The following is a 136,432-nucleotide window of genomic DNA, read 5'->3' as shown; positions in this document are numbered from 1 at the left end:
GGAGAGAGGGATAGAAACATCAATGATGAGAGAGAATCATCAATCAGCTGTTTCCTTTATGCCCCCACTGGGGATCAAGCCCACAACTCTGATGGGGAATCAAACTTCTACTTCATGGTTTATGGGTCAACACTCAACCACTGAATCTAGTCCCAGATTACAAATAACTCCAAAGCAAAGAATGGAGAGACGTTTGATTTTTCTCCAACTATTTAAAAATGGAAAATCCATTCTTGGGTCCCGGGTTCATCCTATAGAGAAAGGCGGGCTGGATCTAACTGCTCTGGAATCCTCACTTTCCTTCCTTCCCACATCTAATCAGGCAAGTCCTACAAAGCTCACTTCCTAAACAGTTCTTGAATCTGTCCCCCTTCTTCATTCATACTTACACTATTTTACTTCAGGTGCTTGTCCATATTGTTTTCTGACATGGATGGTTAAGCAAAAGTGAAGACTACAGGGAAAGATCCTCTACAACCAAGATATGCGGAAGTACACGTGCTTCTCATGTTTTTAAATTCCTGGTAGGGTGAAGTATAAGCTACAGATGAGTTTGCCTTTTCCTTCACCTGGCACTGGAGAAACAGTATGTTTGTTGTGTGCCACTGTTTTCTGAGGTGGCCTGGAAGGAGAGTTAATGGTTCTCTGTAATCTAGTCCCAGTGAAAGGGACTCCAAAGCAAAGAATGGAGAGACAACTTGAGCGTATGCTGGCTCTGTCTAACCTCAGAGGCTGGCTGGACTGGGTCTGTTCCCTTTCCTCCAATGCTCTCCAGACTGGACATTCAGACCTGTTTTAGCTTGGAGCCACACCATCTGCATGTAGCTACGACCCAGCTAACCTGACAAGGGCATCTGAGGCATTTGCTTCTCAATGTTTAGTCCTCTGCCCTGTCTATACTCTCAATGTGGCATTGGGCAGGGGTAGCATTCTTTTCTGGAAATATGACTAGTGGCAAACTATCATGGGAGTTCACCAAATCTTGCTGGGAACAAGGTAAATCACTCTGGTGTCAGCCCTCTTGTGTAAATAAAGAGGAAAGCCGATCCAGTTCCTATTTTCTTTTATTCATTTGATGTAATTTAAGAAAGATTTTTTATTGTTTCTTTTTTATGTTGTCTAATGAGTCCGTTTCTGAATAAAGCATCTTTTGGATTATTTTGGACAGGATGGTTGTTAAGTATCTACATGTATTTTAATTTAAAATGACCTTTTATCCTCATAAAAATTAGCTGTGACAGCAAACTAATCATTGGATAATGCAAAAATCACAACACCTAGAAATGTTTTATAAAATATAATCTCACAAACAGTTATTTCATACCATCTGCCCTCTCCTCTAACCTCGTTTCCTCTCTACAATCTCACTTTCAGCAAATTATCTTTCTTCTGATTTCACTAAGGAAAAAATCAGGAGAAATAAGAGAATGTCCTCACCCTCCTGGTTGCCAAATCTACCAGCCTCTCTGCTGCCTTTCCTGGTGATTTTATCTAATCTCATGGCCATGGATATGCTGATGGTGCCCAAATTTGTATCTCCAACTCAAATTTCTCTAAATTCAAAAATCCTATACCCAATTCTATAATGACCTCTCCCCTTGTACAGCTCAAATTTAACCTGGTTAAACAGGACTCTTGGTTTCCACCCCCAAAACTTGCTCTTTTCCCAGAGTTCCCCATCTCAGTAAACGGTGTCACCACGTAATCAGTTACTCAGGCCAGATACCTAAGGGGCCAATCCATCATCTCTCTTTCTCTCACACCTGGCATCTAATCCTTCAGCAAATATTTTTGGGTGTACATTCAAAATATAGCTCTAATCTTACCTTTTCTCACCATCTTCATCACTACAATCCTAGTCCAAATAACTTTCATTTCCTGCCTGGCCAACAACAATAGCCTTCTAACTTACCTCCTTGAAACCACTATTTACTACCTTTTTAAAAAATTAAATTGATTGGGGTGATATTGGTCAACATGAACATATAGGTTTCATGTATGGGTTTCTATGTTATAAGATCTGTACATTGAGCTGTGTGCCCACCACCCAAAGCCAAATCTCCTGTTGCCATATATTAGGACCCCCATCTTCCCCATATTTACTACCTTCAAGTCCATTCTCAACTCAGCAGCTGAAGTGATTCTTTTAAAACGTAAGGCAGATCATGGCATGCCTCTGTTCAAATCTCCCAATGGCTTCTCTTCTCCAATAAAAGCAAAAGCCCTGGTTGATCTGGCATCCCTCTCTACTTCCCCGCTCTGCTGCAGTCACACAGACCTCCTAGGTGTTTCTTGAACACATTATGTCCACTTCCACCTCAGGGCATTTACACTTGATCTTACCTCTGTCTGAAATGCTCTTGCCCAAAATAATGTCATAGCTTTCTTCCTCATTTCATTGTGGTTTCTATTCAAATGTCACCTTAACACAGAGTCCTTCCTGAATAATAACTGTTCACTCCACTCCCAGCACTCTCCATCCCCTTATAACCTGCTTTATTTTTCTCCATACCAATTCACACCCTCTGACATTATAGTATTGCATTTTCTTGTTTGTTATGGTCTCTTTCATCTAGAATAAGCTTCATGAGGGCAGGGTCTTTGTCTCGTTATTGCTGTAACAGTTCCTAGCCCATAGTAGATGCTCAATAAATATTTACTGAATGAATGGCTGAAAGGCACAATTGAGATTGCGAGAAAATAAGGTGCCAGAAAAGAGAAGAGAACTAAAAACTAAAGTGGTATACAGGCAACATATGATCTAGTAACTTGGGATTTGACCACTATGGCCAAGACCTTTTGTTATCCCCTGATATCCATTCTCCTCCATATCCATAGTAACAGAATTCCCAGTTTTTAGTTGGACAAATGACCACCCAGAATAAAGACTACTGTGACTACGTCCTTACCAATGAGATACAAAAGCAAATGTCATATAGAAGCTACAGAGAATCTTCCTTGAATGACAGCTGTCATGTCCTGTCTTCTTGACCTCTTACTCTTTCCTGATGGCTGCAATGTAAAAATGAAGGCTGCTTAAGGAGCAGCCATCTTGGACCATGAGGGCATCTGTAAAACAGGCTACATAGATTGGAAGAACAAAATAGAAAGAGCCTGGGTCCCTGAGAGCACGGTATGGACAAACATTCCATACCAGTCTGGACTGTTATGTGAGACAAATTATTCTCTTGTTGATGCCACTACTATTTTTAAATTCTGTTTCTCTCAGCTTTCAGCACAATGCATAGAGAGGAGCTAAGGTCTTGAAACCAAGAGTGTCATATAAGTCCTGGACCCTCAATTAGTTATTCCATCAGTGAAATGGCAAATTAGAAAAAAGCCTGTCCATTGACAGAGGAGACTAAATGAAAGATTGGTTACCGAGTGTTCTGGACAGAAAAACAGAGCTCTTTGACAAATCATAACCACTAATAAGGAAGGATTTTATAAACAAAGTATAAAAAGCAGAACCCAAAGGGGGAAATGATAAATCTGAATACATTGAAATAAAAAATGTAATTCTAAATTACAAAAGATACCATAAATCAGCCGTGGGCAAACTACGGCCCGCGGGCCGGATCCGGCCCGTTTCAAATGAATAAAACTATTGAAAAAAAAGACCGTATCCTTTTATGTAATGATGTTTACTTTGAATTTATATTAGTTCACACAAACACTCCATCCATGCTTTTGTTCCGGCCCTCCGGTCCAGTTTAAGAACCCATTGTGGCCCTCGAGTCAAAAAGTTTGTCCACCCCTGCCATAAATGAAGTAAAAAACATGCGACAGACTACGTAAGCAACAAAGGATTAGTGCAAGAAAAATAACACAATAAATCAATAAGAAAAAGACAAATAACCTAGTAAAAAACAATGGGGAAAGGACATGAAAAGGCACTAGTAGTTCACAAAAGCAGAAACTTTAATGACCAGTAAACAAAGGAAAAGGCACCCAACATCCATATTGATTATGGAAATGTTAATTAAAATAATAACTCACCCTCTTGAGACCCCACTATCTACCAGGCATCATTCCAAATGTTTTACAAAGAGACCATTTTACACCTATCAAATTGGCAAAACTTTTAAAAGCACAACAAATAAGTTTTGGCAAAAAGGTGAAGCAATGGAAATTTGCGGGCACTGCTGGTAAGAGTATAACGACTTTACAGGGCCATTTGGCAATATGGAGTAAAGTAGAAGATGCAAATATCATTTCTAGATGGACACCTAGAGAAACTTGCATGGGTGCCAAAAATGTCCATAGCAGTCCTGTTTGTAATAGTGAAAAAATGGAAACAATACAAATGTCCTCCATCAGAATGGATAAGTAAACATACATACTCTGGAATATTCTACAAGGAAAATGAATGAACTATAGCTACATATGTTAACATTGAATCTCACAAACAAAATGCTGAATGAAGGAGGCAAGTTTTACAATGACATGTATATAAATTGCCATTTTACATAGTTTTAAAATATGCAAAATATTCCCACATTATTTATGAATATACTCATTGTAGTAGTATAAAAATATTAGAGATAATGAGACTTCTAAGGAGAGATGGTTTTAAGAGACACTCTGGGAAGAGTGTATATGGGTGTCAATTCTGTCTATAATGTCTTAATTCTTAAAAAGAGGGAAAGCAAACACAGGCAAATATGGTATAGGATCACAGTTTAATAAAGCTAACCTTATTAAAGTTATAACTGAGTTTAATGGGTATATCTGTGTCCATCATGTTGGTCTCTATACATTTCTGTAGGTTTGATATATTAACAATCTATAATAATAAAAGTGTAATATGCTAATTAGACCAGACATCCTTCCAGACGACCTTCCAGAAGAAGCTGGGGCTACGAGGGAAGCCGGGTCCCGGGTGCCTGCCAGCAGCCAGAGGGAAGCCCGGGTCCCGGGTGCCAGAGGGAATCCGGTTCCAGCAGCTGGGGGAAGGAAGGCCTACTCTTGCACATATTTTATGCATCGGGACTCTAGTAAAAATATAAAACCAAATAAAAGTAATCCAATCATTTTGGGAAAAAAGAAAGGAGCAAAAAAAATGGCATAATCTTATCAACCAAAATTTTTAACATTTTAAACTACATTTTTTCATTGAATTCTATTACTTATCGAACCCCTACTTTGTGCCCAGCCAGGATACTAGACATTTGACACCCCGAGCCAATAACACTGTGACATTTCTGAATGACATCCTGGCATATGCATTGCCGAAATCTCCGGTAAAAGGGTCACAGCTCTGTTAAGAAATATATTTAAAATGTATGTTTAAATATTCAATATTCATCAAAGGGATTTCTCACTATTTTCTGGAAATAACAGTAACTAATACTTTTTTTTGTAACTAATACTTTTATTGAACATTTGCTATGTGCCAGGAACTGTTCTAAGTACTTTACATGAATTAACATATCTAATCCTCACAACAACCCTCTGAAGTATGTTATTATCATGATCATCCCCATTTTCAAAAGGAGGAAGCTGAGACACAGAGAAGTTAAGAAACTTGCACAAGATTGCACGCAGCTAGGAAGTGACAGAGCCAGGATTCAAACCAGGCAGTCTGGCTTCAGAGCCCTTGCTCTTAGCCACTATGAAATCTTATGTTCAGTATCACTAATTTTATAATAATAATAAATTTGGTTGGTTGTGTGTGGCAAATGGAATCATTATCATGAGTTGATAATTGAACTCCAACATGGCATTGCCTTAATCTCATTTCATGTGTGTATATCTTGTCTCCTTAATCAGAGTGCAAGCTTCTGAAAGGCAGACATGTATTTTAAGACAATATTTTTTGTAGATTGCTTTGCACCTTTAATAGTGTTATTTACCCACAGAAAGTTTTCACTAAGTACTTACTGAATGATTGACAGGAAATACAAGAACACCCATGAACCTTTTCACATTGAGGCATAAGAGTTTAATTTCCTAGATGAATCAAGAAAGATATTCCTCAAGGGAGTCTTTTCTATTATTTTGTTTTTCATTAATGTATTTGTTAACAACAGCTTTATTGACATATAATTCACTCATTTAAAATGAATTCAATGATTTTCAGTTTCATCACCCCATCCCTCCTGTCCCTAAACCCTGTGTGTCTTAGCCTCATTAGCAGTCATTCCTCTTTTCATCCCACTCCTCCTCCCAGCTGTAGGCAACTATTAAACTAGTTTCTGTCTCTATAGACTTGCCCCTTCTGGACATCACATATAAATGGAATCAGCCAATATGTGGTCTCTTGTGACTGGCTTCTCTCATTTAGCATAATGTTTTCAAGGTAGTATAGCCATACAATGAGCTATTATTTCGCCATAAAAAGAAATAATTCATTAACTATTCTATGCAACCAATTTACTAATGTACTGCAAGATTTCAGTCATATTTATACTTTTGAAAATATTTTACTTTTTACTGTGGTAAAATATACATAACATAAAAAATTTCCATTTTAACCATTAGGTGTACAATTCAGTGGCATTAAGTATGTTCATATTGTTGTGCAACCGTCACCACCATTCATCTCCAGAATTTTTTCATAATCCCAAACTGAAACACTTATGCATTAAGCAATAACTCCCTATTTCCCACTCCCCACAGCCTCTGGCGACCACCATTGTACTTGCTGTCTCTATGAACCTGACTATTCTAAAGACCTCATATAAAAGGAATAATACAGTGTTTATCTTTTGGTTACTCACTTATTGCACTTAGCATAATGTCATCAATGTTCATCAGTGTTGTAGCATGTGTCAGAATTTTCTTCCTTTTTAAGACTGAATAATATTGCATGGTATGTATATTCTACATTTTGCTTATCCATTTATCCATCAATGGACACTTGGGTTGCTTTCATGTTTTAGCTGTTGTGAATAATGCTGCTATGAACATGGGTTTGTAAATATCTGTTCAAGTCACTGCTTTCAGTTCTTTTGGATATATACCTAGAACAGTGATGGCGAACCTATGACATGCGTGTCAGAGGTGACACGTGAACTCATTTTTTGGTTGATTTTTCTTTGTTAAATGGCATTTAAATATATAAAATAAATATCAAAAATATAAGTCTTTGTTTTACTATGCTTGCAAATATCAAAAAATTTCTATATGTGACACGGCACCAGAGTTAAGTTAGGGTTTTTCAAAATGCTGACACGCTGAGCTCAAAAGGTTCGCCATCACTGACTTAGAAGTAGGTTTGCTGGATAATATGATAATTCTATGTCTAAGTTTTTGAGGAACTGCCAAACTGTTTTCCACAGTGGCTGCACCATGTTACAATACGCAAGAGTTTCAACTTCTCCACATCCTCACTAACACTTGTTATTTCCTGTGTGTTTTTTTTTTTTAAATAATAGTCACCCTAATGGCTATGAAATGGTAACTCATTGTGGTTTTGATCTGTACTTCCCTAATGATTATACCTTATTTTAAATAAATCCCATTGTCTCCTAAATACCTTAAGATATTTAAAGAATATGTTTATAAAATGTATAATCCTCACAAGTGTTTAGAAGTTATTAAATTTAGTTTGTTTAAAGTCAAGTCTACCTGTAACTGAGGAAACTAACTGCTTCAATACTTTAAGCATAAATGTGGTAGGCACCGTGTTAGACACTTGTCACGGATTATGTTCCCCAGGATGTAAACCCTGAGACAGAGTTTATAATGCAGGCTAAGTAAGGCATGTCCTTAGAATGAATACCTGTGGGAGAGATGGAAAGAAAGTAGGATTGAATTTAAGGGGGTCTTAACATTTTAAAAAGTTTAAAGAACACTAGGGGAGGTAAACTCCCTCAGAGTCATTTTACTAGTAAATCAAATATTTATCTGACTACTAAATTTGTAACAAGACCCTCTCTCCCATTTCCCCCCCTATTTCTCTGCCTCTCTCTCTCCCCATTCCCTTTCTCTCTCCCTCTCCATCCCTTTTCCCACTCTTTCCTAAAACTCTCTCTCCTCCTAGATGTGTTTCACTCTGCACCTCTGTCTGCAGCATATGTTTATCTCACCTTCTACTCCATGTACTTTCTGTGCATTGCAGGAAATTAAATTTCTCCTGTTTCCATACTGGTAGCAGCATTCTTTTTGATGAAGACAGATCCAATACATTATATAGCTCATAATTTTAGAAATTTTCAATCATGGCAAGGCATTTTGTTATTGTATATAGTCAGAAATGTAGTGCATTTCATCTCTATTGTAAGTTGAAATTGTTCTTTTGTAATAAAAATATTTAAAAATACAACACCATCTGTTTAAAATTTATGGTGAAGAATAAAAGTATATGCTTAATTGCCAAAGGCAAAAAAAAAAAGAGAGAGACTCATGGACCAGTATGGTGATTCACAGAGGGAAGCAGGGTGGGGGGAGGTAGAAGAGTATAAAGGGGGATAAATGATGATGGAAGGAGACTCAAGGGGGTAAATACACAATACAGTGTACAGATGATGTGCTGTAGAATGTATACTCAAAACCTATATAGCCCAGCCAGTGTGGCTCAGTGGTTGAGCGTCAACCTATGAACCAGGAGGTCAGAGTTTGGGCACATGCCCGGGTTGCGGGCTTGATCCCCAGTGTAGGGTGTGCAGAGGGCAGCCGATCAATGATTCTCTCTCATCATTGATGTTTCTCTCTCCTCCTCTCCCTTCCTCTCTGAAACCAATAAAAATATATTTAAAATAATAATATTATAAAAACAAAACAAAAACCTACATAATTTTATTAATCAATATCACCCCAATAAATTCAATAAACAAGAAAAGATTAGACTCTCATATTCAAGTGAGGCCCATTCAAAATATGTAAGTTCAATACCTCTTTTATTTCTTTTTTAAATTGTATTTTTATTTATTTTTGACAGTGAAAATATTATTCTATTAAACTTTATCTAAATAATGATGCCAGTATAATTTTAATGAAAAATAAAATTTTTATTTTATTTGTATTATATTGATATTATAGTACAAAAAGGTAATGAATTAATATTTTAAATTAAATTAATGTACTTAAAAAAAGACTTTTCTCTACATGTTGGATTAGCAAGAAAATAAATAATATACAGTCTCTGGTTTGGGTCCTTAAATTCTGCAAGTTTGCCAATAACTGTCAAAACTGATTGTCTTTGTATATTAATGTTCAATTAGCACTATAGATAGACAGATTTGTCAATTGTTGGAGCACAGTCTTGGTGTTCCATGGAAAGACTGGAAGGAAATTAAATGCACTTAAAGAAGCCCATAGTAAAAGGCTACATACTGTATGATTTCAAATATATGACATCGTGGATAAGATGAAACAGTAAAAAGATAAGTGTTTGCCAGGGGTTATGGAGGAGGGAGGAATAGATGGAACACAGCTGATTTTTATGGCAGTGAAACTATACGATACTATAATGGTGGACACATGTCACTATATGCGTCTCATAGAGTGTACAACGTAAACTGTGGACTTTGGCTGGTTTATAGAGGAAAAATAAAGAGACAAAGAAGAATCCACATTCGCCGGAATATTTTTTTACAATCCAGAATTTTTTTTTAAATCAATTATCCCAAAGTAGAATGGATTTCAAGGTTAAGTTCCTTTAATCTAATGTAAGTCAGATCATACTGATTTGAATATTATTCAAAGGACATATAGCGATACATGTATAGTGACTTAGGACACACAGAGTTACATCCAGGGGGACAAGGCCTCCTTTTTCTCATGGAATCATTATTTTTAAATTGAAGTTTAAATTCAATATTATTTTGTATTAGTCTCAGGTGTACAGCATAGTGGTTAGCTAATCATATACTTTACACAGTGTTCCCCTGATATTTCCAGTACACAATGGGCACCATAAATAGTTATCACAATATTATTGACTTTATTCCCTATGCTGCACTTTACGTTCCCCCATGACTATTTTGTAACTACCAATCTGTATTTCTTAATCCTTTCATCTTTTCACCCAGCCCACCAACCCCTCTCCTGTCTGGCAAGACACCAGTTCGGTCTCTGTCTATGCGTCTCTTTCAATTTTGTTTGATTGTTTATTTTGCTCTTTGGATTCCACATATACATATTTGTCTTTCTCTAACTGACTTTTTTCACTTAGCATGATCCAAGTGTGGAAACCACCAGAGAACTGAAAAACACCCAAAACTCCACCAAGTGACCCTGTTCCTCCAGTGACACAATCTATCTTGAAAGAATGTCATGCTACAGAGGACACAGTAAAAGCAAATATATGAAGTAACTGGAGTAAGGAATTGCCATGGAAATCAAATACCAAATTAGAAGGAGGCTTCTTGTTTGATCTGAAGGGTTTTTGCTTTTTGGAACCATAATGTGTTGCTTTCTCTCAGCATCACACACACACACACACACACACACACACACACACACACACACACACACATACACAGCTTGCTAAATTTAGTTGTAGCTATGTCACAACAATTATGACAAAATTTTCCTCTGACCACAATGTGTTTGAGCACAACTTGTTCCTCTTTCCAGGCTCTGGTTTGTACATATATAAATTTCTAGTGGGGTGACACCCACTCTCCCACAGCAAGATTCCTTCTTGAGAGTGGACAGTGAGCATCTACAGGTGAAGGTGCTAAGGAAGCAAATGGTATCCTAGCTGGTGAGTTCTTTGTCTTTATACCCATGTCAGAGTAAGTGATGATTCCAGCTGATCCAATATTACCATGGCCAGCCTAGAGTGGTGTGCAGAGTTGTCTGTGTGTTGGGCAGTGTCTTTGTCGTCTTGTGGAATGAGAATCAGTGGACAAGGCACCACTGTCTCTCCTCCTGCTCTGCTGTGCCACCAAACCTCTCCACCCTGACTCTCTTCCCCAAGAGCCTTCATCATGGAAGCCTGTACATATAGCTGGCCTGGGCATGAATGATTAAGAGGAAACAGGAAATTGAATGGCAGCAAAGGAGAAATGAAAGAAAAAGGACTGAGAACAAATGGGACATTGTCAGCAGAAAGGAGAACATCAGAAGCGGAACCGCAACAGATGAGGGAACCCTAAAGATGAAGGAGTACTAGAACTTCTAATAATAATTCACATTTATTAGTGTTTATTATGTGCTGGGCACTGGATACACATTTTATATGAGTTTCTTCATCTCATTTAATCCTTACCACAAACACTGTGATAGACACTATTGTGATGCCTATTTTACAAAAGATAAAAATGCTCTTTAAATGAAAAAACAAAATCCAAGTCCCCCACAACATTTCAAAGAAGTCAAGAGGGGAGAGGATAAAACAAAACAGAAAAAAAAAATGGGACAAATGGCACAAAATCAGATAGTAGAAATAAGTATAAATATATTAGAACTAAACTCTAAAGTTAAAAGACAATGACTGCCCATTGGATAGAAAAAACAAATTTGCACTACATGTTGTTTCCAAGAGCACATCTAAAACAGAATGGTAGAGACAAGAAAGTAAAGATGTGGAAAAACATACCAGACACATAAGAATGACAAGAAAGCTTATTAAGTTATAACATTTGTTAAAATAAACTATCTTGCTTGTAAAAGTCTGCTGTGACTCCTTATTGCTTAAGATCTAGCTATAAACTGACTGCTTCTCTCTCTCTTCCTCCCTTGCCTTTTCCCTCTCCCCACTCCCCTTCCCTCTCCTCCCCTCCCTTCTCTCAAGGTCTAGTTCAACTCCAATCTACTCCAAGAAACCTTTAAAAGCAATTCCAACCACACTGGTCTGTCTCGCCTTTCTCTGAAGCCTGTACCCCAAATGAGCATTTTTTACTGTTTCTGTTTGTTTTTTTGTTTTTTGGGGTTTTTTTTTGCATTTTCTTTAATTGCTTTACATAACTTTCCACAACATAGACTGGAAATTTCTCAAGGACAACAACAAGAAATGCTTCTTTTTCTTGGTAGGTTGGTTGGTTGGTTGGTTGTTATCCCTCACAGCACCTGGCAAAGTGTAATTTCTTCACTCATTAACATATTTATTGAATATGTACTACTAGAGGCCCGGTGCACAAAAATTTGTGCACTCGGGGGGGGGGGGGCCCTCAGCCCGGCCTGTGCCCTCTCGCAGTCTGGGACCCCTCGGGAGATAACGACCTGCTGGCTTAGGCCTGCTCCCGGGTGGCAGAGGGCAGGCCCAATCCCTAGGTGCAGCCCCTGGTTGGGCTCAGAGCAGGGCCGATTGGGGAGTTGGGGCGCTGCCCCCTGTCATGCACAGAGCAGGGCGGATCAGGAGGTTGCGATGCCACCCTCAGTCACGCTCAGGTTAGGGCCGATTGGGGGGTTGGGGCACCGCCCCTGTCACACTCAAGGCAGGGTCGATGGGGAGGTTGTGGCGCCACCCCTGTCACGCACAGAGCAGGGCCCATCAGGGGGGTTGGGGCTCCATACCCTGTCATGCACAGAGCAGGGCCGATCAGGGGGTTGAGGAGCTCCCCCTGTCACTCACAGAGTAGGGCCGATAGGGGAGTTGGGGCACCACCCCCTGTCACACTCAGGGCAGGGCCGATCAAGTGGTTGGGGTGCCGCCACTCTCACACTCAGGGCAGGGCCGATGGGCAGGTTATGGCTCTACCCCATCACACACAGAACAGGGCCCGTGGGGGGGCGGGGAGTTGGGGCACCACACCTTGTCACACACAGAGCAGGGCCGATCAGGGGGTTGGGGAGCTCCCCCCTATCAGGCACAGAGCAGGGCTGATCAGGGGGTTGGGGCGCCTTCCCCTGTCACGAACAGAGAAGGGCGGATAGGGAGGTTGTGGCCCTGCCCCCTGTCACACACAGAGCCGCAGGGTGGTCAGGGGGTTTGGGCACTGCCCCCTGTCACGCTGATCCCAGTGCTGGGAGGCATATTACCCTTTTACTATATAGGATAGAGGCCTGGTGCACGTGTGGGGGCTGGCTGGTTTGCCCTGAATGGTGTCCTGGATCAGGGTGGGGGTCCCCACTGGGGTGCCTGGCTAGCCTGGGTGAGGGGATGATGGCTGTTTGCAGCTGGTCACACACCCTTCAGGGTGGGGGTCCCCACTGGGGTGCCTGGCCAGTCTGGGTGAGGCGCTGAGGGCTGTTTTCAGGCTGACTGAAGCTCCCAACCGCTCCTTTTTTTCTTTTTTTTTTCTTTTTTTATTCTGGGCCAGCTTTAGCTCTGGCTCCAGCTCTGAGGCCTCCACTGCTGAAAGAAGGTATCTGGTTTGTTTGCGTTCTATAATCGAAACTCTGTATCAACTCCAGCTCTGAGATCCCGGGCTCGCTGAAAGCAGGTTTCTGGAGTTTTGTTTAGCTTCTATATTTGTTACAATGTTTAATCAAGGCCGGCAGCGCAGGCGGGGAACGTTGGAGTCCTCCGTCACTGAAGCAAGCAAGCCTCATGTTAGTTTCAAGCTGCCTGGCTGCCGGCCGCCATCTTGGCTGGCAGTTAATTTGCATATCTCGCTGATTAGCCAATGGGAAGGGCAGCGGTCGTACGCCAATTACCATGTTTCTCTTTTATTAGATAGGATGTATCAAAGATGGTTCTGAGTATTAGGGATACAGCTGGGAGCAAATCAGAAGAAATTCCTTGCCCTGGTGGGTGAAGCTTATATTCCAGTGTGGAGAGCTGGAATCACCCAGGAAGGGGGATAGCAAGTGAGTGTGGATGGAGCTTTCAATTTTGGATGTGGTGGCCAGGGTGGCCTCTATGAGAGGTCTCTGATTGAGGGGAGGGAATGAGGCCTGGGGCTGTCTTTGAGGTGGGAACAAACAGCATAGGAAATAGGCTGGGCAGAGTGTACTTGGCTGGTGTGAGCAATGGCCATGAGGTCAGCATGGGGGAGAACAGAAAGAGAGGAAGTTAGGCGGTAGAATGGTGTGGGGCCTTGGGGGCCATTGGAGAGTTTTGAGTAGCGGAGTGCCTTGTTGAATCCAAGAGTCAGTTCAATAACTGCTGTAAACTTTAGAGATCTAGAGTTTGATGGGCCTCAGCAGATTGGCTCAGACACCTGGCACCATGCTACTCTGCCTCAGACTAAACTCAAAGGATCTTGTGCAAACAGTACTCCCTTGAGTGAGCCACAATGAACTTGTACTAGTAGAAGAAAACCACTTGCTGAAGAACCGGAACCTTCAAGTCAATTAAACCTGCGCATTGAGTGCATGATGTCACTTACCATGTTATTTTCATCTCTATCTTCGCTGTGGTGCCAGATGGTGTTTTCCCTCAAGCTGTCCCAGATAAATTTAAAATCTAAGTAAGGGCAATGTCCTTCCTGTACACACATGGCTTCAAGTCAAGCCCCCTGATGTTGTGTCTTCCAATCAGATTACTATTCCTAAGCCCCTCTTATGTGAAACTCCTGTGGTCAGCCTGGACAGAGTCTCTAGCCTTCAGGAGCTTGAGTCCAGTGGCAGAAATAGACATGCACACAAACCTCTGTATTATTTGCTATGGTTGAGAATTTGTTAAGTGCTATTAGCACACATATGGGGGGAGTAAAGAATTTTGCATTTGTGGGTTAAGCCAAAAAATAATGGCATTTGAGGAATGGAAACGCTTTCTGGCCAAAGAGAACAGCAAGAGGAAAGAGTTATAGTGGGAAAATATCAGAGGTGACAAACAGGATCCAGGCAGGTAATAACTGCCAGGCCAGCTGGGGAGCATGTGCCCTGTTGCTAAAGGTCAGCCAGGGAGCATGTGCCCTGTTGCTAAAGTGGTCACCCCTGCTTAGGCCTGCTGACTATTGGCACACTGGACTGCAGGTCCAATGTTACCAGAACTTGTGATTTCCCCAGAGAAGCTGGAAATAGGGAGTGTTATGCAAAATCTCCTGATTTTCTTTTCATTTTAGACATCAAAATCTAAATAAACTTAAACATGACGTAGACCAAACAAAATTGCTCAAAGGTGGCCAGCTAGCTAGGAGAATAAGAGTGCCAAGTGACTTGAGGAGACTAGCTGGAGATGAAGCTGGGCAGAGTGGGGAATGCGACATGAAGAACCAAGGGAGTTGGGACTTCCTTTTGTCGAATTTGAGGGGAAGTGTGGTCACTTAAGAAACATAAGCTGGGAGTGAAAGGATCAGATTTGCACATTGGAAAGATCTATCTCAGGAAAGGTGGACTTGAAGACTATTGATTGTATAAGGGAAAGGCCATAAGGACCCGAGTATAACTGTGGAGGTGAGGAGGGTAGAGAAGAGATCTGAGAGGTGTTTTATGATGCAAGTGATTACATGACTAGATGATGGGGTGGAGAAACTATGAACATTAGATACAAAGAAAAGAGGTGTCAAAGGTAACTACTTCTAGCATTAATTTCTCTGGGATTTTTGGTGGGTATGAGGAGAATGGGTGGGGAGAGGTGAAGTACAAAAGATAACAAAGAGGACATTAGCTCAGGATTTCTCAACTTTGGCACTATTGTCATTTTGAGCTGGATAAGTCTTTGTTGTGGGAGATGGGCCTGTGCCTAGTAGGATATTTAGCAGCATCCCTGGCCTATATGCAGCAGACGCCAGTAGCACACCCACAACCCCAAGTCATGACCACCAAAAATATCTCCAGACATTGCCCAATGTCCCCTGGGGAGGCAAAATTGCCCCCATTGGGAACCATTGCTCTAGTGTCAGAGGGAAATTCCCTATTTGCTACTTCCCTTTTTGCTTTGCAGTAGCGGTGGGGATCTGTTTGCTTTTTGTTTAATAAAAGGTAGAAGACCCTTTGTGAGACTTTTGCCTAAGGAACCAGAATTCTTAGCTATGAACTCAGGAGGGTATCTCTAACTGGCTGGAAGAAGGCCTGACTTTGGAAAGAGGGACATCATTTTTTCCTCCCAGATATTTTCCTGTTTGTGCCCTTTTCTAACTCCCCTTAGAGAAAAGGAGAGAGCCAACTAGAGTGGGTGAGGTGACTAGGTCAGTCCAGAACTCCAGCCACCTCAGGCTAAAGTGCAAGTAGAGGCAAATGGTAATCTCACACCCAAGTCATCAGGGCTCGATGAATTAAGGGTTAAAGCAGCTAAACTTGATGTTGACTCATCAGGACTTTGATTACACAAGGCAAAACGAGAGCTCTTGTTTATTGCAGTTCCTGGAAAGCCTTCCATTTATCTTCATCTTCCTGCAGACAGGACAGTGGCTTAATTCCATCCAAGATGCTCATTCAGTTAAAGGACATAAAGATTACAAATCAAAGTTTGATGTTGAAGAAACAGCACTCCTAACCCTTACGACCTCCTTACATTTTTTTTTAATGTTTGATAATTAGGGTCCAGAGAATGTGGAAATGACTGCAACAGTCTTACTCACAGATAGCAGGCCACACCACTGCCCTTTGTCATTTTGCTCACAATGTCTGTCCAAATTCTCAGGGTGTTTTCTAGAGGCTAATGACAAGCTCTGACCCTCATTTTCCTAATCATTTCCTGCCATTACTGTTGTTTCATTAAGTACTCGCTTGCTTAGTCTATGCAGACAATGTACCCAATGGCACTCAGCCAGTCCTCAGGGGCTCCTGTTCTCACTGGAGACTTCTTAAAGGCAGATGACATAATGATTCTGGAGACATTATTATAAACTTATTGTATAATGTTTATGGCAAATGTCAACAAGTATGCATGCGTGTGGTGATGGGAGAGGAGGTCTTAGGTTAGAGACTGGCCTATTTGCAGGCTAATTTAGAAATTACATTATAAGAAATAACTGAAAAATAATATTGCAGTTGTACAGGGTTTGGTAGTTTACAAAATGTTTTCATAAACATTATTTTGTTCAATAATATATGCAGGCAAGGATTTATTATGAACCTTGAACCGGACTCGGTATCTTAAAATTCAGTACATGCAGGCCTGACTTCTGGAAGCTCTCCTTGTCCTTTCCCTCCCATAAGATGCCTCTTCTTTGTTCCCCACAGTTCCTTGTTCTTGCCTTTATAATAGCCCCTTGCATTGGATGTAGCTTTCGTTGGTAGGGCCTACTAGTATTTGTAATGGCTTTCTACCACAGTTCCTGAAAGGACAATAAATATGCATTGAATTTGAGGGCCAAGAGTGAGGACTTTGTTTTGGATGGGTTCAACATTCCATGGCTTTTGGGGAGGTTCTGAACTAGGTGTATTATCAGCATTTTTACTGATATATTATTTGCAACAGATTTCAGGTATATACATTGGCTTAATTCAAACAAAATACACCTCAGTTGGTGGGTCTCATCCATCCAGACATGACTCTTTTTTGGGAGATGGTAACATAAAATGTTCCCCACCCACCATGTCCATGTCCTAATTCCAGACAACTGTGAATATGTTACCTTACCTGGCAAAAGGAAAAAGGAATGTTGCAGATGTGATTAAATCAGGGGTTTTGAGGTGGGGAGATTATCGTGGATTATCTGGTAGGTCCAATTTAATCAAAAGGGTTTTAGAAATGAAAAAGGGAGGCAGGAGGGTCAGAGTGAGAGATGATGTAAGAAGGAATGTAGAAGTCTGAGTGGTATAGCAACAAGCCAAGGAATGTGGGCAGCCTCTAGAACAGCCGTGGGCAAACTACAGCCCGTGGGCCGTTCAGGCCCGTGTGAAATGAATAAAACTAAAAAAAAAAAAAAAAAAAAAAAAAAAAAAAAAAAAAAAAAGACCGTACCCTTTTATGTAATGATGTTTACTTTGAATTTATATTAGTTCACACAAACACTCCCATCCATGCTTTTGTTCCGGCCCTCCAGTCCAGTTTAAGAACCCATTGTGGCCCTCGAGTCAAAAAGTTTGCCCACCCCTGCTCTAGAAGCTGGAAAAGGCAAGGAAATAGTTTTTCCCTTAGAACCTCCCAAAGGAAGGCAGCTCTGCCCACACCTTGATTTTAGCCCAGTGAGACTTCTGACCTCCAGAACTCTAATATAATAAAACTGTATTGTTTTAGGTCAGAAAATTTGTGGTAATTCGTTACAGCAGCAATAGGAAGCAAATAAAGGGTTCCATGTTTCCTCCATTCCCAACTTCAATGGCCCTTGGTCACCCACTTTCTCTATTTAATATGTATCCTTCTGCCTCACTTTCCATCCTCTCAATTCATACCCACAGAAAAGAAACACATGGAAAGTTAGTTTTGTGCTTTTAAAAAATCCAAGTACACAGTATGGCACTGACCCTTATATTTAGAGCTGTGGTTTCCCGCCCCCCTCAATATTATGTATTAGATTCTAAATAGACTTTTAGTCATTTTCACATGACTAATCCAATCTGTGGTCTTCCAAGTCCACCTAGTGAGGTGGGGCTGGGATTACTAGCCCTGGACTCACAGTTTAGGAAACAATGGCTCAGAGGCCAAGGATTAGAAGCCACGTCTCTAGGCTCCCAGGCCGAGGCTCTTTCCCCTAGATGGCCGTGCCCTGGTGCCCAGCAGGGCACAGTCCTTGGAACGGCCAAGGCCCCGCAAGTAGGCACGCAGCGGAGACCCGGGCCCGGGCGCGGGGGTCGGGGACCAGCAGGCGCTGGCGGGGGCGGGGGACGATGTGGTCCAGGAGGCTCTGTTTGGCCCGCGATGAGACTCTGGAGACTCTGAGCGCGGCTGGGCCAGGTGTTGCGCGCCTGACCCTGTAGCCGCTGCGCCCCGCCCCGCCCCCACCGCGCTGGCGGCTCGGGTTACCTGCGGCCGGTGGGCGGGGCGGCCCTTCCCGTCTGCGCCGGCCCCAGCCTCCAGGGCGGCGGAGCCGGGAAGTGGGAGCCGGAGCGAAGGAGGCGGAGACTGGCGAGGCTGCCGCCGCCCGCCGGGCTCCGAGGCGAGGGGCTGCATGGAGCTGCCGGCGCGGCTCTGCGCGCTATGGGCGCTGCTCCTTTGCGCCGGCGGCGGCGGGGACGCGGTGCCCGCGGGTGAGTGTGGCCCCCCGGGCCGGGGACAGCGACCGAGGGGCGGAGGGGGGAGCGGCCGAGAGTCGGGCGAGGGCTCCGCGGCCGAGGGCCGCGACGGGAATGGGCACCGGGGTCTGTTACTCGACGCCCAGCGATGGGCGACGGCCGTCTCCGGCGTCCGCTTCCAGGTGGGGAACCCAGGGGCGGCGGGGCTTTCCGGATCCCAGGCGGCGACGGCGGAGCGGGAGGACGAAGACTCGCCGCCGCTCTTCCCTCGCGCCGTCGGCAAGAGCCAAAGAGCCTAAAGGAGCCAGGCGCCTGGGCACCGAACCGAAACACTCTCGCGTCGCGGGGCGGCGGTTCGGGACCCGGAATGTCGCCTGGGAGTCCAGAACGGGTCGAGGGGCCTGGAGTCCGAGAACAGAGTCCGAGATCCGGGCGAGCCCGGTCCGGTGAAGGGGTGGGAGTGAATGGAACCTCTGAAGGTTCTAGTCTCTTAGAAAAAGGATGTGCGGATCACGTCCTCCTCTGGAATCTAAGAAATCCATTGGGAAACCCGGGGCAGCATGCAGGCGGATGGTTTTTTATTCTCTTTAATAACCTTTATGTTTTGGAATAATTTTTCTTTTACAGAAAAGTTGCAGGGAGAGTATAGAGAGTTCGCCTATACCCCTCACGCTGTGTGGCAACTTTTATTTAACCCTCAGAATCACTGTGAAAAGTTGGGGGCCAATGACTTCCTCAGGGACAGCTCCTGGTACGAGTGGCCTTCTGGATATTTTGGAAGATAACAGTAGCTCCAAATTTGATAGATTTTATTATCACATTGACATAAACACCACAATTTGCTTATTGTATTTTCACCTACGTGTTGTGCTTTCAAACCCAAGTTGAAATGCTGATTAGGAAACTTCGAAGTCCTCAATCAATTCAGTCAACAATGAGCAAAACAGATCAAGTCCCCTCCCTGTGGAGCTTATCTGCTATTGGAAGAGTTGGGGTGGGGGAGCATATAAGGTATGTCAGATGGTGCTAAGTGCTATGTAGAAAAACAAAAGCGTTTGCCATTGTAAAGAGGACAGAGTGGGAAGACCTCATTGAAAAGGTGGCATTTGAGTAGAGACTTGAGAGATTTGAAATTTGTCAGTCAGTAATTATTCAAGTGCCTGCCTTTTTTAGTACTCAGCCAGGTGCTGTATATTCACTTAGAACCTGAGTGTACAGCATCAGCCTTGCCCCCAAGGTGCGGCTAGTTCATTTGGGGAGATCCAAATAATTATTTGGGGAAACTGATGTCCATTGAAGGGAAGGGACTTGTTTAAGGTCACCCATCTCATTAGTCTCCTGATTTTCACAGTGCTACTCCAGCACCCTCCCTCCTACAGACTCCCTCCCACACACACCTGAAACAACAGCTTGCCTTCTAGACAATACTAGCACCCCCCCAACTTAATTAGTTGTGTCATAGGGGTTCATTGGCAACTTGATGACTTAGAATACAGAGATTTTTTCCCCATTAGAAATACTGATAGAATTGCATTACAAAGTGGTGAAGAAGAAAAAAAAGTCAGGGGACTTGACTTTTAGTGGTCTGACATTTCCCAGCTGTTGGACTCTGGGCTAGTCATTTCCCCTTCCTTATGCCGTGTGAACTCCATAGTTCTAAGGGCTCTTTTAGCTCTAACCTTGAGAGTTTAGAGAATGATTAGGTCACCAGCTTAGTTTATTTTGTTTAGAATTGTAGCCCACACTGTGGCATGAATTAATAACACCAACTAGCATTTATATAGTGTTTGCTCTATGCCAGGCAGTGTTTTAAGTTTTTCACTTGTACTATTTCATTTAATCTTTACACAAAACTTATACTGTAGGTGCTGGTATTAGTCCCATTTTGTATCTGAGGAAACTGCGGCACAATGAGCCTACCAGCCTTGCTTGAACAACAGCTGGTAGAGTGGAGGAGCCAGGCTTCCAACCCTGACAGCCTGATTTCAGAGGCCTTAACCACTGTATCAGTGCCTCTCTGTTTAGAGGTGAGGGGAGTCCTTGGCTGGGAGAGGAGCAGGGTGCCTCCCAGAGTAGCAGGGCAGGACTAGTTGGGACCCATGAAAGTATATACAGGCCACTTGTTAAAGAGTGAATGTTCGTAGCTTGGAGACTTGCTTTATAATTGCCAGACGGTGTGTTCCAAACAATAAGTACTGTAGGCACTCAGAAGAGGGGAAACTGTGAGGGCTGGTAGTTTCATGGAAGAGGTAAAACTTGAGCTAGCCCTTCAGGATGGGTGGAATTTGAATAGGTGGAGAAATTATTCCCGTTGCGGGGGGTGGGGAGGGGGTGCATAGCAAGAGCAGTTGCCCTGGTGTGAGAGGTTGAGAGTGTTTTTTTTGTGCTCAGTGGAGGAGCCCGGCTTGGCAGGAGGGTGCTTCAGCAAAGTCAGTCCAAACAGAAGAGTTTCATTTGCCCTTGAAGGCCCTGAGTGGGGAGCAAAGTGGGAGAATTACACTGGAGGAGAAGCAAGCAGGGAGACTTAACTGGGTTGTAGGTGACCACTAGAAAGTTGTGTTGTGGACTCCTTCTGTCCAGGACCATGGGCCCATCAGAGCAAACCAGTGTGATTGAAATGACACAGAGAGATGTTGGTGCAAGAAAAAAATGGACAGACTGAGTTGATTAGTGAATAGATGTAAGGGAAGGAGATAGATGTCTCATATGTGATTCTTGTGATTTCCTTAACTTTTCCCCAAATACACATGCAAAACCATTAGCTAAGCAACATGCCTTATTAGAAAGAGCATTGATCACATTAAGTCCCTCTCTCCTCTCCTTCACGCTTTGCTTTCTGAAGTAAGTGATCAGCCTCTAAGAAATGGATGCATTAGCTGCCTAAGGAAAGCTTATTAGGCAGAAGAGAGATGTTCTGTCTCAAAAACCATGGGCACATATCACCTCCAGAGGAAACCAAAACAGTTGTTTAGAACTTCTTTGTCTCTTGAAGGAGAAAAAGAGCAGCTAGCTAACATTTATTGAGCGCTTGCTTTGTGCCAGGCACTGTTAGGGCATTTTATCTGTATTAAGTCATTTGATCCTGCTAATAATTGTTAGGTTATGATCATCCTCGTGTTATATATGAGAAAACTGAGGCATAGAGAGGTTAAGTGACTTGGAAGTTGGTAAGTAGCAGAGCAGGCATATGAACTCAGTCTGACTCCAGAGCCCATGTTCTTACTCACTCCACTCCACTGAAATTCTATGTCCTATTACCTGTGAGCTGCTGTTAGAGACCTTTACAAGAAGTACGGTCTGCACTTATTTATGTAGATGTCTGGATGTATTATACACACATGCACATGTATTCATATATATCCAAACATTTGGAGATTGTATTTAAAGTTTCGGTGTGTGTATATTTGTGTGTGTGTGTGTGTGTGTGTGTGTGTGTTTTAAAGTATAGGAAGTAGAAAAATCTTGGAAAAAATGGAAGGAATCATTAGTGGGAAAAAATAATAGCAGATATTCACAAATAGCCTAAAATGCAAAAACAATGAGATCTGACTAAAGGACACTTCAAAACAGATGTGTGTGTGTGTGTGGAGGGGAGGTGGAGGAGGAATTAAATCCATTTGTGAGATTGGAAATAGTGCAGGATATTATTCTGTTAAAACACTGAGGTTAAAGAAAGACTTTAAAAGGTCTTAAATTACTTGAAAATTGCTGTCCAATGTAACTGAACCATAAATAGCTAATGTTTTTATTACCAGGGCTTCAATTTTTGTGTAGGAGTGGGAGGTAGGTGGGAAGGTTGTTTCAGTTTAGTTCTGGAACCTGGAAAATAAGACAGATAATCCTAATGTAGATTATAGTCTTCAGTAGGAGCAAGTTTTTATTAGAGGCTCTATATCTGACAAATGATTTGTCTTCAAAAACATCATTGGCCCTATCTGGTTTGGCTCAGTGGATAGAGCGTTGGCCTGCAGACTGAAGGGTCCCGGGTTTGATTCTGGTCAAGGACACATGCCCAGGTTGTGGGCTTGATCCCCAGTAGGGGGCGTGCAGGAGGCAGCTGATTAATGATTCTCTCCCTTTCTGAAATAAAAGTAAAAACAAACAAACATCATTGATGTGATGTTAGAAGAGCCAAAACGGAATAGCTGTACACTCTTGTAGTCACTTAAAATCCTGTTGCTTGAGCCATTGTTGCTCTCTGGCACTAGCTGGGTTAGAATGAAGTGCAATAGGAATTCCCTGTTTCCACAAGGCCTAGCCTGCTGTGGGCTGCTCCTCCCCACATTTGGGCCTCTGGTCTACCTTGCTGAAAATCTAATGTAGTAGAGTCAGGAAAGAGGGAATAAATATTGAGAGTCAAGGGCCTTTTTGGCTGCGATGTATAAAACTGACTGTTGGGGGAAATCCCAACTACGTAGTGCCTGTCGGGTTGATATTTTTGGGACACATGGAATTTTTTTGTTCACTTTAAAGAGAAAAGTAATGCTATAGGTATTGCAGATTATGTAAGAGGCCCAGTGCACTCCACAGTGTCAGCATAGGGTATAAAATATAACTCTATAGATTGATAAATTAATATAACTGTAGTTCTTAAGTAATTAATAATGATTATTTGCCACTTTATAGATAATTTGGGGGATTGTTTTAAAAATGAGTTTAATAAACTTTATTTTGGAGTAATTTTTGATTTACAGAAAGGTTGCGAAGGTACGACAGAGCATTCCTGTACATCCCTCACCCAGTATCTGGGCTGATGATTTTGGTAGTCCTGGCCTCAGGGAAAGTTCTCAAGGAAGTTTGAAGTTATGTACTCCTGCCCCTATGTATTTCCCTGTATTTGGCAGAAGTAGTAAAACTCCTTTCCCTCACCTTAGAGCAGTGATGGCGAACCTTTTGAGCTCGGCGTGTCAGCATTTTGAAAAACCCTAACTTAACTCTGGTGCCGTGTCACATATAGAAATTTTTTGATATTTGCAACCATAGTAAAACAAAGACTTATATTTTTGATATTTATTTTATATATTTAAATGCCATTTAACAAAGAAAAATCAACCAAAAAAATGAGTTTGCGTGTCACCTCTGACACGCGTGTCATAGGTTCGCCATCACTGTCGTAGAGCTTCGTCCAAAATAATAGTAAATATTTGGTGTGGAGGCTTTCTCCAAATTAAACACATTTTTAAGATACTTGTACTGGTTCACAGTTTCTCCTCTTTTATTCCCTCTTCAGATTAGCTAAAGGTACAGTTCCAGCTGTTTAGTGTCAGAACTCAAGGGAAGAGCAAGTGCTGTTACATCTCTCTCAGTACTTCTCTGGCAGAGTTATAAATAATTGCCAGATCATGTTAGCAAGCAGACTAGACCCTTAAGCTCACTGGCAGAACTGCTGAGATGGAAGTGACTGTATTGAGAGAGACGTGGATCCCAAGTGTGGGGAACCCCAAATTCCTGCAGGAGGAAAACTTAGAAATTTAAGAATATATTTTTCTCAGTATAGCAAGTAGTTAAGAACGTGACCTTGGAGCCACATGAATTTCTGGGTTTGCACCCAGCTCTGTCATACACTAGCCTTAGGATATGAGACAAGTGACTCAACTTCTCTGCACCTTAGTTGCCTCATCTTTAAGAACAGGCTGATAGTCCCCGTCTTTCTTATAAGGTTGTTGTGAGGATTCAATGGGTGAATATGCAGAGAGTACTTAGAACAGTGCCTGTCTCAATAAATGTTAGATATTTCTACTCAGCTTTTTAAAATACAATTTTATTGATTTCAAAGAGAGAGGGAGAGAGAGATAGAAATATCAATGATGAGGAGAAGTCATTGATTGGCTGCCTCCTGCATGCCCCACCCTGAGGATGGAGCCCACAACCTGGGCATGTGCCCTGACCAGGAATTAAACCTTGAACTCCTGGTTCATAGATTGATACTCAACCACTGGGCTCTGCTCATTTTTCTTATTCTTGACTTCTAGGACTTGGAGGAATGAATTAAATGAATCAACCCAAACAGTGGCTGATATTGATAAATTTATTTATTATGCTTGATTTGAACAGAAACTCAGCCACCAGTGACGAATTTGAGTGTTTCAATTGAAAACCTCTGCACAGTAAAATGGACATGGAATCCTCCGGAGGGAGCCAGCCCGAATTGTAGTCTGCGGTATTTTAGTCATTTCGGCAACAAGCAGGATAAGGTAAGTTTTCTGGAACATATGGCATTAAATGAGGTAAAATGAACACTATGAATTGGAGCCAAGAATAAGCCCAATTCTAATCTTACTTCAAGGTGGGAATTTGATTTTGGGCTATGTCTAAATTTTAACTGATAACATTACAGAAACAACTGTTGAGGAAATTGAACGTATGAAATGATTTGCTAATTATTTGATAAATACAATTGAGATTCTCTGATAGGAAATAGTAGATATCTTTACTAGGCACTCACTAAATAAATATGTTAAAATTGGTTCCTGCCTAAAGCCTTGTACAGTAGGTCCTCGGACTACGTCAGAGATCCGTTCCTACAGCAGGATGTAACTCATTTTCACCGTAAATCGGAACCCACCTACATAAGCACCTACGTCACTCACATGGAGCACATACACAACAGTAATGAAGTGAAACAGTAAAAAAAATTAAAAGAAAGAGAACAATTCCTGACTTTTACTTGTGGTAAATAAATAATAAAAAACATAAAGCACATATGTACATACGTCGAAATGACGGAACTTTTTTTTTTTAATAAATAAATGGGAGATGGCGACATAACCACAAAATAATGTACGTCGAGTCCGACGTAACCTGAGGACTGAGTATCTATATAATACTTTCAATTTCTCAGGGAATTTTCACATTCACCACCTTGTTAATCACATGCATGGATAGTTACACAAGAACTATGTGATGCAAAGCAAAGTGCTGTATGGCAAGCGAAAACAAATAAGATGTTCCTGGCAGGTAGGGTTGACCAGAAGGTTTCCTGATGTCTGAAGAAAACGGGAACTGTCAGCCTTTCCAGTCAGGTGTAGTTGACTGATTCAAGTGAGTTTTTGTTAACAAGATTGGTTCTTTATGATAATCTTATTCAGTGGAATTTTCTCTTGGGCTTTATTGGTTTGTAGCCCCTTCTAATTGATAGGTTCTTCAAAGTGTCATATCATCTGTTCAAAGCTGTTTTATATCTTTATACCTTCTTTCAGTGGGGGTGTGAGGGGATGTTTAGGGTTGACTTTGTCCAGGATTTTGAGGCCAAATGAGAAATTGTTATTAGTGACAGTACTTTGGAGCTGTGAATTGTGAAATCACCAGTTCAAGCAGTTAGGTGGCAGGACAAGGCTAGGTGCTAGCTGACGTGCCACTTTTAAGGAGCTCAGTGGCCTGGGGGTAAATTACTTAAATTTAAAAGGCCTCTCTGAGCCTCAGTTTCTTTGTGTATGAAGTGTGGCTCTACTCACTTCCCTGGTTTTGCTGGGACAAGGAAAATATTGTATGTGAAGGCTTAAGAAAGTGAGGAAGTAACAGGTTTTTTCTCTTGAGGGAAATGTGCTAATCTGCCTCCTTCAACCTTTTCTTGCTGAGGTGTTAAGGTTTAGGTGTTAATTGAGGCTAGTCAAATGTATTTGCATTTTCTAAGAGGTCCTCTAAATGCGGAAGCCTGTAATATTCCTAGCAGTGAAACTTGAGTAGAGTTCTGCTTTTCACAATGTTGGCTTCCTCTTGTTCCTAAGGAGGGGCTTTAGGCATTGGGAGTCTTTGTAGCAATTTCTGGTAGTTCAATCTTGAGAAATTCCAGAAAAGACCCCTAAGCCTCCCCTAAGTATCTAATTGAAATCCTGAGAGGTCACCTTTTTTCTAACTGTTCCCTACTCGTTAGCCTGTTAACCATGTTCAAAGATTGATCAGGTGGGGTTAATTCCTAGTATACTTACAGGAATTTAAACTTAAAAGTAACTTGAGGAGGCAGTGGAATCAGAATTGGATTCGAAATTTTATCTTTTCCCCTTTCAAGCTGTGTGATCTTGGGCAAGTCACTTAACCTCTCTGAGCCTCCAGTTCCTTGTTTGTAAAAGGCTGGTGGGGGAATGAGCTAATAATTGTACAGTTTACCCTTGAATAACATGATTTTGAACTGTACAGGTTCACTTATATGTAGATTTTTAAAAAATAAATACAGTCAACACTTAGTATGTACCTGGTTCGAATCTGTGAGTTCAACCAACTGTGGATCAAAAACAGTATTTCTGCATTCCCAGCCACTGTTTCCCAGCTGCTGTTTCCCAACCTCGGATCAGAAATACTGTTTCAACCTGTGATTGGTTGAATATGCGTATTCAAAGGGCCCACTGTAGACCAAAATTTATGTGAGGATTATGAGGATTTTAGACTGCTAGAGGGGATGTTGGTACCCCACCCCAAGTTGTTCAAGGGTCAACTATACCTACTTCATATGAAGGGCATGTGTATTAAAAGGAGATGATGTCTGTGGGCCTTGGCAAGGTACCTCAGTTGGTTAGAGCATTGTCCTGATGTGCCAAGATTGTGGGTTTGATCCCCAGTCAGGTCACATACAGGAATCAACCAGTGAATGCATGAGTGGGTGGAGCAGCAGATCAATGTCTCTCTCCCTTCCCTGTCTCTCTCAAATCAATCTATCCTATATAATAAAAGAGAAACATGTAAATTGACCATCCCTTCGCCACACTCACCAGCCAATCAGTGAATATGCAAATTAACCTGACAAAGATGGCAGGTTAATTTGCATACACAGGCACCAGGTGGAGAGCAGAGCGGGAGAGCTGGCAGCTTGGGGGGATGTGGGTCCCTTGGTTGCTCCCCCAAGCAGCTGGGCGGAGAGCAGAGCAGGAGAGCCAGAGGCTTGGGAGGACGTGGCAGAGTGGGAGGCCATGGGACAGAGACACAGCAGGAAGGGGAAACTTAGAGCACGGGGAGCACTGGGACTTCTGGGAATAGTACTTCTGGTAGCAGCCCCAGGACCAGAAGCATAAGCCCAGAGCATGGGGAGCACCAGGAATGCTGGGAATTGTAGTTCTGATGGTAGACAGATCTCCTAGACCAATGGTTCTCAACCTGTGGGTCACGACCCCTTTGGCGGTCGAACGACCCTTTCACAGGGGTCACCTAAGACCATCCTGCATATCAGATATTTACATTATGATTCATAACAGTAGCAACATTACAGTTATGAAGTAGCAACGAAAATAATTTTATGGTTGGGTCATAACATGAGGAACTGTATTCAAAGGGCCAGAAGGTTGAGAACCACTGCACTAGAGCAAAGTGAGCCTGGAGCAAGTTCCTGTTGTGGTGGGGGATGGAGGGAAAGCAAAGGTGAGAGGCATAAGTAAAGTCAGAGTGTCTAGGAAAAATTAAAGGGAAGATATCCTAAAACTTCCAGGAAATCTCCACCAATGGAGCAAAGAAAAAAAATGCCTCTATTATTCTGTGAGCAACAAACCAAACTGGGTTGGGGGTCTCAGACAATTCACTCATATGGTTGCAAAGACAGACAGAAACACCCGGATTGGAGAGGGCTCCCCTGAGGGCTCCCAGATTGGAGAGGGTGCAGGTCGGGCTAAGGGACCCACCCCCAGTGCACGAGTCTTCATGCATCAGGCCCCTAGTCTATAATAATAAAAGCATAATATGCTAATTAGACCAGACACCCTTCTGGACGTCCTTCCAGACAACCTTCCAGATGAAGCTGGGGCTGCGAGGGAAGCCCAGGTCCCAGGTGCCTGCCAGTGGCCGGAGGGAAGCCAGTGCCGGCAGCCAGGGGAAGAAAGGCCTACTCTTGCACGAATTTCGTGCATTGGGCCTCTAGTATATTTATAAAAGCCTAAGCGACTGTTAATGACCAGTTGACCGGTTGGCCAGTGGCTATGACACACACTGACCACCAGGGGGCAGATGCTCAATGCAGGAGCTGCCCCTGGTGGTCAGTGCGCTCCCACAGCCAACCTCCCACAGTCTCTCCCCCAGCTGGCTGGCCCTGATGGCCCTGATAGGGACTGGGCGAAATGGCCCCAATTGCCAGCCAGGCTGAGGGACCCCACCCATGCACAAATTCATGCACCGGGTCTCTAGTAAATAAATAAAAAAAAGAAGATGATGCTTTTAATGCACCTGGCTACAGAGTTAGTGCTCAGTAATTGTTAGCTTTTATCATTATTACTATTGTTAGGTTGAACCATAAGCAATTATCACTTTTATGGTGCAACCTAATATTATTATTTGATCTTGTTCCTCCCATTTTGCCCCTGAAGAGACCAAATAGAGACCATAAAGGGTGACCTCTGCTTAAAGTAATGTATTTCAGCTATTTGACAGCATTGGTGGCTATCAATCCCAAATTTGTGATAAATGGATTATGTCTTCAGTTAGTGCTGGGGGATTTCCTGTCTGGATCTTTTGAAGGTTACAGTCTTGAGGCTGAGAATGAATGGTGGGAGTAATTTTCCTTTCCTCTTTCTGTCCTTTGGTCCCAGCATTAACATTATCAGACAAAACTAGGGTACATACATCCTTTGAAGCATAATGAAGAAGTGGTATTATGATAGTTTGTACATGTTAAGGGGCTGATGTGACTATCCAAAGTTCTCAAATTGCTAAATGAGATAAACCCTTGGGGTCATTTTCAGTCTTCAGATTGGAGGACCAGTAAGATGAATGAAGGGGCCCTAACTGGTTTGGCTCGGTGGATAGAGTGTTGACCTATGGACTGAAGGGTCCTGGGTTTGATTCCAGTCAAGGGCATGTACCTTGGTTGTGGGCACATCCCCAGTAGGAGGTGTGCAGGAGGCAGCTGATCGATGTTTCTCTCTCATCGATGTTTGTAACTCTCTATCCCTCTCCCTTTCTCTCTGTAAAAAAATCAATAAAATCCTATCTAATAAAAGACAAAAAGGGTAATTAACTGTACCTCTGTTATGCTTCCCATTGGGTAATCAGGGTGATATGCAAATTAACTGCCAAGAAAGATGGAGGTTAACCGCCAACAAAGATGGTGGTTAATTTGCATAGGTAGGCTCAATGATGGGAGGCGAAAGGGGAAGGACGGAAGAACCATGATCAGAAACCCAGGCGGAAGGCAAGAGCCAGGTGGCAGGGTAAAGGCGGCCCCTAGGGCCGCCTTTGCCCTGCCCCCCACCCTGGATCCAAGAACCGGGGCAAAGGCCTGCCCCCCAGCTGGTGATCAGAGAAGCCGGGCAGGGCAAGGAAGAGGCTGCCAGCATCTGCCTCTTCCCTGCCCCCCACTCCGGCGGTGATCCGTGACCCCGCAAGGCAGGGAGGGACCCAGAACACGCAGAAGCCGTCCTGCCTGGCTGTGGGGGACCCAATCATGTCCCTGCCGACGAGGCAGGGAGGGACCCAGAACACATGGAAGCCGTCCTGCCTGGCTGCGGGGACCCGATGGCATCCCCGGCAGTGAGGCAGGGAGGGACCCAGAACATGCGGAAGCCGGGTCTTTTTTTTTTTTTTTTTTAGATTGTGTAATTATTTATTACAAATAAACGGTGGTTTCACATCTGTCAAAAACGGGTCCTGTTTTTACATGTGTGTGCAGGTTCTGATGTACAAGAAAGGGTCATGTGCTTAGTTCATCCATGCAAAGCTCATAGGTACATCACTAAATACTTTAAAAATAGAATGATCTCTTTTTGAACCAATCTGTTTAGATTCAGGATTAGTAAAACAGTATGAAACTAATGAAATACAGTGATAGGAATTAGGAAGTGTGACACTAATGGTTCTGGGCATGTGAAGGGTGAGGGACAGAAGGGTACACATGGTCTTCCCTTCAGTTCTGCTTGGGAGATGAGCTCTGAGGGCCGGAGCTGCTCCATGCCCAGAGGAGGTGGGTGTGGTCAGTGGCTCTGTTTCAGAACTTCTTGCCAAGCAGAGACCTTACCCGACCCACAGGAACCTTTTTACTCCAGAAAACAGAAACAGCCAGTTCCCAATGTGCATGGGAAAACCAGTGTACCCTCCTATGCACAGTGTCCTGATGGGGTGAAGGGGGAGGTGGGCGAGGGGAGCAGCGCAGAGTTGTTAGGCAGCTGGAGTGGGAGTGGAAATGCCATGAAATGTCCACAGTCCTGGCTGTGCCCACGGCCTGGGCTGCTCCTCCAGGCCCTGGCTGAGGGATTAGGGCTGATTCTCTCGGGAAGGGAATATTCCATGGGTGGAAGATTTACAGGCTCAGGGTGGGCTGTGTGGTAGTTTGGGACAATCCCTCAACATTCCTGCTGCCAAGCCCTCAAAGGAATGAGGCAGAGGCACCCCTCACCCCCAAGACCCCTTCGTGGACATTTTAGCATCTACTTGATTTTTAATCCCTTCAGGGAGACTTTCTATCCTGCAGTCCCATCCCACCCCACTGTTGCTGTTTGCCTGCCAGCTGGGTCGAGCATTAAGGGGAAAGGGGGTTTATACTTACTGAAAGACTACTGATCCTACCGGGAAACCAACCTGTTTACTGTACTGTTGTAAATATCATACCCTTTATATCCTGAATATTGGCTTCTTTTAAATAAAGTGAAATGTCTTAGAAGAAAAAAAAAGGCAAGGCAGGGCGGGACCCAGAAGACCCATATGGGGAGTGCCACTCAGCCAGAAGCTGGCTCATGGCTGGCTAGCACAGTGGTGGTGGCAGGAGCCTCTCCCACCTCCGTGGCAGCACTAAGAATGTCCAAGTAACGCTTTAGACCTGATCCCTTGGGGGCCTAAGCCTCAGTTGGACATCCCCTGAGGGCTCCCTGGCTGCCAGAAGGATGTCTGACTGCAAGCTTAGGCCTGATCCCCTGGGGAGTGGGCCTAAGTCGACAGGTGGACATCTCCCAAGGGGTCCTGAACTGTGACTGGGCGCAGGCCAGGCTGAGGGGACCCCCCCCCCCAGTGCACAAATTTTTGTGCACCGGGTCTCTAGTATATATATTTAAAAAAGATGAATCAAGGGTTTATAATGATTCTTTTAAAAATTAGCTTAAGTGGCTCTCCCCACCACTGTTTTAACAATCTAATAGTTTCCCAATCTGGCAAGTGAAAGAAGGATCTGGCATCAGATTTTAGATAGTATCTTTCACCACCAAGAGATAGACAAGTCTCACCAGGTGAATAAATTAAAAGATTGTTGTTCTGTCCAGGCATCCAGAGAGGCAGAGCTGAAACTGATATCCCTTTCGTTCTTAGAAAGGAATCTGCAACTGGGAAAGTTTTGACCCAGCCAAAGTTTTGACCCAGCCAAAGTTTTGACCCAGCCAAAGTTTTGACATTGGTCCTAATGGGAGGGATCAGTTCAGGACTCTTGCCTTGATTTTTGATAAAATTTCAAAGAAGGCCAGATTATTTGAAGGGTGGAGCATAATGTCATACAGCAGCTAGCTACCAGTGGAATGAGTCACCATAGCTGAAAGTCGCATGGGAGCCATCTCACATACCTCATCCAGATCTGCTGGGAGGGCTGTAGTTCCTTGCCAAGAAGTGTGCTTGATCTGGCGATCATTGACAATGTGGGTTCCTACTTTATTTATGCCAATCTAATATTATTTACCTTGAGCTTTGAAAGATATTTTAAAAAATGATTCTATCCCCCCGCACACACACCATCTCTTTTCTAAGTCCTTTTATTATTCCTATGCCCAAAACATAAGGTTTAAATTTAGGTACTAAAGTATTTTTCCAATTAAAAATTTCATTATAATAAAAATATTTGTGTAATAAAACTCCTCAGCCCTCTCCCTGAAACAATATCTAATGTAATAAGAGAACCGAGATTTTCCCATGATGATTCTAATTTATGGCATTTGACTGCACATTTTTCCCCTGTCTTCAAAGGGCAAATGCAGCTTCCAAATAAGAATTATCAAGGATCCTTGGGTCACGGTGGCTCCTTCAGGGCTATACAAGAGGTCCTGGAATAATATTGTTTTGTTCAACATCTTTTTGTTATAACATTGATAGGATGCCATAGGAACTCAACTCTTTTATATCTATTAGCTTGTGGTAAAACTAGCTTCATTATACATCATTGTCGTTTCACTTAAAGTCGCAGAACCTACTGATGGCATTAATGAGGACTTAGTGTGTAAGACTTGTGCTTATGAAAATTGTGAGCTTGGTGAAATTTGCATTTGGACCTTTCCTGCCATCATTACCAGGATTCTGGGGCTGGCTTTCTGCTTCACAGGCTGAGAAACTTCATTTCCTCAGCACACATTCACCTCTCAAGGGCCATTTCCTTACTTTGCCGTGAAAACTATAAAAGTGAAATATTCTAGAAAGCCTTCTGTTGGCCTCACTGGTGTGTTCCATCCCTGTTGGCAGCAACTGTATGGAAAGCCAAACGATAAGTGGGCTTCTTGGCTAGGAATTAGTTGTGAAAATTTACTTCACGAAGAATAACAGGAGGCCCCACTGAGGGTAGGCATAGCTTTGCTGGTAGGACAGAAATACTCAATGTCCATGGAGCTAACTCACCCTTTCTTGTCTCCGAGCCAGAATTTTGCTAACAGACATTATTTTTATTTTCTTCCAGGGCTGACCAGCTAACTCCCTTTTCAGAGGGCTGTCTTGCCCGGGCGTAAAAGCTGTTCAGTCTCTATAAAGTGATTTTCTTTTGTCTTTGCTATTCATGAGTTCTTGATTTGCTAGCTACCTCTCAGATGGCATCCTTTATGTCCTGGTTTTGGGAGTATCTCATATTTGCCCTCATGTTCACTTGGCAGCAGACATGTGAAATGGAAGAGTAGAGCCTTAGGGTGGAAAATAGAGTCAGCTGTGACCAGTTTTCCCCTTCGTGGCCATCAGCACGTATATACAAGGAAATGCTATCTTCAACTTGAGTCAGAAACTATTGCAAAACAGGAAACTCCTTGGAGCTCTGATTCAAAGCAACTCCATTTTTAATAATTCTAACTCTGTCACCTTGGGAGATATTTTCCTGAGGAACCCTTTAATCTCATTATTCTAAATCATAATAACTAGATTTGTGATTTATGTCTGTATGCTATCTTTAAGTTGGCTTTCTGTGGTTTCACAAAACTTATCTACTTTTTATAATAAGAGTGTGGTAAACTCAGTGCATATATCAACTGTTAAAATTTCTATGGGTATGTAAGATAGTAAAAATGGTCAAACAGTATAGAAAGATGTTTAATGAAAAATCTCTCTTTGGCCCTGAGGCCCCCTTTCTTTACTTCCTCTCCTCAGATGTGACCAGGATGACTAAGAAATCCTTTTTACCTTGATCTTTAGTATTATGAAATGGCCTTCCTTATCTCTTGTTATGGCCTTCACTTTGAGGTCTATTTTGTCCGATATAAGTATTGCTACCCCAGCTTTCTTTTCCTTTCCATTTGCCTGAAAGATATTTTTCCATCCTTTCACTTTCAGTCTGTGTGAGTCCCTTCTAATGAGGTGGGTCTCTTGTAGACAGCAGATGTATGGGTCATGTTTTTTTTATCTATTCAGCCACTCGATGTCTTTTGGATGGAGCATTTAGTCCGTTTACGTTTAAAGTTATTATTGAAAGGTACTTGTTTGTAGCCATTTCTTTTTTTGTGTGGCTGTTTTCTTTCTGAGCTTTTTATTTCTTCTTTTTACACCAGTCCCTTTAGCATTCCTTGCATTGCTGGCTTGGTGGTGATAAACTCCCTTAGCCTTTTTTTGTCTGTGAAGCTTCTTATTTCCCCTTCAAGTTTGAATGATAGCCTTGCTGGGTAGAGTATTCTTGGATTCAGTCCTTTGCTTTGCATCACTTTGTAAATTTCCGTCCATTCTTTTCTGGCCTGATGTGTTTCTGTTGAGAAATCATTTGATAATCTAATGGGAGACCCCTTGTATGTAACTTTCCGTCTCTCTCTTGCAGCCTGTAAGATTCTCTCTTTGTCCTGAACATTTGCCATGGTAATTATGATGTGTCTTGGTGTGGGTCTTTTCGGGTTCACCTTGTTTGGGACTCTCTGGGCTTGTGTGACTTTTTTCTTCCCCACCTCAGGGAAGTTTTCTGATATTATTTTTTCGAATAGGTTTTCTAATCCTTGTTCATCTTTCTGTTGTTCTGGCACCCCTATTATTCGTATGTTGTTTCATTTCATGTTGTCCCAAAGCTCCCTTAGGCTCTCCTCCTGTCTTTTAATTTTTTTCTCCAATTGCAGTACATTTTGGGTGTGTTTTGCTTCCTTGTCTTCTAATTCACTAATTCGGTCCTCTGCTTCTCCTAGTCTACTGTTGATACTTTCAATGGTGTTTTTTATTGCAGCTATATCACTCTTCATTTCTTCTTGGGTCTTACTTAAGTTGTTGATTTTTTCATCTGTTTCTTCTGGCTTCTTCCATATGTTATTGATTTTTTCATCTGTTTCTTCTTGTTTCTTGCATAGGTAGTTGACTTTTTCATCTGTTTCTTCTAGCTTCTTGCAGAAGTTATAGATTTTTTCCTCCATCCGGTTTATGCACTCTAGGACCCTTATTCTGAATTCTTTTTCTGTCATGTTGCATGCCTCTGTATTACTTAGCTGCTTTTCTGGAGAGTCCTCCTTCTCTTTCCTTTGGGGGTTTCTTTGTCTACCCATGTTTGATCTCACTGACATATCTAGACGTTGAGTCATTCAGTGGCTGCTCCCTGGGTGGCAGTGGCTCCTTGGGCTGTGGTTGCTCCTTGGGCGGTTGCGGTAGCAGCTGCTCCTCAGTTGGCAGCAGCTCCTCTGGTGGGTGCTGTTCACAGCTGTGGTGGCTCTTCTGGCTGGTGGGGGGAGGCTTCACGTACAGCTGCTGTTCCTCAGACAGAGGGTGTGGTGCTCAGGAGGCTGCTGTTGCTTGGGTCTGCTTTCCAGGGGAGTTCTGCCCTTCCCGGCTGCAAACCGTCTCACCAGCTGAGTAATTTCGCCAATTCTGGGTGGGTGTTATTAGTTTCAGCTGCTCACTCCATTTGCTCTGGGACACGACCTGGGACGCGTCTGCCTATATCGCCGCCATCTTCCGTAATCCCTTACCTTGATCTTGATGGCATACTGCATCTGCTTGGAATGGAATTTTGATAATATTATTGCATTTTCCATAGAATTGTTTTTAGACAGTTGATGTTTTAGTATGGTAGGATTTATAGGTAAATGTCATAATGTTTATACATTTAAAACATGGGAAATTGTCTTTTATCTATAACAGGGTTTCTTAATGCCAACACCACTGACATTTGGCCCAGGATAATTCTTGTTATAGGGGGAAGGGAAGGCTGTCCAGTGCATTGTGGGATGTTTAGCAGCATCCTTGGCCTCTACCCACTAAATGCCAGTAGCAAGTCCCTTCAAATCATGACAACTGAAAGTGTTCTTAGACAATTCCAAAGGCCCCCCGGGGTTAGGGGTTTGGAGAAAATCACCCCAAGTCGAGATGACTTATCTATACCATTGGACAACTTTCCATTTTTTTATACATCTGGGCATGCTAATGTTTTATTATGTAAGTGTATTTCTGTATGTTTGCTGTAGCAATGCCTATTTTTATTTCCTAACCTTAGAAAATTGCTCCAGAAACTCATCGTTCAAAAGAAGTGGCCCTGAACGAGAGGATTTGTCTGCAAGTGGGGTCCCAGTGTAGCACCAATGAAAGTGACAATCCTAGCATTTTGGTGGAAAAGTGCACCTCACCCCCTGAAGGTAACAACTGAAAGCAGTTTCTCTTGGTATATAGAGAATAATCCAAATAATCCATATGCTTATGTTCAGTGTCCATTAATTCATTCAGTTACAAACATTTGCTGAATGTAAATAAGTTCCAAGCACTTTTACTAGGTACTAGCAACACAGTGATCAATATGAGGACGTCCCTGCCTTTGAGGTGCTCACCAGCACCTTGAATAACAATGCTCAAGAGTTATGTAGTACTTAATAATTTGGAAAATTACACACATACTTTTCTTTTATTAAAATATATTTTTATTGATTTCAGAGAGGAAGGGAAAGGGAGAGAGAGAGAGAGCAAAACATGAATGATGAGAGAGAATCATTGATAGGCTGCCTCCTGCACTCCCAACACTGGGGATCAAGCCCGTAATCCAGGCAGGTGCCCTTCACCAGAATCAGATTAGCCCTAGGAAAAGCTGTCAAGTAGTCAGATTGTCCCCCACCTGCCTTCGTACCCATCACCCAGTATCCTTTTGGCCTTTATGTTGCAGGCAGGGAGTACATACTAGTATATACTGCTTAAGAGCAGAGCTGCTAGAGCCAAAATGTCCAAGTTTACTACTTAGTTCTGCTCGTTTCTGGTTGTGTGACCATAGGCAGATCACTTAGCCCTTCCTTCATTAAGTTTCCTCATCTGTAAAATGGAGATGATGATAGTACCTACTTACCAGGACTGTTGAAAGGATTACCTAAGTCAGTATATGTGAGGCACATAGACTAGTACCTGGCAAAGAGTAAATGCTCTGTACGTATTACCTATTAATGTTATGTTGCCCCTTGCCTGTGCAGGGCACAACTATTACCTCCAAACATTAGCACTGCATGGCATGTTCTCCAGATTAGCGGTCGCCAACCTTTCAAACCTCATGGACTACCAGTGGTCTGTGGACCACCGGTTGGTGACCACTGCTCCAGACCATGCTGTCTACCTGCCTTGCACTGATCAAAAGTGTATGAAATAGCCCTAGCTATTGGCTCAGTGCATAGAATATTGGCCTGTGGACTGAAGGGTCCAGGGTTTGATTCTGGGTCAAGGGCACATACCTCAGTTGTAGACTCTGGCCCTGGCCCTGGTCCAGGTGCATGTGGGAGGCAGCCAATCGATGTGTCTCTCTCACATCAATGTTTCTGTCTCTCCCCCTCCCTTGCACTCTAAAAATCAATGTAAAAATATCCTCGAGATAGGATTAACAAAAAATATATGAAACAATATTTATAAAATTAAAGTTTGGTACTGCTAGGAGGCTGGGAACATGGTTTCAAACAACTTACCTCCCATATTCTCATTTCTTTAGGAGTTTAATAAATAATCTGAAGAAAACTTAAATTGTATTTTGGCGGTAAAATGGTTGATGATGGCTTAGTACAGTACCGCTTCAAGAAATCCGAGGGATAAGAGGTTTGCATTTTAAACAGAGATATTCTATGTAATAAGGAGCTAATATGCAAATGGTCATCATGCCCTCATGCCAGAACTGCTAAGACACAACACTGCGGAAAGAGGAATGGGGACCAGAAAGGCACAAATGAGGTGGGGAGAGAGGAATGGGGACCAGCCAGGCTGCCACCCGGGAGCCCTCTGCCCTGTGGCCCCGGGTGTCAGTGGCTGCATCTGTGGCCTGGGAAAGGGACAAGCCACCCACTCCATGGTCCCAGGCTCCAGCAGCTGGGGCTGCAGCCCGGGAGAGGGACAAGCTGTCCGCTTTGTGGTCATGGGCGCCAGTGGCTGTGCCTGCGGCTGTGGCCTGGGAGAGGGACAAGCCACCCACTCCATGGTCCCGGGCTCCAGTGGCTGGGGCTGCAGCCCGGGAGAAGGACAAGCTGTCCGCTTTGTGGTCATGGGCGCCAGTGGCTGTGCCTGCAGCTGTGGCCCAGGAAAGGGACAAGCCACCCGCCCACGGTCTCCTGTGGCTTCCGCCCAGGTGAAGCCGCCCGCCCGTGGTCCCCTGCAGCTGTGGCCGGCCTGGGCGAAGCTGGCCCAGGTCCTGGGTGCCTGCGGATGGCCTGAGGGAGGGAAGCCCTGAGTCCCGGGTGTGGGGTGAGGCAGAGGCAGTTAGGGGCAGTTAGGCCAGCAGGGGAGCAGTTAGAGGCGATCAGTCAGGCAGGCAAAGGTGGTTAGGGGCGATCAGGCAGGCAGAGGGGTTAGGGGCTGTCAGGCAGGCAGGCAGGCAAGCATTTAGGAGCCAGCAGTCCCAGATTGCGAGAGGCAGTCAGACATCCCCTGAGGGGTCCCAGATTGGAGAGGGTGCAGGCTGGGCTGATTCCCACCCCCCCATGCACGAATTTCATGCACTGGGCCTCTAGTTTAATATAAAGACTTGATGCTTCAACTAAAAAATATGTTAAGAGGAGAAATTTAAGATCATAAAGATTTTAAAGCTCCTAAAGTCATAACACACAATAGGCAGCTACTAAGAATTATGTTATGCATACCTTTCCCCGAATTTGTTCAAGAAGAATGTTTAGTTTTTAAAACAAGATGTGTCAGTATTAATCAAAAGATGAGGTAAATTATAACCTAGTAAACTTTATTTTTGTTAATCCTCACCCAAGGATATTTTTCAATTATTGATTTTTAAAGAGAGTGGAAGGCAGGGAGGGAACGGGGGAGGGGAGAGAGAGAGACAGGAACATTGATGTGAGAGAGGCACATCGTTTGTTGCCTCCCACATACACCCCAACTGGGATTGGGTATCAAACCTGCAACTCAGGTGTATGCCTTTGACCAGGAACCAAATCTGAGTCCCTTTGGTGTATAGGCCAACACTCTAACCAGCCGGGGCACACCAGCCAGGGCTAAACTTGTTTTTTTTTAAAATATATTTTTATTGATTTCAAAGGGGAAGGGAGAGTGAAAGAGAGATAGAAACATCAATGAGAGAGAATCATTGATTTAAGCCCACAACCCGGAATCGAACCGTCACCTCCTGGTTCATAGGTCAATGCTCAACCACTGAACCATGCCGGCTGAGCTAAACTTGTTTGTTTTTAAAGATAGATAGTGCTCGCTTTGGCAGCACGTGTACTAAAATGGGAATGATACAGAGAAGATTAACATGGTTCCTGCACAAGGATGACACACAAATTCATGACAATAAAACATATTCTAATGGATGCTGCGAAGATAAATATATTTTTGATACTCCTTTTTGGAATTTATCTTCAGAATAGATAATATATTCCTTTGAATAATTTCAGAGAAACTCATTTTTTTAAAAAAAAAAATGAAACTGTTTATAAGAAGTAAACATTTAATTTTGGATTCAAGTGTGATAAGTAAGTTATATAATGAAATTAAGCAATTTTGTTCAAAAAGTAAAGAATGTAGATAGGTTGTTTATATTTTCTCATTAATTTAGGAATTCTGTAGTCATTTCTTATTACGAAAATATTATTTGACCTTTCAACTCTCCAGTTAGGGATATAAGAGGGCCCCCGCAATGATAATAAAGGTATTTTCTTTTCATATATATATACATATATATATATATATATATATATATATATATATATATATTATTGATTTTTTACAGAGAGGAAGGGAGAGAGATAGACAGTTAGAAACATCGATGAGAGAGAAACATCGATCAGCTGCCTCCTGCACATCTACCGGGGATGTGCCCGCAACCCAGGTACATGCCCTTGACCGGAATTGAACCCGGGACCTTTCAGTCCACAGGCCAACGCTCTATCCACTGAGCCAAACCGGTTTCGGCAAAGGTATTTTCTTAGTATTGGGAGGTGAGAGAGAAAGTTGTGAGCATTTTAGATTTGGGTAAAGCAGCATGCAGCACCCCTACCATTCCCATGCCCCAGAGTGATTGGCTAGTCTGCCTTATAAGGAAAGGAAGGTCCTAAACTCTTGGCTCGGTATTCTAGGTGATCCTGAGTCGGCTGTGACTGAGCTACAATGTGTTTCGCACAACCTGAGCTACATGAAGTGCACTTGGCTCCCGGGAAGGAACACAAGTCCTGACACTAACTATACTCTCTCCTACTGGTAAGTATGGACAAGAGACTTACAGAGAAATGACTGATTGTGATGGTGTTGGGAGCATTTGGATCTAACTTAGTATTTTTAAAGAACAGCTAATTCTTTTCGAAACACCCCAGGAGATGGGCAGTTTGCTTTAGTGAAAAATGCATTTGATTTTGGTGGCTACTTTGAAAAAACTTTCAAAAATAATTATAGATCCACAGGATGTTGCAAAAATGCACAAGGAGATCCTGCATACCCTTCACCCAGCTTCTCCCAATGGTAACATCCTGTGTAACTAGAGTACAAAATCAAAACCAGAAAATTGGCATTGGTACAGTCCACTCAACTCATCCAATGTTTACAGTATTAAATGCACTCATATGAGTGTGTGTATGTGTAATTCTATGCCAGGGGTCCTCAAACTACGGCCCGCAGGCCACATGCAAGTACAAATATTGTATTTGTTCACGTTTTGTTTTTTTACTTCAAAATAAGATATGTGCAGTGTGCATAGGAATTTGTTCATAGTTTTTTTTTTTAAACTATAATCCGGCCCTCCAACGGTCTGAGGGACAGTGAACTGGCCCCCTGTTTAAAAAGTTTGAGGACCCCTGTTCTATGCAATTTTATCACATGTATTGATATAGAATGGTTCCATTACCACAAGGATTCCTTAAGTTTCCCTTTTATAGCCATATCCACCTCCCTTCAGCACCTCCTCTCCCTCTACTCCTTTCCCCCAAGTTTCTAAACTCTGACAACCACTAATCTGTTCATCTCTATAATTTTGTCATTTTAAGAATGTTACTGGAATGGAATCATACAACATATAACTGTTAGAGGCTGACTAAAAAAAAACCCACCTCTGTATAGTATCCAAGTTGTTGTGTGTTGTGTGTATTAATAGTTCATTTATTGCTGAGTAGTAGTCCATGATATGGATGTACCAGTTGGTTTAAGCATTTATTCATTGGAGGATATCTTGGTTGTTTCTAATTTTTTGCTTATGGATGAGCTTCTGTGAATATTTGTGAACATATATCCATTCTCTGGAATAAATGACCAAGAATACAGTTATTAGGTGCTATGGTAATTGCATATTTAGATTTATAACAAACTGCCAAACTATTTTCTAGAAGGGCTGTACCATTTTCCATTCCTACCAGTAATGTATGAATCTTTGGTGTCTACCTTTAAAAGGGAAAATTATATCATGCCCAGATTTACAAAGTAATTTAGCTCTCCACAAAATAACATATTTGATATTTATGACTACAGCTACAAAACCTGTTAAATTTCTAAATTCATCTTTAATCATTTCCTTTCCTTTAGAGCAGTGGTACTCAACCTTGGCTGCACATTAGAATCACCTGGGAATCTTTTTAAAATCCTGATTTCTGGGCTTCATCCTCCAAACCTTGGCTGCACATTAGAATCACCTGGGAATCTTTTTAAACTCTTGATGAGGCCCAGGATTTTAAAAAGATTCCCAGGTGATTCTAATGTGCAGCCAAGGTTGAGAACCACTGCTTTAGAGGCTAGATTCTAGCCACTAGAATTATTAGCAACAGGACAAGGAAGAAAGGACCAGGTTAATCAATTCAATTCAATAAAGCTTTAATTAGTACACATTGCGGGTAAAGCACTGAATGGGCAGCTGAGGTAAGATACATGCCTCTTTGCTCCTACAGCTTAAAATGTAGAGAGGTAGGCCCGATCACTTGGATTCCTCTTCTTTTTTCTTATCTTAACTCAAACATTACTTCCTCTCCAGAAAGCCTTTCTTGACCTCTGAAGTCTAGCTTTGTGTGCCCCATCATAGTTGTATCCCACGGAACCTTGCACTTTCCCATGCAATAGTACTCAGCACATTGTGTTGTCATTTCCTGTTTACTTTGTGGTAGCCCTCCCCAGACTGCGGTCTCCCTTGAGAGCAGGGACTGTGTCTTGTTTTCCCCTGTGCCTGACACATGGTAGGTGCGGGCTCCATATATGAGTTTGAATGTTTGGTAGGAATTAAAGCGAAAGAACATTCAGAACTGGGGTAATAATTTAGGAGGGATATACAACTCAGGAACATTATGGTTCAGGGCTAAAAAGAGGAGGATTGAGTAGATTTGACTCCCTAAAGCAGTGATGGCGAACCTTTTGAGCTCGGCGTGTCAGCATTTTTAAAACCTTAACTTAACTCTAGTGCCGTGTCACATATAGAAATTTGTTAATATTTGCAACCATAGTAAAACAAAGATGTATATTTTTGATATTTATTTTATATATTTAAATGCCATTTAACAAAGAAAAATCAACCAAAAAAAATGAGTTTGCGTGTCACCTCTGACACGCGTGTCATAGGTTCGCCATCACTGCCCTAAAGAATTGCTAGTGAAAGGGCTATAGAACTAAGTCTTAAAAGGAATAGCCTGGCTCTGTTGATGTTGCAGTGAAGTCTGGAGAGAGCTGTTATTACAGGCTTTTAAGAGCTCTTAAGAGTTAGTAACATCCTTTGTTTATTGCGCTATTAACTCCTCTTGCTTTCCCTGGTATCAGTATTGGTATAATCACAGGGAAGATCTTTAAAGAGTCTGTGTCTATAGAGGGGGCAGGGAAAGGAAACGGAGCTGCCTCGAAACTTTGTTATTCCATAGCAAGACTACCCAGGAAAGTAACCCAGATGTAGGAATTGGGGTGATGTAGATGGTGATGTAGTCCTTGGATTTCTTACAAGAAAAATAGGGAAGTGTCTTGGGCAATATACTAGCACAACCAAGTCTTAAAGCAAGTTGTGAAATGATTGCCCTCCTGGGTGAATAAATTACAAAAGACTGGAACAACCAATCTTCTTCCAGGTTGATGCATTGTCCTGCCAAAGCTGATAACAGACAGTGCCTGGATTGCCTTTCAGCCTGCAAACCAAAATCTACCATCATTGGATGTGGCTCAAGAAGTCATCCCAAGAAAGTGATGGTTCCTTGCACTCAATGGGGCAGGGATTAAGAGTAGCACTTCTTGTCATACACATTCCTGGAGTTGGTCATTAGCATAGACTCTTGTTATAATAAAAACCTGCACTGTCCAACACAGGAGCCACTAGCCAACATGTGATTATTTACATTTTAATTTAAGTTAATTAAAATTAAAGCGAATTAAAACTTCATTGTTCAAGTCTTACTAGACAATTTCACACCTGGCTAGTGGCTCCTGTATTAGATAGCACAGATATCGAATATTTCCATAACCCCAGAAAATTTTGTTGGCCTGTGCTGATATAGATTCTATATTTTCTGCCCTCACCATCCCATAACTTATTCTTTTCTGGAGCCACACTCCCTAGGTTCAAATCTTGGCTCTCTTTCTAACTAGCAAGTGTAATTTGGGGCAAGTGCCTTCTCTTTGAGCCTCAGTTTTGTAAACTGTAAAATGGAAATAGTAATAATAGTACTACTTCAGGTTGTTGTGAGGGCCGCTGTTGTATGAAAAGTGTTTAGAGCCATGTCTAACCGCTAACATGTATAGAGTAAGCACTCCATACATGATAGCTATATTGTTTTATATTATTCATCCCACTCCCTTGCAGATATAGCCAGTACACACATTGCTGGCCTCTTCTCCTATCTTGAAGGAATAGCACCTAGCCCATACTTCCTCCTCTTCTGCTCTCCCCAAGAGAGATTCTTTACAATCAGAATCACAAAAGAAGGAGAGACATATGGCTTATTCCTTACCAAGCATTTGTTTATTTTTTAAATATATTTTTATTGATTTTTTACAGAGAGGAAGGGAGAGAGATAGAGAGTCAGAAACATCGATGAGAGAGAAACATCGATCAGCCGCCCCCTGCACATCCCCCACCGGGGATGTGCCCGCACCGCAGGCACATGCCCTTGACCGGAATCGAACCTGGGACCCCTCAGTCCGCAGGCCAACGCTCTATCCACTGAGCCAAACCGGTTTCGGCCTTACCAAGCATTTGAAATTGATTTAGGTATCAGTTTAAATCATGTAAAGCTCTCAGACTGTTTCCCTAATCCCCAATCCAAAAATGTAGTGTCATTTTGAAGCCCCAGGGTTGTGACTTGTGGCTCTGGAGGGACAGTCTGGCATTGAAGGAGCCTGACCTTAGTAACTACCGACTAGCCATGTCAGTGAGTTTTAGGGAATTTCTTACCACATTAATCATCTTCAGAGTTGAGGAAATAGTCTTTCATTTGTCCATTCCCTCTGTATGTTTGCAGTGTGAGTCTGTGGAGGATTTCAGTGTGTGAATTTTAAAGATTTTTAAAAATATGTTTTTATTGATTTCAGAGAGAGGAAGGGAGAGGGAGAGAGAGATAGAAACATCAGTGAGAGAGATACATTGATCACTTCCTCCTTCATGCCCCCTACTGAGGATTGGCCTGCAACCTCCTGGTGCAGGGGATGATGTTCAACCAACTGTGCCACACGGGCTGGGCCAGTGTGTGAATTTTTAACACGAAGCAGCTAAATGCCTTCTGTCTTAGCTTATCATCTAATCTTTCACAGGAAGTCCCCCCAAATTGTCTATTCAAAACCAATATTTCCCAGCCAGCGTGGCTCAGTGGTTAAGTATTGACCCATGAATCAAGAGATCACTGAGTCACTTCCCGGTTGGGGCACATGCCCGGGTTTCGGGTTCAGTTCCCAGTAGGAAGAGTGCAGGAGGCAGCCAATCGATGTTTTTCTTGATGTTTCTCTCTCATTGATGTTTCTATCTATCCTTCTCCCTCTCTCTCTAAAATCAACAAAAAACATTTTAAGAAACATTAGTTCACTTTTTCTTATTTTTTCTAAATTACAACAAAAAATAAATTTTATATCTGGGGTCCATGAAAATATGTGACATACTCAGGGTACAAAACTGAAAAAGGAATCTCGATTCCCATTAGAAGAGTTCCTTTCATTATTTGAAACAAAAAAAAATTAACTTTCTACGTAGTTTTCTTTAGTTATGTAACAGAAATGTCATCAGTATCTTGGTTTCTGTTTCTGGCTGTCTGTGGAAAACATTCCAGGCCTGTCTGTTCTAAAAACTAGCCAAGGAAGTGAGTTTTTAAAAGACTGTTTTCTTTCATGAACCACTGGGGCCTACAATTAGGAGCAAAGCCTTATGTACTGCTTCTTAAGGGACAAGAGCATTTTGTTATATTGAAGAATTTCTTTGCACAGCCTTTGAAGGATTAAATATATTAGATCTGAACTTTTCTTTTTTTTAATACCTTATTTTCTTGGAGCAGTTTTAGGTTTACAACAAAATTGAGAGGAAGATACAGAAATTTCCCACATAACCCCTATCCCCACACATGCACAGACTCCCCTATTATCAACATCCCCCACCAGAATGGTACATTTGTTACCAATGGTGAACCTACTTTGACACATCATTATCACCCAAAGTCCATAGTTTATCTTAGGGGTCACACTTGCTGTTAAATATTTTATGTGTTTGGATGCGTGTATAATAACATGTATCCACGATTATAGTATCATGCAGAGTATTTTCCTTGCCCTAAAATTCTTTATTCTCTGCCTTTTCATCTCTTCCCCCAACCCCTGACAAACACTGATCCTTTTACGGTCTCTATAGTTTTGCCTTTTCCCAGAATGTCATATAGTTGGAATCATATAGTATCTAGCCTTTTCAAACTGGCTTCTTTTACTTAGTAATATGAATTTAAGGTTCTTCCATGTCTTTTCATGGCTTGATAGCTCATTTCTTTTTAGGGCTAAATGTTCCATTTTCTGGGTGTACCACAGTTTATTTTATCCATTCACCTACTGAAGGACATTTTGGTTGCTTTCAAACTCTAACAATGAATGGTATATGCAGGATTTGTGTGGACATAAGTTTTCATTGATTTCAGAGAGATGAAGGGAGAGGGAGAAAGAGAGAGAGAGAGAGAGAGAGAGAGAGAGAGAGAGAGAGAGAGAGAGAGAGAGAGAAACATCAATGAGAGAGAAACATCGATCTCTGCCTCCTGCAGGCCCCTACCAGGGATTGAGCCTGCAACCTGAAGGACTAAAGGACATATTGATTGCTTTCCAACTCTGGCTATGAATGGTATATGCAGGATTTTATGTGGACATAAATTTTTAACTCCTTTAAGTAAGTACTAGAGTATGATTGCTGGATTGTATGGTAAGAGTATGTTCACTTTTTAAAGAAACTTCCAAATTGTCTTCCACAGTGACCATTTTGCATTCCCACCAGTAATGAATGAAAGTTCCTGTTGTTCTACATACTTACCAGCATTTGGTGTCATCAGCATTCTGGATTTTGGCCATTTTGATAGGTGTTTAGTGTTATATTGTTGCTTTAATTTGCATTTCTCTATTGTGGAGCATCTTTTCATGTGCTTACTTACCATCTATATATCTTTGGTGAGGTGTCTGTGAGGGTCTTTGGCCCATTTTTTAGTTGGGTTGTTTGTTTTCTTGTTGAGTTTTTAGAGTTCTTTGTGTATTTTTTGGATATTAGCCCTTTAGCAGATGTGTCTTTTGCAAATATTTTCTTGCATTCTGTGGCTTGTTTTCTTATTTTCTTGATATTGTCTTGCAGAGCAGAAGTTTTTAATTTTAATGAAGTCTAGCTTATTATTTCTTTTATAGATCGTACCTTTGGTGTTGTGTCTAAAAAAGTCATTATCATACCTAAGTTCATCTAGGTTTTATTCTTTGTTATTACATAGAAGATTTATAGTTGTACATTTTACATTTAAGTCTGTGACCCATTGTGAGTTTAGTTTTGTGAAGGGTGTAAGGTCTGTGACTAGATTTATTTTTTGCATGTGGACGTCTGGCTGTTCTGGCACCATTTGTTGAAAAGACTATCTTTGCTCCTTGGTATTGCCTTTGCTCCTTTGTTAAAGATCAGTTGACTATATTTATGGGAGTATATCTAAATTTTATAAATCCTGATTTGCAGTAGAATCCGCTGGAGAATTGCTGTTAAAATGCTGATCCCTAGGCCTTCTAAATAGGATCCTCTGGGAGAGGGTTTGAGAAATCTACATTTTAAATGACTATAGATGATTCTGCGATAACAGGTCAAGGGTTTTGAACTCTTTACTCTTAGTCCATTATTTAAACTGTTTCCCTTTGCACAGCTCCCATTGTGGCTGATAATGTAAAGCTTGACTCTTCTGCCACTTACTACAAAACAGAATCCTTTGATAGCATAGACAAAAATGTGTAGTGAGCACATTCTCTGTGCTTGCACTGTGCTAGGTGCTGATGATCATTGAGGAAAGGTATATGTAGAGGTTTTCGAAATGGGAAATAATACACCAGCAGTACTGGTTATGGAAGACAGTTAAAACCACATGGTGAAGTAAGACACTTAGAAAGCCAGTGTATTCTGGAACATAGATCTGGCAGTGATTGGAGGGAACTAATACTGAAGGTCCCAGAGGTCAGTCTGGAGAAGACATGAAATCCGAAGTGATTAGGACATGAAACTGGGTGAGACCAATGGAAATATCACAGGAGAGAATTCAAGAAGCTTTGCAAAGAAAGAAATAACAGAATTTAGTGATAGAATATAGGGAAAGGAGGGGAAAATGGAATTTCAAAGACTGAAATTGAGGAGCCCAGAGGAAATGAGCTCACACTGGTGGAAATTTGGAACATTAGAAGGAAAGGCAATTTGTCAGGGAAAAGGGGACATATGTTTTGGTCATTGAATTTGAGGCAAGAGTGGAACACTAGAATGGAGCATTTGGAAATCTGGGATTGGATCCAAGGTGAGAGGTTAGGACTAGGCATCCCTAGCATAGAAATTCTAATCAAAGGATGGAAATTGTAGGCTGGGGCTGAACAGATGTGGGACTAAGAAATACAGAGAGATGTGAAGAAGGCTATTGACTGGATGGAAACCCTCTGAGAAGAGAAGGGAGTGGAACAAGACAAGAAAACAAGGAAGGAGCAGAAAGCGGGACCAGAGGAGAACCATGGAATTCAGCAGATGGGATATTTTCAAGAAGCATAAAACTTCTCACCCTGCCCTCATAACACTTCGTATTCAGAAGAAGGAAAAGAACCAGTACTCCTATAGTTTCCATGGCTATAGGAGCATTTGTTTCTCTTAGAGTATAAAATGGAACCATGTAAAGTATCATTTTAGAAAAATCTATCTTGCAAATATTGCTTTTCATGGACATCTTAGGTCATTCAAAACAAAACAAAATAAAACAACACCCAACCCAACAATGTCTGCCTTTGTTTCTTGAGTTTCTTGTTAAAAATAATGCAGAAGATTGTCTCATTTTACCTTGTAGGCACAGCAGCCTGGGAAAAATTCATCAATGTGAAAACATCTCTAGAGAAGGTCAACGCATTACTTGTTCTTTTACTCTGACTAAAGTAAATAATTCCAGTGTCGACCCACAGAGTGTTCAAGTGATGGTCAAGGATAATGCAGGAAAAATTAGACCATCCTTTCATATAGTGCCTTTAACTTCTCGTGGTAAGTTTTCAAAGTCCTCTATGACAGCGCGGATAAAAGTGTTAATGTCTTTTGAAAAATCAGTACATACAATAGAAACAGATTTTGTTTTAAAGATCTTACCAGAAACAAGACTATGTTTATATATCTTTATTTGATCTTTTTTAAAGAAGCAAGTTTAGAAATTATTTTATTTAGTACCTATGCACATGTTTTCTCCTTGTTCACTTATGAGTACATTGAGACAGCAAGCAGTTAGTTATAGAACCAAGATTGGAACCCAGGCTCTCTGACTTTTAAGATCTGTTCTCTTTTACTTATAATACTTGACAGGATGGTGCTGCAGAATAACTGTGATTGAATATAGTTCCTGAACAATCTATGTTATAGTTTATTTTTAAAAAGCTTAAACTGGAGGTAGAATGATCAGGGGTGATATTCAAATTGTCTAACATTCTGAGCGGTCCAGGCACTGATCAGTGAGAACAACCAGTGCAGCTGAGTATCAGCCTATTAGGAAGAGCCTCCTACTTGAAAATAAAATATCTGCTTGAGGTGCTAGCTTCTTCACTTTGGAAAAGCTATATACATTCTCTTTGTTTCCTCATCTATAAAATGGGGTGCATGGTCCCTCTTGATCTCAAAGGATTGTACATTTAACCCTTGAACAGCATGGGTTTGAACTGTGTGGGTCCACTTATACATGTATTTTTTTCAATCTGTACAGTGCTGTAAATGTATTTTTCATATGATTTTCTTAACATTTTCTCTAGCTTACTTTATTATAAGAATACAGTATATAATACATATAAAAATACATATGCATCAATCAACTGTTTGTATTATCGGGAAGGCTTCTGGTTAGTAGTAAGTTATTAGTTGTTAAGTGTTTAGGGAGTCAAAAGTTATATGCAGGTTTTTGACTAGGGGTGGCAGTGACTCCCTTAACCCTCTGTTGTTCAAGGGTCAACTGTAGAAGGTTCAAATGATGTGAGGTGTATAAAAGTGTTTTGTAAATCTCTAAAGCAGACTACTATAAGCATTGTGTTTGTTTATATGTTGCAATACCCCGACAAGGAGCTCAGATACTGGCTAAATGGTATACAGAAAATGTATAGGCAAATAACCATGAATTAACAAAAGCTCCCAAGTCTGTGAGCAGAACACTATTTGCTCTTTCAGATACTCAGGGAAGTGAATTCTAATAGTGAACCAAAGGGAGCTTAGTTTGTAGGTCCAGGGAGTGAAGTTGCGGTAACATGCCAAGTGGGATAATCTGAAGCAAAGCCCTTCTTTGTCCTCTTCCTTGCTTGGCAGGTTGTCCTCGATGGACCTTTTGAAGCTCATTTTGCTAATTTTCTTCCTAGAGATTAGTGGTGACATAAAGGGAGATACTTCTCAGCTAGAAGGTGACATCTTCAGATTTTTTGTTAATTATTCATTCTCTTCTGTTGCGCGGTCTTACACATAGCTGACTCCCAAAAAAACTAAATTGACTAAACTAATTTTTTTTTACTTTATTTTACATTGTGGTTATAATCACATAACATTAAATTTATCATCTTAACCATTTCTAAATGTACTGTTCAGCAGCTAAATATATTCACATTGTTGTGCATCAGATCGCAAGAACTTTTTATCTTGTAAAACTGAAACTTGATGGCCCAAAACACTAATTACCTCTCATCCCTCCCCCCTGCTCTTGGTAACCACCTTCTTACTTTCTGTTGCTATGATTTTGACTACTTTGGAAACTTCATAAATGGAATCATATAGTAGTTGTCCTTTTGTGATGGGCTTATTTCACTTAGCATAATGTCCTTGAGGTTCATCATCGTTGTAGCATGTGTCAGAGACTAGGCTAATGTTTAAATTGTGGTCTTTGATTGGCAAAATGGGTAACAGCTGGGGAAACCCCTTGCACTTGGTGCCCCTGTTACCCATTAGGTGGAGGCACATCTGGACCAGACACTTCTTTTCTTTATGATGCAGCTGGATGTCTTGATTATACCCTGGCCATGTTCTAACCAGATGCATATCAGAGTTCATGCCATTTGCCAGACACCTAAAGATGTTCCTTAAATCCATTACTAGGCAATTTAACATAAGCTTCCTTCGTTAACCATGGCTAATCAGAAATCTAGAACTGTATGCCTGATCATGGAAGGCCATTAAAAGTATCAGCCCTATTTTGATTTAACTTTGTGACTTTTGTTATCTGTTCCCACATATGTATCTCATCAAAATAAACTCTGGAAGCTAATTTGTATTCTTCTATTTCTCTTTCAGTGCAACCTGATCCTCCACATATTAAAAGGCTCTTCTTTCAACATGGTGACTTATACGTGCTAGGGAAGAATCCACAGAATTTTATTAGCACTTGCTTATCTTATCAAGTAGAAGTCAATAACAGCCAAACTGAGACGCATTATATTTTATCTGTAAGTGTTTCTTAGATTGTTGTTTTTATTTGGACGTTTTTCTTTCACTTGAATTTCTTATAGTATAACACATTGAAATATCAATGAAATTTAGCTCTTAGATTTGTCACATAATTATGATGATGATAATTCCTTGTCTGAAATAGGTTGGTGGAAGGTTTGAGGGTTTATGATAGCATTGACTGCAAGATTTAAGCCATATATTAATTCATTTGCTCAAAAAAATTTTATTAGACCTGGTTCTTGTGGCTCAGTTGGTTGAAAATCGTCCTGTGCATTGAAACATCACTGGTTCCATTCCTGGCCAGGGCACATGCCCAGGTTGTAGGCTTGAACCCTTGTTGGGGTGTGTGCAGGAGGCAGCTGATCAACGTTTCTCTCACATCAATGTTTTTCTCTCCCTCTTCCTTCCTTGCTCTCTAAAAAATCAGTAAAAACATATTTCAAAAAAATTTTATTATGTGACTACCATGTGCCATGCACTATATAAATATAAATAAGAAGATAAATATATAAATGAATAAGCTAATTTTAGGGAATGGATGCTATGAAGAAAATTAAATGGGGTGATATAGTACAGTGATGGGAAGGCCTGAGGAAATAGTAGGTAGGGTAATCATCCAAAGTGGTGACCAGAGATGAGACCAGAATGATGAGCAGGAGCTAGCCATGTGAAGATCTGGGGTTGGAGAGGACAGCAAGTACAAAGCCTTGGAAGGAATGAGTGTGGCATGTGTGAAAAACAGAATGAACTCTAGAGTCAGATCGGGTAGATACTTGGAGGCTCTGGTATGGCCATTCAGTTTTCTTAGAGTTTGTGGCAACTAAAGTATTCAAATTTGAGTAGTTAGTATTGGTTGGATTATATACAGTTTTATTATTCCGAATCTAGTACAAAATATGCTAATTAGAGGTCCCTGTGGGACACTGGGCATAACATCATGCAGCATAACCTCAGGGCATCAGTCTCATTGATAGACTTTAGAGTAGAGGTCACAAACTGGGCCTCAGACATTTTTGTTTGGGCCACAAACTGGAGTTTTGTTTGTCTTTTTAATTTGAAATTTTTACCTAGATTTAAAACTGTGGTACCCGAAGAGTGTAGTTTCCATAAGGTGGCACCTCAAGACCACAAGGACTGTGCCACTCAGTTGTGTGCCACCTGCCCCGGCCCTGTGCATTTGAGTTTTAGAGGTTCGAAACCAAGTGTTTTGTATTGGCTTTTAAAGGAGCCCAGCTCACGTGGGCAAATTCCTTGGTTCAATTGCTTTAGCTACTCAAGGTAGTTTCAAAATACAGACTTATGGTTTGACTTACGATGGCACAAAAAACGATACACATTTGCTAGAAACTGTACTTTGAAGTTTGAATTTTGATCTTTTCCTGGACTAGTGCTATGCAGTATGATACACTCTCATGTGTAATTAATTTTAGCAATGCTTCAAACATTCTTCAGGCCCACTGTGCTTTTAACTGTGTACATTAGTGATGACTATCCATTGTTTTTCACTTTTGGTACAGTATTCAATAAATTATATGCGATATTCAACACTTTATTATAAAGCTAGAGGCCCAGTGCATGAATTTGTGCACTAGTGGGGTCCAGCCAGCCTGCCCTGATGGGGGCCATCGGGGGTGGGCGGCTGGGGCAAGGGGCCATGAGCAGGGCCGGCCGGGGCTAGGGGCTGTGGGCAGTTTGCTGGCTGCCCCCACCACCCCTGATCAGGGTTGGGGTGCCCACTCAGGGGTGGGGCCAGCCGGGGCGAGGGGCCGTGGGCGTTCTGGTCGTTCCACCATTTGGTCAATTTGCATATTACCCTTATTAGATTATTTTGCCCCACTTTAGGTCATGTAAGTGTTCTGAGAATGTTTAATATAGGCTAGGCTAAGCTATGATGTTCAGTAGGTTAGGTGTATTAAATGCATTTTCGACTTTGGATATTTTCAACATATGAGGTGTTTATTGGGATGTAACGCCATCATAAGTTGAGGAGCATCTCTACTTACTAAAATAAGCCAGTGTTGACAGTTTAATAACTCCAAAGGAAGCGACCAGGTCCACAGCTGATCAGAGCTCTTCTGGGCATTTGCAGATCAATCTATTTCTGAAATAGAGTAACCATGATCTAGAACAGAAACCGATGTCCCCATACAATACTGCAAAGGGAAAAGGCAAAGGGCTTCCAAGTGGGGAGTGGGTGCAACTTGCATTTCCAACTAAGTGAGCGATCAGAAAACTGAAATATACTTGCTTTCTCCAGCCTTTATTGCTCTCATGTCAAATCCCGAATACATATGCTGCTTGTATTACTCATTTGGCACTGAATTATGTCCTGTTAGTTACTCTGATCACCTGTTTTGGCCTGTTCTCTCCACTAAAAATATAAGTTGCTGTAGGGAGGAGTTAGGTGGTGTTTACTTTGTGCTGTTCCTGCTATTAATAGCAGCTGACATGTATTGAGAAATTAGTATGCACTAGGTATTTTAATAAGCACTTGATCTGAATTGTCTCATTAAGTCCTCACAGTAACCCCAAGGATCTAGGTCAGCCGTGGGCAAACTACGGCCCACGGGCCGGATCCGGCCTGTTTGAAATGAATAAAACTAAAAAAAAAAAAAGACCGTACCCTTTTATGTAATGATGTTTACTTTGAATTTATATTCGTTCACACAAACACTCCATCCATGCTTTTGTTCCGGCCCTCCGGTCCAGTTTAAGAACCCATTGTGGCCCTCGAGTCAAAAAGTTTGCCCACCCCTGATCTAGGTGCTGTCCCCCTCCCCATTTTACAGATGAGAAAACTCAGTCTCAGAGTTACTCCTAAGATCACATTTCTAGAAAGTGGTAGAGTCAAAATTTCAGCAAAAGTCCAAGTTCAATGATTTTGTTCTTAAACACCGTGGAGCACATCAATACTTCCTCTTAATACTAACAGCCATCAATTATTAAGTGTTTATGATATGCTACAAATATACTCTTCTGTGTACTTCTCATACGGTGGTTTATAATAATTCATGAAGTAGTTTACATTTTATAGAGAAACTAAGGCTCAGAGAGGTTAAGTAACTTATTACAGACCATACAGCTAATAAGTATGACTTCAAAAGTTGGTCTCCACGTATTAAACCTTGACAAAGAATACTTGGTATAACACCATTTGTGTAGTCATCACTTAACACATTTTTGTTGAATTAAATTACTTTATTTTTTATGAACTTCTGAACGGAAGAGAACACACATATATGGAACTTATTAATCTAAATCAGAACTATAGCCTATGTGGAGTTAATTCTATTTATACACTTGAGTGTAATGTACTCTCTCCTAGCAGATGGTCAGCAGCTGCTTCCTCTCCTAGAATGTCATCAGCTTTTGTGTGCTCTCTTGAGTTCTGCTGGTTAAACCTTTTTTCTTTTTTCTTTTTGCAAGACTTTTTGAGGAATTATTTTGCCTGGTGTTCCAGTTAAGAGAGGGAAGTAGGCTGGAACATGAACTGTGCCATCACATGAGGGCTGTGGTCAGACAGAGGTAGCTCATGACAGAATCACAAAGTAAGAATGACTTGTTTTTGGCCACCCCCATCCCTGCAAACTGTCTACTTGGTTCTCTGTGCCTTTGTTTTCCTTTTCTCATAGAGGTATCTGAGCAGCTGATAAATAACACAAGAGGATTTACATTTGAACAAGAGCCCAAGGCCTTTAATTTACACAATAATTTACTGACTTTGAAATCTATCTATCTATCTATCTATCTATCTATCTATCTATCTATCTATCTATCTGGGAGATGGTCCAAGGGAGGGAGGTCATCAGCCTGCAACCTGATCCCTCAAGTGGTAGTTGACACTTGGGATTCCCCAGTAGGCCTCTAATTCCAAATGACCAGCAGTGGGGTACAGTAGTCCCTGAGTAGCTTTTTCTCTGCACCTATATGAGGTATTGAAAGGATGACCCTTCATCATTCAGCTGGCCTTTCAGCTCTTAACAAATACTGATAGGAACCATTTAGTGAATGACATTGAATGCCAAAAATTATAGCTATATATGTTCTGTTCTTTGTCCCATGTTTAAATATCTCTGATAGAAGTTGAATACATACATACATATATATATATATATATATATATATATATATATATATATCCTATCTAATAATAGACAAACATGGTAATTAACCATACCTTCACTACGCCCCCATTGGCTAATCAGCATGATATGCAAATTAACCGCCAACAGAGATGGCGGCTAATTTGCATATGTAGGCGCCAAGCGATGGAGCAAAGCCCGCTGGCCCCCGGGAGGAGCAGTGAGCGAAGGCTGGTGTGGCAAGCGAAGAGCTAAGCCCGCCATGCCGGCCCCACCCCCCGGGCCCAAGCAGCGAAGAGTGAAGCCTGCTGCGCCGGCCCCTCCTGGCGAAGAGCGAAGGCCTGGGTTCTGGGCGCCAGAGGAAAACTGGTGCCAGCAGCCAGGGGAAGGGGCCCCTGAGGGGCCCCAGAGTGAGAGAGGGCACAGGCCGGGCTGAGGGACCCACCCGAGTGCACAAATTTTTGTGCACCGGGCCACTAGTGTGTGTGTGTGTGTGTGTGTGTGTGTGTGTGTGTGTGTGTATACTCATTCCTCACCTGAGGATATGTTTTTTGTTTTTTGTTTTTTTTTAAATATATTTTATTGATTTTTTACAGAGAGGAAGGGAGAGAGACAGAGAGTCAGAAACATCGATGAGAGAGAAACATCGACCAGCTGCCTCCTGCACATCTCCCACCGGGGATGTGCCCGCAATTCAGGCACACACCCCTGACCGGAATCGAACCCGGGACCCCCGAGTCCGCAGGCCGACGCTCTATCCACTGAGCCAAACCGGTTTCGGCCTGAGGATATGTTTTTATTGATTTTAGAGGGAGAGGGAAAGAGAGAGAAACATCAATTGGCTACCTCCTATATGCACCCCAGCTCGGATGGAACCCGCAACCTTGAGTATGTGTCCTGACCAGGAATTGAACCTGCAAACTTTTGGTGCACAGGATGATGCTCCAACTAACTGAGCCACACTGGTGAGGGCATAAAAGTTGAATTATCATATATAATAAAGTGGCGATATGCAAATTGACCCTCACACCCTCACAAGATGGCTGCCTACAACCAGGCTGGCAGGGGGGCTAGTGAGGGATGACCAAATGACTGGACAAGCAGGCTGTGTGCGGCAATCAGGCCAGCAGGGGGGTTAGTGAGGGATGACCAAATGACTGAACAAGCAGGCTGCATGGGGCAACCAGGCCGGCAAGGGGGGGCAGTTGGGGGCAATCAGGCCAGCAGGTGGGCAGTTAGGGATGACCAGGCAGGCAGGGTGGTGCAGTGGGGATGACCAGGCTGGCGGGGGGGGTCAGTTGGGGGCAATTAGGCTGTCAGGGGGACCAGTAAGGGGCAACAAAGCCAGCGGGGGGGCAGTTAGGGGCAACCAGGCCGGCAGGGGGGGCAGTTAGGGGCAATCAGGCCGGCACACAGAGGCAGTGAGGGGCAATCAGGCCAGCATGGGGGCCAGTTAGGGGTTACCAGGCAGGAAGGCAGGTGAGTGATTAGGAGCCAGCAGTCCAGGATTGTGAGAGGGATGTTGGACATCCCCCAAGGGGTCCTGGATTGGAGAGGGTGCAGGCTGGGCTGAGGGGACCTGGCCCCTGTGCACAAATGTAGTGCACCAGGCCTCTAGTTTTTTATATAAATGTCTAATCACTATGTCATACACCTGAAACTAATATAATGTATGTCAACTGTAATTGAAAAATAAAAAAAATATTTTTAAACAAAGACATTTTTCCAGCTTTACTGAGATATAATTAACATGTAAAAAATATATATATTTAGGGTGTACAGTGTGATTATTTTCAGGGTGTACAACATGATGATTTAATATACATGCACTTTGTGAAATGATATCCACAATCAAACTAACATACATCACCTCACACAGTTACCTTTTTTGTTTTGGTGTGGTGAGAACACTTAAAATCTACTCTCACAGCAAATTTCAAGTATACAATACAGTATTATTAACTATAATCACCATGCTATCCATTAGATCTTCAGAACTTATAACTGAAATTTTATACCCTTTGATGAACATCTTCCCATTTTCATATCCCCTAGCCTCTGGCAACTACTACTCTATTCTCTGCTTCTATGAATTTGACTTTTTTAGATCCCACATATAAGTGAGAGCATATAATATTTATATTTCTCTGTCTTATTCCACTTAGCATAATCCCCTCAAGTTTCCTCGAAGTTATCACAAATGGCAGGATTTTTTTCTTTCTCATGTCTGAATAATATTCCTAGGTGCCACCTCTTCTGTATCCATCCATTGATGATACTTAGGTTGTTTCCATATCTTGGCTATGGTGAATAATGCTGCAGTGAACATGGAGTGCAGATATCTCTTCAAGATCCTGATTTGTTTTCCTTTGAGGTCCTGATTTCATTTCCTTTGGATATATTCATAGAAATAGGATTGCTGGATCATATGGTAGTTCTATTTTTAATTTTTTGAGTAACCTCCATACAAAAAAAGATTATTTTCCCCCCATATTTTTAATTTTTTGGAGGAACCTCCATTCAAAAAGAAAAAAGATTCTCCCTCCTCCCCCATATGAATATGTAATATTGTATTCCATAGTGGCTACACCAGTTTACATTCTCACCAATAGTGCACAAGGGTCCCCTTTTCTCTACATCCTTGACAACACTTGTTATTTGTTGATTTTTTAATAATAGCCCTTCTAATAGGTATGAGATGGTATCTCATTGTGGTTTTGTTTTGTATTTCCCAATGATTAGTGATATTGAGCATTTTTTTCATGTACCTGTTGGCCAGAAATAGACAGATTTTCATGTGTGGTGTTTTACTCAGTTTTGAAATATTTGTATTTTAGGAACTGATTATTTTTTTTTACATCAGACAGCAAGTGACTTAAATTGTGTGGAGTAAAATTTTACATTATATTTTCTGTAACCTAGTTCTTTTTCATATATTATACTCTCCACAAGGGAGAATGATTTCTTTTTCTTATTTTAATTTGTAATTGATGTAGGAGAAAAATTACACAAGTCATTATATGCAGTTCAGTGATTTTTCACAAGTGATTTTGCAAATAATTTTTCACTTACATAACCAGCACCCCAGAAGCCACATCATGACCCCTTTTGGTCACTACCCTCCCAAAGAGCAACTATTATCCTGACTTCTAATCTCAGAGATTAGTTTTGTTGACTCTTTTTAAACTTTATATAAATTAATTATAGTGAATTTACTTTTGTGTGTGTGTGCCTTCTTTCATTGTGTTATGTTTATGAGATTGACTGATATTCTTGCCTGTAGTTGTAGATGGTTCATACTCATTGTATTCATTCCATTATGCCAATATTTCTTGGTGTACACATGCGTACATTTTGGTTGGGCATATATGGGTCGTAGGATTACATCTGATTCTCTCTAGTAAATAGTATCAGTTTTCCCAAGTGGTTTTGCTAATTTACACTACTAAAGTAGAGCAGAAATTGAGAGTGCTAGAGCCTTCATATCCTCACCAACAGCAGTCACCAACTTTTCCGACTTCACGGACCAGTGGTCCGCAGACCACCGGTTGGCAACTGCTGCTCACCAACACTTGGTATTTATTGTCTGGTAGGTGTGTGTATTGTTATCTTGTATATTTAATTTGCATTTCCCTGATGATTAATGAAATTGAGTAGTTTTTCATGTTTACTGGCAATTTGAATATCCTCTTGTGAAATGCGTGTTCAAGTCTTTGGCCAGTTTTTTCATTGGGTTATCTGTCTTTTCCTTATTAATTTGTGGAATATATGTACATATGTGTGTATTATGTATAAATGTAAATATATATTATATAATACATATATGCAAGTCCTTTGTCAGAAATTGCAAATATCTTCTCTCACTCTATGCCTTATCTTTTTATTTCCTTAATAGGATATATTTTTAATTTTAATATAGATGGCTTTATAAAAATGCTTTCTTTATGGTTAATATTTTTTATCCTATTTAAGAAAATTTAAAAAAAAATATTTTTTACTGATTTCAGAGAGGAAGGGAGAGGGAGAGAGAGATAGAAATATCAATAATGAGAGAGAATCATCAACTCTACAGTACATGAGATGATACCCAACCAGCTGAGCGATACCAGCCAAGGGCTGGTACTCTTTTAATGGAATAAAGGAAACCTTGTTAGAAATGGTTAAATCATGTAAAATGTGATTTTTAAAATTATTTTCAATTGATGCATTATTTTATATTTTCAAGGTTGAAGAGCCCACATGTGATAGTTCAGAGTTTGAGGAAAACCTGGAGGTCAGTAAATTCAACTTTAGCTATTTGGGCTTAAACACATAAGAGTAGTTGGGGATAGGGCCTGGTGAGCATAGCCTAAATTTGAACTGCTTTGTTCTGTGTATTATTGTCCATTTTTATCCAGGAGTTAAAGTCAGATAATTTGGAGTACAATTCAAGTCTTAAACATATACAGAATTTGGTCGATAATTATATTTAAGATTCAGAAGCAGAGAAAGAGAATAAACTATTAATATTACGTGTGTGTGTGTGTGTGTGTGTGTGTGTGTGTGTGTGTGTGTGTGTGTTTAATTTTAAGGGCACAATTTGTTTCCGGGTTCCTGGTGTTCTTCGTGATACTTTGAACACAGTCAGAATGAGAGTAAAAACAAATAAGTTATGCTATGAAGATGACAAACTGTGGAGTAATTGGAGTCCAGCGATGAGTATAGGTAAGGGAACAGGATTTCATTCAAATTTAAACCATTGATGCATGGAAACTAAGCTGAAGCAGAAAATAGGATGGGAAAAGGGACATTCTATATTCTTAATGTCAGCCAGTGAGTATTACAATTGAAATGCATTTTCTGTTTAATTACTGTTAAATCACCCAATTTGCAATATACAGCGCTTTGAAAATCCATAATGCAAATGGTGTTCTCTTCTGTCCTGTCTCCATCTTTAGAAGGTAGGCATGATTAATTCTACAGATTATACAATGCTAGAGGACTTAGCTTATGTGTTGGTGATAGAATCAAGAATAGAACAGTGACCCTAGATGGCATTTAATAGAGATAAACCTGTATCTAGGTTTGAAAAGATCAGTTTCATTTATTAATTGAGAGGCTGAACAAGCTATTTGCCAGGCTCAAGTATAGGATTGAAAAGACCTGTGCTTTATGAATGTGTATGTTGTAGGATGCGTATAGGGTTTTGTTTGACTTTGTAAACTCAAAGTGACTCAACATTGGATCCTTAAGTATTCCTAAAGGCACATGCAGTCATAGGCAGCAGTGACAGTGCAGCACCTAAAACAAAGGAACGTGGGAGGGTGGGGCTCAGTATCCTGTGCACATCAAGTGTGCTGTATTCATTCTGGGTACCACATTCTAGGACAGCCGTGGGCAAACTACGGCCCACGGGCCGGATCTGGCCTGTTTGAAATGAATAAAACTATTGAAAAAAAAGACCGTACCCTTTTATGTAATGATGTTTACTTTGAATTTATATTAGTTCACACAAACACTCCATCCATGCTTTTGTTCCAGCCCTCTGGTCCAGTTTAAGAACCCATTGTGGCCCTCGAGTCAAAAAGTTTGCCCACCCCTGTTCTAGGAGGTGCATCAGCAGACTGCAACCTATTCTTGAAAGAGGGTAATCAGGGTGTTGAAGAATCTCAAAATTTAGGGAGAAACACTTGATGAAGTAAGCTTTGGGGAGTCATGATTAATGAATTCTAACATTTTAGGAATTTTCAGGTGGAAGAGGGAATAGACTATCTTTTTTGTGGCTCCTTGGGGGCAAAAGAGGACCAACTTCAGGACTTTCTAACAGCTATCTAACAGAGAGACAAGTTGTAAAGGTAGTCAATTTCCTATTAATTGAGAAATTGAACAAGCTATGTGTCAGACATGGTTGTATTAGTTATCTATTGTTGCGTAAAAAATTATGCCAAAATGTAGTGGCTTAAAAAACACATATTTACTAATTCAGTTTCTTTCTGTGTGTCAGGATTCTGGGCACAGGTTAGCTAGGTAACTCTGGCTCAAGTTCTCTCATGAGGTTACAGTCAAACTATCAGTGTGGACTAGAGCCTCATCTGAAGGCTTGACTGGGGCTAGAGAGTCCACTTTCAAGGTCACTACTAATGTGGTCATTGGAGAGCCTCAATTCCTCTCTGGCTGCTGGAGGGGGGGTTATAGCAGATTAAATTATATCCCCCCCCAAAAAAGATGTGTTTCAATTTCAACTCCTGTTACCTATGAGTGTGACCTTATTGGGAAATAGAGATTTGCAGATGTATTCAAATTGAAATGAGATCATACTGGATTAGATTAAGCCCTAAAACCAATGACTACCATTCTTATAAATAGAAGAGAGGATACATAGAAACACAGAGATACACACATAGCAAAGACCATGTGAACATGGAGGCAGAGATTGGAGTGCTGCAGCTACAAACCAAGAAATGCCAAGGATTCTGGGAGCCACCAGAATCTAGGAACAGGCAATGAGGAATTATTCTCTAGAGCCTTCAGAGGGAGCATGTCCTTGTTGATACCTTCATTTTGGACTTTTAGTCTCAAGAACTGTGAGAGAATATGTTTCTGTTGTTTTAAGCCAACCAGTGTGTAGTGATTTGTTACAGCAATTCTAGGATATTAATACAGAGGCATCCCTCAGTTCCTCGCCATATGGATCTCCCCCTAGGGCTACCTAGTGACACAGCAGCAGCTGGCTTCCCCTAGTGAGTGATCCAAGAAAGAAAGAATATATAAAAGAACACCCAGTATGGAAACCACAGTCTTTTATAACCTGATCTTGGAAATGATATTCCATCACTGTTGCTGTTCAGTTCTTTACAAATGAGTCAATTAGTCTAGCCCACCCTCAAGGGGAGGAGGTTATATAAGGGTGTGAATATAAGGAGGCAGGGATCATTTGGGGCCATCTAAGAGGCTGCCTAAAACAATGATGCTATGCCTTCATGATGCTTTCTAAATGTTCATGTCCTAGTGGAAAAGATAAGCAAATAAATAGACATATAGTTCACGTGTTAGGTGTAACAAGGCATTAAATTCAAGACTTTGAATTTGGATAGTGCTGAATTTGAGGCTTGACTCCATCACTTACTAAACCCTTAGGGACAAGCTAGTAAACTGCTCTGAGCCTTGCCCTTCTCATCTGTATAAATGGGAGACAGTATTATCTATTTCTGTAGCATAGATATACACATGTAGAAGCACCTAGTATGGTATCACACATATAGTAGGTGCTAAATTAAGAATAGTAGTAGTGCTAGTTGTTGTTAGGATTATTTTAGGTGTTCTAATAGTATTAAGTAACCAATAAGAAAAGATAGTCACTGTTAATGAGATGATGTGTTTAACAGATATAACATCTTTGTTAATAGTGTCTGAAACCTATTGCAATATCTTGGTTTCAGATAATTTTTAAGGTGTTTATTCATTCATGGAATTTTGGGCACTAGAGCAAGACCTCCCCCCACTCTTAAGATAACAGAGGATAAGTTAATTGAAGGGTTTTGGAAAATAGTTTGGGGCAGAGGCAGAAATATCTGTGACCTCACTACTCTAATAGAGCTGTTGCTTGGTTTATTTCTAAAAGAATTTTATCTCATATCTTTCTGTTTGCTTTCCATTTTCCAGGTAAGAAGACCAATCCAACACTCTATACCACCATGTTACTCATCATTCCAATCATTGTTGCAGGTGCAATCATAGTCCTTCTGCTTTATCTAAAAAGGTAAGGCAGCTGCCCAGGCAGGCTTGACAGATTCTGCTAGCCTGGTTGCTATGGTTATTACTCTGTGTGGGTGTTTGATGTTTGCCAAGTGTATTAAAAGCATTTGGGTTATAACTGACTTTTGATAGTATGGCATGGCAAAGAGGTATCATTATGCCCATTTTATGGTGAGGGAAGTGTTAGTTGAGCTTTCCAGGCTCTGCTCAGGCACTACTTTCTTTGCATGTGTTTAGAATTGTTGCTAGGACTTATGTTCACTCTACCCTTTCAGATGTCTAATTTATTGACAGTTGGTAGCTGTTGGAATGAGGTTTTAAAAATGGAAACTATTGTTCATTAAATGACTTCTCTGGTATGAATGCAAAGCATGTTGCTACTTAATGCTGTAGGAAAGAGCTTCACCATGTTGAATGTAATATACAGTATTCATTCCTTGAGAATGTTTTCCCTTCTCTATTTCACTATAGGGACTAGTCTGGTGCCATCATTTGCTCTTTCAGTAAATACCTATGGTTGAAATAAGGTTATTAAGCTGGGTCTAAACCAATATTTTATCATCATGTCAATAGTTATTCAACATACATTTATTGAGTGCCTATTTATGTGCCAGTCACTGTCCTCATTGCTGGCATTACAGCAGTGAACAGGACAAAGTCCCTATCTACATTCTAGGGCAGCCGTGGGCAAACTACGGCCCGTGGGCCGGATCCGGCCCGTTTGAAATGAATAAAACTAAAAAAAAAAAAAGACCATACCCTTTTATGTAATGATGTTTACTTTGAATTTATATTAGTTCACACAAACACTCCATCCATGCTTTTGTTCCTGCCCTCCGGTCCAGTTTAAGAACCCATTGTGGCCCTCGAGTCAAAAAGTTTGCCCACTCCTGTTCTAGGGGGATGAATATATATATAGTCCCAAAAATGTATACACACACTTTAAACAATTATAAAGGCAGTGTTTATTAAAATACATTTCATTTTCAAACATGAGCTATCAGCTGGTAAAGTATGTATACATTTTGGGGGGATACCCTGTATATATAAAACAAATTAAATTAGATAATAGATATAGATATAGATATAGATATAGATATAGATAGATAGACAGATAACAAGTCACAAATACTATGACTTCACATAGTGAGTAGTAAAGTTATGGGGTGATGTGGAGAAAGGCTAGACCAGGGGTCCTCAAACTACGGCCCGCGGGCCACATGCAAATACAAATATTGTATTTGTTCCCATTTTGTTTTTTTTACTTCAAAATAAGATATGTGCAGTGTGCATAGGAATTTGTTCATAGTGTTTTTTTTAAACTATAGTGCGGCCCTCCTACGGTCTGAGGGACAGTGAACTAGCCCCCTGTTTAAAAAGTTTGAGGACCCCTGGGCTAGATATTCAGAGAAAGAGTATTCCAGGCCAAGGGAACAGTAAGTGCAAAGGCTCCCAAGGCTGGGATGAGCTTTGTGTGTCTTATTGGAGTAAAGTGTGCAAGGGAGAGAGTGACAGGAGATGAGGCTGGAGAGGTGGCAGGGCTAGATCACGTAGGCCATGGCAAGAAATTAGATTTTATCTTAAGCATAAGGGGGAAACATTGGAGAGTGTGATTTACTGTCACAAAAGATCACTATAGTTGCTGAGTGAAGAATGGGCAAGCATAGAAGCAGCAGATTAGAAGATATTGCAGGGTCTGAAGGGAAAGGTGAGGGTAGCCTAGGCTAGGTGTTGGCAATGGAAGTAGTAAGAACTGGTCTGATGTGAGATATATTTTGAAGATAGAATTGATAGCACTAGCTGATGGATGCTTCTCTGTGGAGATGTGGGGGAAATTGAAAATTCAAGCATAACTCGAGATTTTTGGCTTCAGCCAACTAAGTGAATGCTGGATCCATTTACTGTGTACATGATAGAGAAATTTGTGAGGAGAGCTGGCTTTAATGTAAAGGTGAGAACTTCAGTTTTGAACTTAAGTTTGAGATGCCTATTAGATATCCCAGTAGAGATGTTAAATAGGTAGCTGTATATATGAATCTGGAGTTTAAGAGAGGTCTGGGCTGGAGTTAGAATTTTGGGAGTCCTTGGCATGTGAATGGATTTAAAGCACTAAGATGTAAAGAAAGTGCTCATGCATATGAGCATAACCAATGGACACAAGACACTGGGAAGGGGTGAGTGCATGGGGAAGTTCAATTGGAAAAAAAGGAGACGTATGTACTTTATTGTTTAAAGTACTACTATTTGTAATACTTTAAACAATAAAAAAATGACCAAAAAAGAAAAGAAAGTGCTCATAAAGTGAGGGAGATAAAGAGGACAAAAGGCTGACCCCTGGGGCACAGCAATGTGTAGAGACCTCAGAGATAAGGTAATCCACCATCTCCATGTAAAAATAGAGCAGAGAAGTAAGAAAAAGACAGAAAAGGAGTAATTTACCCTGTTTTAGGAATACAATATTATGTTTTCCAAAATTATTAATAGCAAGCTTCCATCTGATCTATGAAAACTAAAGCATTATTATTATTAAATGATAGGGTATCACACACGCAATCATAATTATGTGAGGTGATGAATGTTAGCTAGATTGATTGTGGTGCTCATTTCACAATATATACATATATCAAAGCATCGCATTGTATATACACCTCAAATATATACAATTATTTGTCAAGTATATCTCAATAAAGCTGTAAAAATTTTTAAATGGTAGGGTATAAGTAAGTCTGCCTATCCTGAAAGTCTCCTTTCTCCACCCATACTTGATCCTATTTAGACATTGATTTCTCAGCTTGTTTTAGAAATTTCTTCACAACTGCTCTATCACTATAGATCATTTGCATACCATGTCTTCAGTCCAAGCCTTCTTCTTTATTTTTTTTTAAAAAATATGTTTTTACTGATTTCAAAGAGAGGAAGGGAGAAGGAGAGAGGGATAGAAACATCAATGGTGAGAGAGAATCATTGATCGGCTGCCTCCTGCACGCCCCCTGCTGGGGTCTGAACATGCAACCTGGGCATGTACCCTGATGGGGATGGAACCATGACCTCCTGATTCATGGGTCGACACTCAACCATTGAGCCACACCAGCCAGGCTGTCCAAGCCTTCTTTTAATATGCTGTATTTAAGTATGATGTTCCTATGGGGTGAAAGATTTGGTAAAAAATGTCTCTGTTTTCTTAAAGGCTCAAGATCATTATATTCCCTCCAATTCCTGATCCTGGCAAGATTTTTAAAGAAATGTTTGGAGACCAAAATGATGACACCCTGGTAAGCTCTGACTCCATGAGATTCAAAATTGTTTTTTGGGGGGGAGGCTGTGGGATTTGTTTTAACTTTGATATATAATATATATATAATATATATATATAATAAAATTTATGATTTTAACTATTTTTTTAATATATTTTATTGATTTTTTACAGAGAGGAAGGGAGAGAGATAGAGAGTTAGAAACATCGATGAGAGAGAAACATCGATCAGCTGCCTCCTGCACACCTCCTACTGGGGATGTGCCCGCAACCCACGTACATGCCCTTGACCGGAATCGAACCCGGGACCTTTCAGTCCGCAGGCCGATGCTCTATCCACAGAACCAAACCGGTTTCAGCATGATTTTAACTATTTTTAAGTGTACAATTCAATGGCATTAAGTACATTTATAATGTGCAACCATCATCACTATTTCCAGAACTTTTCATCATCCCAAACAGAAACTGTGCCCATTAAACCATAACTCCCCATTCCCCCCAGCCCATCCTAGTAACCTCTATTCTACTTTCTGTGTTTCTGAATTTGCCTATTCTAGGTACCTCATATAAGCGGAATCCTTCATTATGTGCCCTTTTGTGTCTGGCTTCTTCCACTTAGCATAATGTTTTCAAGGTGCATCCATGTTGTAGCATGTTTCAGAATTACATTTCTTTTTTAGAAATATATTTTTATTGCTTTTTAGAGAGGAAGGGAAAGGGATAGAGAGATAGAAGCATTGGTCCCCCACTGGGGACCAAGTTCGAAACCCGGGCATATGCCCTGACCAGGAATCAAACCAGCAACCTCTTGGTTCATGGGTCAATGCTCAACCAGTGAGCCACACCAGCTGGGCTAGAGTTACATTTCAAAACTGGTTATTTGAAATTACATTTTGTTTAAAATATTAATGAAGAGCTTATTGAAAATGTATCTCAGTCCACACATAGCATTTAAGAAGTCCCGAGAATACTCTGTCCGTCTCACATCATTTGGCTTCATTCTCTCTCTGGGATAGGGGACATATTTGATCCAAACCTGCGGGGGTTGGGGGGAGAGCCTCTGTTATGAAACTAGTCTAATAGGCAAGGCTCTGACTCCTGGATAATTTTTACAGCTTGATTTGTGGAAATAGAAAAATAGGGTAAACAATTGAAATAGATTTTGCTCATGCTGTTGTCTGGAAAACTGGCCTCTGAATGCATGGAAATAAAGCAAACCACCCCAACTGTTATAGTTAGTTTGCTGCAAACTCTCATGTTAGCATTTGTGGCTAGAAAACATATCAAAGGGGTTTAAAGTTCCTCTGATAGAGGCAGAGCTGCCTCAAACAGATGGTCAAACTGCAGCGGGAAGGCCGGGGAGGGTTGGGGGACAGGAGGTAGGGGGGTAAGAGATCAACCAAAGGACTTGTATGCATGCATATAAGCATAACCAATGGACATAAGACACTGGGGGGTAGGGGAGGCTAGGGGACTGTCTAGGGCGGGGGGGGGGGAATGGACACATATGTAATATACCCTTTGTATTACTTTAAGCAATAAAAAAAAGTTCCTCTGATAAATACATTCACCCAAATAAAATAATGAAGACATTAAATGAAATAAATATCAATATTATATTATCATGTGTATCTTAAATTAGTAATATCAGGGATAAAGCAGTTAATTTAGGGAAGCAGTTCAGCATAGTAGATAATAGCCTGGGCTCTGGAGTCAGATTGTCTGGATTCAAATCTCTGTTGTGGCATTTACTGTCTACTTGACCTTAGATAACTTCCTTAACCTCCCTGTGCCTCCATTTTTCCATTTATAAACAGGAGGTAATGATAACACCTGCCTCATGGCGTTATGTGGATTAAATTAATTTAATACATAAAGACCACTAAGTGTGCCTGACACATTATAGATGCTTAGTATTAGTGATAATATTTTCATAATACTTTGCATTTATCTTTAGCCCCCAAACAAATTTCTGTAATAATGAGTGATTCACAGTGGCAGTGAAGATATGTGGCTAGGGAAGGAAGGTCAGGAAGGCTGACATGCTAGCCGAGGACAATTCATTTAGATCACTTTTCCACCAAGTTATGGTCATAGATAGTGGGTAACTCTGCCAGGCCCTGGAGGGTAGAGCACCGCAGGTAGGTCCAGAGTTAGCTACCTGAGAAGGAGATTGTACACTGTAATTGAGGTGAATATGGCAACCAGTGGTACTTCAACCTTAGTTGGGTCCCAATCAACCAGAACTAGTAACAACATAGAATCCTGGGCCCTGGCTCTATAAATTCTGATTCAGCAGGTCTGGGATGGGGCCCAGGAGTTTGTATATTTGATAGGAGCCCACAGATGATTCCTATCCTGGCAAGATAGTCTGTGGGCTAGACTCTGAAAATCACTGTTACCATTTATTATGTGCCAGGTAGTGTACTAAGTGCTTTGCTTACATTCCCTTATTGAATGCTCATAACCACCCTGTAGTGTAGGTGCTGTTAATACCATTTTACAGATGAGGAAATGGAGCCTCAGCAAGGTTAAGTAACTTTACTGAGGTCACACAGCTAGTAGGTAAAGGTTAGGTGGGATTTGACCCAAGACTATCTCATTCCAGAGTTCTCTCTTTCCACTGTGCTGCATTGCCTCTTGTAAGATAGAATGCTTGTCCTCAAGAACATCACCCTCTTCAAAGAGTTCTCTATGATAGAAGTAGAAGGTTGTGATAGGGGAGTACTGAGAAAAAGATGTAGAGTCACATTATGGCTGGCCTTATATGGGAAGGTATTAGGAATGTGATTCTGACAATAGTCAGGAGAGAATGGATTAAAGAGGGGAGGCACTAGCATGGGAACCTAGTCCTGAATTTGCCCCATAGATGTTTTGTTTGGCCAGTGTGATGTATTTAAATTTTTTCAAATTGGAATCTTAAGCAGGGCACACACACTCCAATTTATCTTGGGCCCTACCATTCCTAATTCCCACTGTGGTTTCCACACAATGACCTAATATGCCAAATCCTTAAAATGCATTTGAGTTTGCTACCCCTGTTATCAGAATGAAGACCAGTCAAAGTGCCATAATACAAATGCCCAATATCTGTGAAAACATGTTTGGACTCACTAATACACACAAGTTATGCCAACCAAAGCATAGATGAGATATAAATTTACAGCCTAATAAATTTCTAAAAAGTGATAATAGCCAGTGTTAACAAGAGGATGGGGAAATGGACTTTTAATGCACTGCTGGGGATCCTGTAAAATAGTATATATTCCTGCTGGAGAACAACTTGGTAAATTGTAACAAGAATCTTTGATCTTGTAATTATACTTTTAAGAATCCATTTTAAGGAAATAATCCAGCAATGGCCAAGGAGTGTCAATGCAGCATTTGTTTCTAACATGAAAAATTAGAAACGAATAAAACATCAGCAGTGGCCGAAACCGGTTTGGCTCAGTGGATAGAGCGTCGGCCTGCGGACTGAAAGGTCCCAGGTTCGATTCCGGTCAAGGGCATATACCTGGGTTGCGGGCACATCCCCAGTAAGAGATGTGCAGGAGGCAGCTGATCGATGTTTCTCTCTCATCGATGTTTCTAGCTCTCTATCTCTCTCCCTTCCTCTCTGTAAAAAATCAATAAAAATATATTAAAAAGAAAAAAACATCAGCAGTGAAATTAGTTTTTTAGAAGTTAAGTTTTCAAAGCATTTAATGTCATAGTAAAATATTTATGAGATAAAACTAAGAAACATATTATAAATGTGTACTGTATTATAATCCTAATTTTTAAAAATGAATGAATATATACATAGAGCGATGAGTGGTGGGAAATGGGTCAAAATGATCAACTCTGGCAAAGGGACTGTGGATATCATTCCCTCTACCTTTCTGAAATTTTCAAATTGCCTGTAATGAACATGTATTACTTTTATGATAAAAAGAAACCCTGTATAAGTTATTAAGGCAAAAGAGAGTATTGTAGTCATCCAGGTCTGAGAGATAATAGGGACTAGAGCCAGGGTGGTAGCAGAGGAAATTGATGCAAGAGACATTAAAGGAAACTCATTAGACTTGGTGACTCTGTGTGGGTGATGAAAGATGGGAGAGAGTAAAAAATAATTTCAAGATCTCAAGCCTGGGTGGTAGAGTGAATGATGATAACATTGACAACAAAATCAGATCAATTATCTTTCTCAGAAATGGGAAATTGTGTTTTTTCAATTTGCTGTCTAGAGGATAATATGTTGTCCCAATGAGTCAGATAATGCTATAATTTAGTGAAGCGGATGCACGGACAAGATGGACTACTTAAAGCATATGATGTTTTTTTGTTTGTGATGGTTGCAGACCATTAAATAAAATACATATTTAAAACTAATAAAAATGCCAGACTGGGGATAGGGTAAAGAACAAATTTTCATGTTTCCTTTTTAACCAAATGAACAATTTTCTTTCTTTACATGGCAGTAATCTTCCCAAAATGGACTGCGTATCTAACAGAAATACTAATCTTTTTATTTCCAGAATCATCAAATTCTAGAATGAATGTGGCCCTAGAGGTCACCTAATGAGTTGGATGTTTACATGGTTAATTATATTTCTTTAATTATAAAATTTTAAAACTCTAGATTCTAGTCCTACCCCTTCCCTTGAGAGATGGGGACATTGGGAGCTACAGATAAATTTCTAAGGATTAGTCCATAGATAATTACAGAACCTGAATGAGAAGCCATTATAACCTAAATTACTGACTCATAATCCAAAGAAATATTCCATGCCCTTTCTAAATATGTTTTTCTTCCACACTACACCATCAATAGTTCTTTTAAAAAGTCATTTAGGCCCTAGCTGGTTTGGCTCAGTGGATAGAGCATCAGCCGTGGACTGAAGGGTCCCAGGTTTGATTCCAGTCAGGGCACATGCCTGGGTTGTGGGCTCGATCCCCAGTAGGGGGCGTGCAGGAGGCAGCCGATCAATGATTCTGTCGCCATTGATGTTTATATATCTCTCTTCCTCTCCCTTTCTCTCTGAAATCAATAAAAATATATTTTTAAAAAACCAATATTGCTGATGTTAGTTTATTTTTTAAAAAGTCATTTAGGTGTGGCCACAAATAAATTAAATTTGTGTCATTTTCCTTAAGGTTTATGGTGTTTTGATAATGTTTTGTTCATCACCTTAGTAACATTTTGGCCAACAGCATTTCTTCCTGTTCATTGCTGTTTGTCTTTTCTCTGTGACTAATTGGGCTGTTGGCCATATTGTGGGGATACACACAGGGGATTGATTGCTTCTCCTTTGCGTCTTTTTCATCCACAAAAATTATCTATTCTTCCTCTACTTCTTGGAAACCAATGATGTTTTCAAGATTGTGCCAATTTTGCATTCCTAATTGGAAAGCAGCTTTTTAACTTGGGAATTGACTTCAAAATATTGCTGATTTTTTTTTTAACCTCAGTAGATATCTTTAAAAACTAAGAATATTATCCTGTACTAGAGGCCCGATGCGCAAAATTTGTGCACTCGGGGTGGGTGGGGTCCCTCAGCCCAGCCTGCACCTTCTCGCAGTCCGGGAACCCTCAGGGGATGTTCCTGTAGGGAGTGGGCCTAAGCTGGCAGGCAGTCATACATCCTTAGCGCTGCTGTGGAATCCACTGCTACACTTGCCAGCCGTGAGTCTGACTTCTGGCTGAGCGGCGCTCCCCCTGTGGGAGCGCACTGACCACCAGGGGGAAGCTCCTGCATTGAGTGTCTGCCCCCTGGTGGTCAGTGTGCATCATAGCAACTGGTCATTCTGCTGTTTGGTCAATTTGCATATTAGCCTTTTATTATATAGGGTGGTGAAAAATAGCATGATCACACTTTAAGAATTCTTTCTTTTTTATTATATATTTTTTAATTGATTTCAGAGAGGAAGGGGTAGGGAGACAGAGATAGAAACATCAATGATGAGAGAAAATCATTGATTGGCTGTCTCCTACACACCCCCTAATGGGGATCGAGTCCACAACCCAGGCATGTACCCTTGATTGGAATTGAACCTGGGACCCTTTAGTTTGCAGGCCAATGCTCCATCCACTGAGCCAAACCAGCTAGGGCTAAGCATTATTTATTTCTCAATATCATCTAATATTCAGTCCAATTTTAAAAATTTCCAACTGTCCCAATTGTCAAGAGGCAGATAATTAATATTCAGTTGTCCCACTGTTAATGAAGCTAAGATTGACCACTGCATTTAAGACAACACCATGTCCCCTCCTGCCATCTACACTTATCCCTCCCCCCCCAATGCCACCTGAAGATAGTCTGTGTGGTGGTATGCTTGCACCCCATTAACTCTTCAGCTAATGCTTTTTATGCCAGTTGATATCCTTGCTTGAATCACTAATTTCATTAGGGTTGTGAAATAATGCTTTTCCTCATCAGTTATTTAATCTACATTTGTAAGATGGTACATTTCTATAAAGCACTGATTTCAGTCATCAACTGGACTCTTTGGTTGTTCTGAAATTTAGTTGCTGCTCGAAAGGCAGGATACATGTTTAATTCTTCCTTTTTTTAAAAAATATATTTTTTATTGATTTTTTTACAGAGAGGAAGGGAGAGAGATAGAGAGTTAGAAACATCAATGAGAGAGAAACATCGATCAGCTGCCTCCTGCACATCTCCTACTGGGGATATGCCTGCAACCCAGGTACATGCCCTTGACCGGAATCGAACCTGGGACCTTTCAGTCCGCAGGCCGACGCTCTATCCACTGAGCCAAACCGGTTTTGGCTTTAATTCTTCCTTTTAACTATCAATTTTTAAAGTGAGGGGTTGGATTATTAGCCACCTCAAATGGTTCCATAGTTCATTTTGAAGCTACAATGGTTTTAAGGCATGGGAACCTACAGTTCATATTGTACAACTTTCTATTGTGAATGTTGATCCAAAGAAGACTGGGGCATGTAATTGCTTGACTTGTATACAAAAGGCCTATGTTTGGCATGATGCTTAGGTGCATGAAACCCACTTCATTTCTGTGGAAAATCCACTGTGGGAAATAAACAAATCTTGAAAGTACTCCTAAATTGAGAGTTGATGTTCCAGTATCCTATGAAATGTATTTATTACTTTAAAATATAAAAGCCTCTAAACACTATTTTTTTCTGGGATTAGATGACTTACAACTAAAAGTCAGTTGTGTTAGCCTCCTAAATACTGTTTTTTTTCATGTATGCTGTTTTTCACCTTTGGCCATTGTTGATTACCTTGTTTTAAAAAATCGGCAGTGTGAGAATTGAATTATGAACTGGTAATTTTGTGGACTTATTTTTTCTACAGGTAATTTTTAGCATTTATCTTTATTGTTGAAATTGTTACAGATATCCACTTTGTTTTTTTCCCCATTGACCCCCCTACACCCCGCACCTGCCTTTCCCAGGCCTTCACCATAGCACTGTCTGCGTCCATGGGCCATGTATATATGCATGTAAATTCCCCAGTTAATTTTAAAATTAGACTGACATAATTTACAAAATTGAAGAATAGGTCAGAGCCTGTCCCTTTGTTCCTTTTACTGTACATGGCCATAGTCATAGAAACGCTGCTCAGGAAAAGGCCATGATGGTAATGGTCAGTGAAAATTAGAGTACCCAAGTTTCAGAAATGAGAACAGGCAATTGAAAAAAATGAGTGGATCCTTAGAAGCCTTTTCTGCTGCATTGTTCACCTCACTGGAACAGATTGCTTTATTCCTGTCCAATACAGCGAAGCATTGGGTCTCGTGTCCAGAAACCAATGAAAGTATAATGTTCAGGGTACATTTAAAAAAATTAAAATGATTTCTTTTAAAACAATATATATTTATTATAGAGAAATTAGAAATATAGATTATCAAAAGAGAAAAATAAAGTCACTCTTAATCCTACCACCCATACATAACTGAATTTAATGTTATATGAACAACATAGAGAAATGGCAATACCAACAATAGTAATAGTTCATACTTATAGAACTTTTACTGTGTATCAGACACTTCTTGAGGTACTTCACTCATTAATTTATCCTCATCTACAATATCTATTATCTCCGTTATACAGGTGACGAAAATGAGGCACCAGGGGTATTATGTGTAACTTGCTCAAGGTTATACTGCTAGTACACAGCAGAGATAGGATCCAAATTTAACCAATGAGTATCTGATTTGAACCCAGACATCCTGATATTCCACTCCACACTTTTAACTAATCATATAATATGTTTTAATAAAGTGCTCATATTTCATTTTATTTGAATTTACAGATGGGAAAGAAATAGGTGAAGCTAAAGGAATTTCTGAACTTTTGACAATAATTTTTAATGATTATTGAAAAGAGCAATTTTTCCATGTTCTCCCCATTCTCTCCCCATTTTCAAAGTTGTCCAGTATCTACATTGACAATGTGTAAGGCCACTACATACTACTAGAGGCCTAGTGCGTGAAATTCATGCACTGAGGGGGGGTGTCCCTCAGCCCAGCCTGCACCCTCTCCAATCTGGGACCCCTCAACAGTCGGACATCCCTCTCACAATCTGGGACTGCTGGCTCCCAACCACTCGCCTGCCTGCCACTTGCTTGACTGCCCCTAACCGTTTCTGCCTGCCAGCCTGATCACCTCCTAACCACTCCCCTGCCAGCCTGATCACCCCCTAACCACTCCCCTGCCAGCGGGGAGCAGGCCTCAGGTGCAGTCGGACATCCTTAGCGCTTCTGAGGAGGCGGGAGAGGCTCCCACCACCACCACTGTACTGGCAGCCTTCAGCCTGTCTTGTGGCTGAGCAGAGCTCCCCCTGTGGGAGCGCACTGTCCACCACAGGGCAGCTCCTGCATTGAGCATCTGCCCCCTGGTGGTCAGTGTGTGTCATAGTGACCAGTCATTCCCAGTTGTTCTGCTGTTAGGGTCAATTTACATATTACCCTTTTATTATATAGGATAGATGGATAGATAGATAGATACTAGAGGCCTGGTGCATGACATTCGTGCACACTGGGGGAGGGGGGGCGACAGCCTGGTCTCCACCCTCTTGCAGTCTGGGATCCCATGGGGGATGTTCCTGGGGAGCGGGCCTAAGCCGGCAGGCGGACATCCCTTGAGGGGTCTTAGCGCAACCACAGAGGCACGAGAGGCTTCCACCACCGCTGCTGTGCTTGCTAGCCATGAGCCTGGCTTCTGGCTGAGCGGTGCTCCCCCTGTGGGAGCACACTGACCACCAGAGGGCAGCTCCTTTGAGTGTCTGCCCCCTGGTGGTCAGTGTGTATCATAGTGACCAGTCATTCCTCCATTCAGTTGATTTGCATATTACGCTTTTATTATATAGGATTGTGGCTCTTATAGCCCTCATCTGTGTGGTTATGTATTTGATACTCACTACCAGTCTTTATGTCTCTCCAGTCGTTTTGCTTATTTAAAGCTCTAAAGTTTTCTCAGGAAGGATTCATAGGACCAGCATTTCCCTAAAATATTTACACATTGATGGAGTTTGCTGCATTAATAATTGAAAATAATTTTAGCTAGATATAAAATCTATTGCTCATACATTCTTGCCTTGGGTATCTTAAATGTGTCATACGTTTTCTTCTGGCATAAAATGTTGCCAAAGTCTGCTGACAGTATAATTTTCTTTCTGTATTAAAACACTTGGTGTTTTTTGTCTAGTTGTCAAAAGATTTTTTTCTTCAAAATCCAATAATTTTACCAAAATATGACTTGATGTTGTTGGTCATTTTGGGTTAATTTTTCAAGGCATATGGTGTGTCCTTTCAGTATGTAGTTTCAGATTTTTAAAATTTCAGTAAAAATTTCTTCACTTAGAGACTTTAGTTATTCTGTTCCCTTGTTTTCTTTGCCCATCTTGGATATTTGCCACATCCTTTGAATAATTTTTATCAACTTCCTTCCCTTTTTTTTAAATCCTTGCCTGAGGATATATTTCATTTTAGAGAGAGAGAGAGAAACATCAATGTGAGAGAGAAACATTGATCAGTTGCCTCTCATATGTGCCCTGACCAGGTTTTCCTAGGTGTCCCAACCGGGGACCGAACCCACACCTAGGCATGTGCCCTGACCAGGAATCGAACCTGCAACCTTCCGGTGCGTGGGATAATGTTCCAACCATCTGAGCCATCCTGGCCAGGGCACCTTCATTTCTTTTTATTTGTTATTATTTTTTAAAGTCCTCCTTTTTATCTTCTGTTTATTTTAAGATATTATCTGTTGTGTTTATTTGCTCCTGTGTTTCTTCTAGCTTAGTCTTCATTTCTGAAATGATATTATTTTACTGTTCTTTCCTGCATTTTATCATGTCATGTCTGAGTTCTTACTCTGAATTTTTATATTCTTCCATATTATATATATGCTTTCATATCATATAACTTTTTCTTAATATGTTTTATGTAGTTTTGAAACATTAGATTTTAATTTTCATTATTTTTAGTGGATATATCTTTCTGACACGTTTTAATTCTGTAAGGTATTATTCTGTTGCTTATTTTTACATGAAATAAATTTCCCTGAAGTTTTAGGAGGCTTGATTTAGGATAGTGGTTTTTTTTTCTAATTGTATGGCTATAGAGTTCCATCTTTTATTGTGTTATTTTTAAATATATTTTTAGTGATTTCAGAGAGGAAAGGAGAGGGAGAGAGAGATAGAAACATCAGAGATGAGAGAGAATCATTGATCAGCTGCCTCCTGCACACCCCACACTGGGGATCGAGCCTGCAACCTAGGCATATGCCCTGACCAGGAATCAAACCATGACCTCTTGGTTCATAGGTCGACGCTCAACCACTGATCCATGCTGTCCAGGCAATCTTCTATTATTTTTAAGAATTGTTCAAAATTATAGCTAATTCCTTTTTGCCTCTTCTACTTTTATCTGGATTTTCTGTTTTATCTCTCTTGTCCCTTTCCTGGCCCATGTGAAGTCTATTCCCACCATTTTCTTCTCAGAATAGGACTTTGCCTTGAAAGGGGGTTTTAGATGGTTTTGAGAGTTCATGGGGCCCAGGCAACTCCTGGCTGTACCATGGACTGCTTGCGCTCAGTCACTCTTTATCAGATCCCTGATAAAATAATATCAGGGATCTAAAGGTGCAGGTCCCTGTCAGTCTTAGTTGTTGTTCATAAATTAGCTTGCTGAGGTTTGAGTGAGTTATTTCACAGTTCTCACGTCTATCACATGCCCTGCTGATTCTTGCTGCAAACTCTTCCATAACTGATACCATTTTGCTCTTGTAGCTATCTCTAATTTGTCCCCATCTACTCATATTTCGGGGTTCACAGGGGAATAATTTTCATCTGATTTTGTTGTAGATTATGTACATGGATTTCGGTTTTGCTTTCCTACTTAACTTTTTTACTTGCGATTTTTATGGTGGCATTTAGAGAGATTAAAAAACCCTGCTGCCTGGCTGGAGTGACTCAGCAATTGAGCAATGAACCATGAGCCAGGAGGTCATGGTTCAATTCCCAGTCAGGGCACATTCCCCAGTGTGGGACGTGCAGGAGGCAGCCGTTCACTGATCCTCTCTCATCATTGATGTTTCTATCTTTCTCTCTCCTTCTCCCTTCCTGTATCTGAAATCAATAAAAACATTAAAAAACACACACACCCTGCCAACCACCACTTTTCTTCGAGGATTTCTCTCTAAATGATACACCACAGGCCAAATGCTGCCTGCCACTTATTTGTGCACAGCCTGCAAACTAAGAATGCTATTTATACTTTTAAATATTTGAGAAAAAATCTAAAAAAGAATCCTATCATGATACTTGAAAATGATATAAAATTGAAAATTTCAGTGTCTATAAATAAAGTTTTGTTGGAACACAGTCACGCCTATTCATTTATATGTTATCTATGACTGTGTCCATACTACGACAGCAGAGTTGAGTTACTGGGACAGAGACTATATGGCCTTCAAATCTGAAAATATTTATTATCTGGCCATTTACAGAAAAAGTTTGCCAACCCTGGTCCTATATTATACTCTTCAATGGCTAAATAGCATTCCATTGTGTGAATATATTATAATGTACTTAACCAAGTCTCTATTATTGGGCTTTAAGATGAATTCTAAATTTCATTATTATAGGCATCATTCCACAGCTAAAATTAGCATATATATTCTATCACATTCTTGGAATATATTGTTACAAGTAAGATTGCTGGATCAAGGAAGATTATATGTCTTCAAACCCTTTGATTGATATTGACAAATTGTCATCCAGAGATTAAAGAAGATGAGGTGGATCTATTTTACTGATGTATAAAAATATATAATATATGCTATTAGACATTCTGGTTACGTATGTAGGGAGTGATTCCTTCATAGTAAAGAAATGGGGGAACTAGAATACACACATTTAAATTTTTCATAAATTTAATTTATAGATTACAACTAGGTTGTACCAATTTATATACCTACCAGTGGTATGTCTGAATGATTGTTTTGCCATGCTTTTGCCTGAATATAATTTTTTTAAAAGTCTTGCCAATTTGATAGCTGAGGAAAGGGTATCTTGTTTTAATTTTACATATCAATTTTTATATTTTTTCATGTTATTTAGCTTGAATTGATTCTTTTGTACAATTCTTGTTCATTGTACATTTTCCCTGAAATATTCATCTTTTCTTTGATGATTTGTAAAGCTTTTTTTATATATCAGATATTAATCCTTTGGCCTGTCATCTGTGTCCGCTTTTCTCATTAATGATGTACAAATTTCTTTCTTTTTTATGCAATCAAATTTTCCTTTATTTTTTATGTGTAGAAATCCCTTTCCTACCTCAGATTTATATAATTGTTGTCCAATATATTTTTCTATTACTTGATTTTTATATTTCAATCTTGATCCAAAGGGAATTTATCCATGTAGGCTGTGAGGTAGGATTTAACTTTATTTTTCAAATGCTTAGCCAGTCGTCTTCGTGCCATTTATTAAATAAGCCATTATTTCAAGGTTATATATTTTTTTCAGATTTTTATTAGAAAGCTGTGTATTTCTCATTTTTAAAAATCAGGTTTGTTGATTTACATACAATAAAACTTACTTTTTAAAAGTTTATAGTTGGAAGAGTTTTAGAAAATAGTTTTATAACCACAACTCTAATCAAGATATAGGATATTTCCATCATCCCCCCAGAACTTCCCTTTTGCCCCTTTACAGTCAATCCTCAGTCCCTGACCCTCCTATACTCTTGCAATTACTAATCTGTTTTCTGCCCCAAAGTGTTACCTTTTTCAGAGTGTGACATAAATGAAATCATGCAGTACATAGTTTTTGAGTCTGCCTTTTTAATTAGCATAATGCACTTAAGAGACATCCACGTTGTTGTGTGTAGCAATAGTTTATTTCTTTTTATTACTGAGCAGTATTCCATGATATGGCTGTACCACAGTTTATTTAACCATTCATTTATTCAGGGACATTTGGGGTTGTCTTCTGTTTTTAGCTTTTATTAATAAAGCTGCTATAAACATTTATGTAGAGGTCTTTGTGTGGACATATTTCTCTTGGTTAGACACTAGGGGTTGAGATTTCTGAGTCATGCAGTAAAGCATGTGTTTTGCTTTATAAGAAACATTCAGACTGTTTTCCATAGTGGCTGTACTATTTTACATTTCCACCAACAATGTATAAAAGATTCAGTTATCCCGGATCCTTGTCAGCACTTGGAATTGTCAATATTTCTTATTTCAGGAGCATCAGGGTTAAATAATTTGTTTAGACTAATTTGGATGTTTTAAGCACTGTTTCCCAACTTATCCCTCCATAGGCTTTCTATGACTGGATGGTTTTTACTTGCTCAGTCCATCCCCAATTGCTCAACCTGAGGCAGCTAAATGGCCACTGTTACTCTTGTTTCTGTTTTTCTTCTTTCCATTTTCTTTTCGAGGCTTGTAGAACCATAAAACATAAAACCAGAAAAGGAGCCTAGAAATAATCTAGGAAGATGGGTGGCAAACTATTTCTTTAAAGGACCAGGTAGTACAGTTGTCCATGGAGGATTGGTTCCAGGGCCCCCCACAGATACCAAACTCTGGGATGCACAAGTCCCTTATAGAAGATGGCGCAGAACATTGCATTGGCCCTGCACATGCATGGATTATCAACCTTGTGTTGAAAATACTGTTTTTGATCCTGTGTTGGTTAAATCTGTGGATGTGAAACCTGTGGATAAAGAGGGTTGAGTAAAATATTTTGGGCTTAGCAAGCCATTTTGTGTCTGTCACAGCAACTCAACTCTGCTGTTGTAGCATGAAAGCAGACATAGATAATACAGAAAAAAGTAGGTGTGGCTATGTTCCAATAAAATTTAATAAAACAGGTGGCCTACTGGCTTTGGCTCTTAGACCATAGTTTGCTGAGCCTTGGTTTAGTCTAACAACTTTCTTTTACAGATGAGGGTACTGAGCTTAGGTTTTACCCTTTTCCTTGATTTATATGTAAAGATGACAAGGACCAGGATATTGGTTTTCACCATAGGAGACACACTTAAATTGAGTTCAAGATGAGCTTAACTTATGCATAATTCCCTACTCTAGCAAATGGTGTTATGTGGAACTGTTAATACAAGGTCTTTCAAAAGTTTTAACTGCACTGAAACTTTTGGTACATTTAATATTGTCATTTACTAAAATGCTAGTTGACTTTTTGAACCCAATATGTCTCTGGAGCAATGGTCAAATTTGAGTGGTAAGAAAACAAAGGTTAAAACACTTGAAGTAATAAAGGTATACCACCCTTTTATTCTTCTTTAAAAGACTTTGTTTTTAATTTTGGATATGTCTAAATTTGTTTCTCTTTTAAGATGGCCATTCAATATCACGTAACAACCCCATGCTTTTTTTTTCTCTCTCTTTAAGGTTAATTCCTGATTGTTTTGTTTCATTAATTGGTCAAATATATGAAGATTCTTAGGTCAAAAAAGAAAACAGCAACACCTAACAGGAAACACACACTCGTGGTTCTATGCACGTAAAGTTAAAAATAAGCATTGGCTGTGAGTACTCAGGGAAAGAACATTATTTAGAAAAGTCATCGTGTCTGTGTTTTTTCCTTTCTTCCAGCACTGGAAGAAGTATGACATCTATGAGAAGCAAATCAAAGAAGAAACCGATTCTGTCGTGCTGATAGAAAACCTGAAGAGAACCTCTCAGTGATGGGGATCATTTAACATTCAATCTGAGAACTTGTTAAATGGAAACTGAAACTACTGGACCATTTAAAAACAGGCAGCTCATAAGAGCCATAGGCTTTTATGTTGAGTCACTCACCGAAAAACTAAAAATAATGGGCTTCTTGGAGAAGAGAGGGGAGTTATTCTCAGTGAATTGTAAAAGCAGGCATCTTTTGTGAAGTTTTCAAACTAGGGGACAAAGCAAAAAGCAATGATGCCAATAGAATTAATCTTATCAAGAGTTGTGACAACTTTCTTAAGGATCTATGCCTGCTTTGTATTCGTTTTGTCAAACAATACCAACAAATTTTATTTGTGGGGATACTCATTTTGGGGTGCAAATGCTAATGCCAAACTTGAGTCACAGAGACCATTTAGCAAACAAAATTGAAAAAAAATCTGTTATTTCTTGTTTGGGATCCCATTCAGTAATGTTTGTGACTATCAAATTGTAAGGGTCCGGAATCATTATCCCTTCAGCAGCATTTTCCTCTACTTTGAAAGGCCCAGACATTAGTGTTGACCACGATGATGACAACCACAGAAAAAACAGTGGCAGCTTCTTTTACCAATACCTTTCAGAGCCATTGCAGGCTTTTAAGGGCAGCAGAGGCAGAATGACTTGCTGGGTATTAGTATTTGAACCACTGCATTCTCCAATGATATACTGTTTTTTCTTCACCTCTACTGCTCAAATCAAGTATTTACTATGTGTCCAGATTGTGCTAGGCTCCCAGGTGTGAGGCACCTCTATCTAAGGGTTGACAACCTGGTTGCCACTCCTCAGTTCTTACTACTTTCTTTTTCTCCACCAGTCCTTTTTCAGACCTTTTAATTGCCTAGTCCCCACACCTGATTTCCCCTCTCAATGGATATTAGAATATAAATCTGCTCAGATACCTAGAGGAGCGGGGAGTGATTTTTATCTCAGGTAGTGTGAGTTGACTGAGAAACAATGACAAGTTCTTGCATATTTTGTAAGTTCTGTGTGGGTCTACATTTATTTGAAGGTTTTCAGCATTTACTATTTCTCTACATAGTTTCTAAATAGAAAGGAGATATTATCTTCACTTAGAACTTTGCTATTTGCTTGATAAAAAGAATAGTTGTGTTTCCCTCTTTTCCCTACTGTCACAAATAGTTATTAGGTTTTGTCTTGTATAGCTAGCCAGCATCAAGGTTCCAATGTTTGTATGCATTTTTTTGCATATGTTAGGGTTCCATTCTCACCCATCCCCACAACATATATTCCCCCTATCCCTACTTCCTCCAAATTTAAAGAAGTATGGAAATGATATTGCCCTCCTAGTGTTTCTCTCCTTACAAAGATAGACTTAGATTACTAGTAGCAACTTGAGAAATTTGTATCACCAATTCTCCAAACGTTCAACCATTTCTATTAACCAGATGGTGCTACTTGTAATTCCTGCTGTTAGGGGAAGGAAGATCAGAGATCCCCGCTCCTCACAGGTTTGGGGAAAAGTAGCAACCTGCTTGCACTGCAGAAGAGGAGCACTGTGTCCCCAGCTTTTCTGAGAAAATTGGGGTTCAGAGCAAGGGTAGATGCCAAGCTGTTGCCTCCCTGTGCTTTTATTTTTGAGGTCAGATTGAGCCTGGAAGACAGGCATGGATGTTCCACTTTGTTCTACTGTTTTCTAAAAAAAACCAAAACACAAAAAACACACACACAAAAAAACAAAACAAAAAACAAACAAACAAAACTTGGTTTTCCCTTGTAGGAATGAGATTATTTCCTAGCCAGGCCTTTTATAATTCTGGGAAGCAGAACACTGAAATGCCTCACCCAAAGCCATTTTTCCTCTTACCCTATTTAGATGGCAATGCAGTGAGGGTGTGCTTTGATATTCTTATTACCCAAGGAGCTACTGATGCTGATAGTCATGCATCCTGGGAGTGGAGAAATTGTATTTTGTTTTCATCCTCCTTTTTTAGCAGTAAAATAGTATTTTGGGGGGTAGTAAAATAGTTGAGGGAAAAGGGGATAGTGAGTTATGGGATTAGCTAGCTATGGCTGTATTTTAATTGCAGAAGAGTGATCCCCAGGACTTGGGAGCTCTTGGAGACTTTAATACAGGGTTGGGCAAAAGTAGGTTTACAGTTGTTCATATGAAAAATAATACAATAATAATACAAAAATAAACTGTGTTTTGTGTACTCATAACTGTAAATGTACTTTTGCCCCATCCTGTACATCAGTGGGATTCTCATCACCTGTAGGAAACTAGTAGGTTCATTACTGTTTTATGTCTGACCTATATGGATTTTTTTTCCCCGCATACCTAAGTAAACCTACTGTAAGAATGTACATTCTTATTCTTTCATTCTGATAAGTGTTTTCTTCATCTGGGCACTAAAGGGATATGTGAAACAATGTTAACATTTTTTGTAATGCCTTCAACTAGGGGTCATTGTGTTTAACTTCTTATAGAAAAGCTTGAATAAAATAAATATTGTCTTTTTATATGTCACTCAAATGTTTTCCTTTGGTATTATTTTGGGGAAAGTATTATGAATAGTGGGTGGCAGAAAAGAATGGAGTTAAATGAATAAATGTGAAATTTTCTCAGCTATTTTATCTTACAATCATTTATCATTAGTGACCTGGTGCACAAAATTCGTGCACATTAAAAGGGAATTAATTAGAGGAAATATTTTAATATTGCTATTTGCCCTTTCTCTATAATAGAAGTGTCAGAGATGAAAGAAAATTAGTAAAATGAATATGAAAATCTTCCTCCTGTCAGAGTCTGGGGTGCGCCACAGGAACCAGAGTCAAGTCCCCACCCACCCATGTGTGCCTCGAAATCGTGCGAGACCCAGACCTGGACTGCCCCACTCCCATTGGGTTAGATCCAGACCTGGACAGTCCCACCCCTGTCAAGCCCCACTGGGTGGGGGGGGGGTGCGCGTGCAGCTTCAGGTCGCCTGGCCCTGCGCTGGGGCAGGAGGCGCAGCCTGAGATTCCCTGGCCCGGGCAGGGGGATGCGCCTTGAGGTCCCCTGGCCCAGGGCAGGGTGCGCAGCCTGAGGTTCCCTGGCCCAGGCCAGGGCAGGGGGCATGCCTTGAGGTTCCCTGTCAAGCCCTGTGGGCGGGGGCCATGGCCTGAGGTTCCCTAAGCCCCGCATGGAGGGGGGTGCAGCCTCAGGTCCCCCAGCCTGGCACCAGGGTGGGGGGTGTGGCCTGAGGTCCCCCGTCAAGCCCCACTGGGTGGGGGGCATGGCCTGAGGTCCCCTGTCAAGCCCCACCAGGCGCAGGGGCACAGCCTCAGGTCCCCTGCCCTGGCCCAGGGCCACACAGCCTCAGGTCCCTGCTGATTGCTTGTTAAGGCTCATTATGGGAACTCGGCCTCTGCTGTGGACGCAGCCATCTTGTGTTACGGAAACCTCCACCTCTGCTGTGGGAGCAGCCATTTTGACCATTACTGTGTGATGTTCAATTTCCATATTCCCTCTTTATTAGATAAGATAAGCTTCCCTGCTGTTCTCAGTATGGCTATTTTTCTGATAAGGCCATGCACTTAGTTTAATATTAGTACAGCTTTTGCAAATGGTGGTTGTGATAATTAAAGGAAATGGAAAACTGGTCCTTTCTAATATTAAGCTTAAAATGGAGTATACTTAAGGAAGCTGTCATGGTACACATGAAGGGGGATCCCATACTTACAAATTAATCACATTAGCAGGTTAGATTTGAGACTAAGAAAATCAGTTCTCAATAACTGTGTTCTTAAGAAATGGTGATGTAGTTTCATGTTTTCTATACATACAGCAAAATGGTTTGAATGTTACAGAAGATTTTTTTTCTCATTTGTGTTAAGCTCTAGGGGTGGGTCTTGAGCCAGACCACATATGTTAATTACTCTGAATTTTCATAGAATCCAAACCCAAGGATGTGTGTAGGGGATGCTGACCTTGGTCAAGTTAGTTCTGTTATCTAGAATGCTCCAAGAAGATTCTGGAAATCTAGCTTCAGATTGGTGTAGCTTTGTTTTTAACAACAAACCTCCTTTTAATTCTTAGTATACTAAAACGCTGAGTACTATGACCGAAAACTTTGAACTAAAGATGCTTGTATATATGAGAGCTATGGAAACAAATTCCTCCAGCCACAAACACAGTCACCTTATCTCAGGGGGAAAGGAGCCAGAATGAGCTAAGCAAATTGATTTCCAGAGTCTCTTTCCTTTTAAACCCTAATAATTATATCAGCAATAACTATTTTTTTTTGTAAATACTGTAGCTAAATCTTGGCATGGTTTCACTTCAAGGGAGGAGTTTTACTGACATTTGGATGTGCTAGCTATTTTTTATATCAATCCCCAAAATGATTTCTTCCTAAAGATTCTTTGGCCCCTTTCCTAAAGGCCACTCTTTTCATTTACTAGCAATAGCAATAGGAACATATTACACTCCTAGTTTACTACACACTAGGAAAACCATTATATAAAAAGAGAAAATTAATAGTTATTGAGTGGCTGCTGTGTGCCAAGTTACATGTATTATTTTACTAAACCCTCATGTGAGTTCCATGAGATAGATTGCATTATTATCTTCATTTTATAGATGAGGAAGCAGACATAAACTGATTGATGTATGAGTGCAAGATCACACAGCTAGTAACTGATCGAAACAGAATTGGAAAATGTCAGCCCAGATTTTGAGCTTATATAATACAGCCCTATCTCTCATCATCTCTCTCTCTCTCTCTCCCCTTCCTCTCTGAAATCAATAAAATATATATATATTTTTAAAATTATGCAAATAAAAACAAAACCCTCTTAATTAAAAAAAAAGATTACAAAGAAAAAAAAGATTGTGCATTCATTCTTCTATGAGCCAGGCAATGTGCTAGGTACTAGGAACTTAGTGAATAAGATTTAGCTTAGCATCAGGTGGTTAGTCAGGAGGGGGCTACTTAGTTTAGGGATTAGAATTTAGGAGTTCCAAATGACCTTGGATGGTATTTCTTCCTGTCTGCATCTGCTTTCCCATCTATAAAATGCAGAGGCCATAAGTTGTGGAGCTCATTTAGAAGTGAGGATCTTTGCTGTACAATGGGCAGGTCCCTTCCTCTTTCCGGGGGCATCTGTTGAAAATGAGGTTGGACTAGGTTAGCTCTATTTTGACATCCAGCAAAAACTAAGGTGACTTCTGTTTTACATATCAAGAAAAAATATATATAGTCATCTCCTACTCTTGCTGCATGAAAGAGCTATCTATTAGCAGTAACTGCAAAAAATAAGCAGAGTAGGTCCTTTGATAAAGGTAATTGATACATTGGATGAATGCTGTGGTCCATCCAAATCAGAATTTCCACAAGAGCCCAGACATGGTTGTGCCTAGCAAATATTTCTTAACAAGCTTTGTGGATCGTAGGTTATTTCACCTAGAAACACAAAAATTGATTTTGTATAATATAGATTGCTTGTATAATGGCTACCTTTGATACATTACCTAAAATACAGTCCATATGATTTCAATACTTGTAAATTTGGTCATTGAATTTAATTTACTGGTTTTTATTTGATCAAAACAAAAACATACATAATTTAAAAAGTCAGATTACCACAGGGTTTATAAAAACAAAACAAAACAGCAGTCCTGCGCGACTAGCATAGCTCTGTGGTTGAGAGTCAACCTATGAACCAGGAGGTCATGGTTTGATTCCCAGTCAGGGCACCCCCCAGGTTTCAGGCTCAATCCCCAGTGTGGGCATGCAGGAGGCAGCTGATCAGTGATCTCTGTCATCATTGATGTTTCTATCTCTTTCTCCTTTCTTCTCTGAAATCAATAAAAATATACTTAAATTAAATAAAAAACAGCATTCCCCTGCCCTACCCCTCCTTAGTCCTGATCTCTGATTCCAGAAAAGATGTCCACACCCTAATCGCCAGGATCTGTGAAAATGTTACTTTAATGACAAATGGGACTTTGCAGGTGTGATTAAGATTGCAGACCTTAAAATGGAGAGATTATCCTGGGTTATTTGGGTGAGCCCGATTTAATCACTTGAGCTCATAAAAGTAGAGAAATTTCTCTGACTGGAAGCAGAAGAGGATGAGAGATTCAAAGTATTAAAAAGACTCATTGATGATGGGAGGAGACTTTGCCTTGGGGTGGGGAACATACAGTACAAAGTACAGATGATGTGTTTTAGACTTGTGGACCTGAAACCTGTGTAATTTCATTAACCACTGTCAACCCAATAATTTCAATAAAAAGGGGGAGGGGAATTAAAGTACGGAAAGGACTCAATGTGCTGTTGCTGCCTTGAGGATTGAAAAGGCCACATAGAAAAAAAAAGGAGACATATGTAATACTTTAAACAATAAATAATTAAAAAAAAAACAACTAAAAAAAAGTGTTTAGAGGAACCAGATCCTGCCAATAACCAGAATGAGCCTGGAAGCAGAGTCTGTCCCAGTGCCTCCAGGTAGGAGCCCAGGCTTGTCAACCCCCTGGTTTTGGCCACATGAGAACCTGAGCAGAAAATTCAGTCATTTATTTTTTTCTTAATTGAATTGTTATTGGCCAGGTTGGGAAGATAAAATCTTTTTTTTTTAAAAAAAAAAAGCATGTAAAATATAATATGTGCACAAACTAACATTCTTCAATATTTTAATGGGTTTTTTTGCATTGACTGCAATAGTATATATATTTAAATATACTTTTATTGATTTCAGAGAGGAAGGGAGAAGGAGAGAGAGATAGAAACATCAATGATGAGAGAGAATCATGGATTGGCTGCCTCCTACACATCCAACTCTGGGGATCAAGCCAGCAACGCAGGCATATGCCCTGACCAGGTATTGAACTGTGACCTCCTGGTTCATACACTCAACCACTGAGCAACACCGGCTGGGCTACAATTATATATATTTAATATCTTAGCAAATACGCAGTATTGGGTGTGGTTTTATAAAGTGAAAATAGTATTTGATTTGACCACATCCCTGATAGGTAAGAAATGTGAGAGAATGAGAAATGAATAATTTACAAAAGCATCTTTATTAGTGTGGAAAGAAATGTAATTTGGATTGTGCTAGACTTCTGGCAGCACAGAAGTGTGAGATAATACATTTATGTTATTTTAAACTACTTTTTAACCTTTTAGCTGTTTCTTTTAGTATATTACTCTTTACTTCTCAATAACATCCTTATGCCTAATGATATTTTTATTTAGGATTAGAAATGGTCTATTTATAAATTTCTTCTATGAAAGATGAGGAACTAGCTTTCTTATCCAACACACACACACACACACACACACACACACACACACACACACACACCCCACATGAACTCACACTTCTCTTCCACAAACACAAAACTCTTGGTTAAAATATTCAATATTTGCATTATACCATATAATTATTGCTCACAGTTGATTCATGTAGAGGACCATTAATTATATTTATTTTATTTTTTCCCAAATTATCTCTTTTTTGGTTTGATTTGTTCTTCTATGTACTTGTCATGAGTTCAGCCCCAAACTTTCCAGCAGAATCATAAAACTCCACTCAGCATGGTCAAATGTATTAGGTAATCTATGAATTCCATTTCTTTATTTTGGAGGCAAACCTCACCCTCCTGATCCATTCTGGAATGGTTGCCCTCTAGACTTGCCATTCGGCTGTCATCCTGGGAATTCCCCTTGCTTCTCTTCTGTGTTAGATTCTCTTTCCTAGATCTCAGGTTGTCCTTTTTCTTGTTTAAATGTCCTAGTTTTGCTGGACAACACCCTGAACTAACTTCCTTAGAAAGATTGCATGGGAAGTAATTTTAATAAAACCCTCTGACTACATATATTTTCACATGTGGTTAACATTTTCACTAGGTGAAGAATTCCTAATTAGAAACAATTTCCTTTCAGAATTTTGAAAACATTATTCCAATATGTTCTTGCTTCTAGTGTTGCTTTTTGAGAAGGCTGATTCCCTATTGGTTTCCAGTTTTCTGTGTGTAACTCTTTCCTTCTGCAAGCTTCAAAGGTTTTCTTTTGTTCTATAGTGTTTTAAAATCTAACAATGATATGTCTTCTTGTGCATCTCCTTTCATTTACTGTGCTGAGCTTTTGTGAGCCCTTTCAGTTTAAAAACTCATCTTTTATTTTTGAAACATTATCGTATATTATTTCTTACATAACATTAGCCTTTCTATTTTCTCTCATTTTTCAAACTCCTATTAGCTGGATATTGAATGTCCTGGACTGATTCTCTAATTTTCATATATTTTCTCTCATGTTCCATTTAATCGTTTTTGATTCTACTTTTTGGGAGGTTTCCTTATCTTGATCTTAACTTTCCTTAATTTGAGCCTCAGTTCTCATCTGTAAAATGGTGATAAAAGGACCTTCCTCATAGGGTTATTACATGATATCATTGAAATAAACCATGTAAAGTGAACTTCAATAAATGGTAGCTGTGATTGCACACTGTTATTCTGGCACCGATTCCTTCTTTCTTCTGTGAAAATGACAATCTTGGTGGCAGCAATATATCTACCTTTTACAATATTATACTATTAACCTTCTTTGACTTGAATTTGTAATGAAATGATATTTTCCAATTGCACTGTTTTTAGGGGGAAAATTCTATTGTATAAATCTAGTTAGCAATATTAGAATGTTAGAATTTGAATCTCAACTTTTATTTATGCGTCTAAAAACTTAAAATAAAAAAACTAAAAGTAGTTTTTCCCCTTCCATTTTTAAAAATTTCTCAGGGAAAAAAAGATTCACTCCCCCCCCCCCCCGGGGTAGATAAAAACTAGAAAAAATAATGCAGGAAAGCTGCTCTTTACAGGAAGATAGCTAGTTTGAAGCCCAAACTAACCATTTTCTCTGGATGGGAGAGCAGTGCACACCTTTAATGTATGAGGATTAATGTACATTCTGCCATGTGGCCCAAAATAAGGCTGAGCAGTACCTAGGGCCACTGAGGCTATTTATTTATTTGTTCATATTTTAGTATATGTGCTGCTAAAGTGAGCACTATTCACTTTTTTTTCTAACCAGGCGTGATATTAAAACTATACAACACGGGCACCAACCAATCAGATCTGATGTTAGCTGTAATTTCTTTTTTTTTAAAAAATATATTGTATTGATTTTTACAGAGTGGAAAGGAGAGGGATAGAGAGGTAGAAACATCGATGAGAGAGAAACATCGATCAGCTGCCTCCTGCACACCTCCTACTGGGGATGTGCCTGCAACCAAGGTACATGCCCTTGACTGGAATCGAACCTGGGACCTTTCAGTCCAAGGCTGACGCTCTATCCACAGAGCCAAACCGGTTAAGGCTAGCTGTAATTTCTTGGTGGGCATCATACTAGTATGTATCAATCCAGAATTCAACAGGTATTTCTTAAGTGCCTACCCTGGGCCTGCACTGTACAATGCTGGGCGAGTCCATTTCTTTCTTAGTTTCAGTTTTCTCACTTGTGGAAAAGGAGTACATGCTCTACAAGGGCCCCTTCAGTTCTAACATTCACAATCAAATAGTATTTTGTTTTTGTTTTTAGAAAGACAATGGAAGCAGATATAGAAAAAGAGCTGCTCACCCAAAACTTGTAGATTTGAAAATATGGGGGAAAAACAGAAAATGATTTATGAATTATTGTTTGATTTGAGAATTGAACTAAGAACGAATTATAAATGTCTTCTCTCCTTGATGTCTTACAGCTTTGCCATTCAAGCTGCATCCTGGTAACCCCACAAACATGCATACACAAGGTGCCTTCCCCCTTCCTGATCTACTACATTCTTTTAGCAGCTAGTTTCAGTGGCTGGAAGTGACTTGTCCATTCTGGCAAGAGTCCATGTTCCAGGACTTTCTGAACTTCCCCTCTTAGTCTTGTTCTGACTCATCTCTTCTTCCTTTTGGCCTCTGCCTCCTTATAATACATTTGGTCAGTTTATCCTTGCTAATGTGGTCAAGGAAGGCTAAGATGTTTGTGGGTTATTATTCCTGGATAAGGTTCATATTATAAGGAGCCTCCCCCAAACCATGCTACCAATTTCATGATGGATTTTGGAAAATCTTTTATTATGGAAAAGTTCAAACATAAAAGTAGAGAGACTGTTACGGTGAATGACTGACCACATACCCATCATCCAGCTTCAACAATTATCAGTATGTTCAATCTTGTTTCATTTATATCTCCACCCATTCTTTATCTCCCAATGAATGATTTTGAAGCAAATCCCAGATATCATTTTATCTGTAAATACTTCAATAAACATTTGTAAAAACTAAGGACCCCCTTTTATTAAAAAAACTAGAGGCCCGGTGCATGAAAATTCATGCACTGGAGGGGGGCCCAGGCTGCCCCCTCTCAGAGTTCGGGAGCCCTCAGGGGCAGGAGGTGACCTGGTGATCAGGGGAATGCAACACCTCATCACACCTCTGCTGCTGCCACTGCCGGCAGGGCAAGCCTCAGCAGACCCTGGTTACCTGAGCCTCGGGCGGCCAGGTAGCCACCATCCGAGGTTTGTCTGTGCCTCAGGCTGGCCCTGGGTGGCTGGGGGGCTGAGGGAACTGGGAGGCTCTAGAGGCAGATGTGCAGAGTGGCCAGGCCTGGCTTTGCCGCACGCCTGACGCCCTGGCGGGGCTGAGGGGACTGGGCGCCACCATCTTGTGGCTGTGGGCGCCGCCATCTTTGAGGGCATGGCAGTCAATTAGCATATTCCCACCTTATTGGTTGTGGGCACTGCCATCTTTGAGGGCATGGCAGTCAATTAGCATATTCCCACCTTATTGGTTGTGGGCACTGCCATATTTGAGGGCAGGACAGTCAATTAGCATATTCTCTCCTTATTGGCTCTTGCCATCTTTGCGACAGCATGAGGGTCAATTAGTATATTACCACTTTATTATATAGGATACTAGATGTCTGGTGCATGAAGTTCGTGCACGGGTAGGGTCTCTAGGCCTGGCTGGCAATCAGGGCTGATCAGGACCTTCTGACTACTGGCCGGGGCCTTCCTTTGTTCTGCACCACCCCCTGGTGGTCAGCGCATGTCATAGCAAGCAATTGAACTCCCTGTCTCCCAGTTGAACTCCCAGGGGCACAATTTGCATATTAAGCTTTTATATATATAGACTAGTGGCCTGGTGCACGAAATTCGTTCATGGGGGAGGGTATGTTCCTCAGCCTGGCCTGCACCCTCTCCAATTTGGGACCCCTCGAAGGATGTCCTACTGCCAGTTTACAGGGATCGGGCCTAAACCGGCAGTTGGACATCCCTCTTGCAATCCAGGACTGCTGGCTCCTAATCACTCACCTGCCAGCCTGCCTGCCTGCCTGCCTGATTGCCTCTAACCACTCTGCCTGCCGGTCTGCTCGCTCCCAACTGCCCCCCGCCCGCTGCTGGCCTGCTTGCCCCCAAATGCCCCCCCCCACCAGCCTGATCACCCCAAACTGCCCCCCCTGCTGGCCTGCTTGCCCCTACCTTCCCTCCCCACTGGCCTGCTCATCCCCAACTGTCCCCCTGGTGGCCTGCTCACTCCAAACTGCCCACCCCCGCTGTCCTGATCACCTCCAACTGACCCCCACTGATGGCCTGCTTGCCCCCAACTGGCCCCCCTGCTGGTCTGCTTACCCCCAATGGCCCTGCCCCCCACCAGCCTGATCACCCACAACTGCCCTCCCCTCTTGGCCTCTAACCGCCTCTACCTTGGCCCCACCACCATGGCTTTGTCCAGAAGAACATCTGGAAGGTCTCCCAGTCTAATTAGCATATTACCCTTTTATTAGTATAGGTGAATTATTTTATAGAATGGGCATTTTATTACAGATGGTTTCCCATGGCACTTTTTCTAAAGAAGTAAAAATTACTTTAAAAAATGTCTCAGGAAGACTTTGGGAAATTTACAGTATCTGCTTTTCTTCCAAGAAAGTTGTCACTTTTATGCCAGAGTGAGAATTACTTGTATGCTTTGTATGTCAGCATTGGGCCTCTGTGACTTAGCTTGACTTGAGAGTAATTATCTTGCTCACTGGCTAGGAGGGAGGGTGTGAGGCAGAGGAGATAAATACTCGGTTCTTTATTATTCATAGATTGCTGACTTTCTGGATTGATTGTGCAAGCCCCTCCTTTTATTGATGTCCACCTTCTATTGACAGACATCTACCCTGGGAGAGAAATGAGATGAAACTCTCTTTCTTTTCATTGTAAAAAGCATTTGAATTCCTAAGGTGTGATAAGGCCTCCCAGCCATCCAAAGTCAAGGTACACATTTTCATGGAGGATGTTCCCACTCCTGAATAAATAAAAACAATTTTTTCTTTTAATTTAAACTTTCTTCTATAACCGTTTTCTTGTTACTTAAAAGCTAGTTTTTTTGAAACTATTTCTAAAGCTTTTCAAGTTGTATATGTCCTTGGAATGAATTTATAAATTAGAATTGAGCCCAGCCAGTGTGACTCGGTGGTTTAGCATCGACCTATGAACCAGGAAGTCACAGTTTGATTCCAAGTCAGGCCACATGCCTGGGTTGTGGGCTTGATCCCCAGTACGGGGCGTGTAGGAGGCAGCCGATCAATGATTCTCTCTCATCATTGATGTTTCTTTCTTTTTTAAAAAAAATACATTTTATTGTTTTTTTTCAGAGAGGAAGGGAGAGGGACAGAGAGTTAGAAACATCGATGAGAGAGAAACATCGATCAGCTGCCTCCTGCACACCTCCTACTGGGGATGTGCCCGCAACCAAGGTACATGCCCTTGACCAGAATCAAACCTGGGACCCTTCAGTCCACAGGCCGACGCTCCATCCACTGAGCCAAACCAGCCAGGGATCATCCTTGATGCTTCTATCTTTCTCCCTCTCCCTTCCTCTCTGAATCAGTAAGAATATATTTTAAAGAGAGAGAGAGAAGAGTGTATATGTTTGTAAATAACAAAACATGTATTTGATGCTCTTAGAAAGTCTTATTTTCTTTCATTAAAACTTGTGCAGTATAGGGAACTCCATAGATTCTCTTAATTTGAAGAAAGTTAGAGGGAAAGGTACTAATTCAGAGTTCCTTGGGAAAATGTGTCACTTATATATTTTTTTATGTTTATTTTTTTAAATCAAAAACTGAAATATTTTCTATTCAGAAAATATATTTGGATCTAAATATCTTCTATAATTTTAACCCTAACATACCAATTTAAATATTTTAAAAATGGTTGGGATATTTGTTTTTTTTAAGTAAGTTAGGTTACTGAAGTTCTACATGTTACTGGATTACCTGGGGTAATTTTCTGATTGGAAAATTAAGAATTATAGTTAGAGGGGAGGACATGAGAATTTTTAAAGAACATATTCAATTTACTTTAGAAGCCGAACCTCTCTTATCATGTGACTTGTTTTGTATGTTTGTTAAACTATATTCTCACATAAGCATTGCTGCTATTGGGACAAACAATGACAGCTGATTTGGGTCATTTGAAAGTCCGTCCACTGTCTGTTTTAATTTGTATGTTCGTTTTGACTCTGTCATATGCTCAATCTTCAGTGGAAGTCATGAGAACCTATTATTTTTGCCTGCTCCCTCCTTTACATTGGAAATACTCTTTTTTACCCAGAGGGACCTTAACTTTGATGTAAGGGATTGTTTCCATTGCCAACTGTTTTCTTCCTTGCCAAGTAAGAGAGTTGTTGTGAACTCTTCAGTGATGCCTTCCCCAGGATATTTGCAGATGTGGTTGGGAAAAGCCATTTCATCCCCGACCTTTGCATGTCAGGTGCTGGGGTACCTGGGGTGCTGCCATGCCTGTGCCCCCAGCCCTCCTTTAGCGATCGCAGATCAGGGGGCTGCACCAGGTGCCCAGGGTGCTGCCGTGACTGCTACCCCGCCCCTCCCTTCGCGATTGCAGATCCGGGGCCGCAGGCACGGCTGCACCCAGTCCCCCAGGTACAGCCGCGCCTGCGGCCCTGCCCCTCACCTCCCGATCTCAGATCAGGGGACCACAGGCACCTCAGCACCCAGTGCCCTGGGTGCTGCCATGCCTGTGACCCCGCTCTCCCTCCGCATCGCAGATCAGAGGACTGCAGGCACGGCTGCACCCTGGGGCTGCACCAGGTGCCCATGGTGCAGCCATGCCTGCGGCTCTTGCGAAGGGAAGGGCAGGGCCACAGGCACGGCTGCACCCGGGGGACCGGGTGCAGCCGTGCCTGCACCCCCGAATCTGCAATCACGAAGGGAGGGGCGGGGCAGCACCCGGTGCCCTGGGTGCCGCCATGCCTGTGGCCCAGCCCCTCCTTTCGCGATTGCAGATCAGATGGCCACAGGCATGGCTGCACCCGGTGCCCAGGGTGCTGCCATGCCTGCTGCCCAGCCCCTCCCTTCATGATCGCATACCACGGGGCCCCAGGCACGGCTGCACCCGGTCCTCCCCACCCCTCCCTTCGCCATCGCAGATCAGGGGGCCGCAGGGGGTCCTGCACCCTGGCTCTCTCTTCCTCTGATCGCCATGGCGATCACCGGCACCCCCGGCCGGGGGGTGTCACCTGGCCTGCTGCCCCCCCCCCCAGCTCTTGCCTGCCACCATTCTTCTGTCTTTCCCCTTTTGCCTCCCATCATTGCGCCTATGTATGCAAATTAGCCGCCATCTTTGTTGGCAGTTAATTTGCATATCACCCTGATTAGCCAATGGGAAGGGTAGCGAAGTTATGGTTAATTACCATGTTTGTCTATTATTAGATAGGATAATTGCAATACCTTATCAAACTTTAAAAACAATCTTGCCCTACCCAGTTTGGCTCAGTGGATAGCCATTGGGTCCCAGGTTCGATTCCCGGTCAAGGGCACATATCTCATACCTTCGTTGTAGACTCAATCCTCACACTTGGTTGGGACATGTGTGAGAGGCAACCAATTGATGTGTCTCTCTCATATCAGTGTTTCTTTCTCTGTCTGTCCCCCTCTGTTCCATTTTCTCTAAAAATCAATGGAAAAATAACCTTGTCTGAGGATTACAAAAATGTTTATTGTTTTTTATTTATTTTATTTTCAATATTTATTGTTGAAAGTATTACATATGTCCCCTCCCCCCCCCATTGTCCTCTTCTAGCCCACCATCCTCCTCCACACATCCCCCTCCCCCCCTGCCCCAGGCCTTCACCACCCTATTTTCTGTGTCCATGGGTTATACATATATGCATACAAGTTCTTTGGTTGTTCTCTTTCCACCCACCCACCCTCCCCTGCCTTCCCTCTGAAATTTGACAGTCTTCCATGCTTCTATGTCTCTGGGTCTATTTTGTTCATCAGTTTATGTTGTTCAATAAATTCCACATATGAGTGAGATCATGTGATGCTTGCCTTTCTCTGACTGGCTTATTTCACTTAGCATAATACTCTTTAAAAAATTCACAGTAATCCTATCTAATAAAAGAGAAACATGGTAATTAGCGTACGACCGCTACCCTTCCCATTGGCTAATCAGGGCAATATGCAAATTAACTGCCAGCCAAGATGGCGGCCGGGCAGCCAGGCAGCTTGAAACTAACATGAAGCTTGCTTGCTTCAGTGACGGAGGAAACCAACATTCCCCGCCTGCCTTGCCGGCCTCTGAGCTTGCAGTTTGAAACATAGTTACAAATATAGAAGCTAAAAAAAAACCCAGAAACCTGCTTTCAGCGAGCCGGGATCTCAGAGCTGGAGTTATACATTGTTTCGATTATAGAACCCAAATAAACGAGATACCTGCTTTCAGAAGCAGAGGCCTCAGAGCTGGAGCCTCAGAGCTAAAGCTGGCCCAGAATAAAAAAAAAAAAAAGATAAAAAGGAGCGGTTGGGAGCTTCTGTCACCCGCCAGCCTGAAAACAGCCCTCAGCCCCTCACCTAGACTGGCCAGGCACCCCAGTGGGGACCCTCACCCTGAAGGGTGTGTGACCAGTTGCAAACAGCCATCATCCCCTCACCCAGGCTGGCCAGGCACCCCAGTGGGGACCCCCATCCTGATCCAGGACACCCTTCAGGGCAAACCAGCCAGCCCCACCCATGCACCAGGCCTCTATCCTATATAGTAAAAGGGTAATATGCCTCCCAGCACCGGGATCAGCAGAGCCGAGAGGCCTCCCGGCACCGGGATCAGCATGACAGGGGGCAGCGCCCAAACCCCCTGATCGCCCTGCGGCTCTGTGTGTGACAGGGTGCGGCGCCCCAACCCCCTGATCGGCCCTGCTCTGTGGGTGATAGAGGGCGGCGCCCCAACCCCCTGATCCTCCCTGCTCTGTGTGTGACAGGGGGCGGTGCCCCAACTCCCCTATCGGCCCTACTCTGTGAGTGACAGGGGGGAGCTCCTCAACCCCCTTATGGGACCTGCTCTTTGCATGACAGGGGGGAGCTCCCCAACCCCCCTGATGGGCCCTGCTCTGTGAGTGACAGGGGGCAGTGCCCCAACCCCCTGATTGGCCCTGCTCTGTGCGTGACAGGGGGTGGCGCCGCAACCTCCCCATCGACCCTGCCTTGAGTGTGACAGGGGGCGGTGCCCCAACCCCCCAATTGTCCCTACCCTGAGCATGACTGAGGGTGGCATCGCAACCTCCCGATCCGCCCTGCTCTGTGCATGACAGGGGCGACGCCCCAACTCCCCAATCGGCCCTGCTCTGAGCCCGACCAGGGGCTGCACCTAGGGATTGGGCCTGCCCTCTGCCACCCGGGAGCAGGCCTAAGCCAGCAGGTCGTTATCTCCCGAGGGGTCCCAGACTGCGAGAGGGCACAGGCCGGGCTGAGGGACTCCCGCTTCCCCCCTGAGTGCACAAATTTTTGTGCACTGGCCCTCTAGTTGCTTAATATTATAAAATATCCAGTGTTCATATTTCCAAAATTGTCTCATAAATGTTTTTGTTGTATAACTTTTTTGACTCAGGACCTAATGAGGCTCATGATAGGTTTTTGGATACTGATACTTTGTGATATAAAAGGGTAAGGATTTGGGAGCAAACAATTGTTTGGCCCTCAAAACCATGCTACGTTGGCCTCTAGTAATGAATATGGGCCTGTCACCACAAAGTAGCTTTTTTCCCTTTTCTAGATTGCTGTGTCTAAACATTAGTTTAGTATTTCATTGGACTCTGGAAATTCTTTATAAGAACAGTAAGACAGTTGTGAAAGAAGAAAAAAGTCAAGTTTAGCCTTGAAATTTGAAAATTGTTACACAACCAGCACATAGTTTTCCTAAGGGAAAAAAAACTTCATGCACACATGCACATACACATACACAATCAAATGACAACTTTTGATATACCTAGGAATGTTTTTGCAAATGGCAGTACAAAGCATATTTGTGTTATATCATTTCACCTCAGGATAAGGACCAACATTAGTACATTGGAAATGTGATATTGAAACAACACTTCAGCATAGGTTAATTAAGACTAAAATGGTGCAACTCCTTTATGATATTTTTAATGCACTGAAAATTGGAAAGCAGGATGGAAAAGCAGGCTTATGACTGAATGTTAGGTTGAGAAAAATGGTGGGTGGTTAGACATGTGCTCTTTAAACCTGCTGAGCGTATACTTAGTCATGCAGCTTTCAGTAAGTTGCTGTCTTCAATATCATTGGGAAATATTGATATACGCCATGTGAGTATCACCAACCAGATGTAGTGGATATACTGGAGCCAGTAGCAGCATTCCTGCTGGAGGGTCTGATTTATTCTTCTTTACTTTTTAATTTATTCATTCAAGAAGCCTTTAAATGAGTATAGATTATGTGCAAGATGCTGTGCTGGATTCAAAGAAGACTAGGACATGTTTTCTATCTTATTGTTTCTTATAGTCAAAGGCAGGGATGAAAAATTTGTTTCATCTTGTGGATCAGGTCTGCCTAGAGTACTGTTTCAAGAATGATCTTGAGATTGAGTTTTGTGTTCAGTAGGAAGACAGCTAAGATTTATTAGTCATGTCTTTTATTGGTTGCTTGTTGGGGGATGACTTGAAGCATTTGTTCCACATATTGCCATCCTGGGCTAAGGAATGGAGGGAGATATTCATGCATACAAATAATAATCTGCAAGGCAGAATGTTAAAAATTAGAGCTGTGCTCTAGCTGGTTTGGCTCAGTGGATAGAGCGTCAGCCTGTGGACTGAAGGGTCCCAGGTTTGATTCCGGTCAAGGGCACATGCCTGGGTTGCGGGTTCGATCCCCAGTAGGGGGCATGCAGGAGGCAGCCAATCACTGATTCTCCCTCATTGATGTTTTGATCACTCTCTCTCTTCCTCTCTGAAATCAATAAAAATATATTTAAAAAAATATATTTGTAAAAGGAGGTCCAAATAAAGTGCTGTAGACAGGCAGTAGAAAGAATGATGGGGGTGTCAAGGCGGGGAGGAGACCCATAAAAATTTCTTGAAGGTGCTAGTTAATCTGCACCTTGAAGTGTTAAATACACTAGATTAACAAAAGGGGACATTCTTATCTTTGGAGGAGTTTGAGTAAAAGCATAGATTGTGGTGGCAGGGTGGATTGTGGGAGAAAGATGATGGAGATAAGCAGATGAGTTAGGAGCTTTGTCAGGAACTGGTGAGGATCTGCTGTACCAGACAAATTGGAGAGAAGGGTGTAGGTCTGGAATATTTTAGAGATGCCTTCAAGATGATGTTGAGAAGCAAAGGATTGAGGGAGGGGGTGAAGATGAGGTATATGAGAAATATGAATTCTGTTTTGGACACGTTGACTATGGGTTGTTGGAGGGGACTATTGGGTCATGATTTTCAACAGGGGGTTGGGAGGTACTCCCAATGAGAGGAGAGCAACTACAACAGTCAGGGTCATGGGAACCAGCTACCAAGAAAGACATATGGGATCACTCCCAGAAGAAGACACATTACAAAGCCTTCTCAGAACAGAGTGAAGAAAACCCAAATCCAAGCCTGCTATGGGGTAGTCATGGGAGGGCAAGCAAGACGTTGTCAATGCAAAGCACTTATTAGGAACTTGCAGTTCAAGAGTAACACACTGCTGCCACCTAGGGGCTGCATGTAAAAATGAAATGGCAGCATTGTGAAATCCACTTGCAGTGGTTCTCAACCTTCCTAACGCCGCGACCCTTTAATACAGTTCCTCATGTTGTGGTGACCCCCAACCATAAAATTATTTTCGTTGCTACTTCATCACTGTAATTTTGCTACTGTTATGAATCGTAATGTAAATATCTGATATGCAGGATGTATTTCCATTGTTCGCGACCCACAGGTTGAGAACCACTGAGAGAGGACATTATTCTGGAGCCAGCAAAACCCCTTCTCTGAAAAGCCTTTTATAATTTTCCCTTGAACTCTTTTTAGTCTAGCTCTATTTTTCTGTCCCCAGTGAAGAAAACCGTGGAGGCATGTGTTCTGTAGTACCCTTTCTTTCTAGAAGGATTTAAACCTTAACACCAGACTAATTCCTGTCAGCTATGCATGGTAACACTGAATTGAGATCTTTCATGCTGCTCCTACTGCCCTTCAGCTACAGAGCAGGGGTCTGACCTGGAGCACAACTCCCTGCTGGATGCACCAAACCCCTGGTTTTGACTTCACTGGCTGGCTCTGACTTTTGAAACCAGAATATCTTACTTTTTGCCTCTGGAGGCACCGCTTACTCATTGTTTTCTTGGTCAACCTCCTTTTCTGGAGTGGTACTGAATCTTCATACTTTTGCTCAGTCACTCAACAAACATTTCTTGAGTGTGCTAAGTACTGAGGATACATTGGGGAACAAAAACAGGTGGGGTCCCTCAAAAATTGTGTTACAGTCCAACTGTAAAGACAAAAACAATCATATGGAATGTGATAATTGCTATGACGTAAAGGTTATGTATGACACAGTGAGAATAGGTTAACAGGGGAATCTGACCTAGTCTTGAAGGGTAGCAAAAACTTTTCTGAGAATGTGACATTTAAGTTGAGATTTGAAGGGTTCGTAGGAATTCGCTAGGAATGAACTGCTCTGAAAAAAAGGATGTAATCTACAGGAAAAGAAGGAGCCACCCTTCAGGTTTCTCTGGCTTTTAGGATGATAGTGCAGTAGAGAAATTCAACAGTTTACACAGACAATCTGTAGGAGAATCCTTGTTTTTAAAAAACCTTTAAAAATGTATTGATTTTTTTTAGAAGGAGGGAGAGATAGAAACATCGATTTGTTGTTCACTTATTTATGCTTTCAATCTTGGCGTATCAGCACAATTCTCTAACCAACTGAGCTATCAGGCCAGGGCCAGGTGAATCCTTAATCCTGAGTTGGCATGTCCATTAAAGTGAAAAGTGTGTGTGTTAAATAAAAATAATAATTATAACAACAACAACAAAAAGTCAGGACACGTAGAAATAGAAAACCAAAAAAGAAATAATCTCAAATTAGACTGCCCCTTTTGGAAAGGAATAGATATCAATCAATAGATAAGGAAATACTTGTTTTCTTGAAGTCTTGAAATACTGTGTTTTGGTTTCTTTTTCATTTTTCTTTTTCTTTCTGAGAATTGAACCAGTTTTAAAAATCTCCATATACATTCATTTCAACTGGAATATAATGTCTTAAATATCTTAACAACTTGAACCTGAACCAAACCAATATATCAAAATCTACCTGAACTTCAGATTCTTCATTGATAAAATAGAGTTAATAATAACAGCTATATACTGAGGTTTTTGGAGACATAATGAGTTAACACTTGCAAAGCACTTAAACCACTTCCTGATCCATAATAAGCACATAATATATGTTAGTATTATTATTTCAGGGCTGACCTGATTATAAAACATGTCAGGGTAAATACAGGCTAATGGAGCATCTCCAATGCCATGGAAAAGGCTGGTTACTCCAACTACACAAAGGGCCAACCCTTACACTAGAAATGGTAAGTGATAAAAAGAATCAAGCCCAGTACACTGCATGTGAATTACCTGGTTTGCAGAAGTACACAAAGAGAGAAGCTTATTATATAGATCACTAGAGGCCCGGTGCACAAAAATTTGTGCACTCGGGGGGGTCCCTCAGCCTGGCCTGTGCCCTCTCACAGTCTGGGACCCCTCGGGAGATAACACCCTACTGCCTTAGGCCTGCTCCCGGGTGGCAGAGGGCAGGCCCAATCCCTAGGTGCAGCCCCTGGTCGGGCTCAGAGCAGGGCCGATTGGGGAGTTGGGACGTCGCCCCTGTCATGCACAGAGCAGGGCGGATTGGGAGGTTGCCATGCCACACTCGTCATGCTCAGGGTAGGGCTGATTGGGGGGTTGGGGCACCGCCCCCTGTCACACTCAAGGCAGGGTCGATGGGGAGGTTTCGGTGCCACCCCCTGTCAGGCACAGAGCAGGGCCCATCAGGGGGTTGGGACGCTGCCCCCTGTCACTCACAGAGCAGGGCCCATCAGGGGGGTTGGGGCTCCTTACCCTGTCACGCACAGAGCAGGGTCAATCAGGGGGTTGGGGAGCTCCCCCCTGTCACTCACAGAGTAGGGCCGATAGGGGATTTGGGGCGCTGCCCTCTATCACCCACAGAGCAGGGCTGATCAGGGGGTTGGGGTGCCTCCACTGTCACACTCAGGGCAGGGCCGATGGGGAGGTTATGGCTCTACCCCATCACACACAGAGCAGGGCCCGTGGAGTGGAGGGGTTGGGGCGCCGCACCCTGTCATACACAGAGCTGCAGGGTGATCAGGGGGTTGGGGAGCTCCCCCCTATCAGGCACAGAGCAGGGCTGATCAGGGGGTTGGGGCGCCTTCCCTTGTCAGGAACAGAGCAGGGCAGATAGGGAGGTTGTGGCCCCGCCCCCTGTCACACACAGAGCCGCAGGGCGATCGGGGGTTTGGGCGCTGCCTCCTGTCACGCTGATCCCAGTGCCAGGAGGCCTCTCGGCTCCGCTGATCCCGGTGCTGGGAGGCATATTACCCTTTTACTATATAGGATAGAGGCCTGGTGCATGGGTGGGGCTGGCTGGTTTGCCCTGAAGGGTGTCCTGGAGTAGGGTGGAGGTCCCCACTGGGGTGCCTGGCCAGCCTGGGTGAGGGGATGATGGCTATTTGCAGCTGGTCACACACCCTTCAGGGTGGGGGTCCCCACTGGGGTGCCTGGCCAGCCTGGGTGAGGGGCTGAGGGCTGTTTTCAGCCTGGCGGGTGACAGAAGCTCCCAACCGCTCCTTTTTTTCTTTTTTTTTTTATTCTGGGCCAGCTTTAGCTCTGAGGCTCCAGCTCTGAGGCCTCTGCTGCTGAAAGCAGGTATCTGGTTTGTTTCGGTTCTATAATTGAAACAATGTATAACTCCAGCTCTGAGATCCCGGCTCGCTGAAAGCAGGTTTCTGGGGTTTTGTTTAGCTTCTATATTTGTTACAATGTTTCTTAAACTGCAGGCTCAGAGGCCGGCAAGGCAGGCGGGGAACGTTGGTTTCCTCCATCACTGAAGCAAGCAAGCCTCATGTTAGTTTCAAGCTGCCTGGCTGCCCGGCCGCCATCTTGGCTGGCAGTTAATTTGCATATCTCAGTGATTAGCCAATGGGAAGGGTAGCGGTCATACGCCAATTACAATGTTTCTCTTTTATTAGATAGGATGTTCATAAGGGACCTCCTCTTCCTTCATTCCTAACAGGTAATCTAGTCCTACCCAAATACCTCCAGAAACAGGGAATTTCCTATTTTTGAAGAAAGGTAATTTCATTTATTGGTAGATAATTCTAATTTTCAGGTCAATCTTTAGATTGCATAGTCCAAAATCATATTCCTCATATGTTCACCTGTTAATCTTCCTTCTGCCCTGAGTAACCAAACAGAACCAAAAAATTTCCCTCACAATTGGCAAAATTGGAATAAGGACTATAGGCTGCACTAGTGTATCACTGTCAGACTTACTGAATTTTACAACTGTACTGTGGTTATCCATGAGAATGTCCTTGTCCTGGGAAATTATGCTGTGAATATTAAGGAGAAAAGTGCCATGATGTATGCAATATATTTTCAAATAATTCAGGGAAAAGAGAACATTAATATATAAGTAGTGACAGAAAGAGTGATAAGACAAATGCCAAAATATTTAAAATTGGTGGGATCTGGAAAGATGGTATACGAAAATTCTTTGTAGTATTCTCTTTTTTTCTTTCTTTGTAGTATTTTTGCAACTATTCTGTAACTGAAATTATTTCAAAATAAAAAGTTAAATTTAAAAATCCTCCCTCTTTCATAAGACAGTTCCCCAAAGGCTTGAGAACAATTACCACATTTTTATTCTATTTTTCTCTTTCCTTCCTTCCTCCCTCCCTTCCCTTTCCTTTCCTTTCCTTCCTTCCTTCCTTCCTTCCTTCCTTCCTTCCTTCCTTCCTTCCTTCCTTCCTTCCTTCCTTCCTTTCTTCCTTCCTTCCTTCCTCAATAAATATTGATTGAGCATCTGCTTTGTGCCATCTGTTTTTGTGGAAATTGGGGGCACTTAGGGAAGACCAAATGTCATCAAATTACACACAAATAATTCTATTCTTCCTTTGATAGAATTACAATGGAAGAATGGGGTGGGTGGTATGAGAAAGCCTACCATAAGGTTCTAAACCTAGCAATTGGCTGCAACCTAAGGTTGTAAGGATGCAAAGGGCAGTGAGCCAGAGAGATTAGCACTCCTTTATGAAAAATCTGTTGGCTGAGGGGAAGGATTTGTGGGCCCAGGTGAGCAGCTTCGGACAAGCAGTTGACAAGTTGTTCCATCTGCTTCCTTAAATGTCACAGAGTGTTGAAAAGAGATTACCCAGATTTGAATGACAGCTGCTGTGTCCCAGCGATGTAATTGTGAAACAAATAGAAGAGCCTTGGTGCCTTGGTGCAGTTTGGAATCAATTAACGGTAGGAGTCCTTAGCTGACCTCTCAGAATGTTTTGGACTTCCTTAGGAACCAGACCCCAAGTTCTCCTCTGCCAGTGCTCCTGCCCCCATCAATCACAACCATGCCTAATGGCACAGCTATGGCAGTTGGGCCCTTTGCCACAAATGTCAAACTTGGGTTTGTGTCAGCCTACAAGAGTCCTGGGGACAGAAATTCTAACAGGAGCCATGCCAGTTTCTGCAGCAGGATTTGCCTTACAGCCTAGATGAGAAAACTTAAGCTTCAGAGCCATCAATGTGTACTTTGTTCTGAGAAAAAAAAAGCCATTAAATATTTGAAGATCAAGGTGAGGGTGTACATGTAAAGCCAAGTGCTGAGAACATAAGCCCTTAATGAACGGCAGCCATCCTTCTTGTCATGGTTGGTGCCAAATGGGCCAGGTAAGGGAAAATGGTAGCATGAAGATGTTGGATATTTAAACCTACAGGGCACCTCTCTGTCAAGGGACAAGGGACAGGGCTCCAGGTGGAAAGGTACAAGTTACTTTTGCCTGTCTCATAGTTTTGCTTAACACACACACCTAGTATTCTAAAAGTCAATACTCAAAATCTAGTACACATTTTATTCATTCATTCATTCAATGAATGAATTGAGTACTTGCTATGTACCAGACACTATCCTAAATGCCAGGGATATTCACATAAAGGAAATAAGTAAATACAAACCTCATATTTCTATATACCATGAGAGATTTCACAGTGCTTTCATATACATGATTTAATTTGATCTTCATGACAATCAAATGAGATTGATACTATTGTGATTTATCTCCATTTTATAGATGAGGAAACTAACATACTGAGAGAATAATGAATTGTTCCAAGAATGGCAGAGCTGACATTTAAGCCCAGGCCTCCAGGCTGCATGTTAGTGTTTCCTTCATTGCACAGATAGCCGCCAGCCTTATCTACTCTCCAGCCTCCCTTTTCCAATTGGGCACCCAGGGTTTTCCTGCCTGCCTTCCACCTCTGCACTCCACCATCCTCCCTCTCATGCTCTAGATCTGGTTTATGCCGCAGCAATCCAGTCCATCAGTCAGTCAGCAGGGATTTTTCCAAGTACTCAGCGCTGTTACTTCACAGTAAATAGATACCAAAGGACCACTTGGGCCTCAATTACAGTGGAGCCTTGACTTACGAGTGTCCCGACTAATGAGTTTTTTGAGATACCAGCTGTCTCCCGGCAGATTTTTTGCATTGAGTTGATAGAGTAATTTGAGTTAACGAGCTCCTTAACGAGCTCGGTCTCGGAAGGAATTAAACTCGTAAGTCAAGGCCCCACTGTACCTCAGTGGATGCAGACTAGCAGGGAGGAGCTAGTCTATATTTCCTGAGGTGTTGCAGTTGTGCAAATGTGGTTGAACATTTAGCTGGGCCCCTCTATGGTGGGGGTCTGGGGGAGCACTCTCCTATGTTCAGAGACCTGGGGCAGAGCGAGAACTTGTCAAATAACAGTTTCAGATGCCAGGGCCCTCATCAGAAGTTTGGCACTGGGCTCCCTCAGATTTGGTGGCCTGTGCTCTCCTGTGGTTAAAACACTCCCCTTGGAAATCCTCCCACTGTAATCCGGGTTTTAGACAGACTGCTAGATTGTTGCAATTAAAGCAACTTCTAGGGAAGCCTATTTGAGGAGCACAAGATTTAGGTCTGCTCTGAAATGATACACTTGCACTGTATGAACTTTTCCAGAATGCGAAGCACTCAGGCTTTTGGACAGGCTTTCTCCATATTAAGACATATAAATAACTCAACAAAGCAGCATTTCTTTTCAAAATTATTTGAATTCCTTGTAGATTAATGGTTCTGGTCAACTCCATGCCAACACAGTGCTGTGGAAAGTGTAAGGGCTTGAAGTAGATGGGCCTTTTTCCAAAAAATGACCTCACCTCTTCCAAGCTGTGCAACTTTAGGCTTCTTACTTAACCTCTCTGAGTCTCAATTTCTATTAAATGTAGCAATCCATAGGATAGGTTTGAGAATTAAGGGAATTGGCATATGTAAAGCACCTGACACAATGCCTAGCACATTGGAACATTCAATAAATATTTATTCCTTCAACCTCTTTTTGGGCTAATTGAAGAGGCAGAACCAGTCTGAAAGAGTGAGAAGTAAAAAAATGTAGTTGTTTAAAAATGCAATTTTAATATTTTCATGTATCTACACAAATAGAAAATAGAACAATAGCAGACATACTACAGGAGGGACTCAGAATTATTTTTTTATTTTATTTTATTTTTTATTTTGTTTTTTATTTTGTTTTATTGCTTAAAGTATTACAAAGAGTATTACATGTCTCCTTTTTTTCCCCCTTGCAGAATTAATTTAATGTACCTTATAAAGATATGTAGAAAGAGGTAATAACAGATGATAGTTATTAAGCAATTATGTGTCAAAAACCACTCTCAAGACTTTACAAGGACTATCCCCTTTAATCTTCACAATAACATTTGAGCTAGATGTGATTATAAACTTCATTCACAGATGTGAAAACTGAGGCACAGGAGGATTAAGAACCTAAGAACTAAGTGGCAGATGCAGAATTCAAACTGAATTGGTTGGGCTGCTGAGCTTGTGTACTTCACCACTATTACCCCATCTTTTAAAAAAATATATTTTTATTGATTTCAGAGAGGAAGGGAGAGGGAGAGAGAAGTAGAAACATCAATGATGAGAATCATTGATCGGCTGCCTCCAGCACGCCCCCCATCAGGGATCGAGCCTGCAACCTGGGCATGTGCCCTGACCAGGAACCAAACCCTGGCCTCCAGGTTCACAGGTCAACGCTCAACCACTGAGCAACACTGGCCAGTCTGCCCCATCTATTTTTAAAGTATAAAACAAAACATAGCCTTTAATTATAGTATGCATCATTTTCCCTTAGGTCTAATGAATGTAATACTGAGTCAGAAAAAGAGTGTCAACTATAATTTTGTCCAGGGATCCAGCATTTATTCTTTATCTCTCCCAGACAATCAAAGTGTGAATACCTATTATTAAATAGTCAAATACTGATGAAACATATGGAAGTGGTTACTCTTAATATTGATTGACAGGGCCAGATATTGAACATACTTTATGAAATGTATAACCAGTGAAAAAGGTCATATAAAATTTTTTAAAGAAATTAATTAAGGCTAACAACATTCAGTGAACAACTAGGTACAATCTTACACACTACTCCAAAATTAACATTTTACAAAGAGATTTTTAATGAAATATACAAATTGGATAAATTATTTTAATTATAATTATTAAAAAACAATTTTTGTTAAGTGGTACTATTTTGGAACTCAATGGTAAGGTCTTACTGAATAATCGCAATGTTTAAAATAATATAACTATACATTAAATGCTTTCAACCACAACCTTGTATTTTAATACAAAGAATACTACACTGATACAAAGAGTATTTAAATTTCTCCTTTTTAGTTCTCATAATATACCATTGTTGAAAAGCCAATTTTTCTTACTCAAAAAAAGTATTATAACCTGATATTGGGTTTACTATTACCCCATCTTTAGTGCTTAGCTAAATCAACCCAAATAAACACTTCTTTTCGAAAGTCAAATCTTCCTCCCCCCTACTATACTCCTTCTCCACCCCTATTTCCTCTTTTAATCTCATGGATACTTATTTTAGCAACTCTTTCCTCTAAATATCTGAAATAAATAGTCTGGCTCAGTCCAATATTTTAACAATTCCATGTAGTCCACCTAAACTTATGTGACTGAGTTTAATTTAATTTTATTGTTTTATTGGAAATAGAACATATGTGCATAAAGCATGTGTGTACATTTTAACAAAAGTTGAAAACACACCCATGTAACCATTAATCAAGATCAGAAATAAAACATTGGGGCACCACAAAAGCCCTGTGTAGGTCTCTTTTCAATCAAAACTCCTCCCTCACCAGCAGGGTAACCACTCTCCTGACTTTATGGTAATATTTCCTTGCTTTATTTTAGCTTTATCATCTCTGTATGCATGTCTGAACAATGTACTTTAGTCTCACCTGTGTTTGAGCTTTATATAAATGGATCCATATCAGAAGTATTCTTTTTTATAAAACAGCTTTATTGTGATATAGTGCACTTCCATAATATCCATCCTTTTTTTTTACATATAAACATTTTATTTTGGAAAAGATTTTTTGTTTTTTAATTTTATTTTCCAATTACAGTTTACATTCAATATTATTTTACATTAGTTGCTGGTATATAACATAGTGATTAGACAATTATATAATTTACAAAGAGATCCCCCTGATAATTCAGGTATGCACCTAGCACCAAACATAGTTATTACTTTACATCCCGTGACTATTTTGTAACTACGCAGTTGTACTTTTTCCTTAAATTTTTATTTTTTGTTGAAGTTATTGGGGTGACATTGGTTAATGAAACCATACATGTTTCAAATGCACAATCATCTGCTTACTGCATTTTGTGCTCATTATCCAAAGTCAAGTCTCTTTCTGCCACTATTCATCCCCACTTTGCCCTCTTCCACCTCCCTCCACACCCCTTTCCCTCTGGCAATCTGTGTCTTTTTCTTCCTCTTAATATCTTTACCTGGACCCATAGATATTGAGAACAGACTGACAGTTGTGGCGGGGGGGGGGGGGGGGGGGTCTGGGTAAAACAGGTGAAGGAAATTTGGAATAGTTTTAGGTTTACAGGAACATTGTAAGAGAAGTACAGAAAAGTTTCTGATGTAGGAGTCTTACACTTAAAAATTTTACTCATAAATATTTTGTTTTTGATACTCTTATAAAGTGGAATTGTTTTTTAAATTTCATTTTTGAATTGTTCATTGCTAGTGTGTAGAAATACAACTGGATTTTTATATATTAACTAGAGGCCCGGTGCACAAAAATTTGTGTACTTAGGGGGGAAGCGGGGGTCCCTCAGCCCAGCCTGTGCCCTCTCGAGTCTGGGACCCCTCGGGAGATAACGACCTGCTGGCTTAGGCCTGCTCCCGGGTGGCAGAGGGCAGGCCCAATCCCTAGGTGCAGCCCCTGGTGGGGCTCAGAGCAGGGCCGATTGGGGAGTTGGGGCGCCACCCCCTGTCATGCACAGAGCAGGGCGGATCGGGAGGTTGCGATGCCACCCTCAGTCATGCTCAGGGTAGGGCCGATTGGGGGATTGGGGCACTGCCCCCTGCCACACTCAAGGCAGGGTCGATGGGGAGGTTGCAGCACAACCCCCTGTCACGCACAGAGCAGGGCCCATCAGGGGGGTTGGGGAACTCCCCCCTGTCACCCACAGAGCAGGGCCCATCAGGGGGTTGGGGAGCTCCCCCCTGTCACTCACAGAGTAGGGCTGATAGGGGAGTTGGGGCACCGCCCCCTGTTATACACAGAGCAGGGCGGATCAGGGGGTTGGGGCGCCGCCCTCTATCACCCACAGAGCAGGGCTGATCAGGGGGTTGGGGCGCTGCCACTGTCACACTCAGGGCAGGGCTGATGGGGAGGTTATGGCTCTACCCTGTCACACACAGAGCAGGGCCTATCAGGGGGTTGGGGCGCCTTCCCCTGTCACGAACAGAGCAGGGCGGATAGGGAGGTTGTGGCCCCACCCCCTGTCACACACAGAGCCGAAGGGTGATCAGGGGGTTTGGGCACTGCCCCCTGTCACACTGATCCTGGTGCCGGGAGGCCTCTCGGCTCCGCTGATCCTGGTGCTGGGAGGCATATTACCCTTTTACTATATAGGGTAGAGGCCTGGTGCACGGGTGGGTGCTGGATGGTTTGCCCTGAAGGGTGTCCTGGATCAGGGTGGGGGTCCCCACTGCGGTGCCTGGCCAGCCTGGGTGAGGGGATGATGGCTATTTGCAGCTGGTCACACACCCTTCAGGGTGGGGGTCCCCACTGGGGTGCCTGGCCAGTCTGGGTGAGGGGCTGAGGGCTGTTTTCAGGCTGGCAGGTGACTGAAGCTCCCAACTGCTCTTTTTTTTCTTTTTTTTAATTCTGGGCCAGCTTTAGCTCTAGCTCCAGCTCTGAGGCCTCTGCTGCTGAAAGCAGGTATCTGGTTTGTTTGGGTTCTATAATCAAAACAATGTATAACTCCAGCTCTGTGATCCCAGCTGGCTGAAAGCAGGTTTCCGGGGTTTTGTTTAGCTTCTATATTTGTTACAATGTTTCAAACTACAGGCTCAGAGGCTGGCAAGGCAGGCGGGGAATGTTGGAGTCCTCCATCACTGAAGCAAGCAAGCCTCATGTTTGCTTCCAGCTGCCTGGCTCCCGGCCGCCATCTTGGCTGGCAGTTAATTTGCATATCTCCCTGATTAGCCAATGGGAAGGGTATCGGTCGTACACTAATTACCATGTTTCTCTTTTATTAGATAGGATCTTGTATCTTATAATCATGCTGAACTAATTTATTCATTCCAGCAGTTTTTAGTGATTTCCTTAGGAATGTGTACATATAAAATCATGCCATCTACAGAGAAAATTTTACTTCCTTTTTTCCAATCTGGATGCCATTTATTTATTTTTCGTGTCTAATTTCTGTCAAATGTTGAATAGAAATGTCAAGAGGGGAAATTTTCAACTTATTTTTTTATTGCTTTCTATGTCATTTCTGTTCCTACCTTTATGATTTGTTTTCCTAAATTTTTTGTACTTATCTTGTTGTTTGTTTTCTTATATCTTGAGGTGAATGCTTAATTCACAAAACTTTGGCCTTTCATGATTGATAAGAGATACTTTTTCCTTCTAAGCCTTGCTTTAGCTGCATTCCCAAGTGTTGAAATGAGTATTTGCATTATTATTCTGCCACAAATATTTTCAGTTCCACTCTCATTTTTCTTTGACACATCAGTTCCTTCAGAGTGTCTTAATTTTGGTATATACAGATATTATCTACTTATCTTTTAGTTATTGATTTATAAATTATTTGTATTTTTAGATTTCAATTTATTTATTTATTTTAAATATATTTTTATTGATTTCAGAGAGGAAGGGAGATGGAGAGAGAGATACCTTCAATGATGAGAATCATTGATCAGCTGCCTCCTGCATGCTCCACAATGGGGATAGAGCCTGCAACCTGGGCATATGCCCTGACTGGGAATTAAATTGTGACCTCCTGGTTCATAGGTGGACACTCAACTACTGAACCACGCTAGCCGGGCCAGATTTCATTTTTTAAAAAATGTGTTGAAACTTGCTGTTTGGCCTAGTACATGGTCAAATTTTATAAGCATTCTGTATGTGTATTCCATAGTTGTTGGTTAGTTCAAGTTATTAATCATATTGTACAAAAGTTCTATATCCTTAGAGACATTTTTTTTGCCTCCTTGATCAGCTACTGGGAGAAGTATGGTAAGACCTCTCTATACATAATAAAATATATACTCTGATTACATATTTATTTCTCCTTTTAGTAAGTTAATTTTTACTTTATATATTTTAAGTACAAGGTCATTCCTGGTGAATTGAACCATTTATCATTGTGAAATAACCTATGTCTCTAATAATGCTTTGCATTTAAATGTATTTTGTCGGATATGAATACAGTTATACAAGTTTTCTGTCACATATATTATTTGTGTGATTTATCAACCTATCTGCATTCTTATATTTTGGATTTGCCTCTCTTAAATAGGGGTGCACTTATTAATCCCACTTGATAATATTTGTTTTTTTTTAATCTGATCATTTACCTCATAAACATCTAATAAAATTATTGATATATTTGAGACTCAAGCTATAATTTTATTTTGTGCTTATATTGGTCCAACCTGTGTTTCTCTCACCTCTTCTTGAATTTTTTTTTTGGAGAATTTACATTTTTTTCCAATTATTTTCCCTCTCTACTAGTTTGGAAATTTACAACCTGTTACTATCATTTTATTTTATTTATTTTTAAATAAATCTTTATTGTTCAGATTATTACAGATGTTTCTCTTTTTCCCCCCATAGCTCCCCTCCACCCGGTTCCCACCCCACCCCATGCCCTTACCCCCAGCCACTGTCCTCATCCATAGGTGTAAGATTTTTGTCCAATCTCTTCCTGCACCCCTCACACCCCCTTCCCCCTGAGAATTGTCAGTCCACTCCTTTTCTATGCCCCTGCTTCATTATACTCACCAGTTTATTCTGTTCATCAGATTTTTTTTTTACTTAATTTTTAGATTCACTTGTTGATAGGTATGTATTTCTTGTCACTTTTGTTGTTCATAATTTTTATCTTTACCTTTTTCTTCTTCTTCCTCTTCTTAAAGAACACCCTTCAGCATTTCATATAATACTGGTTTGGTGGTGATGAACTCCTTTAGCTTTTTCTTGTCTGTGAAGCTCTTTATCTGACCTTCAATTCTAAATGATAGCTTTGCTGGGTAGAGTAATCTTGGTTGTAGGTTTTTGCTATTCATCACTTTGAATATTTCTTGCCACTCCCTTCTGGCCTGCATAGTTTCTGTTGCGAAATCAGCTGACAGTCGTATGGGTACGCCCTTGTAGGTAACTAACTGTTTTTCTCTTGCTGCTTTTAAGATTCTCTCTTTGTCTTTTGCCTTTGGCATTTTAATTATGATGTCTCTTGGTGTGGTCCTCTTTGGATTCCTCTTATTTGTGGTTCTCTTCTCTTCCTGGATTTGTAAGTCTATTTCTTTCACCACGTAGGGGAAGTTTTCTGTCATTATTTCTTCTAATAGGTTTTCAATATCTTGCTCTCTCTCTTCTTCTGGCACCCCCGTAATTCGGATGTTGGTACGTTTGAAGTTGTCCCAGAGGCTCCTTACACTATCTTCATCTTTTGGATTCTTTTTTCTTTTTGCTTTTCTGGTTGGGTGTTTTTTGCTTCCTCGTATTTCAAATCTTTGATTTTATTCTTGGGATCCTCTAGTCTACTGTTGAATTTCTGCATATTATTCTTTATTTCAGACAGTGTATGCTTAATTTCTGACTGGTCCTTTTCCATTTTTTGGCATTCTCATTAAGATCCTTGAAGGTCTCACTAAGTTTCTCGGAGGTTTCTAGAAGATTCTTGAGTAACCTTATAACTGTGGTTTTGAACTCTATATCCAGTAGTTTGCTTTCATCCATTTCTTTCATTTGTGACATGTTTCTTTGTCTCTCATTTTGGCTGCTTCCCTGTGTTGATAGAGTGGCTTTGTGTGGTAGGTGTCCTATTGGGCCCAGTGGCTCAGCCTCCCCAATCACCTGAGGTGGACACTCTTGGTGCACCCCTTTGTGGGCTGTGTGCACAGTCTTGTTGTAGTTAAGCCTTGATTGCTGTTGGTATCCCTGGGAGGAGTTGACCTCCAGGCTAATTGACTGTAAGGATCAGCTGTGTCTATAGTGGAAGAACTGCTGTGCTGGAGACACCCTCATGGGGCAGGACTTGCTTTGGTGCTCACTGAGTCTGCCTATTGAGTGTGTCACTTATGGTTGTGAGGAGTTGAAATCTGGTATCTGACCACTGGGTACACTGGCTCCTGTATCTCCAAGGAAGTGCAAAGTCAGCCACTGCCTGAGTCCACCCAGCAGGAGCTACAGTGAGATCTGCAGATTTCTCCTCTTTGTTTGGGGTTTGGAAGTTTTGGAGCTCTCTGACCCAGCTGCAGTTTGTTAGGTTAGGCTTCGAAGGAATGGCAATTCATATGCAAAGGCCAATGTGCACAGCTTGGATGGGGTTGTAAATTGGGTGGGGCAGGGTCTCAGGGGGTCACGAGGGCAGAGCAAATAGCGATGGCTGTCAGTCAGCTGTCTCCACGTCTCTGGGTCTCTGCGTCTCTGCCTCCCCGAGTCCCTTGCCCCCACAGTAACAATGATCCCTGTGGGTAGCTCTGTGAGAAAGCCACCCTCATTTTCCAACCTGATGCCAGACAGTCCAGTTTCTCCCCGTAGGAGTCTGGGTCCCCAGAGTCTCGCCAGAAACTGGAGTTCAGAGCAGTCGGGAGCTTATATCTCCCTTCCTATTGAAAAAAACAGCACACCCAGTTGCCAGCCCATTTTTGTGTGCCTCCATACCTCTGCTCTTGGCGCCTCCACACCTCCTACCCAGTCTCAATGCACTTTTTTCTTTCCTTCTAGTTGTAGAACTTCTACTCAGCCGGCTTTCCTGTGGTTCTGAATGATAGCCGTTTTGTCTTTTAGTTGTAGTTTTGGTGTGGTTGTGCGTGGTAGCACATATAAGTGTATACCTTATGCCACCATCTTGGTTCTCCCTGTTACTATTATTTTAATAGTTACATCCTATTAATTCCTATATACAGAATTACCTTATAAAAGGATAATCACTTCTGATATGATACAAGGCCCTTAGAAAAGTTCAACTCCATTTACATCCTTCCTAACATCTTTTCTTGTTGTACAGTATTTTATTTTTTAAACACAGAATAGACTCCGGCTGGTTTGGCTCAATGGATAGAGCATCGGCCTGGGGACCAAAAAGTCTCAGGTTCAATTCCAGTCAAGGGTACATACCTTGGTTGTAGGATACTCCCTATCCAGGGCCCTGGTTGGAGTTCCTGTGGGAGGCAACCAATCGTGTTTTTCTCACATCAATATTTCTCTGTCTTTCCCTCTCTCTCTAAAAATCAATGGAAAAATATCCTCTGGTGAGGATTAAAAAATAATAATAATAAATAAAAAGTTACTAAAAACAAAACAAAACAAAAAAACAGAATAGATGTTTTTATGAATCCTTCTTCAGTCAACATTCATTTACATTGCCCATGCATTATTACTTTCCTTGTTCTTTATTCCTTCTAGGCTTTCATTCTTCTAAGACCATTTTCCTCTTGAAGTACATCCTTTAGAATTTCCATTAGTTCAGTCTATTGGTGACAAACCCTCTTAGATTTGTATGTCTAAAATTATATTTATAATGAACAACATAAACTGATGAACAAAAACAGATCCAGAGATAGAGAAGCATCAATCCGACTGTCAAACCTCAGAGAGAAGGCAGGGGAGGATGGGGGGAGGGGGAGAGATCAACCAAAGGACTTGTATGCATGAATATAAGCATAACCAATGGACACAGACACTAGGGGGTGAAGGCACAAGCGGGGGGGGGGACAATGGGGGGATAAGGACACATGTGTAATACCTTAATCAATAAAGAAAAAAAGTGTGGCGATTACAGGGGTAGAGGGGGATGGATGGAGGTGGTAGAGGGCATAGAGGGGATAAAAGGCGATGGAAAAAAATAAATTTAATTTAAAAATTGAAAAAAAATTATATTTATTTCACTCTCTTATTGAATATTTTCAAGAAAGATACTGTTCTTGGGTTATGAGGTTAGTGTGGGCAGGATCTCCCATAAGTATCACCATCTGGACTCTGACGTCCAATGAGCCTAAGCCCTAGTGTAAAGAGCCTGCATGGCCTCAGCTCCTTCAGTGGGAGAACAATGTCTATCTCATCAGGGTTGCCAGAGATGCCTAAAATAGATAATGGATGGAAAATTCCTGGCACAGAGGAGGAGGGAAACTAAAGGTAGCTATTTGTGTTTCAACTGAAAGCTTTACCTCCTAAATTTCAGATTTTTAAGGTGAGTAAGTGAAAATGAGGAGGTTAGGGTGGGTTCTAATCCAGTCTGACTGGGGTGCTTATAAGAAGAGGAAATTTAAATATCAGGAGTGGGCACACAGAGGAAAGACCTTGTGAAGAGGCAGCAAGAGGGTGGCCATCTGCAAGCCAAGTAGAGAGGCCCCAGGCAAAACCAATCCTGTAGGCAACTTTAACTGGATTCTAGCCTCCAGAACTATGAGAAAAATAATTCCTATTGTTTAAGCCCCACAGTCTATGGTACTTTGTCATGGCAGCCCGAGCTAAGACATGGAGCCACTGGCTTCATAGCCCATTCACTCCAGACAGCACTGCATACTGTTTTCATGGAGTTGTTCCTTCTCTGGGTCCAAGTCCAGCAGAGGCAAAGTCTTTTCCAGAGCTCAAAGAATAACCACCTAGCAACTTATCCTTGAACCAGGAAATGGAAGAGCTACGTTATGGCAGAAAACTGTGGTTCAGAGCTCTAGTAAAATTGTGTTTAATTTCTCACACTCTTTCCTCAAGTACAAATTCAAGGAGGAAGATATTAATGAAGAAATATCGCAGGGGAGTGGTTTTTAACAATTACTGAGCCACTGACCCATTTTAAAATTGACAAAGCTATGGATTCAGAAAAATATAATTTGCATTAGTTTCCCTTTGCTGCCGTGACAAATTACCACAAACTTGGTGGCTGGAAAGAAGAGACATTTATTTTTTCATAGTTCTGGAGACCAGAAGTTCAATATAAGTTCCTCTGGACTGAATTCAAGGTGTGGGCAGAGTTGTACTTTGCTCCTTCCCTCTTCTGGTTTCTGGTGGTTGCCAGCTCTTGGGGACAGGGTGTAAGCTGACAAGGTCCTTGCACCTGAAGGGACTAGCTAAGCTGGGACCTTTAACCACACAGTTTTCCCAGACTTGTTTGGATGGTAATTATCAGTAGAATGAGAGCAACCTTTGTAGAATGAGAACAGCCTTTCATGGCTTACCAAGAAGTTTGTAACTATTTACTGAGATTTGCTGTACCAAGAATTTGTCCTTCTGCTCTGTCTCTCCCTTAGAGATTAAGAGGAACAAAGAATACATTCCTCTTGACAGACCTCCTATTCAGTGTCTTGTGTATAAATAGCATTGTGTAGTTAATAAACTTGCTTCAGTTCCTCGAGAGCTGTAGTCCTCCCGATCCCGCTTTCCTGTCTTTCTTTCTTTTCTCAATTCCCATCTCCCTACCTCAGCCCTGCTCAACCTGTCAGGCTGGCCCCGACAGCCAGCATTCCTTTGCTTGTGGCCACATCACTCCATTCTCTGCCTCTGTCTTCACATCCCTCTCTCCTTTTCTGTGTGTCATCTCTCTTGTCCTCCTTCTTATAATGACACCTGTGATTGTATTTAGGGCCCATTCAGATAATCTCCCCATGTCAAAATCCTCAATCACATCTGTCAAGGCTCTTTTACTTTATAAGGTTACATTTACAGGTTCCAGGGATTAAGACTTAATATATATGGGTGGCCATTATTCAGCCTCCTACAGATTCCAAACTCTTCCAATACAATTTCAGGAAGATATGGACACAGGTAAGAACATGTGTTCTGGAGATGCATGTCACCACAGATATACTGTGAACAGATACATTGGAGACAGGTGCATTTACTCACCATCTTCTCTACACCTCAGAATCAACTACAGTGCTGGTTAAAAACCTAAAATCATTCCCCAGCTCTATTCCTAAATCAGAATCCCCCAGAGGCCAGATCCAGTAATCTACATTTCTAACAAGCTCCCCAAAATGATTCTGTTGCAGTCAGCCTTGTACCCATAATTTAGTGAGTAATTGGTTAACAGCCTGGGTGCCTAAGTCCTCTTGCTGTTAACTGGACATATTGCCACCTCCTTCACACTGAAAGATGTCTGTGCAAGCCTGTTTGCAGTAAGAAAACTCTAGTGTTCTTACCCCTACCTCCCTTGCCACCACACAAAGGTGAAGTCCTTCTATTATTTATTTGTTTTTTATTCCACCTCATGTTTAATGCACTTGCCCTCAAGGCACGGGATTTAGTCAAGGGAGAAAGAGGGAGAAGGGAAGAGTAGCCAATTTGCAGTCCATGCAACCAAACCGCACTTGAAGCCCAGCAGACCTGCGGCCCAGTCCCCTGTCCCCTCCACCACCCCCGACTCCCTGTTCCCTTAAAACTTGCCTAGGATGGAGGCTGTGCTGGGAGTCGCACGCCCCCCCCCCCGCCCCCCGCCCCACCACAGGCCTCTTTGATTGGCCGAGCCGGCCAGCACGTCACGCTCTTTTGTCTCAGAGGACTGAGGATAAAAGCAGCTGCTGCTGCCTTGGGAACCGTGCTGACAGGACTCTACTCCCCCTGGCTGGGCGGCAGTGCTGAGCAGTTCGGTTCGGGCAGCCCCGAGTAGCTCAGCGGCCAAGGAGGCGTCCATCCTTTCTCACTGCAGGGCCGCAGAGGCCGAAACCTACATCCTGAGCTGTCTCGCCGTTGCCCACCCGCGGAGCACAGGTAAATAAAGGGGGCGCGATTGCCGGGCAGGGAGAGAGGAGGGAAAGCCCCACCGGGACTGGGCGGCTCCCCCCTCGGAAAATCCAGAACTAGGAGGCTGGGCAAGGAGCACTGGTATGGCCTGGCTGCGCTGAGGGAGGAGATGGGGTGCCATTGGATGCTGCCTAGTGGGTAGGGTTTGCCTGGATTGAGAGAGGGGAGTTTTCAGGGAGGTTGGGGAGGCAAGGGAAGAGAATCGCAAGCTGTCTGTCTTGACCTCCCTTTGCATCCCCTCATCTCAACCTGGTGAGGGATATGTGGGTGTGCGTGTCCAACTCCTATTCTCTTTCTCAGGGGCAGGCCATCTAAGACGAATCCGGACTTGAATTCTGTGCGGCTGATTGCAGAGCTGGTAAGCCGAGGATTTCCAAGGGGAAATGTAACGGGGCGGGGCGGGGGTCGCTTTGGCTTGTATTCAAAAGGCCGCTAAGGCTTGGCTACAGCGGAGGGAGCAAGGGGGTGTGGGATGAAGAGGGAGGGAGCGGGATGAGGGATGGGGCTGTTTCTGACCCTTCCTTTCCCTGCCCTTCCTGGTGAAGGCTCAATCTTGACACCCAGAGGTCCGGGATCAGGGACTCCCCCGGTGGACAAAGATCGACTGGACCCTGGAGACAAGCTTTCTCATGGAGGCCACCAGTTGCAGAGGCTGATAGTGAAATAAAGGCGCACGCTTGTTCCTGAGCTCGTGTAAGAATCTGGGAGATAAGGGGTGGGGGGAGAGACACTTTGAGAGGGGATGTGGTTGAGACCTGAGACCACGAGGTTAATGAGATCTGACCACTGTGCTCTATTTTGAGAGCCCAACATCAGCTCCATACACTATTACACTTAGAATTAGAAGCAACAGTTGCCGTCGCTCTTGAAAGACTGGAGGAATGGATGTGGCTGTCCAAAGCTCCCCGCTAACAGGGAGACACCGGCTGGCTCCCTGAGGTTGTAACTGCCAGTCTTCTGGAGGATATTTTTAGGACAGCAGGCAGATATAAAATGTACTGCAAGATATTCAGGAAGGGAGAGAAAACAGCTGCAGCCTTATTAATCTCTTCTTACACACCCCTCCCGTTCTTTTTTCTTTTTTTTTTTTTAACAGGAGGAAGGCAGAGACTCCCTGCACGCCTGCAGATTAGTCTTTTCCAAAAAGCCCAAACATCTTGATAATATTCAGATACCCAATCAGCATCCATCATGGCTAGCATCATTGCACACATGGGTAACAGCCGGCGGCAGAACTCCCGCTTGCCGCCTTGGGCCCATTCTATGCTGAGGTCCCTGGGGAGGAGTCTTGGTCCTTTAATGGCCAACATGGCGGAAAGAAACATGAAGTTGTTCTCAGGGAGGGGGGTGCCAGCCCAGGGGGAAGAAACCTTTGAAAACTGGCTAATCCAAGTCAATGGGGTCCTGCCAGATTGGAATATGTCTGAGGAGGAGAAGCTCAAGCGCTTGCTGAAAACCCTTAGGGGCCCTGCCCGGGAGGTCATGCACTTGCTCCAGGCAGCCAACCCCAACCTAAGTGTGGCAGATTTCTTGCACGCAATGAAGTTGGTGTTTGGGGAGACTGAAAACAATGTGACTGCCCACGGTAAATTTTTTAACACCCTGCAGGCACAAGGGGAGAAAGCCTCCCTTTATGTGATCCGTTTAGAGGTGCAGCTCCAGAACGCTATTCAGGCAGGGATCATAGCCGAGAAAGATGCAAACCAGACTCGCCTGCACCAGCTCCTTTTAGGGGCTGAGCTGAATGGGGACCTGCGCTACAGGCTGAAGCATCTTCTCAGGATGTATGCAAATGAGCAGGAGCGTCTTCCCAATTTCCTGGAGTTAATCAAGATGATAAGGGAGGAGGAGGATTGGGATGACACTTTCATTAATCGGAAGCGGGCCAGGAGATCTGAGTCAATGGTGGAGAGGGCAACCAGCCCAGTGGCATTTCAGGGTTCCCTACGGATAGTGATCGGCAGTGCTGACTGCAACGTGATAGAGATAGATGACACCCTGGATGACTCAGATGAAGATGTGATCCTGGTGGAGTCTCAGGACCCTCCACTTTCATCCTCTGGGTCTCCTCCCCCCAGAAGCAGAGCCAGACCTCAGGATCAAGTGGTAGTCATTGATTCCCCCAATAGTTCCCAGGCGCAATCTCCTTCCACCAGTGGGGGTTCTGGAGATAAAAATGATGGCCCTGGGGATATTTGTAGAGCCAGGAAGCGAAAATACACAACCCACTCTTCATATTGTGGCAAGGAGGACCACTCGAAGGAAACCTGTGACAAGAGCAACAAGGCTGAGATGTTTGAAAATCTGGTCATGACCCTGCAGGAGCTGACACATAGGGAGGAGGAGGAGTCAAGAGAGGCTCCTGACCAATCCGATGACCCTTCTGAGCTACAGTGAGGTGCTAGCCTTCAGCCTTAAATGAACCCTTAAGCTATATTCAGAGCTTAGTGATGGGAAAACTGAGGGAGGGGGCTTCTAATTGCATGAATTAATCCACAAAGCAGCTTTTTTTAGGGTGCAGGAGAAAGGGTCTTGGATACAAGCACAGTGGAGAAAGATGGCCTGTCCTCTGTCCTTGCTCCCCACCCCCACCTCTGCTGCCTAAGGATCTATTTTCTGTGTGTGCTCATTTCCTTGATGGCTTTATTCTCTTTGTGAAAGTGGTATAATTCACTGCTAAATCTTCGAACAACAAAAAAGTACAAAAAGTCAAGTACAAATTAGTCCAAATCTTCCACCCTTATATAACCATTGTCAACCCTCTGATGACTATCCTTCTAGATATTTCCCTATACCTATGTACCCAGATAGATACATGTACAGATAAAAGTGTCAAATATAAGTGCTGTTCTATAGTCTGTATTTTTTCACCAATTTGTTGTGGGCTTCTTTCTATGTCAATAAATATATATCAGCATCTATTTTAATGTCTCTGTGGTATAATTTTAAGAAGTAAAGGTAAAGGAAAGAAATATGGTAAAAAACTATAAAGGGGTGGGGTTTTTAGCAATCTCATTTTGCAGGTGAGGCAAAGGGAAGAAGAAATAAGCTGAAATATTCCCCAAAGGTAAATAGAGGCTCTACAATTGACTTGTCCCTTATATCACAGAACCAAACTATGGCACCCACTAGTTGACAATGCTTCAGTGCTTTCTTCTGTAATGTATCCAGAGGTGTCTTATGGCTGGGGAGTCTGGTGCTGCGAGTACAACCCCAAATGGGAAGTCTAGAGGCTTCATTCCTTGTCCCTTTGGGGAGGGGCAGCTCTTCTTCCTTTGGGTGGATTTCTTAGATCACTGTTGCTGCTCTTAGCTGACATCGTGGTCACAACCAGCAATCTCTCCTGTGGGCTGAAACCGGCCTCTTCCCAAATCCCAGTTAAGGAAAGGAGAGAGCAGTTACTCACAGGAGCCCAGCACCAGAGGCTCAGCTGATAGCACTGGATGGAGCCTCACCCCCTAAGCCAGCGGTTCTCAACCTGTGGGTTGCGACCATCGGAAAACACATATAGCATATCAGATATTTACATTACGATTCATAACAGTAGCAACATTACAGTTATGAAGTAGAAATGAAAATAATTTTATGATTGGGGGTCACCACAACATGAGGAACTCTATTAAAGGGTCTCGGCATTAGGAAGGTTGAGAACCACTGTCCTAAGCCCTGAAGCTACATGCCAGAGGACACAGGCAGCCCAGGACTCCAAGCCAACCCTACACCAATCTGAGAATTGAGAATAGCTGGGGAGGGATGAAAAGCAATCTAGTAGCTAGGACACATGAGGGAACATGGGGATCAGAAAGCCACGCCATTTTATCAGAGTGAAGGGCATTCATGGGGCAGGGAGGAAGTGAGGGACCTTCCAAGGAACCTGCCTTGTCCCCTCTCCTGATCTCATATTGGAGTGTGATTTAAAAAAAAAATAAGGACAGGATATGTGTGACCTCAGGCCCCAAGGGTCCCTATGTCTCTTGTAGGTGCATATGTCCCTGCTCTGTGAGCAGGACAAGGCTGGGTGTATGGGAATGATTGCATTTAAGGCAGGGGGTGGGGAGTGAATTGGATGCACAAACTCGAGGACTTGAAGGAGTTTGTCATGCACAAATTGGTGCTCCACAGAGCTGAGAGGACAGAGTGTGCAGCAGTGGGAGATGATGCCTCAGGGGAGAAGCACAGAGCTTCTGTGTGGGTCAGGGGAGAGAGTTTGAGGTCACGTGGAGATTGACAGTGACAGGAAGCCTGGTAGGAACCAGATTCCAGGGTTCCATACAGAACTCTGGGCTATGTTGTATTGGGAATGGCACAGATTGAGGAGCCCAGGAGGAGTTGTTGGGGCTCTAATTATACTAGCAGTTGATGGGCCACTCAGAGAGATAAAGGGACCCTGAAGGGGTTAGGGGCTGAAGCCAGGCACTGTAGAAAGCCTGTCTGGGCTGCCATGACAAGAACCTGCCTTGAAGTATTTCTCTTTCCAGAAACAGTTCCTTAGGTCCTCCCTGGGTTCTTGCTCCTGCTCCATCAATGACCCCACGATCTGACCTTAGGACTCCCCACACCCAGCCATACTCATCTCTTGGTAGAGGGTGGTGGAGGCTCTCTCTCTCTGAGCTCTGCCATTACCCTTCCCCACCCGACACTCCCTGTTTTCCTTAAGATTCAGCATTCTCATCCTGGCTGGCTTGGCTCAGTGGATAGAGCATCACCCTGCAGACTGAATGTTCCCAGGTTTGATTCCAGTCAAGGGCACATGCCTGGGTTGCAGGCTCAATCCCCAGTGTGGGGTGTGCAGGAGGCAGCCGATCAATGATTCTCTCTCATCATTGATGTTTCTCTCTCTCCCTCTCCCTTCCTTTCTGAAATCAATAAAAATATATTTAAAAAAATTCAGCATTCTTAACCCTCAAGGCCAGAAGGAGACTGGGAGGGGCCCTTAAGCTGAGAACGGGCCAGGAGCCAGCCACTCATTGCATCTATTGGGGCACCTCTGGGACCCTGGCAGCCACCACCATCTCTCAGGAGCCAAAGGGGATCCCTCCATCACCCCCAGGCAAGAGGCAGTTCCACTCAGGCTTCCACAGAGGCCCCAACACTTCCCAGCTCACATAGGATATAACCCTTAAGTCTTCTCTTTCCCTCGATAAGTCTACCCTTAGGAGATATCTAACTCCCCCATCTAGTCCAGATTTGAATATCATTCCACTTCCTGTTCATCTTTTCTGTTTTACTCTATACTGTAAACACTTATGGAATATTTGTCCACACAAGACACAGTTTATACAGCCATAATTTCTTTCTGGCACCAGGTAGAATAGAAAGATAAAATAAAAAATAAAGATGCCTTGGCTGGTTTGCTCAGCGGTTGGAGCCTTGGCCCTGGACCAAAGGGTCTCGGGTTTGATTCCTGGTCCAGGGTACATACCTCAGTTGCAGGTTCCCCAGCCCCCATAGGGGCACGTGTGGGAGGCAACCATTCAGTGTGTCTCTGTCACACAGATGGTTCTCTCTCCCTCCCTCCTCCCTCCCTTCCACTCTCTCTAGAAATCAATGGAGGAAATATAGTCGGGTGATGATTTAAAAAAAGAATGATCTATACCATTACCCTCCTTTTCACTGGCGTTAGCCTGGGCCTCCAGTATAGACCACTCCTCTGAAAACCTGTTCTGTGATTCATCCTGTTTCTTCCTGTTTATCCTCCTATGTTTTGTGAATTTAAGATTGTCTAAATTTTATTTCACCAACCTAATGTAATCTGACATTTCTTTCTTACTTAATTTGTGTGGCATTGGCTTTTCCTTTACTCAATAAATATGTGTTCTCCCTAATTAGGAGACATGGAGGTGACACTTGGGCTAATCAGACTAATGGAGTTAGCTTGTAAAAGGCTTCATTTCAAACTATGGGCTTATTTTCTTCCTTTCTGCTTTCATTCTCATTGGTCACTAAGATGAAAATCACTCGTCAAAAGAAACTGGCCTCTGAGTGTCCTTTTGTATTCTATCTCCTTCCTTTCTGGAGTTCTTTATCCTTGGTTTCCATGACATGCTTCTCTCATGTTCCCCACTCCCTGACCTTTTTGGTGTCTACTTCTCAGTCTCCTTTGCTGAATCTTCTTCCTCTTCCTGATTCTTCCTGATTCTTTTTTTAAGTTAATTAATTAACTAATTTATTTATTTATTTTTATTGTCTAAAGTTTTACATATGTCTCTTTTTTCCCCAACTGACACCCCACCCCCAGCCAGTCCCACCCTGGGCAAGCCCCCACAACCCCAGTGTCTGTGTCCATTGGTTATGCTAATATGCACACATACAAGTCCTTTGGTTGCTCTCTAACCCTTCCTGATTCTTCCTGATAAAAATAAAAAAAATCATTATAACTGTTTTAATAAGAGGTTACTGCGTGCCCGGCACCTGTACCAAGTCCTTTCAATGCATTAGCTCCTTTAATCATATCAACCCTATAAGATAGGTATTATTATTAGCACATATTTCAGATGAAGTAACAGGCTGGAAAGTTAAGAAACTTGCCTATGGTCATGCTGCTAGTTAGTGGTAGAGCCAAAGGTCAGACTCCAGGGTGAGAAGCTGAGGCTTCTTTTTTTTTTTTTAAATAGATTTTTATTGTTGAAAGTATTACCTATGTCCCCTTTTTCCCCCATTGACCTCTTCTAGCCCGCCCCCACCCCAGGCCTTCACCACCTATTGTCTGTGTCCATGGGTTATGCATAAATGCATACAAGTTCTTTGGTTAATCTCTTCCCAGTCCCTCTCCCCCCATCTTCACTCTGAGGTTTGACAGCCTGTTCCATGCTTCTATGTCTCTGGATCTATTTTGTTCATCACTTTTTGTTGTTGTTTATTAGATTCCACATATGAGTGAGTGTGGAGAGTGGCAACAGCGTTTGGACAGGTTCAAGCCTTGGACTAATGAGAGGGCACAGTCCTCTTATGGCCATGTGCAAGTCCCAGCTTGGAGGGCAAAGCCCTCCCAGTACAATTATAGCCAACAGCTATGGTTGTAAGCTTGAACCTATGGTCCGAACACGTGGCCCCATGTGCCTGAGTGATGTGGGCTTGATAGAGTTCAGGTGCATGTAATTGAGTAGGATCGAAACTCACGAGAATGTTGTAAACATCTTGACCAAGCCCTTACTTTGCCTCGTGGAATCTGGCTATAAAATAAAGACATGGCTTGTAGTCTGTGGCGCTGTCGCTAGCTCTCCATCAGAGAGGCTCTCCATCAGAGAGGACAGCATCCAACCCAGACCCAGCTTTTATTCTCTTGTCTGTCTTTTCTCAATCCTTTACTGCCCCCTCTCAGGCTTACTGAACCTGGCTGAGGTGGTGCGGCACATAAGGCGCCCTGGGGCTGAGTATACTCGCCACAAGTGAGACCATGTGATACTTGTCTTTTGCTGACTGGCTTATTTTGCTTAGCATACTACTCTCAAGATCCCTCCATGCTGTCTCAAAGGGTAAGATATTCTTCTTTTTCACTGCTGCATAATATTCCATGGTGTAAATGTACCACAGCTTTTTTATCCATTCATCTACTGACAGGCACTTGGGCTGTTTCCAGATCTTAGCTAATGTAAATTGCACTTCTATGAACATGGGGTGCATACATTATTTCTGATTGGTGTTTCTTATTTCTTAGGATACATTTCTAGAAGTGGGAACACTAGGTCAAATGGCAGTTCCATATTTAATTTCTTGAGGTAACTCCATACTGTCTTCCACAGTGGCTGCACCAGTCTGCATTGCCACCAGCATTATACTGTGGTTCCCTTTTCTCCACATCCTCTCCCACACTTGTCATTTGTTGATTTGTCAATGATAGCCATTCTGACAGGTGTGAGGTGGTAACTCATTGCCATTTTAATTTGTATCTCTCTGATGATCAGTGACTTTAAGCATTTTTTCATATGTCTCTTGGCCTTCTGTATGCCCTCTTTGGAGAAGTGTCTATTCAGGTCCTTTGCCCATTTTAAAATTGAATTGTTTCTCTTCCTTTTGTTAAGTTGTATGAGTTCCTTATATATTTTGGATACCATCCCTTTATCTGATGTATCATTGAGACTGAGGCTTCTTACAGGTCTTAGCTCTCATATGTTCACAGCACCCTATGATGTAGGTGTTATTATTCACATATGATATATGAGGAAACTGAGGTGTGTAAATGCATACCTGCCTTTCCCAGGTGTGACCTGTGTATGAGTAATTAAAACAGGACTGGTCCATTGTAGGCTCTCAAGAAATGGTAGCTAGTATATTACTCTGCTAGAATGCATTACTCTGCTATAGAAGGATGGGGGAAATTTAAATGTTGTTTATGTCATGAGAAAAGTGCTTACTTTGTGTTAATTTGATGTTGTGACAGTCTAGCTCTAGGAACTGTACCAAGGCTAGCCTTTGACAGGCATAGGAGTGGATTCAAAAATACCTGAGAGCTTGATGATGATGATGAAATGATAAGGGAACACATAGAACGCTGAGATGGATTTCTCCTGGTTTTGTCTGTCCCCAGGGACTGGCTCCTTCTCCCATTTGTCAAAGGCACCTCTATCCTTTCAGATCACTCAGTACCAGCCAATTGTCCCCCTCCCAAACCACTTTGCTGAGCAACAGTTGACAGCTAAGAGCAAGGGGGGCTTATCTCAGAGGGACACATAGGCTCCCCAATGTGTGGTGGGAAGGAGATATGACTGAGGTCTGAGGAGTCCTTTACAATCCAGGTAACTCTGAAATCCTGTCACTACCAGGGACCTCAGGGGCAGCATAAAAGGGATTAGAGAGAGTGGGGCTGGGTCTCCACCTCATCCTGAAGGGATGGATGGATCTCCAGCTGTGGCATTTCATCTCAGACTGGAACTTATTATGGCCTCTCACAACTGCTCCCACAGGTATGAGCCTTTTCACCATCTGCATTTTACAGACCAGGACACTGAGTCACACACAGCGATAGTAACTTGCCTAAGATCAGACAGAGAGTAAGGAAATCAAACATCAGATTTGCTCCTCCCTAGGGTCGGAAGTCTACTGTTGTTCTGTAAAGTCCTCTCTAAGGTAATGGGTATAACATATCTGATCCTTCTACTGGCTGCATGCTGGACACAGGTTTATCAATTGTCATAGTTATGACCTAAAGTCTTTACAGTAAGATAGACTCGGTCTCATTTCTTTAAAAAAACAAAAACAAAACCTGGGTGTTTTATTTGTTTGTTAATATGTTTTTACTGATTCCAGAGAGAGAGAGGAAGGGAGAGAGAAACACCCATGAGAGAGAAACATAATTGATCGCTGCCTACTGCACGCCCCCTACTGGGGATTGAGTCCGCAACCTGGGCGTGTGCCCTGACCAGGAATCAAATAGAGACCTTCAGGTGCATGGTTGATGCTTAACCATTGAGCAACACTGTTGGGGCATGGACTCATTTCTTTTATCAAACAAGATAGAAAAAAATTATCAGTTTAAGACACTTCCTTCTCAGAGCCTGAAACCATTTTCTCCTCATATTTATTCTTATATGCAATTTCTGAGATAAGATACTAAAATTAACAAGCTGTTGGTAAGGATATGGGCAAAGAGTCTCTCTCCCACAGTGCTAGTAGGACTGAGAATTGACACATTCTTTCTGGAAGGCCAACTAGGCAATGTATCAAAGGTTGAAATATGAAACCCCTGAATCTAGCAGTTTAAATTCCTGAAATCGATGTCAAGAAAATAACTGGACATATAAATGATGCATTATAGAATTGTACACCTGAAACCTATATAATTTTATTAACCAATGTCACTCCAATACATTAAATACAAACGTTTAAAAAAGGAAATAACTGAAAAAGTGTAACATTTTTATGAACAAAAGATTCTTACCCTAGCTTTTTTTTTTTTTTTTTAACTAGTGGAAAACTGTAAACAACTTGACTTTGAGTAAAGTTTGGCCGAAAAAAGTAGGCTCCACATTAGGAATGGAATGCCACACATTTAAAATACTGGGGGTGCCTTCAGATCACTGGGCCTAACCAGACAAATGAAATGTGGCCCCTCTAGAAAAGAGCTTAAAAGACCACCAGCCCACCAGGTCACCTGTGTTATGTTTGATCCCCAACATGCTCTTCTATCAGCCCGGTCCGCCCCTTCATCAGGCAAAATCGCTGTCAAACTTTTAGTATCATCTCCCTTGGTACTCCCTCAGGCCAGCATTCTCTGATTCTCACTAGAGGTCATCCCTTATATTTTAAGTCATTTTGTTGTAACTGTTTGTATAATTATTTGTCTTCCCCACTAGGCTTATATCTCCAGTGCCTACCATAGTGTTGTTTGGATGTCTTGGCACAGAATTCAGGCACATTCCCATCTCACATGTTTGCACAAGCTGTTGTTAATGTTCTCCCAGATGTCCCTGTGCCTTGATCTCTCATCATATTAATCAAGTATTTGCTCAAATATTGCCTTCTCAGTAAGACTGACCCTGCACAGCCCATTTAAAACTGCATACCTAGCCCTGGCTGGTTTGGCCCAGTGGATAGAGTGTCAGCCTGGGAACTGAAGGGTCCCAGGTTCGATTCCAGTCAAGGGCACATGCTTGGGTTGCCGGCTCGGTCCCTAGTAGGGGACATGCAGGAGGCAGCTGATCAATGATTCTCATCATTGATGTTTCAATCTCTCTCTCCCTCTTCCTTCCTCTCTGAAATCAATAAAAAATATTAAAAAATAAATAAAAATAAAACTGTATACCTAGCCACTAGCACTCCCATTCCTCCTTCCCTGCTCTATTTTTTCCATTGTGTCTCTTACATTATACTACACTAGAGGCCCAGTGCATGAAATTCATGCACTCAGGGGGTCCCTCAGCCCAGCTTGCACCCTCTTGCAGTCCAGGGGGAGTGGGCCTAAGCCAGCAGTCAGACATCCCTAGCACTGTCGTGGAGGCAAGAGAGGCTTCCGCCACCGCCACTGCGCTCACCAGCTGTGAGCCCGGCTTCTGGCTGAGTGGCACTCCCCCTTTGGGATTGGGCCAAAACCGGCTCTCTGACATTCCCCAGTGGGGTCCTGGATTATGAGAGGGCACTGGCCAGGCTGAGGGACCCCACCAGTGCATGATTGGGGCCGGGGAGAGACATGGGAGGTTGGCCAGCCAGGGAGAGACTGCAGGAGGATTCCATGGAGTGTCCGGCCCATCTAGCTCAGTCCCTATTGGCCAGACCCTAGCATCAAGCAAACCTACTGGTTGGAGCATCTTCCCCCTGGTGGTCAGTGCATGTCATAGTGACTGGTCAACTGTCTGTGCCCTGGTGGACAGTGCATGTCATAGCCAGCAGTTGAGCAGCCTTAGCATATTAGGCTTTGATTGGTTGAACGGCTGACCGGTCAACTGGACACTTAGCATATTAGGCTTTTATTATATAGGACTAGGGGCCCAGTGCACAAATTCGTGCACCTTGAAAGGAACTGTGGGCCGTGAGGTTGCAATAGGTACAGGGGCAGGTCTTGGCCCATCCTCCATGCCCCCACCCAGGCCCTCCCACTGCGGCCCCCGGTCCCCTATCTGCCTGCAGCCCTGCTCTCGCCGCCATTGTTCCCATGCACTGATGGCACTGGTCCCACTCATACCCATTGATGGTGCGGAGTGATTGGGGCCAGTGCCAGCAGCGGGTGTGAGCAGCAGCTGCTGTCCTGATCACCCCTCAGGATCAGGGGGAGGTAGAGAAGCCCTCAGGGGCAATCAGGGCTGGCAGCCACCCACTTGCACCTGCTGACAATGCCAAGTGATCAGGACTGGCACTGGGTGCTGGCAGCAGGTGCAGGTGGTGGCTCTGGCACCAGCTGCAGGTGCAAGCGGGGCCAGCACCGGCAGTGGGTGCGAATGGCAGCTCCAGTGCTGGCAGCAGGTGCAGGTGGGGCTGTTGCCGGCAGTGGGTGTGAGTGGTGGCTACTGGAACCGATCACCCCTCAGGAGCAGAGGGAGGTGGAGAAGCCCTGAGGGGTGATTGGGGCTGGCAGCCGCTGCTCACATCCATTGACGGTGTCAAGAGATTGGGGCCGGTGCCGGGTGCTGGCAGCGGGTGTGAGTGGGGCTGGCACTGGAAGCAGGTGCGAGTGCCCATTGGGACCGCAGTGTGTGGGAGCAAAGAATTTTCAGTAACCACCGGAGGCTCACCCAGATGACAGTGACCAGCGCCCCACCTTGGTCTGGTGCCCCTGCTCACCTGCTCCACCATCCTGCCACAGCCGATGCTCGCCATGTTCTGTGCACGCCCCTGGTGGTCAGCACATGTTATAGTGACCGGTTGTTTGGTTGTTGCATCGTTTGGTCTATTTGCATATTAGGGTTTTATATATATATATATGTGTATATATATATGTATATATATACACATATATACATACATATATATATAATTTATTGATTTATTATATTGTTTGTATCTCTCCGTACTAGAACACAATCTCAACAGGGCAGACATTTTAGTCTGTTCAGTTCCCCATTGGATCCCCAGTTTCTAGAGCACTGTTTAGAACATAAGCTGGCTCTGAATAAATGTTTGTGACTTGAATGAATGAAATTCCTGGTGCACAGTAGGCAAATGGCAGCCTTCACTATTGCTGCTCTCCTGGAACAGGTGCTGCTGGAGAGGAAATAGTTAATGAGAAAACAGTTCACGATGCTGAACCACTATCCACCTAGCTGATGAGATCAGAAACCTGGGAGATTAATTGCTTGCTTCTCATTCTCCTGGGCTGTCACATTATCTGGACCATTCACTCCTAGCATGGCAGAAAATGAGAGATTGGCTTCTCTGTAGCTTTAACCATATCATATCACCAAAACTTAGATTTAGGTGTTTCAAACTCCAAGTCACTCCACATGCATTTGTAAATATTAAAAAGAACTGCCCTGTAAAATATGAAGGTGTCAGTTACTGTTTGCTCTTTTCTGTCTACTAAAGAATAATTGAGAGTAATGATAATGAATATTTTCAATTGCTATATTATATTGAACATATAAAAATATAGTAAGAATTATTAACTTAATTTTAGAGGACATAAGTGAGTCTCAGTAAGAGATAGCAACAGGACTAAGGTTATATAGCCAGAAAATAGGTGTTAAGTCTAGCACCTGTGAACTTTCCATTATATATTTCAAGTAAAAGTATTGACATTACTGAGAAAAACTGTATTACAGTGGAAGATCAATTACTGGGGAAGGGGTAATTGGGGAAGGGGAAATAGGCAGATATGAATATTTGATAGTTTCCTGTTTGTCAAACATATGTTAAGCTGTTTGAACTTTTGTAAGTAAAATAACTTGAATTTTACTAGAAGGAACATGCTGGAGGTTGATTTTAAATATTCTGGATGGACCAAGATCTAATTTAGCTCAGGAAAACATAACTGAAAATAGAAGTAGAGTATTTAGAAAATCACAAATCTATGTAAAAGATTTGTATGGTTAATGTTTAAATAGCCATAAAAATATACAGAAAGAAAAAATAAACTGTAGGTAAACACTAAACACCTAAACATTTTGGCATATTCCTCTTAAATCTTTTTTTCTAATATATATATATATTTTCTAATATCTATATATTTACTTTATTGAGGTTAACTTTCTATAGTTTTATATTTTACATAGTTATGAAAGTTTTGTTCTTTTTCCATTAATACATGTAATAATTTAAAGAGCAGAAAATAAAGGTTGTGTGAAAAAAGAAGATTCGGTTGGGGGGGGGGTAAAGTCTGAGCAAATATAAAATCATATGCCCCCAAAGGACTACAAGAAATAAACACTATGTTGTTACTGGCTGACAAATACTGACCATTAATTGTAGTAACTATGATTATTTTCATAAGCAAAAGAATTGGTAGAAACATATCTGAAAATAAAATAATGAGGGACATTAATATAAAATCTGAAAGACCTTGGAAAAAAAATGATAAAACTCTCTTTAGTGCATAATTACAATGAAGGGACCCTTTGCCACACTAGGCTTACAATTATATGCAGTAGCTCAATGGGAATAAAACAAGTGTGGTGACAGCCATGACAGGATTGAGACAGGGGACATTTGGAACATAGAGGACCCTATAATCCAGGTGGTCAGGAATGGCTTCTCATAGGAGGTGATGTATGTGCCATAGGACTAGTATCCTTAGCAAATGGGAGCTCAAGTCAAGGGTTCAGAGCTTCAACCACTGTGAAACCTATGTACCTCACCATTGCTGTCAGAGAGCTGCAACCAAGGTACTGTACATAGTTTCAAGAGGCTTCAGAGGAGCACACTGTTTCCAAGTTGAAGGTCTTGAGCTGTGGTAGTGAGGTTTCAGCCTGCCCTGAATCTCTGTAAGACCTTCAAAACTGTCAAATGCTGGCTCCCCGAATATCACCCACACACCTACTGCTATGACAAAACTGAATTTACTGCTTATCTCAGTAAAGGAGATCCCCACTTCTCAAAGTTGTGGCAGTGTTTCACGAAGGAATGGAAAGGTCAGAATTTACTGATAAATGAAAGTTTGATTTAAGGCAGAGAGTCTGTCAATGTGGGAACTTGATTAGAATTGGGTAAGGATCATGATATGAACAGCCTAGGTTTGTGGAAGCAGCAAGTGGAGGATTTGGAGGAGAGTGATTCAAGTAATTTTAGGTACAAGCTGTTAATGCTTTCCATTGAAGAGTGGATGGGTCATTTGGGGAAATTCCTGTAATGAAGAAACTATTTACCTGGACAAAGGAATCCTGGAAAATGCCAGTAATGACAGTGGACTAGTAAAGCAAAGTTTATGTAGATAGTAAGTGGTGGTTATGTCTCTGTGTCCAGGCTGAGTGTGAGGAGACTGTTTTGATTCTCATATACATTGTAATGAATATTTAATCTTAGGTATGTGTTTTGTGGTGTCAAAATCCTTTCGTTTCCCTGAATCCCAAGGAAGATGACATCTACACTTAGGAGTGTGCTGAACTCTGCGAAACAAATTAAATCACTAGCTTTCTCCAGTCTGGTCAACCTTTAGGTAGATTATTTTATTTAATATTTACAAACACCTTGTGAAGTAGGCACTATTATTATTCCTATTTTATAGAGGAGGCAACTGAGGCTCAGGGAGGTAATACCTAGCTCACATTCACGAGGCTACAAATACATTTTTTTCCCCCCGGAACTCCAAGAAAAACCATCCTCAACAAAACTGCCTTATTCTGTTCCGGTTTTTGCAGAAAGGAGCTGGGATCCAGGTTCATGACAATTTGGCAATTTTATCCTCTTCGGGGCCCTTCTCCTTGGGGAGAAAGGGAGGAAAAGGTGGAAGCCTGAACCCTTTACCTACTCCGTTTGGGACTGGGTCGGCTTTCCCCTGCCTTGAGAGGCCACCTGGGTCCCAGGGGTACGGCCATTACCCCCGCAGAACAGAAGCCTCTGGCCTCCAGCCAACCCGTCTGAGCATGCTCAGACCAGCTGGTGTTCTCCGTGCGGGCTTTGCTTCCTTCCCGTTACCGGGGGAGCTGCGAGGCAATCGCCAGTGCGGAGTGGGGGGAGGTGGGGGTGGAGGAGGTGGGGAATGGGAGTGTGGGGGCGTGGGCACATGACTTAGGGGTCCTGCGCTGGGTCCTGGGGTTACTGCACGCTGGAGACCTGCATGGCTAGGAGCTCGCTCAGACTGCTTTGCTAATTCCACCACCTTTTTTTCCCTTTCCCAAATGGTGGGGCTGCAGCGGCAAACAAGAAAAGCCTGGGGGACTCTGACAGCAGCAGCGTAAGTTTCGGACAGCAGGTGGCCCTGGGAGCCGACATCTCACCCCGACTTTGTAGCAGTTTTTGCCCTTCCCGCAACACAGAGAAGGAGGGACTGGCCCTGGCCTTTCGCCTAGCTCGAAGAGGTTCCGTTACAGCCTCCTGCACCTTCCCACCGCCCTTGGAAAGGTGTGCTTTCCCCTGGGGTACCACCCGGAAGCTGGCCTAGGGGGTGGAGTTTGTACCGCTTATTCTGGCAAGACACCTTTGCCTAACAAGCACTGACCAAGTTTCCCTCCCACCCAACAGTTTCACGGATATGCCATGATAGAAAAATTCACCTGGTTATGAATAGGGCTTGAGAGTTGCAAGAAGTGAATTTGTTACCTGACTACTTTATTATTTGGAGTAGGGGTCCTAGGAATGCGCACACCTAAACTGACAGAGAGGCTACGGATTATCCAAATTATACACAGGTGTCACGCAACCTGAAACACATTGAGCACATCAAGACATCTTACAGCTTCACGGAGAGATGCTGACTTTGATTTCCATCAGCACAACCCCAAGCCCCAACTGGCAAAAATGTTTCAGAAACTTCACAATTCTTACCATGTCTTGTAAGGGGCTAGTCCAACGGGGGGGGGGGGGGGGTGGGGGAGTTGAGAAAGTAAATAATGTAATTGATTGAGGGATTTTTTAGAGCCTGATACTTTGCATACCATAAAATTAACTCATTTTAAATGTACAGTTGATTTTAGTAAATTCACAATTGTGCAGCCAACACCACAATCCAGTTTTAGAACATTTCCATTACCCCCCACCCAATTTCCTAAACCTGCTTACAGTTAATCTCTCCTCCTATCTCTGTCCCTAACAACCACTTATCTGCCTTGTGACTCTATGTAGTTGCTTTTTCTGCTCAGTTAATATGAATGGAATCATATGATATGTGGTCTTCTTTCACTTAGCATGATGTTTTCCAGGTCCATCCAAGTTGTACCATGTATCAGTACTTCATTTCTTTTTATGGCCAAATAATATTTTATGGTATGGATATACCATGTTTATTTATCCATTTATTTAGTTGG

At 42.0% G+C, this 136,432-nt stretch overlaps 2 protein-coding genes, 1 long non-coding RNA gene and 1 other non-coding gene across 4 annotated transcripts; all 4 read left to right on the top strand.

The window, feature by feature from the left end:
- Positions 1-10,542: 10,542 nt before the first annotated feature.
- On the top strand, positions 10,543-11,564 carry LOC118653705. The gene is made up of 2 exons (XR_004966869.1): positions 10,543-10,654; positions 10,871-11,564. It is a non-coding gene; the product is annotated as an uncharacterized LOC118653705 (long non-coding RNA).
- A 7,134-nt stretch (positions 11,565-18,698) lies between these two features.
- Positions 18,699-84,183, top strand: IL13RA1 (interleukin 13 receptor subunit alpha 1). Its single transcript, XM_036304388.1, has 11 exons — positions 18,699-18,855; positions 24,895-25,034; positions 36,377-36,515; positions 40,422-40,542; positions 48,813-49,000; positions 51,269-51,420; positions 59,732-59,779; positions 60,078-60,210; positions 63,148-63,244; positions 66,428-66,512; positions 81,585-84,183. Exons 1-11 carry the CDS (start codon positions 18,777-18,779, stop codon positions 81,675-81,677), a joined length of 1,275 nt encoding a protein of 424 aa, XP_036160281.1. The 5' UTR covers positions 18,699-18,776; the 3' UTR covers positions 81,678-84,183.
- Positions 39,544-39,650, top strand: LOC118654818. The gene has a single exon (XR_004967083.1). It is a non-coding gene; the product is annotated as a U6 spliceosomal RNA (small nuclear RNA).
- A 35,184-nt stretch (positions 84,184-119,367) lies between the features above and the next one.
- ZCCHC12 (zinc finger CCHC-type containing 12) lies at positions 119,368-122,517 on the top strand. The gene is made up of 4 exons (XM_036306140.1): positions 119,368-119,573; positions 119,907-119,964; positions 120,152-120,299; positions 120,703-122,517. Exon 4 carries the CDS (start codon positions 120,798-120,800, stop codon positions 122,001-122,003), a length of 1,206 nt encoding a protein of 401 aa, XP_036162033.1. The 5' UTR covers positions 119,368-119,573; positions 119,907-119,964; positions 120,152-120,299; positions 120,703-120,797; the 3' UTR covers positions 122,004-122,517.
- The last annotated feature ends 13,915 nt before the right edge of the window (positions 122,518-136,432 follow it).

Source organism: Myotis myotis, unplaced genomic scaffold, assembly GCF_014108235.1.
Source record: "Myotis myotis isolate mMyoMyo1 unplaced genomic scaffold, mMyoMyo1.p scaffold_m19_p_4, whole genome shotgun sequence".
Lineage (NCBI taxonomy): Eukaryota > Metazoa > Chordata > Mammalia > Chiroptera > Vespertilionidae > Myotis > Myotis myotis.
Note: the sequence above shows the minus strand (reverse complement) of the source record. Positions and strands in the feature narration are given on the sequence as shown.

Coding starts and splice junctions, on each gene's coding strand:
- IL13RA1 (XM_036304388.1), top strand. CDS start 18,777: ATGGAGCTGCCGGCGCGGCTCTGCGCGCTATGGGCGCTGCTCCTTTGC. Junction 40,543..48,812: donor AACTATACTCTCTCCTACTG/GTAAGTATGGAC, acceptor TTTACCTTGTAG/GCACAGCAGCCTGGGAAAAA. Junction 51,421..59,731: donor AGACGCATTATATTTTATCT/GTAAGTGTTTCT, acceptor TATATTTTCAAG/GTTGAAGAGCCCACATGTGA.
- ZCCHC12 (XM_036306140.1), top strand. CDS start 120,798: ATGGCTAGCATCATTGCACACATGGGTAACAGCCGGCGGCAGAACTCC.